Here is a 130,016-nt window from a genome sequence, read left to right on the forward strand (position 1 = left end):
GAGTAAGGAAGCACCTTACTCACTCCACTGCTCTGGTATTCATTCACCCCCACTCTCTGCAGGGCTCTGCTCTGACACTCTTGGCCAGCTGCGCCGCTGGCCGCGCCTCTCCACCAGCTGCCCTGCTGGCCACCAAGATGTGTTCAGGGCCCCCACTTAACATACCTCTTAGTGATTTCAGCTGTTAGCGGGGAGCTTCACTGCTGGTGCACACTAGGCAGTTTCTTGAATCAGAGACACTGTACCAAAGCAGATCTAATATTTAGATGTAGGTATCAGTGAGTTCACCTCTGCTGTGTGTAACAAGACTCTCAATTGAGTCTAAATTAGCTGTTATTACACAGTGAAAAGAGGCAGGGCTAAATAGTGTCTGAGGCCTTTAGGCAAAGCCCACACCACCAGGTACAAATACCTATCTTGGGCAACGGATGGTGAGGGTTCCTTTGAGGATCCCTCGGCTACTGACATAGACCCCTGCATATCTGATTCTAGTAGGGCAGCTGGGATACCTTCCACCTGTATGTCTCACTGTCCAATAACCTAGATGTATCATCACAGAGCGGTCTCATTGATGGCACGGTGTGTGAGCAACGGGCCTAAATACTTCTGACATGGGGTTTAGGGCTGAAGAAGTGGCGCTCTCCCTTGGTTCAGCTGATTGAGACTGAAATCTCATCTCCATTCTAGGATACATCATGGTAGTATCTTCTTCCTCAGACTCACTCTCAGATGTGCTGAGTAGGGGTAGGTTAGCTGCAGGGGGCCCACCGTCTATGTTGGATGGTGGCTTTGGTCTAGCAAGTTTGCTCTGCCCAGTTGCCATGTTGTGGTCCACTTCATAAGGGGCGCCTACCAACTCCCCCACAAGGAGTAAAAGGTTTCTATGTACTGTCTTTATCTGCCCTGGCCCCACTTCGGGTTTAATCTTATAGACTGGCAGATCTCCCATTTTCCCACCACCAAGTAAGGTATTGTATTCCATCTGTCGGCTATCTTGTGTTTGCCAGCAATACCCAAATTTTGCAGCAGAACTCTATCCCCCAGCTGGAACTCCTCCGAATGACCCTAGCATCATTCCGATGCGTGTTACTGTCTGAGTTTTTCTGAGCTGCAGACATAGCTAAGTGATAAGCATCCCGCAGCTTTTCTTTTAGTCAGGATACATACAACTGATGAGACTCATGGCTATCTCCATCCTCTGGTACACCAAAGCACAAGTCTATGGGTAATCTTGGTTCTCGCCCAAACATAAAGAGATATGGCGTGACTCCCGTAGCATCGTTCTTTGTAGCGTTGTAGGCATGCACCAAAAACGCAACATGCTGGCTCCAGGTTGCCTTCTGCTCTGGCTGTACCGTCCCCAACATATCTAACAGAGCTCGATTAAACCTCTCTGGCTGAGGATCACATTGAGGGTGGTAAGGTGTTGTCCTAGACTTTTTAATTCCTGCTATCCTCAGCACCTCCTTCAGAAGGTGACTCTCAAAATCTTGCCCCTGGTCGGAGTGTATCCGAGCTGGGAACCCATACACTGAAAAATATTTGTCCCACAATTCTCGAGTGACAGTGGTGGACCTCTGGTCATGTGTGGGATATGCCTGCGCATACCATGTAAAATGGTCAGTCACTACTAAAATGTTCCCTATGTTCCTCTTGTCCACTTCTAAAGACAAGAAGTCAATGCATACCAGCTCCAAAGGTTTGCTGGTGGTGATGTCCTTCAGACATGCAGCTCTAGGGGGCAGAGTCTTCCTTTGAACACATTGAGCACATGTCTCACATTTCCTGTGAATGTCTTCAGCCATCCAGGGCCAATAGAACCTACTATGAATAAGTTCCAGGGTCTTCTCCTTTCCTAAATGTCCAAAGTAATCATTCAGGGCCCTCATGGCCAGGGCTCTGTACTCTTTTGGAAGCACTAGTTGCATTTGTTGCTTTTCTAAAGGGTCAGTGGTAATTCGGTGCAGCACTCCCTATATCAGTCTTAGCTTGTTCCATTCTTTCAATAGTAGTTTACCCTCAGCGTTAGGTGGGATAATAGCAGCTGGGCTTCGCCCCTCCTTTTTAGCAAGTAGTGTATCATGAATTTCAATATCTTGCAGCTGGGCTTCCTGCCAGTCATTGAGCATCGGCAATGGAGATTGGTCCGACACGATATAGTTCATTGAGGCAGAAGGCACACTTTCAGGGGGCAGGCCCAGAGCTTCTGCAGCACACCCATAAAGCCTCTCATGGGCCTCTGGCTCTCGACGACTCACACGGCAAATAGCTCTCACTCCATCCATAGGTATCATAGCAACTTCCGATGCCTGCAGATGCCGAGACAATGCATCTGCATCTACATTGTTTCTCCCTCATCGGTACTGAATGCTGAACTCGTAACTAGCCAGGGTGGCCACCCATCTCTGCCCTGTAGCATCCAACTTAGCACATGTTAACTAATAAGTCAGTCGATTGTTGTCTGTTCACACTTGAAACTGAGCACCATACAAGTAGTCTCAAAATTTCTCAGTGATGGACCATTTCAAGGCCAAGAACTCCCACAATGCCTGTTCTTGCCTCTCTGGTCATAGGTTTGAAGTCTACTGCTCTGCCCTCAAGTGACCAACTGTCAACACCACCCTTTAAATTCCTTGGGAATTTTGAAAGTCCCCTTCCTGTTTGCTTGGCAATGAGTGCAGTGGTCTCAGCACATCTTTCCAGGTGACCATGGCTGCGCCACGCACCAGGCAACCCCCGGCTTGGAGCAATGCCGAGCTGCAAGACCTCATCAGCATTTGGGGAGGGGAGGCTGTCCAGTCCCAGCTGTGCTCCAGCTCTAGAAATTATGAAACGTACGGACAGATATCACGATGAATGATGGAAATGGGCCATGACAGGGACACAATGCAGTGCAGGGTCAAAATGAAGGAGCTGCAGAATGCCTACCACAAGGCGTGGGAGGCAAACCGCCACTCCGGTGCTGTGCCCATGAGCTGCCGGTTCTGCAAAGAGCTGGACACGATATTCGGTAGTGACCCCGCTCCACTGCGAAGAGCCCCGTGGATACTTAGGAGGCTCGTGTACCAGTCGAGATTGGACCGATCTAGGAGGAAGAAATCTTGGACAAGGATGTGGAGGAGGACGGGGACCCAGAGGCAGAGGCAGAGGATGACTCAGTGTTCAGACATGCATGCAGCCAGTAGCTCTTCTCTACCCCAGAGGTGGCTAGCCAGACTTGGCAAAGCAGTAACAGGAAAGGAGGCCTCTGGCAAGTGGCTTTGATGCTGGGAATCGCTGAAGCAAGTTGTTGGGGGAAGAAGGGTTGCAGAAGGATGGCTAGTTTTCTGTGCACTGAGCTTGCAGGGAGGGATTTGCAGAAGGCAGGCTTGTGTCTGTGTGATGCCCGTACCACCACATGCCTAGTCAGAGTGGCGGAACATGGTGTTGATAGACGCCCACACTTCACGTGAATCTGCCTCGGAGATCTCCACGAAACTCATATGGAGATACTGGGCAATCCGCTGCCGCAGGTTCTTTGGCAGAGCTGCTTTGTTTCTTGCCCCATTAAGGGTAACTTTCCTGCATCACTCTGCCTTCACTGGGGGTGACCATAGCTGCACACAGGCGAGCTGTGTAAGGGCCAGGGCGTAAGCTGCAGTCTTGGAGAAGACCCTCCCTTGATTCCCTGATCACCCTCCGCAGCGAGATATCTTCCATAATGAACACAGCTTGTGGAAAATGTGGGGATGGTAATGATTTTAATGCCCCCCTACAGTGCTGTCTCTCCCCAAGAGCCACGTGCCCAGTGTACAGTACTATCCTGGAACACTGAATTCCCATGCCCCAGTGGCTGCTCATCATTTTGGGGGTCTTGTGGCTCATGTGTGCTTGTCTTGGGTCGGCCAGTTAGTGATAAGTATGTGAATAGTGGTTGTGTTTTAAACCACTGATACAGTGGTCTGTGTGTTGCAAACAATAGTGCTTCTGTAAAATGTTGCATTTTGGCTTCACAGATATGGCCTTGGGAGCCCAGCCTCTCACTCTGTTATCGTCATCTGAACGGCTGCACAGGAGTAGGAAGTGGCCACAAAAAAGTAGAGGACCTTCTGTATGATGTCATGCTGCATGCTGTGGCAGAAAAACAAGAATTGAAGGAGTGGCAGGACAGCGAGAAGAGGGAATGAAAGGAGAACGCGGTGCACCAGAATGAAGCGGCTCTTAAACGTAATGGAGAGCCAAGTGGACATGTTCCAGGTGCTCCGAGTACTGCAAACTGAGCAGCTCTGCGTCTGCCTTCCCCTGCAGCCGCTATTGCAAAACTTTTTCCCATGGGCCCCCAAGATACCAACACAATCTTGTCAACATCCTTGCTCCAGTCAATACCTGCTGCATTCTACACCTGCCCCATCACAGTCCAGCCTTGCAGACTTCCAGTACCCACTGCACTCAACACCTATTCCTCTGCAGTTTAGCCCTGTTGAAGTACAATACCTACTGCACTATGCTTCAAAGGACAAGGTTGCATATGATACCTGGACATACTCAAATTTTTAACCATTCCGGGACCCCACCTCCTCCTGGGGCCCTCCCTTCCACCATCCCACACAGTGCTGATGTGTTTTTTTGTTTGCATCTCTCCTCCAGTTGTTGTTTTTTAATAAAAGAATTGTTTTGGTTTTAAAGCAATCTTTATTCCATTAACTGAAAGCAAATATAGCCCTGCAAAGCAACAGGCAATTTTCTTAAACCTTCACAGTGCATCATCCACACCAATCACAATCACCTCCTAGCATTACAAGCACTGCACTCTCGAGCATAGCAACAAATATTAGGTTTCAGAGTAACAGCCATGTTAGTCTGTATTCGCAAAAAGAAAAGGAGTACTTGTGGCACCTTAGAGACTAACCAATTTATTTGAGCATGAGCTTTCGTGAGCTACAGCTCACTTCATCGGATGCATGCCGTGGAAACTGCATGTTTCCACAGCATGCATCCGATGAAGTGAGCTGTAGCTCACGAAAGCTCATGCTCAAATAAATTGGTTAGTCTCTAAGGTGCCACAAGTACTCCTTTTCTTTCAACAAATATTAGTGGCTTTCAGCTTCAAATTGCCGCCTCAAGGCATTCCTGATCCTTATGGCCCCATGCTGCACCTCTCTAATAGCCCTGGTCTCTGGCTGTTCAAATTCAGCCTCCAGGCACTAAGACTCAATGGTCCAGCCCTAAGTGAAGCTTTCACCCTTCCCTTCACAAACATTATGGCGAGTACAGCACGCAGCTATAACCATAGGAATACTGCCATCGGCCAGGTCCAGCCTCCCATATAGGCAGTGCCAGCAGGCCTTTAAATGGCCAAAAGCACACTCAACAATTATTCTGCACTTGCTCAGCCTGTTGTTGAACCACTCCTTGCTGTTATCAAAGTGCCCCATGTATGGATTCATAAGCCATGGCATTAAGGGGTAGGCAGGGTCTCCCAGGATCACAATGGGCATTTCAACTTCCCCTACGGTGATCTACTGGTCCAGGAAGAAAGCCTTGCTTGCAACTTCCTGAACAGGCCAGTGTTCTGAAAGATGCGTGTGTCATGCACCTTTCTGGACCAGCCTGCATTAATGTCTGTGAAACGCCCATGGTGATCCACAAGTCCCTAGAGAACCATTGAGAAATACCCCTTCTGATTAATGTACTCTGTGGCTAGGTGGTCTGGCACCAGAATTGGAATATGCATGCCATCTATTGCCCCTCTGCAGTTAGGGAAGCCCATTTGTGCAAAACCATCCACATAGTCACGCAAGTTGCCCAGAGTCACAGTCTTTGACAACAGCATGCAACTAATGGCCCTGCACACTTCCGTCAACATGAGTCCAGTGGTCGACTTTCCCACTCTGAACTGGTTAGCAACTGATTGGTCACAGTCTGGAGTAGCCAGTTTCCACAGTGCAATCCCCTCATGCTTTTCCAACAGCACGGCAGCTCTCATTCTTGTGTCCTTGCGCTGCAGGGCTGGGCGAGCTCATCACATAGTCCCTTGAAAGTGGCTTTCCTCACCTGAAAGTTCTGCAACCACTGCTCGTCATCCCAGACATGCATGATGATGTGATCCCACCACTCACTGCTTGTTTCTTGAGCCCAAAAGCAGTGAGATCAATGTCAGACACCTCTTGTCTTTGTAGTTTAAGGAATAACTCCACTGCCAGTCATGATGTGTTAGTGAGAACGAGAAGCATATTTGTCAACAGTGCAGGATCCATTCCTACAGACTGAAGAGCCAGAGCCATTCCTACACAAACCGTTGAAAGATGGTGCCAAACGCAGACAGAAGCACAGGGATTTCTGGGATGCAAAGCAATGCATCACGGGGCATTGGGACAGGACTCAGGATGCCCTGAGACCCGCTCCACCTTCCCACAACACTTAGAAGCAAAAGAGGAAGATATGCTCTGTGGGATAGCTGCCCAAAGTGCACTGCTCTGAAAGCCGATGCAAGTGCTGCAAGTCTGAACACGCTATTGCGTAGGCAGCTGACAGTGTGAACACACAACAGCGGTTTCCCTTCAGCGCTCTCTGATCTCTGAGTGGCGATGTAACTGCCGGTGAAGAAACTCTGCCAGTGTAGACATACCCTAATAAGAAGGGTTATCAAAAGCTGTAGTTCTGTTTACTCAGGTTAAATAAAAGCTTAGTGATTTTCAAAGTCCAGAGGGCAGAGGTATTCAGTGCAGTTGTGAAGAGATATGCAGGGCCCTGAAAAAAGAGGAAGAGCAGCCAGGATCACCCTGTGTTCACAGTCACAGAGAGAAAGCTTTGGGGAATAACAGGCCTGTTCTAGACACCCAGAGACACCAATGTTGAAGAAAATGTGTGCTCGGGAAGGGGCAGGTTGTGACACATGGTGATGCGTGCCAGATAAGAACATAGGCCCTAAACCTGCAATGCATGCTGATGGACTGCTGTGCCTAGGTGGAGGTCCACTAACTTTAGTGAGATTTTGTGGGTACAGGGGTCTGCCTTTCAGGATTGTGGGGCCCTAGATAAAACTTCAAACAGGATGCGATACAGAACTTTGACAAGTCTTATGAGAGGAAAAACTGCTTGGGGATGGTGTAAATGTGTGATAATTAAATAATACATTTCATAAAGTGGAAAACTTTGAGATGAACATATGCTAAACACACACTAAAAATGAGAGATTGATTTTAGCCTCAAGAGTAACTTGTTCTGGTGCCAATAATAAACTAGCTCCTGATTTTAAAGGAGCAGAACTCTTTAAGATTCTCATAGTAATGTTAACTCACCGCATTGCGTGCATACAGTATTTCTCTTTTTTCTTTTAAATATTTATTGAAATGTACAAGAAACACCATGTAAAACAATACCCTGCTTTTAACCACAAAACACAGAAAAGACAGAGCAAAATTATCTGTTTCTTGGTTGGGTTCTTTAAAACTTAGGCAGGTCCCCGCACGGCCCCTGGAAGGGTGGGGCACAGGGCTCCACGTGCTGCCCTTGCTGCACCTCCAGGTTCCACCCCCGAAGCTCCCATTGGCCGCGGTTTCCCGTTCCCGGCCAATGGGAGCTGCAGGGGGCGGAGCCTGGAAGCAAGGGCAATACACCAGCCCCTCTCCCCCACCCCCGGGCCGTGGTGCCGGCCGCTTCAGAGAGCGGCACCACGGGGGGCAATCCCGCGGGCGGGATCCAAAGCCCTGAGGGACTGGATCTGGCCCACGCCCGTAGGTTGCCCACCCCTGGTCTAGGATGATGTACCTGGTCCCACCTCACCGCAGGGGGCTGGGCTAAATGCCCTCTCCCGGTCCCTTCCACGTCTCCATTTCTATGATGTGAAGGTCTCAGCTAGGATGGGGCTAGGCCCAGTTCAACCAGCTGGCAACGGGCAGCGCTTGCCCCAAAGGGCAGCCTTGTCTTCACTGCTAAAAGTGTTGTGTTTTTTTTACCCCCCTCAAGGTAAGCGAACATGCACGTGCTACCCCACGGTCGGAACAGGGGGCTGAGCAGCTGCTCTCGTTTTACCAGGTCAGCCCTGGGGGGGGGCTGGTCACCTCTTGGTTGACTGCAAGATAAAGCGTCTGACATACGTTAAAATGTCACGTCTACGCCGGGTTTTTTCCCGGCGACCGCTCCTACACAGTGCCCACCCCCCCGCCCGGAACAGGGCGAGGGGAGACGGAGGCCCCCAGCAGCGAAGGACCCTGCCCTGGTCGGCCACTAACGGAGCCTTCCTCCTCCGGTCCTGGCAGCCGTTGGGACGGAGCCCCGCCCCTCCGGCCAGCCCAGGCGGAGCCTCGACTCCTGACGCGCGCATCGATTCCGTCCCGCCTGCCCTCGACGGCCCCCGTTGACGTCAGCCACAGGGTCAGGTGGGGAGGAGTCTCACTGCGTTTCTAGCCGTGATACAATCGCTGCCCTAGTCAGCCGTGCTGACGGCTGGGTAGTATCCTGCCCAGCCCAGCGGAGGGGTGAGTCTTTTGGCCCTGCGGCAGACCGTCGCTCCGGAATGGGGGGGGCTGTTACTCCGAAAACACCCGTGCCTCATTTGTAGTGAAACATGGAGTCACACGTGAGGCTTATGTAAAATGAACGACGTCTGCCGGAGCCAATGGGGTGGCGGGTGCCCCCCTGCCGCATGCAGAGGCGGTGCCTCCCCGGCCAATCGGAGGCGCGGGGAGGTGTCTTAGTCACGTTTCTGGGTGTATGAAGTCGGGGCTTTGCTGGGTTAGCAGCGTTGTGAGGAGCCGGGGCGCCTGGTGAGTGACGGACGGACGGACGGTGGGTCCCGTCCCCCCGTTATGTAACCGTGCCCCCGAGTTAGGGGGAGTATCCCGTTCTCTGCGCCTGAGGCGCGGCGGGCCTGGCCTGTCAGGGGGTGCGGTACGGTACGGTACGGACCGGGGGGTCGGCTGCTGCGCGGCCCCGAGCACAGGGAGCCCCCTGCCCTGTATGAGAGTGGGGGCGGGAGGGGCTGGTTGAGGCGAGCGGATTGGGGTTCCGGGGGGGCGGGGCAAGGACGGTTATGGGATTGGGGGTGAGCGGATTTGGGTGTGGGGGGATGGGTGAGGGCAGTTATGAGACTGGGGTGCCGGGGGGATGGGCAGGGTTATTATGGGATTGGGGCGAGGGGATTGGGGGTGCGGGGGGTTGGGCGGGGCCGGTTATGAGATTGGGGGTGCAGGAGGCTGGCGGGGCCGTTTACGGGATTGGGGGCAAACGGATTGAGGATGCAATCAGCTGGACTAGGGGCCGGGTGAGTGAGGGGAAAGTGGGTTTGCAGTGGGTGCATATATGGTAGTGTTAGGGAGATAAAGATGTGTATATAAGGAGGTGTTAGTTGTCTATACAGAGGGGTGTGCACTGAATGTCCCTATTTCCCTCTGATGTATGGCTCTTATCTAGTTCCTCTTCCATGGTGAGTGGAAAGTAATTGCTCTGGCACTGCAATGAGGCTAAGATCCTCCCTGTACTGTGAGAGGTGAGTTCCCAGCTAGATTGTGGCACTGCAGGTGGTTATAATCCTTGGAGTCTGGCATTAGGAGGTAGGATGATGGGACAGAGGCATTGTTTAATCACATTTAGGGCTTCACTTGCACTTAAACTGATGGTAAATGTGACCTTAACATCTAGCTGTTGCTGACTTTCTTTGTTAAGCTCTGCTGTGTTATACTGGATTCTGCTTTTTCCAATAGGAGTATTATACAATATTGTAGCTGAGTTGTATGTTGTAGGTGGCATTTATATATGTTAATGATCATAAATGCTTTTAAATGTGCGTAATACTAGATAAATGATAAATATCAACTCAGAATGCAAATTAGATAGAGATTTGCATGCATACACTGAAGATTTAGCAGCCCGCAAGTTAAATTCTATTTGTTAAAATGTGGAGACAAAAGATTGTACTAGCTAGCTGAATCTCCATTATGGAATTAAATAAACCATATATGAGGCAAGAAGATGCTTTGTTTTATGTTGCTTTTTATGCATGTAAGCGAACTGTCTCAAAGCTATGAGATGTTATTACTCACCTTAAATGCACATACACTGTCTTTGTAAAACCATACTAATGGCTAAACTTCACTTAATGTAACTATATGGACAAAACTGGTATTGATTTCTTTTAATAACGTTTAATAATTGGCAGTTAGTACTTCACTGAATAAATTATAATTTGAGAGAATTTAGCGACAATGTGGTCCTGCCAACAACAGGATCTCTAAAAGATGGCTTTATGGCAGTGGTTTTCAAACTTTTTTTCTGGGGATCCAGTTGAAGAAAATTGTTGACGCACATGACCCAATGGAGTTGGGGATGAGGGGCTCAGGGCTGGGGCTGAGGATTGGGGTGTGGGGGTGAGGGCTGCAGCGTGGGGCCAGTAATGAGGGTTTCAGCGTGTGGGAGGGGGTTCTGGGCTGGAGCAGGGGGTTGGGGTGTGGGAGGGGGTCAGGGATCTAGGTGCAGGCTCTGGGGTGGGGCTTGGGATGAGTTTGGGGGATCCAGGTTTGGGGGTGGCTCAGGGCTGCAGTAGGGGGTTGGGGTGCAGACTTATCTCCGGTGGCTCCTGGTCAGTGGTGCAGCGGCGGTACTAAGGCAGGCTTCCTGCCTGTCCTGGCATGCAGACCTTGCTGCGCCCCAGAAGTAGCCAGCAGCAGGTCCGGCTCCTAGGCGGAGGTGTGCAAGCAGCTTCCCATGACTCTCGTCCACAGGCACCACGCTCCCCGCCCCCCCCAGTTCCTGGCCAGTGGGAGTGCGGAGACGGTGCTCAGGGTGGGGACAGCGCGCGGAGCCCCGTGGCCCCCCTGCCTAGAAGCCAGACCCACTGCTGGCCGCTTCCGGGGCACAATGTAGTGTTGAAACAGGTAGGCACTAGCCTGCCTTAGCTGGGCAGCACTGCCAACGGGACTTCTAATGTCCCAGTCGGTGGTGCTGACCAGAGCGACCCAAAATTTGAAAAATGCTGCTTTATGGTATATTCTAACTTGGACACCAAGACAGAGTATTTGGGACTTTAATAACTGTTTTCAGCTGAGAGACTAGATTAGCAGGATTTTAAAGAACTATATTTTTTTAATTGTCTTAAGACCTGTGCTAGAAAAGTGACTTTCTAAAATAGATATGTAAAGTTCTAAACTCCACAACCTTACATATTTAATTGCTTGATTATTTTTCATTAAAAATGGTCATACAACTTTACATTATACTAATATTGTCATTATTTAGTAGATTACATAGGGAAATAGAAAATGTTTTTAATACTGGAGTAAAATGGAAGGTTTATTTAAAGTGAACACCATCAGCTAAAATACCACATTTCTTTCTTCTGCTATTGTTTCAAGATTACTATTATTGAAAGTTGAGAGGAAAAAGTTAGTTTGTTTTTTATGTTGCTCATTTGATAGCTCTCTGTGCACGTGTGTATGTATATAGATAGGCCCACACAGGCAACAGGGAAATGATAAAAGTGACTTTCATATAGCAAGTAAGGAAAGAACATAAAGAAAAAGAAAAACCAAACCAATGATTCTAAAATCAAATTTGGCATGGAGTCAGGAGTAGTACCTGAGGCTGTTAAATACATTTTTAAAACTGACAAGATTTCAAGTTGTCAGTGTTCCTTTAGCCATCGAGACTGTTTATGACATACCTGTTTAGTTAACATTTCTCAATACTACTAGTACCTCTGGGAATTGGCTTCCATCTCTCAGGGATGAGGAAAATAAATGCAGAAGATGCTAATAGTGCTGATAGTGGTTGCCATCTGAGCACTTACTGAGATATCCAAATCCTTATCTATATGTGTAGCAGCCATACTAAGGCTTAATACATGGCATAGCAGTGTCAAATTAAGGTCCTGTTCCTGAAAAGACTTACACATGTGCTAAATTTTATGCACTCAGGCCCTGAGTCTGCACCATTACAGATTTTAGCCTGGTTATGGAATATGGCAGGTGTGGCCAAACCATGGCTTGTGAACCACATGCAACACTTTTACAGATAAAATGTGGCTCATGGAGCTCCCACTACCCCCGCCCCCATTTTCTGCCTACCAGACTGGGATGAGGTTGTGGGATTAGGGGATTCAGCCAGAGACAACTGATGCCTGCTGGGGGGGCACAATTTAAAGGTTCTACACAGCTTGAGTCATGCCCTCCCAGGCATACCTTTCCTCTTACCCTCAGCAGCCCCTGCCTGCAATTCCCAGGTGTTAGTTACACCTTGAGAAGCAACAGCAAAAGTAGCAGTTCTCCCTGCAACTCCCAACTCTTTGCCACTGCCTCTCTCCAGTTTGCTGGATCTAGCAGCTGCATGCGGTGGGGAGAGGAGCGCAGTGGCACCATGTGATGGAGCAGGGCCAACAAACCCTGGCAAAAATCTAGGGGGCACATGACCCCCACGTGTTCCCCATAAGCCACCTCTGGCTTCTGCCCAGCAGGGAGGGTAGCTCAGGGCTTCAGCCTCGCAGGGTGCACCTGCCAGGGCTCAGGGCTTCAGCAGGAGTTGTACTGAAGCCCTGAGCCAAGGCAGGCATGCTCTTGCAGGCCCAAAGGTCTGAAGATTGTTGTATGTGGCTCAGAGGGTCAGTAAGCTTGACCATCCCTGGAATATGGCTAACAGCTGTCTGCCTTACGGTGTGTTGTAACTAGGTCCTTTGCCACAGATGGATTTGTAGTGTAAGTGAACCTCACAGGAACATTATTTATTAGTTTCAAAGAGAAGGCGGGAGTGTTCTACCACTACTAGTTATATCATATTTTTTTTACCACCATTGTGTTGTAATGCCATATGTCAAGTGGCCTTGAGCTACTAACACATTTACAGTGTTGGAGCAGTTTGAGTGGTTTACCATTGTTTAAAAAAAATTCCTGAGCTTATAACTATGCATATATTAAAGACAGTTTTGTAAGTGCTAAAGAGCTAGGTATTTTTGATCTTTTCTTTTTAAACAGATGTACCATTCAGTTTGATTTCTCCTGTTTATGAATAGCGGCTGTTTCTGCTGAAATCAGTAAACTAGTTTTTCATCACTCTTTATTTATTTAGGTATTTGAGGCCACTTTATTGTTTTCTCTATAGATCTAGAATTATTTTTATCTGCAAGAAAATGAAGTTAATGAGAAACCACATCAGAATACCACCCAAATACTGCAGTACAGCTTTTTAAAAAGAATACATAAGTAAAAATCTAGAGATGATAGTGGTGCAGGACTGAATACCGCTGCAGGTTACAGTAACATTTGGAAACTTTGAGTACTTTTGATAATGTTTCCTATTTACTTGGATGGAAACATTTCTGTCTTAAACTCTTGAAAGGAAATATTGCCATCAATACTGAATTAAGAACTTCTGTTGTGAAATCCAATGTATTCTATGACATTAGGCTCTTTTATTTGAGGTGTGGGTCAGGGTTTTGCAGGATCTGAAGTAGGGAAACTTTGGTTTTGTAAAAAGAAAAGGAGTACTTGTGGCACCTTAGAGATGAACAAATTTATTCGAACATAAGCTTTTGTGAGCTACAGCTCAGTGCATCTGATGAAGTGAGCTGTAGCTCATGAAAGCTTATTGCTCAAATAAATTTGGTAGTCTCTAAGGTGCCACAAGTACTCCTTTTCTTTTTAGTCTATTAGTAATTCATTTGAATTGACAGTAGTTTCACTGTACTCATAATTGCCCATTTTAAAAGGGAACAGCATGTTCTCTTTAATGCATTGTGTAATACTGGGCACAAGCTTCTTTACTGACAATGCTTGGTTACCTAGCAATTATGATACATAGTAACAAAACAGCTGTTATGTTTGAAGTTTTGTGCTTCCAAGTTTTGATTCTAAGTTCTATGAATCCATTCTGAGTGTCTGTAGGTTACCAAGATTTCCAACTGGGTTCTGTAGGGGAGTGCTGAGGATCATTTCTATATTTGCCCTTTGTTTCTTTTCCCATTCTATCGTTTCGGTTTCTTATCACCTTTTCTTTGTCATTCTTAGGCCATGTCTACATGAGCAAATTTACATAGCTGTATCGAGGAAGTGTGCTGCTGTAAGATTGCTTGTGTAGCTGCTCTATGCCGATTGGAGAGAGCCCTGCTGTCAACATAATTAAACCACCTCCAACTAGTGGCATAGCTATGTCGGTGGGAGAGCATTTCCTGCTGACATAGCGCTGTTCACAGTGGCACCTCTGTTGGAGTAACTTCTGTTGCTTCGAAGGGGTGGTTTTTTCCCACATTCCTGAGCCACATAAGTTATACCGACAAACGTATTAGTGTAGAGGTAGGTTAAGACACAGAAACTAAGGCTATTTCTTTCAGATCCTAACCTCATCCATTTCAGTTCCTCCGCCTCCCCTGGGGTCTTGCAGCTTGTAAAGCATTTTTTTACTAATAATTTTCTTTTGGCTACAGTAAAGCTCTTTACACAATCCGCTGAAAAAATAAAATTTAGTAGGCTCATGTAATCTTACACATTTTCGTTACTTGCTAGCTGTTTTGAGTGCTGTGGCTGTTGACATTGTACCTGACTACATTGTGCTCTTAAGCTGACATAAGGGCTGGATGAATACATTGATTGGGCCAACAGTATGAAGTCCATGTACTAGTTAGTCTAAATATGTAATTATACAGTTTGTAAAATTGGTATTTACTCACTTTGTTTCAGGAGCTCATTGTGTCAAGGGTTACTTAAGTAGCATGATTCATTGACTGTCTAGACAGTCACCAGGAATCAGGTGGCCTTTACATGCTAAAAATCCTCATGCAGGCATTGTGGATGCACTTTATACACTTTGGTTTAACAATTTATGTAGTTAAATTACTTTTGTTACTAGTAATATGAGAAGTCAGGTTCTTCTTCAAATATGTGTTGCTGTGGATCTGTAGGTGTGCATATGCCCTCAGGCATTCAAGCTCGGAATCTTTTGCATAGCCAACTTTCAGAAACCAGTTTCCCCTACTTCCAGGAGGTACGGGTGGAGATTGTAACTAACAAATGGGTGCTAAACATTCTTTTCTTGTCTTCTACCTGCTACTTTATGACAGGTGTCAGAGTAGCAGCCGTGTTAGTCTGTATTCTCAAAAAGAAAAGGAGGACTTGTGGCACCTTAGAGACTAACAAGTTTATTTGAGCACAAGCTTTCATGAGCTACAACATCCGATGAAGTGAGCTGTAGCTCACAAAAGCTTATGCTCAAATAAATTTGAGCTTATGCTCAGATAAATAAGATTATAAATAAATAAGCTTATGCTCAAATAAATTAGTCTCTAAGGTGCCACAAGTACTCGTTTTTCTTTTTGTTTTCTATAGCTCCTAGGTGGAAAATTCTTCAGGAATACAGGGGCAAGAGTTTCTATTCCCATTATTTCTTCATTTTGAATAAGGGGGATCTTCATCCCAGCCCAAAACTGAGGCATTTCCTGATCCTAAATCATGGCATTTCCCTACTCTGTGTTGCTGGGAAAATTCTTCCATGGGTCATATTGAATAGAATTAACACCCATCTTGTGGAACCCATTCTCTCCCAAGTTTCAGTATAGAAAGATATCCGTCTGGATGGGACACTATAGACATGATCTTCACAGCCCATAAGCTTCAGGAAAAGTGCCGAGAGCAAAACCATGGTCCTTGTTTGGTATTTTTTTGACTCAGCTAAAGCTTTTGACTCTGTAAATCATGAGGGACTCTAGAAATGCATCCTGCAAAGGTGTTTTTCTTATTTTCATTTTTGGTCATTCAGCCTTTTCCTGATGGGGGTGCTGTCCAGAGTTGTGGAAAATGGTAAGATATCAGACCCATTTCTGGTCACCAGTGGCACCGAACAAGGTTGTATATTGGTTAACATGCTTTTTTTCCATCATTTTTTTTCAGCTGTGCTTATGGATGCATTTCATGCCATTGACAGAGGGGAATTTATCCAGTTCTGCAGTTCAATCTACAACACTTGAGCTTTTATAAAAGTGGCAGAATTACTTCTTAAGGAGCTTTTATTTGCTGATGACCGAGCTGGTTGCTCAGTTGATTGATGACATTCAATTTATAACTGATCATTTCACTCCTGCAGTCAATTGTATTCGTTTCACAATCAGTCTAAAGACAATTGAAGAATTTACCAACCTGTGCTGGGGGAATGCACACATCTACCCAGTTAAGGTCAGCAGTGCTTTCTCAGGTCTGTGGAGAATTTTTTCTGCCTAGGGAGTATGCTGTGTCAGAATGCCGCAGTTAAGGATGAGATTACTCATTGCACAGCCAAGGGCAGCTCTGCATTTGGAATGTTGTCACACCATGTATGGAATGCTGTGGGTGTCAAAATAAACACAAAGTTAGATGTTTGTTAGGCAGTTGTACTTGCAATGCTTCTATATGGTTGTGAGACATGGATGCTACATTAGGAAACTTGTTCTGTTCCATATGAGCTGTCTTTGGTCAGTTTGCATGGTCAGGTGATGGGATAAGATCCCAATATCGAAATCCTTCATCACAGTCAGCTATCTGGCATTCAAATGTGCTCATAAAAACTCAGCTGTACTGGTCTGGGCTCCTAGTTCACATGGCTGACACAAGAATACCTACAGCTATGTTTTATGGTCAGCTAAAGCAAGGCACTCGTTCTTTATGGTAGTCAGTACAAATGATATAAAGTCACACTGAAGTCAAACTTCAAAGCATGTCAGATTGCCTCCAGCAACTGGGAAGCAATAGCCCACAGCAGAGCAAGGTTGCAGCAGATTTGTCATGTCATTAACCACTCAAACTTGAGGAGAATGAACAGTGCCCTCCATAGCCTTGGCTTCAAGATGTGGTAATGCTTGCCTCCATCATACCATCACTTCAGACTCAGGATTGGCTTGTAACTTTTTCAGTTTGCGTTCCACATTGCCATCAACTAAGTTTGAAGTAGTACCTTTTACTTATGGTATGGCCTAATGATTATCCGTAAGGCTGCGATTCTGTCATAGAGGTTGCAGAAGTCACAGATTCCATTCTTAGCCCTCTGCTGTTTCACCATTTTATTAATGATCTGGAAGAAGACCTAAACTAATGACTGATAAAGTTCCCAGATGACACACAATTGGAGGAGTGGTAAATTATGAAGAAGACATGTCACTAATATAGAGTGACCTGGATCGCTCAGTAAGCTGGGCACAGACAAACAATATGCATCTTAATATGGCTAAATGTATGCACCTAGGAACAATGAATGTAGGCCATATTTACACAATGAGGGACACTGCCCTGGGAAGCAAGGACTCTGAAAATTTTTTTGGAGGTCATAATGAATAATCAGCTGAACATGAGCTCTCAGCTTGTGGCCAAAAGGGCTTATGTGCGACCTTGGATGCATAAGCAGGAATCCATAAGTAGGATTAGAGAGGTTATTTTCCCTCTGTATTTGCAACTGATGGGGCTGCTGCTGGAATACCATGTCCAGTTCTGGTGTCCCCAATTCAAGAAGGATATTTGATAAATTGGAAAGGGTTCAGAGAAGAGGATTAATGATTAAAGGATTAAAAAACATGCCTTGTAGTGATATGCTCAAGGAGTTCAGTCTGTTTACCTTAACAAAGAGAAGGTTAAGGGGTGACTTGATCAGTTTATAAGTATCTACACAGGGAACAAATATTTAATAATGAGCACTTTAGTCTAGCAGAGAAATGTATAACATCCAATGACTTGAAGTTGAATCTAGACAAATTCAGATTAGAAATAAGGCATACATTTTTAACCGTGAGGGTCACTGACCATTGGAACAATTTATCAAGGGTTGTGGTGGATTAATTCTCCTCTCTGACAATATTAAAATCAAAATTAGATCTTTTTTCTAAAAGATGAGCTCTAGGGGTCCCCCCCCCCAGAAAGGTCTAAGGCCTGTACAGGAGGTCATACTAGATGATCACCATGGTCCTTTCTGACCTTGGAATCTATGAATAACCTTACCCTGAATAAAAATAAATGAATGAACAAAAAGGCTGTTTTGACTTAAATGTGAGCTTAAATGGTTTATAGTGAAAAGTACAAAATCTATTGAATGAGTAACCGTAGAGTTACAAGTATATAGCCTAATGTTTGAGGGCAAGGGACTATAACTTAGGGTACATCTTCACTACCTAAGCTAAAGTGCTGTCACAGCACCAGCGACTGTGTAGTTGCGGCACCAGCGGCAGTGTTTTTAAAAAAAAAACAAAAAAACCTACCTCTGCGAGGGGAATAGTTGCCAGCACTGATGCACTGTCTACACTGCCACTTTACAGTGCTGAAACTTTCTCGCTCAGGAGTATGAACACCCCCCCCCCCCCGAGTGATGCAAGTTTCAGCACTGTAAAGTGGCAGCGTACACAAGGCCTTAGCATGGGACATATGTGGAGATTATCTTTGGCCTCTGTGGAAATGTGCCTGTGAACAGCAGGGCTGGCCCTAGACGTTTTGGTGCATGGGCTCCAATTCCTGCCGCTTCATGATTGCAGGGCGGGCTCAACCCCGCACTTGTGGGCCGGCGGGAAGTGGAGTGACCCAGCCTGCTCTGCTCCCCTGGCTCCCAGCCTTCGGACTTGAGGGGAACCGCCCCCAGCACTCACAGGAGGCTCGGCTGGGAGCCGGTGGAGCGGAGCAGGTGGAGTCACTCCACTTCCTGCCGCCCCGTCAGTGTAGGGTGCACCTGCTGCAGCCCCCTGGGATGTAGCTCAGGGGAAGGGATGCAGCAAGGGTGGGGCTTTGGGGAAGGGGCGGGGCGGGGATTGGGCTGGCTGCTGGAGCAGCACACAGCTGCATCAGGCACCAGGAAATTTGGGACACCAATTTGGGGCAGTTTGGTGTCCCAAATTTCCTGGTGCCTGATGCAGCTGCATAAGAACGACCGTGGTGAACAGGTTGCAACAAGCTTGTTAGTCATGGGCAAACTTCTCTGTGCAGTGCTATTCCTAAGAGAAAAAAGGGAACAAAGGAAAATGTTGAATGTAGTGGTGATGACTAGGATCTAAACCTATTGTTAAAGGGAAATAAGAAGGCTCGAGAGGGGGAGGGAGAGAGCTATTGGAGGGTGTTGGGAAGTCTTGAATAATCAGACCTATTGTGGAGGTGAACAGTGATGGTGAAGGAGGAGCAAGAGAATGGTGCTAAATATGTAAGAGGAGTGAGATAAGCACTGCTTATTGTTGGCTAGGGGAGGGAACATGGTCCTGCTGGATGATAAAGGATGAAGTGAAGTAGTGGGAATAACTAGGTGCTGTGGGGAGGTGGAAGTCAAACTCTGCTTCAGCTGGATTAGGTGCTGAAGGATTGATCACAGGTAACTCAGAAGGTGGGTTTTGGACTCAAGGACTCAGCTGCTGAGGTTTGAGGCCTCCTACTCCCTTCAGTTCCACCAGAACATAGTTGAAGGAACTTTACATTTCCATTCTACTGTCCTGACAGCAGCATGCTGATAGTGAGTGGCTTCTGCTGAGACCTCCTCTTCCATGGTCGTAGATCATGTTTCCCAAGAATAGCTACTGCAGTTGTGAATGCACAGCAGTGTGTCAGAGCAAGGGGCTAGTAATGGCTACAATGGGTGCCAAACATTATGTATGTACTGTGTACTTTTACTCAATTGGATTATTTAGCTGAATGCAGTTCAACAGTTATCTGAAAAGTTTTTCTCTTGCAAAGACTCTAGTTCAAGGTTCTGAGTGTCTTGCACGAGTTGACTTTCTCAAACACCGGTAGAGTAAGAAATGCAACTTTTTCCATGCTTCAGGGTGTTTGATCTCCATTTTTATTGTAGGAATACAGATTCTTTAACTTGGATCTTGGCAGGTAAGCAATTACATAAATGCATTAGAAATAGATTTTTCAAACATATGTATTTAAATCTGTGTCTGTGTCCTGTTGATTTAGGATCTAAAACGGGTGTGAGGCATTTTTGGCTTTTTCGAATTTACAAAGGAAAACAAATCAGTAACTCTTCATGTACAGTTTAAGAAAACAATACTGTAGTTTTATTTTCAGATTTCAGTTGTCGCTAAGCTAAGGAATTTTCCCTATTTCCTCTGGTTTACCTTTGAATCAGTAATACGTAATGAATATAACTGCTCTCTAACTTTACAATTCATGTTTTCTGCCATGTATGACTAGGCTTTTATTCCACTAATTACGGGGACTTGTTAAATAGGCAGGGTTTTAAAGTCTTCTTCTGTAGTTTATTTATAAAACTATATTGGGTTTGTTGTTTTTGCAGGAGAGTATTAACTACAGTTTCAGACCTTGATTTGGAAAGATCATAATTAGCACATTCATTAAGGTGAGTGTCTTACTTATGCTCTCCCCCAAGAAATGATCTGAAGTGTATACCTTCTGCTTTCTTGCTTACTCTGAATTTATATCGTGTGTGTGTGTGTGGTAGATGTTGCTTTGGAGCTGTTACTTATTTATATAGAAAGCTTTTTAAGAAATAGGAACTGCAGGAGAGAGAGAGGTAAAAGTCATGAAGCACATGGAAATGAGCTGGCTTCTGTTTCCTTTCTAGAAAGTGGAAGCCCTCTAGTGTTACATCTTAATACTAGTTGCTAGATCTGCTGCATCTTGTTATGCAATAAAGTGATTTTCTGTTATTTCCAATATTTTGGGTTTTCCTTTCAGAGGTTTTAAGGAATTCCAATGCCAAAGGTGATTTTGGGAACCGTGAATGTAGATGCTAATTTGGTCTCTGGGATTGTGGCTCAGGAGAAAATGGGCACAACTCTGCTCCCAAGGCTTGATGTCATAGGGCATAGTATGCTTTTATGGAGAGATTCTAGTTTCTAGTGACTTCAGTGCTAGTTTAGATGTGGATTATCTATACCTAAATAGTCTTTGACACACAGATTTCATCACAGAGCCTTCCCTATGCAGAGAACTGTTGTGATAGTTAAAAGGTTAGTTTAAGTATAATTTTTTTAGTTATCTGTAAACAGTCCAGTGATGCCTATGTAATGTATAAATCAAAATAATATAGCTGCTTACTGAATTAATACTGTCCTAGATAGGAAATTAGAACTGAATTACAAATAGGACTTCTGATTTTCAGGCTGTTTCATTTTTGGAAGTTTATTTTTTGGCATATTTTCAGTTTTATGAAGATATCCAAAAATGAGGTCTGGGGTGGGTGAAAAGGGTTGGGGTGAGGTGTAAAGTTTTTTTGTATATACCCCCTAGTACTGTTTCAAACATAACTATGTTAAAGTGCACAATTGGATATTGGCAGGGTTTACATATACCAATTAATGAGCAGCACATAATGCACTTCAGAAATTGTACCCCTATATTCTGCAGTACTGCCCCATGTAGAGAGGGCTTTAAATACAAGTCAGGAAGCAGAGACATTGCCTATATGTAGGGCCCTACCAAGTTCATGGTCGATTTTGGTCAGTTTCACAGTCATAGGCTTTTAAAAATCATGAATTTCACAGTTTCAGATACTTAAATGTGAAATTGCATGGTATAACTGGGTGGGTCCCAACCCAAAAGGGGGTTGGTGGGGAGTCGTGGTGTTGCCATCCTTACTTGTGCGCTGTTTCTGGCAGTAGCACTGCCTTCAGAGCTGGGCGGCTGGAGATCGGCAGCTGCTGGCTGGGTGCCTGACTCTGAAGGATCACCGCTGCCAACAGCAGTGCAGAAGTGAGGGTGGCATGGTATGGGGGGGTTCTCACTTTTTTGGGGAGCAGGGCTAGCCTTATATGTGAGCGACCGCCTCACCCAAGGTGCCATGGGGGGGGGGGGGCTTCCCCAGGTTGCCCCCCCCCCCCATACACACACAGAGCAAGACCAAGGCACCTTTAACTCCCAAGCACTGGGCCTCTCTGCTCAGAGCCAGGGAGGGGCAAGGCTGGGTGCATCCTGGACGAGGGCTCCTATCGTATGTTAGGATCTAGCTGCTGGTCCTGGACACGCTGGTGAGGGATGGGACGTCCTCTTCACCTGCAGGGGCATCTTCCCCCCTGGGGCCAGGTCAGACCCACCTCCAGGAACCTCCCCCAGCTCTTAAGGCAGTGTCTCTGCCAGCAGCAGTGCAAAACTAAGGATGGTATGGTATTGCTACTTTTACTGCTGCGGCGTTGCCATCAGAGCTGGGGTCTCAGCCAGCAGCCACCAAGCTCTGAAGGCAGCACAAAAGTGAAGGTGGCAATACTGTGACACCCCCTGTACAATAGCCTTGGGACCCCCAGTTTGAGAAATGCTAGTCTCCCCGTGAAATCTGTATAATATAGGGTATAAGTACAACAAAGACCAGATTTCACAGTCCATGATGTGTTTTTCACACCTGTGAATTTGGTAGGGCCCTACCTATTTAAATTGCACTGGGAAAGGGATGAAATCACCATGATGAGTAACTATTTCCTGTGGCTTTTCCAGTGTTCATTAGATAAACACAGATTTATTTTTATTGGGGGGGGGGGGCGGGTTACTGATCACTTGTTAAAACCTAAAATCAGAAGCCCTAATAACAAATCACAGCTGAGTTATTTAACAATCGTTTTATTTTCCTCTAAAAAGTAGGAAAACATTACTTCAGAAGATGAAAGCTTAGTGCATGCACAGACTGAAGAAAAACTAAATTTTGATAAGGCTCCATTGTACATTTTGGAGAGGGCAGTTCCTTATAGATCAGTTCATGGAGTGCTTTCCATATGTAAGAAGTTGACACAGGTAAACAAGGTTGATGTTGCGGGGCTGGGATGTGTGTGATGAAACAATTATTGGATGCGGTGTTCTGAAAGACTTTGAAGATGATGCAGTGAATAGGGGAAGATAGTGGAGAGCTTCAAATAAGGGGTGATGTCGTCAGGGCAATAAGCAAGGAAGATGATCTTAGAAGCTTCATTTTATGTAGGCTGGAGAGGGACAATGTATTAGAGAAGCTGGAAGGGAGGAGATGGGTACCTGTACATGAGTTTTGGCTAGTTTTATAACATTGCTGAGCATGTAGAATCAGAATTCTAAGTGTATTGGTAATTAAAGAAGCTTACTGTATTCATCAGTCATATCACATACATACCTAATTATCCTTCTGATCATTTGATCTTTATCTGTTGCTACAAAAACCTTAACTAGTTAAGTTTTTAAAACTGACAGTTTACTGTGCTGTTTTTAATACTACAGGTGTGACTTCTGTTCTCTTTAAAAGGGGGATTTGGCTTGGATCCTGTGATACAGGTGTGTCACCTAAATCAGGTTCTTGGCTCTTCTCTATTTTATGTTCTGTACAATATGCATAACTCAATCTCAAAAGACCATGATTTGGTCTGAATGTTCTCTTTAGCTCAACATTCCTTTCGTACTGATGGAACTAGATTTCCTCTCAGAGAAAAGCTCCTCTTAGGTTGCCATATTTGAATGCTTTAATTTTCTCTTCTCAGCCACAATTCGAAGCAGAGGACAGTCTTTTTGGGGAAGCAATTAGCCAAATCCCATCATGCTAAAATATACAATAAGGGAGGCCAAACATGGATGGAATTAATCTGTTCACAAGATTACCTGCTATGTAACCTATAAGTATAACATAAGACATTCTATACTACTCTTTAGTAAAATCATTAATGTTATACTTAAAAAATGTCTGTAGTCTTTTAGAACCAAAAAATAAAAAGGGCCCATCCTGTATTTCTTGCACATCCAAAACTCACATTGACTCATGTCATATGTTGCAGAATGGAACATTGTGAATAAGTTTTTTTTCCTTAAGTCTGGCCAACATTGTAGTGTACTTTAACAAACAGCAGCTGTAAAGACACAGCATTTTATTAGAGACTTACTGATATATGCCGTTTTTCAGCGTATTTAACTAAAGGTTCTAGTGCTAGTCCTTTTTTTTATTAAACCATTAGTCTTGGGTATTCAAATGCAATTTTTTTTAGTCTATTTTGAAAATGATTTAGATATTTGTCGCATTTAAAATACTGTTTGTTTTAATTATTCTGCTACTTGTGACGGCCATGTACTGATTATACTTTCCAACATAGCTGGATGTTTTGGGTTCAACAGGAAATCTGGCAAACCCCCCCCCCCCCACAGGTTTCACACAATCTAGAGTTCAGAGGAACAGCCGTGTTAGTCTGTATTCACATCTGATGAAGTGAGCTGTAGCTCACGAAAGCTCATGCTCAAATAAATTGGTTAGTCTCTAAGGTGCCACAAGTACTCCTTTTCTTTTTACAATCTAGAGTCTTACTTTCCCTAAGATGTGCTGAATCGGATTTTAATGTACACCAAACCAGGACTTGAAAAATCCCCTTGCTAGTGGGAGGCTTTTACTGATGAATATGAAGGCTTAAGACGTCCATTTCTGTAGAATTTAACCTTTCGTTTAAAACAACAAAAGACGTGAATGCCCCATATGGTTGTAAAGAGAACCTTTCAAAGGGGATTGAAAACTAAAGAATGGGTGTTGACTTTGTCAATAAACAGGCAGCTCCAGTGCTTTTGCTTCTGAGGCTATGTCTACGCTACACAGCTTTTAGTGGCATGGCTGTGTCGCTACAGCCGTGCCACTAAAAGTCACGCAGTGCAGCCGCTGTTTGTCGGCTCTCCTGCCAACAAAAAACTTCCACCCCCAAGGAGCAGCGTTTGCGTTGGCGGCAGGAGAGAGCTCCTGCTGACATAGTGCTGTTCACACTGGCGTTTGTTGGCAGCAAAACTTTTGTCTTCCAGGGTTTGTGGGTTTTCTTTTCTTTTTTAAACACCTCTGAAAGACAAAAGTTTTGTCATTCAGTTGCGAGTGTAGACATAGCCTTAGTTGAATGTACGTTAGCCTTAGAATAAAATGTATATCTTTTCATTAACATTATTGCTGTTGTGAGCCTTTGTGGGCAACGGTTAAACTGACAAGAATTGTACAAATTTTGTATTGCTGCAGAGCATGAGGAAGGGAGAAGAAACAACTTTTTTTTTCCAGCGTTTATTATTTCAGGAAACTGTAGGTTTTGAATTGCAGGCCTCCTAGCGTGACGCCGACAAGAAATATGGATAGCGAAAATCATTAGGCCAGAAATTTGAAATCCGAGTGTCTGAATTTGGACTCCTAAGCAAGTAGCCTAGTTTTTCCAAAGGTGCTGAATATACACAGCTCCTGTTGACTTGGGTGTTTGGTGGTGGTGGTAAAGGCCACAATAGGTGGTTCTTAATTTGGAGGAGACATTTTTTTTAGCCTGTGCAGACTTAGAGTCCTACCATGCTACTGCTGAACCAGAACTCTACATACTGTTTAGGTGTGTTCTATCTAGTTTAAAGATATTTGTATTTTGAAACTTTAAATAATTTTGCTGAAATCCAAGTGTATTAAAATGTCTGTATGCTTCCTTTGCTGGATGAGAATTCCTTCTTTGCCAAGGGGCTATGTGTATAGGGTTGGCATAACTGTGAGCAATATGTGGTATTTTTTGTTCTCAAAACTATAAGAAAAGGACATTGTTAGGGGGGCCCTGGTATTTCTTTTATATTTTATAGTTTTAGAGGTGTCCAGACTCTAATGGATGAGGATGACCAAGAGGAGTGCATGTGGGAAATTCTGGACCTAGGTACTTCATTCTTTTTGATGCTAGCTGGGAGGGAACCTGATAACACTTATGCCAACCTTGATTTTAAAAAGCAGGTAAGGAATGTGTGTAATTGTTCTGATTCATTTGAGTAGAAAGTTAAATTTTAAATAGTTTATTCAGAAAGCTATTTTTGTTCCAACTGTGTTTTAATTTATCTTTAATTTCCAGAAATGTAAATATGTAAGTTGTGTGAATTAGGCTTTACTCACTTCCTTAAAAGACTGAATTTTCAAGCATTAGGGTTTCTCAGTGTAGATTGCAGCATCTGCTTATTGGTCTGGATATTGCTGTGAATTTTTAATGAATTCTGATATTAAACTCTTCATTAAGCAAGTAGTAAGCTTTTATGCTCAGGGCGACTTGAAGACTAGATGTGGAAAAAAAACATACTAAGGAAATAAATGTTCCTGGATTACTGTAAGTCTGCCAAATACTGCTCTGCATTTTCCTTGTGCTGAGGTCTGAGAACACAAGTATTTTGCTGTCTCTTAGCTGGAAAGAATGTCACAATTAGGATAATCTGCTAACTCTTAGCCCTCAAATAAGTTTTAAAACTCAACTGTTTGTATAGTTTTTTTACAGATGCACTGGCAACTTGTAGATTAATACTGAAGTGACTTCTCACTTTTGATGGCTATTGTCAAGTTAGCATTCTTTTGCTACCAGGTATGAGGAAGCATTGCCTGCTTGCCCAGGGAGCCTGTGTTCAATGTAAATTTTCACACCTAATTCTTTATGCAAATAGTACGGAATGGTCAAATCATTGCCAGTTGTTTGCCATATAACAATTCCAAAACAATACCAGTTGGCAAAGCAGCCCTCTAAAAGAGGACTTCTGGAAACTTTTCACATTAATCAAAATTACAGTAGCAAGCTCTAAAATCTATACTGTCAGGAATGATCTCTCTGATATCTGTACTCATGTATGCGGTATGACAGGACCCGTCCTGGTAAAAACATTATCATAAGGTGTTAGAAAATAAGGCAAAATCTTCATACTTAGATTTATAGAGAGTTGATTGTGTTCACTGAGGTACATCACTAGTACTTCTGTGGTTTGGGGGAATTGAAATTAATTTGCTTTTCCTTTTTACCATATAAAGATCCATAATTTATATGTTGGCACTTTGCCAATAGCTCTGGGTGTAGGGGCTTCAAAAATATTAACAAGAAAGTGGTTGTATCAAGGCATCCCGTAGTACTCATCCCGTAGTACGAAACCAATCACTCTTCACGATGTTAGGTTGTTACACACCAAAATGAACATTGCTCAAATTAGTAATGCAATGGCGATACAACTCAAATTGCATCAACTCCTCAGTACTAAGCCAATCACTCTGTGCTGATAACGAAATCACACTGTAATTCCAATGCTGTTGTGAATTGTAGTCACACTTCATGCGGTAACTTAAGTATACTGACTCAAGATATCTGTTATAGTGAAGACAAGCCCTCTGGTAGACTTCTCTAGTTACTGGCTTCCTTCCTACCTTATACTCTCTGGGAGGACTTATGTAAAATAAATAGTGATGGAATGATTTACCATAAGAGGAGCCTGGACTGGTTTGCTCTTCGTGACCCAAAGGCATGACTACAGATAAGTCTGGCTTACCTTCTCTAAGTAGCTGACCTGATTTTACACCAGCAGTAAGCTACCCTGTAACAGAGATTGATGTAAATGCATCTGCCAGTTCTTTAGATTTCAACCCTTTCTCCCAATATAGTTTCCATGTTAAGGTTGGAGGCCTACAAAAGATCTCTTTACACTTTGGGAGCCTTGAAATGTGGTGTTTTTGTTTTTTTTTTTGTCGTCTCTTCTCCTCTTCCTTTCCTCCCCCCCCCCCCCCCCATACTCTAAAGGTGTGATTAGGTGCCTAACTCACATTGAGTTCAGTGGGAGCTAGATGGCTAAATACCTTTTGTGAATTCCATTCAAAGTTTTTAAGTTGGCTTATCCTGGCTGCTGTGGTTCTTGATTTCCAGACCCATGTATGGCAATACTAATCTGGTTTCTACATGAGGTTGTTATACAGAAAGGCTTTTCTTGTTGGAAGACTTTTTTTTTTTTCCTCTGCAGCTTCTCGGAGAAGTCCTTATTTAAACCATCTTGTAAGCTTTTTGTCTTCTAATTACCATAGTTCATAAAGGGACTTTGCCTCCTTTGTACCTTGGAAACCAAGCCCAAATTCCAGGACATCAGTAACCGAAGAGGACTTAAATCTTATTTCTCAGAAGTCTTCATTAAATTATATACTAGTTTTTTCCAAGGACACTTTTGGACATTGTGGGAAAGGTCTTAAAAATGGATCCCATGGAAGCTGTGTATGTCATTAAACCAGTTCCTTTAGATTTTTGTTGTGTTGAATGACCAAGTAAACGAATGAAACTGGCCATAATGAATCTAGCATGACAAGGTTGTAAAATGATCTTGTGGCCAGGTCTTATTTGCTGAGACATACAGGGCAAAACTTTTACTAGTAATTATTGCCTTAGTCAAATTACTGTAAACAAATTTTGATTTTCTAGCAGCAGTACTGGTTTAGATGTCATGATCCTAAATGCTGGAAGGACAAATGGTATAGTGAATTAGGTCGACATTACGTATTGGACCGTTCCTTAGATCTGGTGCTTGGTTTGTATTATAGGCGCCCACCCACTTAGAGTGTCTGTTCGCTAGAGGTGAATTGTCTAGTCTCTTTGATTCTAGGTAACCAACAGAAGATATTTTATTATATGTCAAATGCTACTGGGAGTTTCATCTAGGAGCAAACTTCAGTGTGACTTGAGACCTTGAACAGATTTTTTTTTTCTTTAGTAACTTCTAGCTAGTAACTTAAAGACCATCGGTCTGAAATGAAGGAAGAGAAATTCCCCTATCCTGTAACATTTTTCTTGCCACACTATAGACCAATGCAAAGCTCCTCTTCTTTTTCCTGGTGTTTCAGTTTAAGTAACTTTAGGGAGACACAAGTAGCTGCTTATTTTGGCTCAGGAAAAACTGCTGAAGTAAACTATAGTTCAGAATTTGTGCTACTATAACAGCTCTCCATCTATTGATCTGTCTGTCGTATGAATGAACAGCTCAGTATGTATGAATGAACAGCTCAGTCATCAGCTCAGTCATGATTGGTGGATCTGAATTGCATAAATTCACTGTGCTGGTAGAATTAAAAAAAAAAATAAAAACAAAAAATACGGCCTTGTGTTACTTGCAAAAGGCTGTTTGGGTTTCCAGAAAATATTCTAGCTGTAAGAAAATATATATAGTTATCAGTAGTGACGGCTAAAATAAATGCCCCTAAAAATACTTCCTCTTCCAACTAAAAACAGATCTCTTGTGCACATCTTTGGCTGAATGAGAAGAAGAGTGATATTTGCTTCTGAGAACTTGAAATAAATGTAAAATGTCTGGAAAACCAAAAATTAGGAGGGTAAGAAAATAGTTTCAATTGTTAAAACTACCTGACTGTTGTAGGTTTGTTCTTTTTCTTTTGAGTGTTAAAAAGCAAGGCACTAAGTTTTGCCAGTACTACCACTAAACTTTTTCGTTCCGTTGTACTCAACAATCTGAAAACCATCAGATTGGAATTGCAAACAAATAGTAGGTAGTGTTTATATGTTTTAATGGTAAAAATGCCAAACACTGAATCGCCCATATTTTAGGTAAGAATAAAAATAATTTGCATTGTCAAGTATTACATTAATATTGTTCAGAGTACATTAATCTTGGAAAAGTGCAAATGACCGCTAAGCATATTCTTATGGAACAAGTGTTGCTGTCTGTGGACCAGAGAAATCTAATTTCCTGATCTTGTTTTGCCTATGTGTTTTTCTGGTGTTTAGTTTGCTACTTAAGGATGACTATTTGGTGCTTTTTACCTTTTGATGGCAGGTCCTTAATATGTTTGTTATTGCTTTAATAATGTTTAATGTTGATGTTGGTTTTTAAAATTTGAAACTGCTTTAATAGCAGTTCTTTTTCTTTCTTTTAGAGGTAAATTTCCAAAGCACTACTTGACATTTTTGATTGTACTTAATCTTAAAAGGTCAGTTTAAAAAATTCACTTCTGTCTGGATTTTTTTTCCTTTTGACACTTAAGATTATTGTAATTGAAAGAAATGAGAGAATTCTTTTTCTCTAGGTTATCCTCAACATGCACTAAATACGTAGTCAATTCACTGCTTCCACTGGATAGTCAGTCTCCTCTGTTTGTGGGTCTCTCGTGCAGCAACAGAGGAAAGAATTTTTTAAAATAAGAAAATGAGATTAGTATAGTTCATTGTGTTAAGTCTTCAGCAGAAGCAGTAAGATACAGTTCCAGCCAGTAAGCATGACAGAAATGATATAGACTAAGTAATGATTAATATTGAAATTTTTGAAAAGGCTGTCTTCTAATAAAAATTTCACTTTATTTCAACTTCCTTTTCCCCTGTGAATTTTATGCCAAAATGAATATTTGTTATAATATTGTTAGCCTTGAATTAATTACGGAAATGTATTGGTGTGTAAAATGTTTAAAGGTGTCAAATTCTGGGATAAAAATATTAATAACGAAACTCTTGAAACTGCAGCTCTAATAATCTTTTTCATTATTTCAGTTTTGATTGGTCAATAACGGAACTTTAATATTGATCAAACTGAAAAAAAATTGATTAAAACAAATTGTATTTCAGCATAGTTTACTTTTTTCTCTCTCTCCTCTCCCCCCAATCCCCCTTTAGGCTTTTGGATTCACACTTCAAGACTGGCAATCTTGTATGCAGAGCACAAACATGAATATGGCTTGTCTAATTCTTGTTCTGTGCAAATACTCCTAATGAGTGTTCAGTGGACTGTATTAAGATCAGGGGGTTCTCCTCTAGCATTGAGGAGCAGAACCCACAACAGCTTGAAATCGGTGGAAATATTTCTCGGCAGTCAGACTCATCAAAGCAGCAATACAAAATGAGTGGATATTCTGAATTTGCAATCAACCATAGTCAAATGATTGCTGAGGAGACTGGTGTTCAAACCGAGCCTGAACGACATCCAGATACTTCTCAGGAGGACATTGAGATGAGCAGTGGATCAAGTGGTAACGACTTCAGTGGAAAGTATATGAATGAAAACTACTCTAGTGGCCATGATTCTCATGGCAATGAATCTGATGAAAATGCGAAAGATACAGCAATGCTTGTGGAGTCTTTACATTGTCATAAAAGGTGATATGCTGATTTTTTTTCCCCCACTCATGTTTTTAAGATTCTAAAATCTAACCATCTTTCATGTTAATACACACAATATAATCTGTGTTGGGCTGTGTTCCTATGCTTAATGCTTTTTCCATTCCATGCTGATTTATTTATTCATTCATTACTGGCTCATACGATAATAGGGAGATGGCAGATTGCTTCTACATAGTTTCTTTCCTCTACTTGAAGAGAATAATGCTATGGTGAAATACTTTTGAAAGTAGAGCCATATGAGAACATAAAAAGACGAAAATATAGTAAAAATCCTGCTGGAAGTGCAGCAAAGAAGTTTGTCTTCCTATTTTCTGCTAAGGCAAATAAAATAGATCAGTGAGGTAAGGCTTTTAACTGCTTGTTTCACCATCTCAAATCTCCGAATCTTATTGATTAAAAACAGTAATCTGATTTAGATTAAAGTGGTCAAATTGTGAGTTCAGAATAGAACTTCAGTTTAAAATCAAATTTAGAATGTGTCTTTCCCATGCATAAATCTTGTTTACCAAGTTGAAAGCATGAAATGAAGCATTAATGATATCTTGTGGCTTTCTTTTTAAGTCCTGAGTATTATTATTTGAGGAGACTGGGGAAGAAAACCATTGAGCGGTGATATACATCATACCTTTTTTTATGACGGTCTGTTAATGACACTGCTGCTGGACACTCTCTAGCATTATTAGTCTACTCTGTAGTGATTTAGCGGACACACCAATCTACCATAGAATTACATCTTTTTAAGCACACATAACATTTACACACAAGCTAGTTTGGCTGAAGCTGCTCAATTGGCATTATCACCAGTTTCATTGGTGTAAAGTTCATCTGTTAATTAAAAGTAACAAATAGAAAATGGAGATCTCAAAGCTGAACACAACTTATATTTGACTTTAACGTCACTGAGGTGGTTCTTTTTCAGCTCAAATGCATTTAGCCTGATGATTGCAGACTCCGAACATAATCCATCTACCAGTGGATGCAGGTAAATAAATAAGTATTGTGCATTTTAAAATAAGTTGTTTTTTTGTTTAAAACAATGACGGAATAAAGCTATTTGATGTAATTGTTATGAACAAAAAATGAATTAATTTAAAATTTGGTAAATCTAGTTCAGGATCTCTTGCCCTGTGGTTGTGACCCAAAAATAAGTTGCAAGAATATGTCAAAGGTCACATGGGAGGCCCTAGTTCAGGTTTGGGTTCTCCACCCGGGGCAGTTGGAAGACCCTGGGGTTGTGGGATTGCAGAGCCTATCCTGCACTCACCTCACAGCGATGGCTCCAGTCCCACAGGACTGGCTGGATTTAGTTCCCTGCCCTGGGCATCTGTGACCTAGTGCGTGTGGTTTCAGTGCTGTTCAAGTTTGGCCCAACTGTCCTCCCACCCCCGTTATGAGGGGGGGTGGCCGGCTGGGCTAAATATGGGTGAGTATTGCTGCAACCCCATGTGCCAGGTTTCAACTCCATTCACACAAATTTGGCCCCATCAGCCCATCTGTCAGGTGGACTGGGCCAAACCTGAGCGAAGCTGTGACTCTGGAGGTCGCAATGCACAAAACCAGGAGACTAGCTCAGCCAGTCCCATGTAACAGGAGCCACCTCAAAGGTACTTAGTGTATTAGATGTTGTGGGCAAAAAATATTTAGTAAGACAGGTGTTTTTGCACTAGAGGTATTTACTGGGTTGTGACAGGCCATCAAGTTTACAAATGGGTCATTAGCCCAAAAAGGTTGAGAACCCCGATTTAGCTAATGTCGCAAATCCTAAAGTGTCTTTGAAGCTAAATACTTTTACAAATCTGTTTAGTATAATTTTAGAACTAGTCTAATGACATGATAAATGTCAAAAGGCTTTGGTTTTCTAGAAGGTATGGTATCCATTTAAATATCAGCGTAACTTTTTTGTTTTAATTTTATAGCAGTGAGCAATCCACTAAAGCCAAAACACAACAGGAATTGAGGAAAACATTGCAGGAACTGAAAGCACGCCTTCCTCCTGGAAAAAGAATCAAAGGAAAATCTAGTGTGCTGGCAACATTGAAATATGCACTTAAAAGCATTAAACAAGTTAAAGGTAATGTCAGCTCCAGAACTAGTATCTGAATGTGGATCTCTTTATAAAGTCAAGTTCATAATAAATGAAAGATCATAAAACTAATGTAGTTGTAGCATTTTAATAATTTGGGTTTGTGACTCTGCCAAAAAAGGCCGAGGGGACTGGGCTGGGTTAGCACTTACAGGAACTATTTTTTCAGATATTAAAAATAAACCTAGTAAAATGTAGAGTGCGACTTTTATTTTAAAATACATTTTTGGTATTTAGTTACAATTTGTGTGGTATATTGATTATAGACAATATTCAGCAATGCCTTCTATCCAAGGATTGCCAAGTACTTCACAAATTGTAATGAACTAAGCTACCCAACACCCTTATGAGCTACATAAACTTCCCCAGATTACAGATGAAGAAACTGAAACAGGAAGAAGTTAAATGCTTTTTCTCGTGGTGGAAGTGGGAATAGAACCTAGATACCATGTTCTGTACTTAACCACAAGTTCATGCTTTCTGTCCAGTCAGTGTTGGCAGGCTCAATGTTAACTGGTCACATTTTGAAATGTGAAGATAAAAAATTGCCTTAATATTCTTATGTAGCCAATGAAGAGTATTACCAGTTACTGATGATTAATGAAAGCCATCCTTCTGGTCTTGATGTGTCATCCCATACGGTGGAGGAAGTTGAGAACATTACTTCAGAATACATCATGAAAAATGCAGTGAGTATGCTGACCCATTACTGCTGTGTGTATGTAATTGGTGAGTGTGGTTGGAATTCTTAACTGTAACATTTCTTTAAAAAAACAAACAAAACAAAAATTGGGCATAATGGATTAATGCCTTATTGCCAGCAGCTTTGATGGTTTTGTTGCTGGTATTGGACACTGCATTCTGAAGAATTTGCCCTGTGATGGGAAAGAATTGATCATGCTGGATATTGCAACTAAACAATTATCCCATATGCTATATAAGTAAAAACACCTGAAAAGAATGCAAAATACTTTAATCCCAAATAGTGGGTTAGCCGTCCCTGACTGCTACTTTATCTGTTACAAAGCATCCACTCCAGAAATGAGGGTTTTGATCCTGGCATATACTTATGAATCTGATGATTAAATTATCTTTGGCAGAAGTTCACTCTGGAACTTAAAGTATGGTGGTAAATACTAAACTGCTTTGGCTTATGTGTAGAGAAGTAGTGCCTCACAGACCAGGAAGATAATGTATCTGGTGAGACTGCACCTAGGTTACCATGTTCAGTTTTGGACACTTTCAGTACAGGAAAGCTGGCTACAAATTGTAGAAAATTCAAATAAGAATTTAGGAGGACAGAATTAAAACAGTGACTCTTCAAACAGCATGGGGCCTGGTCTACGCTACAGTGTTAGGTCGATGTAAGGCCGCTTAAATCAACCCGATTAGATCAGTGTATAAACTACAGCCTTGTCCGCCTATGTATGTGCCCTACTACCCAGACATCATAACTCCACCTCCACAAGAGTCATAGGGCTTATGTTGGTGTAGTTATGAGTAACTTGCATCTGTTGGCTGTCATTATTGTCAATTTCATGGCTCTGCTTCCCTGCCAGGAACAGGGCAGCCACACAGGACACCACACATGGATCTTTCCGGCAGGAACCTGACTGCCCCTGCAGGCTCTCGGCTCCCCCTGCCAGAAGCCTAGCTGCCCCCTCTGGGTTCTCTGCTCCCCACTGGGAGCACAGCTGCCCCTAGAGGGGAGCTCTGCGCCCGGAGTCCTGACCACACTGCCACTGTTAATTCGGTGGAAGCTCCTGGTGAGGATGCGCACCACTGACAAGAAGAATAGTGGGCACCTGACATTGGCCACTGTCAGTAGACAGGGTGCTGGGCTGAATGGACCTTTGGTCTGACCCAGTATGGCCATTCTTGTGTTCTTAGTGTGGACATGAAGTCCTGCAGTAATTACTGTAAGACAGCATAACGTAGGTCGACTTAAGTTTACAGTGTAGATATGCCCTGGGGGTTTTCCTTACTATTTGGACTACTTCATGGGCTTGGAAGCACCTGCTAACATCAGGGCAGATGTCATCATCCCTGCCCTAGACTTCTTGCAGAATCTGGGATAGATGAGGTGCCTGACTGAGTTGGGAGACTCCAGGCAAGCCCTTCATTGGGGATAAACCAGGAGATGCTGGGCTGGCAGGAGAGGGAGGAAACCCCCTTCCCCAGCTTCTCTATTTCTTTCCTAGGATTTTCTGAGGAAGGTACATTCCCCACCCCTTCCGAAGAAGCTGAGGTGGAGGCTGTGGGCCTGGAGGGACCACCCCACTGTAATCAAAAAAGAGTAGGGGTAAGAGGCACACACGGTTTGAAGGGTTTGGGCTCTCCTGTAGGAGAGAGTTAGGAATGAGAGGCAGCGGAGGAGCTGAAAGAAAAATGTTCCTCACCACTATCTCAAGAACTGAGATCAGGGAGAGGTATGTGCTGGAGAGGCAGCAGGGATGCTCTGATCTGACCGCTTTTGAGAATGCAAGAGTTGAGTGGCCAAGGCTCTATACTGTGGTGGGGGGGCAGCATTTACCTCTAGCTGCCTTCCAGAGAGTACAACAGAGGGCTTTGACCTCTCTTTATGTGGGCCTTTGTAGTCCATGCAGGTGGCAGCTGATTGGCCTGGGTTTGTGAGGGTCTAACAGCAATGAGGGAGAAAAAATGTTCTTTAAGTTCATGTTTTAAGGCATAAGCCAATCACTACCTGATGGGGGTTAGAGGAAGAAACTTCCCTTATGCATCAGTGATTCCATAATTGTCTACTACAGAATTCTTCATCGCCTTCTGAAGTATTTCATTTGGCTATTATCAGGATACCGGTCTAGATATCCCTTTTGGTCTGATCAGGAAAGGCTATTTCTGTGTTCCTATGAATAGTTAAAGGTGTATAAATAGCAGATGAGATGGTATTAAGGGAAAAAAATGTAGGCTGAATGTCAAACGTTCATTCACACTGAGATCTATTCGACTGTAGAGGTTTCCAGCAGCAGAGATCAAACTTTTGTTCTCAAGATGTATGAAACAGAACTGGACAAAGGTATCGATGCACGTGCTGTATAGAACAATTATCTATTTCAACAAGATAGACATCACTAGGCCATCTAATAGATTTCCGTTTATTAACTTTTGTGTTAACCACTTGTCCTTAAATTAGTGTACTAAATTACTAAGCACTGGGCACATTCATTTGGCGGTAGATGAATGTATTGATTTGTGTCATCTTTAAAGCACTTAAATAATTTAATTTTTATAAATGTAAAATATGCCTGGGATATTAACATTTATGAAGGCGGAACTGTAGTGACCAAGTCCAGCTGTCTCTGTATCCAAAGTAACTTCTGCATTATGATAGTCAAGTCCATATAGTAAGATTCTACAACCAACTGCTAAAACTACATCAAAGTACATATTAAAACCATCACCTAAAGTGTTTATACCAGCTACATGTACTTTTCAGGCAGTTAAAAGAATTTGTCTTGAGATTTGATGTCTCATACAGTACACTTGGTTTAATCATTTGTTATTAGTTAAAAATAGACAAGATGAATAATACTTAACATCAAATTAGCTTGAACTTCCAAATACCATTTTTAAACCACTGTATATCAGAGAGAAGATTAAAAATGTTCTCTTAATTGTCTAAAATGTTTGAGATTTTGTTATTGCTTAGGACATGTTTGCTGTAGCTGTTTCCCTGATTACTGGGAAAGTCTTGTACATCTCTGATCAAGCTGCCTCTATTCTCTGCTGTAAGAGGGATTTCTTTAAAAATGCCAAATTTGTGGAGTTCTTGGCACCTCAGGATGTCAGTGTTTTCTACAGCTCCACAACCCCTTACAGATTGCCATCATGGAGTATTTGTAATGGAGTTGGTAAGTACTTTCAGCATTGAATACATCTGTTTTTCAGTAACATGAACATTTTGGAATACAAAACTTTAAACTGTTTATTGCAACTTGTTATGAAATCCATTTAATGTTTGTTTTTAGAGTATTCCACACCAGACTGCATGGAGGAGAAATCATTTTTCTGTCGCATTAGGTAAGACCAAATATTAAAATTAGACTTGAAGTATTATATACTGAGACCATGCATATCAAAAAGTACTCAGTCATTACGAGTTCCGGGTAGGATGTGATTTCTTAATTCACTGTCTTTTTCCTGATCTGAAAGCAAGGCAAATCATAGATAACCAGAGGCCATGCATAACGTACATTTTAGAGATCGTTATAGAAAGTAACTGCATCTCATTTGTTAATGCAGTGTAGCTGAGGCTGTCTATCCCAGGATATTGGAGACAAGGAGGGGGGGAGGGAATCTTTTTTTTTTATTATTATTAGACCAGCTTTTGTGTCTCTCTCCAACAGAAGTTGGTCCAGTAAAAGAGATTCCCTCACCCTCCTCATGTCTCCGTTATTAATCAGTTTGGAATTTTACCTTTGCACTTAGGTACAAATGAAACTGATCTTGTTAAGTTTTCCATCATTGAAGGGTTCCATTTCATTTAATTCAGTGGATATTGTACATTCCACTCAGTCCATCTCTGCTCAGTCCTTCCTTTGATCCTGATGAAGGGCAGTTCAACACGCATTATTAATTTATTACATTAGTGTCTTAAGAATGCCATTGTGATTGTTACTTGTCTGTATGGTACCTGAGGATGATCCCTGTACCAGAGAGTTAACAGTCTTGATGAAACAGAAATGAAGTGGGTGTGAGACAAAAGGATAAGACATCAATATGCCAAAGAGCTTAGAAGCCCCAACTCCTTGACAAATGGCTAGTTCTGCCACCCCCATGCAGATGAAACACAGCAGTTCAGAACACTGCTGTTTTCGGGCTTTTCTCCTCAGTTTTTTTCTTTTAAGTAGTGAGCTCCTTCCATTTTTTTCTATTTTCTGGGCACTCACTTAGAGGACAAGTGTTCTCCCTCCTCCCACCATGGGGACTACTCTCTTTGCTGCTCCCTTCATGCTTCCTACCTCCTTACCCCTCTTACCTCCCCCCCCCCCCCACCAAGAGAAAAAACAGGACAGTCAAGGAAGCAGAAGGCCAAATACAAAACATATTTCATTTATACTGAATACCTGCAGCCTGTTGCAGACGAAGAATTATGCCAGCTGTGTGTCTGGCACAGGAAGCCTCGTTCTGCCAGGGCAGGGAGCATTCATGATGTAACATAGCATGGTCTCTGTCAGAATGAAAGCTGGCATCCAGGGCAGAAGCCTTGTGCTAGCTCTGATCTATTCAGTCTAGACCATAACTACCTTAAAACTCCTGAAGTCTTTGGAAGAGACTGCAGCCAGTTAAAGATACCAGATTCCAGTCATCTATTTGACTTCATGAAATGGGTCCTTTCATACCTGATGTTAGTGGGGAACTTTCCTGGCTTCTGCACTACCCTGGTGAAGTGGGCTAGCGAAAGGATTTGAGTCCTCGCTCCCACTTCCTTTACCTAGTGGTCTCCCTGCCCTTGAGGACTCCCCTTCCACTCTCCTGTCTGGCAGAGTCCTCATAACCCCAACAAGGCTGGGCTCAGGATTCCTGGGGGGCTTGACCCCCAACCCTGCTGTGGTCACCTAGGACAGGGGCTAGGGTGTCCCCACTCCGGGGTACTCTCTCTGCCCTGGGCACTTCTCTGACCCACTGACCATTACATACAATTTAAAGCAAATGCAAGTTATTTAATCGGCAATTAATTTTAAAAAGAATAAAGGAAAATGAGGAAGGTTAAAGGAAACACATCAACCCACTCTATGGCAGGGAACATCACAAACAGTGTCTCTGGAATGTCCAGGCAGTTCAGTCTGTTCCTTGTAAGTCCCAGGCCTTCTTCTCAAGCCCTGGCTGTGCTGTAGGGATGCTGGGGGTTGGACACTGGCTCTGGTGATGGCCACACGCTCTCAGGCTCTAAGTGGTAGGATCCTCTTCCCAGTGTTGCCCCCGCCCTGTCGGGGTTACGATCCAAGCCTGGCCTGCAGAGCCTCTTGGCTGAGGCATCTCCCTGTGCTGGGCCCAGCTGTTCACAGCACTCAGCTCTCCCCAGCTGCTCACAGCACTCCGCTCTGGACTGCTCCAGCCCCAGCTCCACCACTCTGTCTCAGTGCTGCTGCTGCTCTGGCTCCAGCTCCCTGGGCTGCTTCTCTGGCCCCTCTGCCTCTGGTTGCTACAGCTCTGCTCCCAGGACAGATCTGCTCCGTAGGCTGCTTCTGTGACTCTGCTCCCAGCATTGACCTGCTTCCTGGGCTGCTTTTCTGGCCCCTATGGCTCTGGTTGCTGCAGCTCTCCTCCCAGGGCAAGTCTACTCTCTCTAGGCTGCGTCTCTGGCTTTGGGGCTGCAGCTCTGCTCCCAGGACAGGGTCTGCTCTCTCTGGGCTGCTTTTCTGGTCCCTCTGGATCTGGCACAGCTCTTCTCCCCAGCTCAGCTTGGGCCCCTGCTTTCTCCTTAGCTCGGCCCCACTCTGTCTGACCCAGGTATTTCCAGCTCACACAGAGGACAGGACCTCCCTGGCCTCCTGACTCCCTGGTTAGCCAGCCTGCCTGCCTTGTCATTCAGGCTGACCTGGAGCATTGGCCTCTCCCCATTGTTCCTGGGGACTGTCAGTCTCAGGGTCCTGATTTCCCATAGAGCCTTCCCCTTTTAGTACTACGAGCGAGCCAACCAAAACATCCCCACTGAATGTTGGTAAGAGGGCATTCTGCCATTACCTGTCCATGGGGAAAACGGTCCTCTGTCCAGGGCTGAAATTTCCAAAGGTGATTAGGGGTGTTAGCAGCACAACTTCCATTGACACTTAAGAAAATTGTGTGGTCACATTCCCTAATCACCCTTGAAAATATTCAACCCAGGCCTTTAAGAGGACTAGACTCCTTCCTTCGGGTTGCGGTCCCCAGACATAGGACAGAGCACACTTTCTCTTCAAGAGCGTGAACGAAGTGAACGCTTCTTTCACGAGCCAAAATGGAAAAGAAGCTGTGTAAAAGCCTCAGGAAGCCAGCAAAAATCTAAGTGTCACAAAAAGAGATTTAGGAGGCCTCATATCTCCTTGTTTCCCAAGGAATAGAGAACTATTGCTGTTGGAGGCCAAAGAATTTGACTGACCAATAGGAATAGGCTTTTCTGGATCCTGGCCCTTCAGTTGAAACATTAGAGTTGTGTGTTTCAGACTCTGCTTTCTCAAGGAAATCCAGCATTGTGAATTTTATTCCAGGTCTTGAAGATCGTTCTGATGCGGGGGAAAGAAAATGAGACCCTCAGAATCCATTATACATTTTCTATAAGATGGCTTCACTGTAAGATCTAGTTATCAAAACATCGAAGTTTCAGGTTTAGGAGGGGTACTGAAGCTGAGCATGTCGTCTTCAGTAATATCAAACACTCACATCAGTAGATCCTGGAAGGATTGACAAGCTGGCCAAACAACCTAAATACACTGTTCCTCCTGTGGAGGTTAAGTCTTGTGCAATGGGTACTGTCCGGACTGTTCCTACCCTCCAAGGCCATTTCTCTCTGTAGAGTCTTAATTTCTGTATTGAAACATATTTCTGGTCAAAATCATTTTTATGGAACAACCAGGTAGTATTTATTAACCAACACAGCATTGTTTTCAGGAATGCCTCTAGCATTCATTTTTTGGAGTGAATTTCTTTTTTCTTTCTTTCTTTTATTTATTTAAAATTTAAAAATAACTCTTAGGATTTGTGATTCTCCCACTCATGTTGGAATCCAGTGCATTCATAAGAGAAATTACAGAACATGTGAGCTGTCAAGAGGCTGGTTGTTTACCTCAAAAGAACCAGTCCCAAATCATCAGAAAATCACATTTTATTTCCTTCTGTCTCATATGGCTGAGGAAAGTCTTCAGTCCTCTACTTCCAGATGTAGCAGATGCTGTATTACAGATCTGTACAAGGCATAAATCGAATCAGTTTTAGTAGGGATTCTCTTCCATTCCACCAGATAAGTAGCAAGTCTTAAGCAGAGAGATCCTCAATATCCATTAAAAAGAGGTACAGGAGAGAGGTTTGGGCCTCATTTCTACATTCACAGGGCACTGCAAGATTGATTTCCAGGCATCTCTGAGGCATGCTTCAGCCACAGAGTTGGTCCCAAAGTAACTCTCCTTGTTAGGTGGCAGGGCAGGGCTCATTCTTTTTGCAGCCAACATTTTTTCTTTCCCTCACTATTTCACTTTTCTTTGATAGTTAAATTTTCCAATCGCTCAGCTTTAACAGCTAATTTTTACCACAATTAACGTTCTCTTTAAGAACTGTACTTATTATTACTGTGGAAGAATTCTTTTGGCCAGTTGGATTGCTCACCACCACAGAAGTACACACCTGATCTGCATAAAATGAAAACAACCCTGTAGTGAGAATTAGTAGAGATGGCATTTAAAGAGGGGAAATTAACAGATAAGAAGTTTTCTGTTTAAGTGTCTTCAAGCACAGAATATAATAAATTTATATATTTTTATTTGCCTGACAGGTTCTTTGAGCCTTTAGAGGGTTCCTTTTTTCTAGCTCTTCTCAAGCATGAGGAATAGAAACTTGGTAACATTGAAAGTTCCATATGTCAACTAAAATATTCCCTGAAGAGCTGTCCTTTTTGTCTCCGATAATACTTCAAAAGTACACAAATAACAGTTTTGTTATGTTGTAGCTATGAACTTCTGATTTTATTGATGCTGAGCTAGAAAAACTACTTTGAGTACTAGAGGTTTTTGTGCGGGGTTTTACTAAGTGAAGGTCATATGAGCATACAGCCACTGTGTAAATATAAAATTTAATTCCTTTTTGAAGGAAAGACCAGGATTAAGGCAAGAGAAAGATTCCGTTATTATAGAGTGATGTTCACGTGACTTAATGTGAACATCAAGTATCAGAGGGGTAGCCGTGTTAGTCTGTATCCACAAAAACAACGAGGAGTCCTGTGGCACCTTAAAGACTAACAGATTTATTTGGGCATAAGCTTTCGTGGGCAAAAAAACCTGCACTTCAGACACATTGAGTGAAAATTACAGTTGCAGGCATAAATATACTGACACATGAAGAGAAGGGAATTACCTTACAAGTGGAGAACCAGTGTTAACAAGGCCAATTCAGTCAGGGTGGATGTGGTCAACTCCCAATAATTGACAAGGAGATGTCAATACCAAGAGAGGGAAAATTTGCTTTTGTAGTGAGCCAGCCAGTCCCTATTCAAGCCCAAAATAATGGTGTTAAATTTGCAAATGAATTGTAGCTTTGCAGTTTCTCTGTCTGTTTTTGAAGTTTTTTGTTGAAGGATGGCTACTTTTTAAATCTGTTGAATGTCCAGGGAGATTGAAGTGTTCTCCTACTGGCTTTTGTATGTTACCATTCCTGATGTCTGATTTGTGCCCATTTATTATTTTACATAGGGACTGTCCAGTTTGGCCAATGTACATGGCAGAGGGGCATTGCTGGCACATGATGGCATATATCACATTAGTAGATGTGCAGGTGAATGAGCCCCTGATGGTGTGGCTAATGCGGATGGGTCCTCATGCCCAAATAATCTGTTAGTCTTTAAGGTGCCACCGGACTCCTTGTTGTTAATGTGCAAATCATTACAAAAAACAGTGTTGGGTTTTTTTTATATAAGATGACAGAATAACTTACTCTCATTACAGTTAATGTTCAAAGGCCCTAGTCAGTATTGGGTCTCCCTCTAGGTACTCTCCAAGAAGACCGTGAGATGAGATTTTTTCCAAAGTTCTTAAGGGAGTTAGATGCCCAACTCTCGTAAGCACTTTTGAAATTTCTGTCCATGAGCTATTGCACTGAAGACCTCACTGAAGACTAAATTCTGTGCAAAACAAATAATTAATTAGTCTTTCTTTTCATTATTAGTGCAGGAAAAGAACATGAATATATCTGCTACCACCCATTTCGTATAACTCCTTACCTTATCAAAATACAAGATACTGAGAATGCAGAAGATCAGCTTTGCTGTGTGTTGCTTGCAGAAAAGGTGCACTCTGGCTATGAAGGTAATAACACTAAGATGCAGTGATTTTTTTATCTGTAAAAACCAAAAGGTCTGCTTTATTAAAATAACAAACATTCAGTTTTATGAAATTACGTGTAATTTTTTTAGGAAAAATTACTTTGTCTGGTAAGAACTGTCCTGAGGTAACTAGATCAGGGTTGCCACCCATTTTTCGTGTTATCAACATGAGTATTTAAGGGGGAAAGTACTCAAACTTTTATTTGTGGGTTTTCACATCTTTTCGTGAACAGCAATGTAGGGCTTTCACAGCCAAGTCATGATTATGTGTTGTTTTTTTTAAAAAATAACTATATAAATGCAGCAGTTGAGGTAATTGCTGAAGCTCATTTGGAGTCCTTAGATAGAATCCTGGCCCCACTGAAGTCAAATGGAAGTCTTGCCATTGACTTCATTAGTGTCAAGATTTCATTCTTAATATGTATCCTCAATTGCCTGCAGAGGGTTGGGATGTGGAGAGAAAGATGACATCAACATTGTTCTTGAAAAGGAACATAAACAAACAGCAGAGAAAATAATTGCAAATTGAAATATCAATTTTCTGATTATGGATAAGAGAAACTTCTTTGTACATGTTTTGCATGAGGATATATTTATTCACATGGCGTGAGATTTGTCTCCTTACAGGAGGACCACAGAGCCCTTTGTGGTAGGGAAGGCCTATAAATGCACAAGTATGCTGATGCCCAAATAAGGATTTACTTGTACATTGGGTATGTGTAATCATAAGGCAGGTGTGCACCTAACTGAAGTTATGGCAACACTATCAGGATTCATTTTATGTTTTTTCTGAAAAACTAGTATGGCAAAACATATAGGCCCACATTTTCAGTTATGTACTTTTAATTTTAATCACAATGGTCTTAAAAGCAACATCAGAATTGCAATGTGTAACTGTTAAGCTTGAGCCAAGTCATAAAACCATCCTAAAATGAAAATAGTCTTCTTGGGTAGACGTTTTCTATAGGCATGTTAAGAATCTGATTCTGCTTGTAAGAGCCATTCTGCTTGAAACAAATCACACTAGCCTCAAAGGTCAGATCCTGGTCCCTGCTGCATCTGCATTGTACCAGCACACTAACACAAAGCAGCTGGTTTAGTCAGATACTTAGACTTCCCAGTGTAGAGGGATCCCTGAGTGATGTGAAGTTAGAATATCTGCCTTTATGCTCCCTCTTGTAGTCCCTATTATGCCAGGCTTTTTGGGTCCATTTCCAGAGTGCAGCTGCAGTCTAGCAGTTCCTAGATGCCACAGTGGTCCTTTCAGGTGATTGCAAGTGGGTGAAAGTAATACTAGCTTTGGGGCTATCCTCACCTGTGTTGGGAGCCAAACCAGGCTCAGGATCAGGTCGTGGCATATTAAAGCAATGTACATTGTCTTTTGGTCTCACTACCCTCTTGGGTCCTGTGTGAGGTGAAGCTCAGCCATGCCCAAGGAGTGATCCAGAGATCAAGAAACACAACAATTTTGAGTTTGTATCTAACACATTCATCTTGGAGGTAAAATATTGCTATAAATTGTAATATATGGGTGATCAGGACTGCGCTCTGTCATTAGGAGGGTGCAAATGGATGTGAGCCAGTTAGTAACACTGAAGACGGCTGTCTGAGTTAAAATTTATTCCATGCTGACAGAAAGATCCAGGTATTCTAAAGCAATGTATGCAGATGAAAAGTGCTTTCAAGCTATTTTTCTTTCTTTTTTTTTTTTTTCCCAGCACCCAGAATTCCTCCGGATAAGAGAATTTTTACAACTACGCACACACCAAGTTGTTTGTTCCAGGATATAGATGAAAGGTGAACAACTGAAGCTATTTTTTTGTTTTTATCTGTCCTCCACAAAATATCCAATAGCTACACAGCAGTTTTAGCCCTTAACTAACTTCCCTGTTTTAGGAAACAAGCAGATATCTTACATTGCTGTCAAATATATTATTTATGTATGTGTTTTGTGACATATAAAAAAAAAAGCCTGGCATACTAAGGACTACAAGAGGGTGCATAAAGGCAGATAGATATAGATACTCACTCACTCTCTCTCTCTGTGTCTCATTCTTAAAATAATGAATTTAACCAAGAAAAACCAAAAATCCCTGAACTTTAACTGACCTTATATCTATTATAACGTGAATTCACAGTATGGATTTCGTTAACAGCTAATTTTTAAGTGACTTTTATTGCAGTTGAAAATGGAAAACATACCTGCCAGCTAATAAACTGCCCGCTAGTAATCAATCGCTCTACCCACCTATGCTGACGTGGGGCGATGTTGTCTCTGCAGAAGAGTGCTTTTAAAACCACAAAACTTTACATATTAAGTAAAAGGAGTCAAAGAATTAAAGTTAGAGAACATTTTAATAAATAACTGTATGCCACACGCATTCCCTGCTGGCACAGTTTCACAGTGGACACACACTATCCAATTAGATAGCAATCCATTCTCTTCTATAGTTTTACTGAGTCCTTGAGGGCAAACACTGCAGAGGAATCAAATGATTTTCCCGTGTTGCAGCATTTGTTGCAGTTGAAATTGAGATCTCTGCAGTTGTTTCTGCTGTGTCTGATTCTGAAAAACCTGCTTTGAGCCGTATGAAAAGTTGAACTGGTGAAATTTGAAGAACGTAGAATCTGCTTAGAGTAATTATCCACATTCCAGGGGTGAAGCCAAATAAGGCATCAAGCCCCCAGATTGGAGGTTGTGACTTTATCTGAAAAATATATGGCACACATGAAGCATCAGCAACTATGGTGGAGACTAGGTAAATCTCTTTACCTGGAGAGAGACTTGCATGTTTTATGTACAATATAAACTAATAACGAGACGTCCAATAACTAGGCTTAATCAATTTATTAACCAGATTATTAGAGTTTAATACAGAAAGGAAAAGTACATATATGACCAACCCCTGTGGTAAACAGCAGTTGCCGTGATCAAACTGTCTCAAAATTCTGTGCTTACTCCTTTTGTATTTATACCTACTGGGAGGCATTTCACAATTTTTTGCCCTTTTTCACTTTACCTAGTACATCTTATATATTTTCTATGGCATGTTTATTTTGATTGCATAACACCTTTCCCTTTATACTTATAGTTGCTACAATAACCACTTCCCATGTTTTAATAAATACCTTTTACTTCTAAGAACTGATTTTCCAGTACTACTGTGCAGGCAAACTGGTAGTGCATAAGAAACCAATTTACATTCCTGGTTAATAGCTCTGTTTCTGAGAGCTCAGATTTTAGATGGCTCTGTTTCTGAGAGCTCAGATTTTAGATGGCTCTGTTTCTGAGAGCTTAGGTTTAGTAAAATTTTGTCTTATATGGTAGCTGTCATTGCAACACCAGTGCTGTGGTTTCACAAGCTGTATTTATTCACTTTGTCTTTGACTGACTTAGCTGCAAAGTTTATATTGATTTCAGTTTAGGCAATAGTCCCATCTCAAAGCACTCTGGTTCTGAACTACTACTGTGAATTATTCTGAGTTTGAACTTAGTTTGGTCAGCAGTGTTAAGTGCTGTGCACAGACTTTATCACATTATGCCATAGTGGCTCTGACAAACACATAGGTCAAAGAGCTCTGATCTTTCTGCTGAGGTGGTCTGTGGGAGAAAAATCTTCCTCAGATGGGATGAGATACTTTTCCAGAGAAGCTACCTAATATAAATTTTTGGGACACAGATTGTTCAGTATTCTGGTTTGTGGATCTTAGAAAATGTGAAGCATTAGCTACTTTGTGGGATTTCCATTTACTTGTTATCATCTTTAAGGTGCAGAAGTGAGTGTAATTTGACTTTATGAGCAGGTACTTGCTGGAGAGAGGGGTTTTGCTGTATCCTTTTTGGTGTTTATCACCTCAAATGTGTCTAAAGGAAATAATTTTATTTTTGAGTACTGCTTAAATGTCAATTGGCCCTCCTCTTTTCCTCAAATTCCTCCTCCGCAGGGCATGCGCTTGTTTATTTCCATTTGGACTTCTTGGATTTTTTGGCTTGGCTGCCATTTTACCTGAAGCCTGAAACACATCTATGTGTTTGCCCTTCCTAAATTTGCTAGCTCCCTGGTACCTGTGAGTATAGGTGCTGACCCCATTCTGGTTTGTGGATCTTATAAAATGTGAAGCATTAGCCACTTTTGTGGGATTTCCATTTACATGTTATCTGGAGCACCCACAGGAAAAAAAAATTAGTGAGTGCTTGGCAGCCAGCTCCCCTTCTCCCCTCCCACAAGTGTCTCTCCCCTGCTGGCAAGGAGTGGGGAGGGGGCACACCTCGGAGGAGGGGTAGGGAAGAGGCGGGGTGAGAGCTTGAGGTGTGGCCTGGGCCTGAGCGAGGGTTAAGCACTTAAAAGCGAACAACTGTGCTTGTGAGGCTAAGCCTGGGAAAAGAGCTGGGCTCATGATGCCTCTTCAAGAAGAGCTTTTCCAAAAGTGCATTTCCAGGAGTTAAATTTAAAAGGAGTGGGAATGACTATAGGAAGAAGATCATCTTATTTCCTTGGCCCTGCAAACAGCACTCCCCCCTCCTTCGTGGCTGATGCTCTGAGGTCTTCCGTCCTCTTAGTCTAGTTTAACCAATGGACATTTTTGAACGGTGGTACTCCACATTGTAGAGCAGAGTAGGGCTGCTGCAGCACAATGAACTTAGGATGGTTTTAAGACTGTTACAATAAGTTCCGCAGCCCACATAGCTGATACATTTTTATTAATTTTAGGACCATTGACATTTTCCAAACTGCAAGTGAGATGAATGCTTAGGAAGACATGCATGTGTATGCAGTTTATTATCAGTCTCTCAGGAGTCAAGTAGACTATGTAAAACAATACCTCAACTTTAGAGCTTCAGTTTAAGAGTATAGAATTAAATATTTATAATAGAGATCCTGCTGTCAACTAAAAGTTGTTCATAATGTAACACTGAAAGTATGAACAGACTTGCACAAAGTAAGTAAAGCTTACATGATGACCAGTGTCTGTTTAGGGGTTGCAGAATCAGAATTTGTCTTAATTATGCAAGTAGATCTGCATATTCAATGTGCTGGGTAAAAAGTAGACCCTTCCCTGTAATTAACTGTCACTCCTACCATATGTTACAATTACATGATGCTCAATAGCCATGTTACCTTTAAATATGAACTTTAATATACTGACCAATATGTGCTTCTCTTGAGTCTAATTTAATTCCTGCATAAAATCTTTAACTCACAGTAAAGGTTGATAGTGTATAATAAACCTCTCCTACCAGTTACATAAGTGTTACAATTTAGATATTGGGGGGTGTGTGTGTGTTAGTTAATGACCAGATAAGGTATCTTCTACACATATTTTGTTTCCTTAATACTTCATACTTTCTAGTAACAATATACACATTTGAATCCAAGTAAATTTTATAATAACCTTAGCTCTTAACCATCCATTCAATTTTTAGAAATGCTGTTAATCAGCTCATGGAGGAGATATTGTATGTGGAAATAGATAATGATTCTAACAGTTCTGCTATGTAGAATGTACTTGACAATACCTTATTTGTTAATATGTATCTTGAAATTCAGATTAAAAATTCTTGCCTGATGACTTCTTGCTTAATGGTAGCCAAACTTGCATGTTTCTTCATAACTAAATTAGTGGTAAGAGTTCAAGTTGCTAAGATGAGTAGGGCAGGTGTTGCACTCCAACACACCACATAAGGTAGGGTTAATTAGATTTTTTTAAAATTTTTATTTGAAAGCTAGCTGAGTGTGTCTTCCACCTGCCTACTTTCAAGAAAATGAAACCAATTTCACCCCCATCTCTTTCAACCTGGTCATGGGATATTGAAGTCTACCCAAAATGAGAAGTCATTGAGAGTAGATTGAAACCTTCATAATACACTTCCTCTCCTTTATGTGCTTGTAGCCTTAAAGTACTTTAAATATCCACATTGTAAACTGTCATAATTAGCATACTCATTTAAAATGAGCAGGCAGCTCACCTCTGAGAGGTTATCATTTCAGGCTGTCTGTAAACTCAGGAAGACATTGCTTGATCAGTTATGCTCAGGTCATGTTTTCTCTGCAGCACAACGGCTACAGACCTGTTCTTAAATGAATGCTGAGATTTGGGAATAGTTGAGGTCTGTCTGTGTGCTCCAGCCCCTATCCCAAGGAGGTGCACTTCATGCTTTTGGAAACGCTGACCGAACATGTTGGAGGGGAGTTCTCCTATGGACTGTCAGAAGTACACTGCTGAAAGCAGTGCCTGTGCTGTAATGCTTCTAGGCTCCTTGGGAGCAAGGACCATGCTTCCCTGGAGTTTGTTCTCTGCTTGTCAGGCACTTTGTCTCTGACAAAAATGCAGATGTCTGAAATCCCAGATGTCAACTCTTGATGTCTACAAAGGTAGTTGTTTTTGTATCTTGCCAATAACTTCTTATCCATCAACTTCTTTGGCATAAGTAGGAATGCTGCGAGTAGTACTAAGATGTTTTTCAAGGCACATGTGGGAATTAAGCACCTAGTTGCCAACTGTGCTTTGAAAATCTCCCTAATATGCATATTTTAACTAGTCTATAAATGAGTTTTTGTTGCATGAACGTAAAAGCTTTCTTCATTGGAACAAAGTCATTGGTAAGTTATGGTGGTCTAATAAAATTCTAGACCAGCTTCTAACATTTTAAGTCTTCCTTAATTCCTTTTAAATACCTAAACTACCAGGCTGACTATGTGGCAACTCTTCAGAAAATTAAACCTTTAATCTGTGAGGAAGAGTGGACTTCTAGTTCAGGCACCAGACTAGTTCAGGAGATCAGTTCCTGGTTTTGCCACAGACATCTGGTATGACCTCTCTGTCTCAGCTCCCAATCTGTAGATTGAGGATACAGCCCTATTTCAGAGGGGTTTTGTGAGAACAAACTCATTAATATTCATTAATGTTAGGGAGGTACTCAGATACTCTGGGGGTAGGTGCCATAGGTAAGTGCTATAAAAATTAATTCAATCTTCTCCAAAGGGTTGTCACATGTTACTATGGAACTGATATGAACGCTTCCCCAATGCAATTCCACATAACTTTTTTTTAATTTAAAAAATAAAAAGCTAAAGTTTGGAAAAGAGTTTCAAATAAAATATTTCAAAATAGGATTTTTTGTGCATTTACTCTACTTGACTGACTTTTTTTCTTTTTTAATTTTTTTTTTTTTTTCAGAGCTGTACCTCTTTTGGGATACCTACCTCAGGACTTAATAGGAACCCCTGTTTTATTGCATCTTCACCCAAGTGACAGACCTCTAATGCTAGCAATTCACAAAAAAAGTATGTTATCTCTTACATTGGCAAATAGGGTAGATTAGTCTAAGAACTCTACAAAATACAAGTTAGAATTCAGAGACCTTAAAACTTTCAAGGAACTAAAGGGGAGACAAGCTGGTAGGTTGTATAGAATTAGTCAATTTTCTGATTATTTGTTTTGAAAGCAAAGAAAAACTAAACTATACATTTTTATTTGGTTTACAGCTGAACATTTAACACTAGTCAACAACAAAACAGGAGAATTATTATTAAAGTTCTTGCTCCTTAGGGTAAAATCTGACTCTTGTAGACAAAATGGCCATAATAAGTAAATATGTTAGCCATTTATCAGAAAGATAATTGTCATTTTTGAGTGATCTTTTTTTTGATTAATGAATTGACAGAAAAGAGAATACGAGCCTCTTGGTCAGTGTCAACTCTTTTTGCATAAATTTTGGAATACTTTTTCAGTTATTTTTTCTGGGGACATTTTTCTTGATGCAGTTAGTGTTGCTACGATGGCATCAAGTATTTATGTACAAAATGCATTTACAAAAATATATATATTTAGGTCTTCTATCTAGTGAATAATTTTATGTTGGAGAACAAAAATTCAGTATTGCAAATAGTCTGATTTATTTTCATTAAAATGTGTTTGTAGATGTTGGTATGGGCAAGGAATATAATTTAAACGTTTATAAATTTAAAACATGTTCAGTGAAGGTTGGTTTCCTCTGGTGGCCAAACACTTGTAATTTTTCCTTCGATGTGAAATTACCCCGAGTTTGGCTACTGGATAAACCTTATGTCTGCCATAAATATATACATATTCAATTTTTTTGTTGTTGTGAAACTATTGTAAACATTGAAGAAAAGCATATTAAATATAATTTCCACATTAAATATGGAATATAAAACTGACATTTTTTCTAAAACTTGCATTATAGTACTTCAATATGGTGGACAGCCTTTTGACTATTCACCAATCAGATTCTGCACTAGAAATGGGGAATACATAACTATGGACACCAGCTGGTCTAGTTTCATTAATCCTTGGAGCCGAAAAGTCTCATTTATAATTGGAAGACACAAAGTTAGGACGTAAGTAGACAAGTTATTAGATTCTCATATTTATTAATGAGGGTGGGGGGTTCAAGTTTGCGTAGCAGCTCTTTTTAAATTAGTGGAAGAGAGCTGTACAAAAATGACTAACTCAGACTGCTTTTTTTATCTTGGTATTTGGGTTTTGTGATTGTAAGTGTATATTATAATACATTAAATGCTTTTAACAAATTTGTAAGTGCTGCAGGTTTTTCCAATATTGTCAAGAGTTACTTCAGAATGGAGAAGCCATGTTCAGAGTAAGGTTGCACATTTTATCAGATTCAAAGTTTTTTTTAGATGCAATAGAATAGGAACAAGAGTCTATTTAATATATATGAGAGATTAAAGTTGTGTTTTACATGCATTTGGAATATTTTGGGTATGATAATTTTTACAGTGGTCCCTTAAATGAAGATGTATTTGCTGCTCCCACCTACACAGAAGATAAAATCCTTCATCCTAGCATTCAGGAAATCACAGAACAAATATACCGGCTGTTGTTACAGGTAAGGTCTGGGGTTTTATATGGTGCTGGGGTCTTGGGTACTTACATGGCCCCCATTACTGCAGTACCAAGAGTCTTTTATCTTTAATACATTCGTCTTCATAACATCCCTTTGTGGTATCCGTGTATTTACCCTATTTTACAGATGTCATTTGTTTAATTATCTAATTCTCTACTGTGTAACACGTTCCTTTACACAAATTTACAATCAAAAACTTAACGCCCTTATGATCCCATCTGCATTTTACACCAGGAATCTCACAACCTACGCCAACAAATGTACCCAGCCTTTTATTCTCCCCATTCAGTAGTTTAAATGATTACAGTTTACTTTTTAAGTACAAAAGTTATATTCCCTCCCTCCCCCGCCCCATCACCATAGCAGCGGTAACAAGAATTAATTGCATTGTAGTCCATTCTCCCAATTCAGACAAAATGGCCTGTTCAGCATCATAATGAGGAGATCAAAATAACACTTCTCTTTTGGGTGGAAAATGATCTTCCTGTATGACAAATTAGGACAGAGGTCCCCAAACTGTGGGGTGTGCCCCCTGGGGGGAGGCAGGACATGGAGGAACATTTCAGGGGCACAGCTGGGGGCTGGGCCAGCTCCCATGGGAGAGTGGGGAGGGAGCGCCACCCAACTTTGCTCCTGGTCCCCAGTCCTGCACCCTGGAACCCAGCTGCCAGCCCCAGCTCTGGGAGGGATGGGGGAGTGCAGACAAGTAAGTAGGGGCATGAGGTGAAAAGTTTGGGGATCACTGGATTCGGGCCACATAAATTCATATGCTCCACTAATGTGCTCCAAATCAAACACGTGCAGTTCCCCAAGTATCCAACAGATACTGGCACTATTCCATGCATAAGACTGTCAATCTATTACACGGGGTAGAGTTAAGGTTAATTATTTAATCTTAATGACTTTTCCAGACTGCAAGACACTTAGTTATTTAAAACTACAATTTGCTTTTAATATCCCATGATGGAGTGAGTTATAGCTTTATCCTTAATTTTTGAGGGTTTTTTGTCTGATAATGGTTAGGTTTTTAAACTGTTATAAAGTTGATTTCTTTATTTGGCTGATGGTGTTATCTTTTAAACTTCTTTATTTGGAATTTTAAGAAGCTACACAATAGTCCCACTCAGTCTAACCATAAAGACATTAATAGACAGTATTTTATCTTTATCAAAAGTGATATAGGTATATTTGACCAGGTAGAATACTGTCAGTGTTGCATTCAAAATCATGCTGTGGTTTAACTAGCTATGATTTCTTCATTAGAAGTCAAATATACTATCCTTACTAAAGTATATTTCAAACGACCCCAACCCTGCAATGAACTTTGCTTTGTCCAGAGTCCTATTGACTACTTTGGGTGTATCCCTGTCTGGGGTCTTAAGAAAGCATGCAGCTATAGTATCTTGCTAGTTTTTCTCATTCTGAATTATCAGTATGTGCTTAACTTTTGTTAAAGTTGATGGCTAATATTTGCAGCCTGTACACAACAGTGGATCTAGTGGCTATGGAAGCTTGGGTAGTAATGGATCACATGAGCATTTAATGAGTGTAGCATCATCCAGTGACAGCAATGGGAACAGCAATGAGGAAACGCTAAAGGACAAGCATGTAAGTTTTAAATTTTATTTTTTAAATGAAGTCTTTTTGGTACAAAACTTGCTATAACTGAAAATGATTTTTACTGTTACTGTGGTTTCAAATTCTGGGCTAGGACCGAGGCTATTGCTGCATTGTGGCTCTGGCCAGGTCCCTCCAGCAGAAATGTTGGGGAGATGGTTGGTCCTGTTTGAGAGGAATTCCTATCCAGGACCAAAAACAGTGGTGGATTAGCCAATGGGCCAATGGGGCCTGTGCCCACGGACCGTGGAAAAATGGGCGCCAACCTGTTCCATCTGCCCTCCTGGCGCTCCTACTGGGGAGCAGAGTTGGGGCACAGGGGCTTGCCCCACTCTGCCCGCCTGGTGCTCCTGCCAGGGAGTCAGGGAAGCCCCTGACCCTGCTCCCTGACAGGAGCACCGGGCAGGCAGAGGAAGCCCCCATACCCTCACCCCATTTCCCCAGCAGGAGTAGGGAGGAGACAGGGGCCTGCAGGTGGAAGGAGTGGAGCAGGGCCCTACTTGCTCTGGCCCAGGGCCCCACAAAAGCTTAATCCGCCTCTAAGCGGGGACGTAGCTTTATTAGTTTTGCACAACATTTTTTTTCCTTAATTTTGTAAGGGAAGAGCTAGTTGGGTGGCTTATCTGTTTATAGATGGAAGAAATGAGGGGGAGGAAATCTTTGTATTTGTCTTCTTCCTGTGAGGATTGTGAGACATTCTACAGAAGAGCAGTGAACTTGTATCATGTGTGGATGGCCTAAATTGAGGAAATAACCCCCACTGCATTGCAAGTGTGAGACAGTTGTCTAGGAGTGGAGTAGTTTGGCTCTTTTGAATGATTGTCCATATGGTTTCCACTCATGTACATGGGGAAAAGATTCTTTTTGAATAGCAGTGTCCTTTGAGGCTGTGCCTGGGCCTTGAGATTGGGTTCGTTTGCCAACAAGAAAGACTGATGACACTGCCCTATCCCTAGTTAGAGCCTAGCAAATAGTTGGTGGATTTTTGGTTTTTTTTTTGGTTTTTTTTTAGTTCAGGGGTTGAATCAAAAAAAGTATGAAAACAACTCATTTCAGTTCAAACTAAAACTGAATTTTTAGTTTTTCTTGCCAAAATAACAAAACCAAACCCCTTTGTTTTGGGTTGAGTGCAGCATTTTTGTTCAGTCTGAAATTTTTTTATCATTTTAATTTTTCATTTTGGGTTGTTTTTGGATACTTTTACCTATAGATCTTTTTATTAGCTAAATTTCATAATGAACTGATATTTTGAAATGACAAGTTGAAATGTGGTGTTTGACCTTTTTGACTCTTCCATTTTTGGTTGAAACTATTCACTGAATTGGACCTGAATTCACAAATAGTTTTGATGCCCTCCCACCCCCCCAAAAGAGGAATGGTCCTGGGCCTTTTTGCTGGCCAGGGCAGACGATGTTTTTGGTGCCCACCCGGAGAAACTGAGCCAAAAAATCCAGCTCTCTGACTGGTACAGAGTCCTTTGGAAGACGATGCCCAGGGCGACTGCTCTGGTTGCCTGGACCTAGAAGCATTTTTTGGGCAATTTAGCATTCACTGAAAAATTTTGCCCAGCTCTAGTATTTGTGTGTTTTTTGCGTTGGGCTGGCATTCAAATCTGGACTGCAGAAGTTTGCAGATTCTTCTGAAAAATATTTTAAAAATTTATTTAATATAACTTCTTAGTGATACTGCTGTTGTGTTACAACTCCTGTGGGCTTTCAAGTATGTCATTGTCTTTGTTTTCTACCGATCAGTACGAATATTGTGTGCAGGAAAAAGTATCTTAGTGTTCACTAAAACCTTATTTAAAGACTTCTACCTTCCCCGTCTTGATTTAAAGAATTTTTTTTCTAAACATCCGCATCAGAAATACAGCTTTTTGTTGAAACTATTCTAGCAAGTCCAGAGGCAGGGTCAGAATGATACATTTTGTGGGGATAGACTAAGAATTTTTAATTAATGCTTTTTAAAAAGGCAGGCGGATCTCTTTTGAAGTGCTATATTAAGCATTTTTTTTCCAGAGACCATAAATGAGACTGCGTCTGTTGTGTAGAATATTCTTTTTCTAATCTTCCTCTGCCAGCTCAGTTGCTAGTTTTACATGGCCCAATGTTTTGGGGAAAAGTGTTTGTTCCTGGTAGTTTGTGGTCCCCTAGCTAACGCTGGAAGAATGAAATGCAGTCTGAGATGCGACTATGCCAACTACAGTGTGTAGTTAAATTATGTAAGGCTTTGCTTTGCTTTCTCAGTCAAGGAAAAGAATCGTAGTCACCAGTCCTTTCAGTGTTTGTACACAGCCCGTGGAAACAACCTTCCCAGCTCGGGTCAACAGGTGAGGTTTGTGAGGGTGGCACAAGCACTCTAAAAATAGCTGTGTGGACAGCAAAGCTCTTTGAAGTTGCGACTCAGGCTGGAGCTTGGGTTCTGAAGCCTAGGGAGCTCATTGAGGACCCAATATGTATGAATAAGCCAAAATTTTCCAGTGACGACTTTCTCTTCACACACCCCTTGACACTTTTCAGGTGACATGTCAAGATGCACATACGGCCAGAAATGAAGGGCAACACGTTTTCACTGGTAGAAGAGTGAAGCTGGAACATACGAAAAAGTCTTTTGGAGGTAAAACAGCATGAGTTTGCTTTTTTTTTTCCCCCCTGTAAAACAGCAGAATTTCAGATTTTTTTTTTTTGTTCTCAAGTCAGCTGTGTTAAAATAACTAAATACAATTTCCAGGCCAAATATAACTGTCAGACTAAATACTAACTGGGAAACAACAGAACGTTCCTTTTATTTGGTACTTTTTGTGTTTATGGATGTGAGTTCAGTGTTTGAGAATTGTATCTATTTGGAATTTTCCAGTTAATTGAATATTTTTGTGATAGCTATTAAGTCTTTGAAAGTTTTTCAAGTGTGTTCTAAGATAACTATTTGGATTATGCTATGTTATAAGTAATTTAATTATTATTCTCTGTCTTTCTCCTTGCATATTTGTTCTGTTTCTGTAAGTAGTAAATTCCTTCAAGCAGGGACTTTATTTTGAACTGCAACATTGTTGGTACATAATATAGGTGCAGTTGTAAGAAGATGTGTAGTGAGAACTTTCCTGGATCCTGTCTTCATTGCACACTATTCTCTTTAGCCTTACTGGGGAGTATTCCACCAAACCATCAGTAATTGCATTTTTTTAGTGGGTATTAGATCATGTCAGCATAGATATTGTAACAAATGCCTCGGCCCAACAATTCTGGTGTGACTCAGAGAAAATATCATGAGGCACATGAATTGAGCTCGCAGTTTTTAAAGTGAAAAGCTAAATTTAGGAAGGGACAAAAGGTTACAAAAACAACTAAAATATTTTCTTTCTGCTTGTAACTCCAAAAATTAATAGATACTTTCAACTTATCACTCATAAGATTTAAAATTTGGACATACAAAGAGTTTGGCTATTCCCCTGCTTCCTTTATACTGTACATCCACCATAGTAGTCCTCAGACACCATAAATTCTGAGTTGATTATGCTGACTTAAGTAATTACTGAATACATTGTATATAGTTACTTTGTACATGGGCATTGTAATGCAAATTTAAATTTCAAGTTAAAACTATAAGGACTATTGGTTTTCCGCTAAATGTGAAAAACATTTATGCAGTATTCTGTTGCATGTGACTTGCACAAACATTTTATTGTAATATTTACTGGTTTTACTATATTTTAATGAAGGATAACTTCTGAGTCATTGAGGGAAGACATAAATTAGGGATTTACATCTGCTTTATTTTAAGAGTTATGAAGGGTTAACTTGTAATAAGCATAAATCTTTATACAGAAAAAACAAATTGTTCCAGTGTTCGGATGGAAGATATAACTGAAAAGGATACTGTAGCCATTGCTGCTCATAAGAATGTGATTACAGAGGAACTGGCTTGGAAGGAACAACCTGTGTATTCCTATCAACAGATTAGTTGTTTAGACAGTGTCATCAGGTAGGCTTCCATCCAATGTGTATTGTTGGTGTGTAAACTGTTTTTAACCCCTAAGTTTACAACATTTTTATTTAACTTTGTTAAACACTTATTATATAGGTACTTGGAGAGTTGCAGCATACCTGGCACAGTAAAGAGAAAATGTGAACCTTCATCAAATGCTGCTTCACTGAGTTCTGATGATCAGAAGCAGAAAACAGCTGATAATGTCATAAAGCCATCAGGAGGTAAAAATTAATTTTTAAAATTAGGATTTAACAAAAACGTCAATTCTGTGCAGAACATTCTCAAATATAGATTTTATTTTATTTTTTTTTGCTGGGGGGGGGTTAAGGGGGAAAATGCCCATGTTAGATTTTAACAGTCTCATGTCTAACAAGACAATTCAGAGTAACATCTGGGTTAGTCTGTATTCGCAAAAAGAAAAGGAGCACTTGTGGCACCTTAGAGACTAACCAATTTATTTAAGTATAAGCTTTCGTGAGCTACATGCTCAAATTGGTTAGTCTCTAAGGTGCCACAAGTACTCCTTTTCTTTTAACAAGACAATGTGGTAGTGAAATCAAAATTCCAGATAACTCTAGCTGAGGGTAACTTCTGCACTGTCAAAGACAATTCTTAAAATTTCTTAGTTTCATCATCTGTGCACACTGAACAAATCACATTAGTATTAGATTTTTAAAAAGCTACATAAAATTGTGAAAGTTCATGAATGTTTGCAGTTTTTGTAGTTTGCTAATCTGTTTTTGGTTAAGATTCCCTTAATTTGCGAGTTTCTGAAGGCCTTGACAGCTAATTACAATAGAAATAGCAATAATCTTATTTTGGTTTTGACATTTGAACAGCTGTGATTTTTTTTATGGTAATCATACAAGTGCATTGAGCATATTAATATACATAATATAAGTTTCCTGGGGGTCAAAGCTAAAGCAAATCAATTAAGAGGCAAGCATTGGATATGACAAGTTATAAGTAATTATACAATTTTAAAGTAACCAAAGATATGTTGTACTTTTGATGGCTGTTGCATCTCCAAGAACTAGATATAAGGTTGGCATAATTGTTGGAAAAGGGATGGAGGGAATAGAAAAGGGAGGCAGAAGGACTACATAAATAGGCATGACAAATTTTGATTTTGATTTTTTATAATTTTGACAGATATTTTGTTTTTAAGCATTTGTTTTGATTTTTCTTTTTTTTTAAATGTTCATAATTGTTGGAAGTTATGAGGGGGGTCAAATTATTTATTTAATGACGGTAGACAGTGAGATTCAAAAAGCTAAAGCTTTATAACCATTAAAACACAAATTGTCAACATCACATGTCAAAATATATCCTTAAATCAAATACTAAGTTCTCAAGCAGCGTTCTTCTTACTTTGCGTATCTGTAAATTTCAGCTGTTATCGATGGAAATACTTTTCTATATGTGTGTGTTAGAGGATAATAGTATGTTGTCTTGAAAGTTGAGGTAATATCTGATATAAACACGTTGGCCCTTGCTGAACTATTGGGAATGAACAGAATCTGAATAACTTCACTGTCTTCTCAAAAGCAATTCAGTCTTTGGCATTTTATGACTCAGGCGATTGATTTTTTTCATTAGCTTATTTCATGTTTCATCTAATGAAGTTTTATTAACTTTTTCTCTTCTAAAGAAAGAGTGCTGTTGAAAACTCGTATAGATCCTGCTGTGTTGAAGACATCTGATAAATCAAATGGTCCTCCGGTAGTTGGTGCTCACTTAACCTCTTTGGCTTTACCTGGGAAACCAGAAAGTGTTGTATCCTTCACCAGTCAGTGCAGCTACAGTAGCACCATAGTTCATGTTGGGGACAAAAAAACACAACCTGAATTAGGTACAGTACTTACTGTTGAAATGAATAGCTTAATTTAAGACATTTTACCACTGGTTGACAATGGAATAGCTAGTTACAAAGGGAATGATGTAAGTTTTTTGTTGCTATAGAATACTTATGGACAGACATCTTATTTTAGAGTTACAGTTACAGCTGATACAGCTTTTTATCATAAAGTCTTAATTTTAAAGTTGGCAGAATATTTTGCCTCATTTGCCTTAAATATTTTTTCATTTTTATTCTAGAAATGATAGAAGATGGTCCTAGTGGAACAGAACTCATAGTTAGTCAACTTCTTGTCCCTCCATCCAACACTATACATGTAAACCAGGAAAAGGAGCCATTTAAGAAACTGGGACTTACAAAAGAAATCCTTGCAGTGCATACACAAAAAGAAGAGCAGAACTTTTTGAATAAATTCAAAGAAATCAAAAGATTCAAGATTTTTCAATCCTGCTGCAATTACTATGTACAAGATAGACCCATAGGACGTCCTGGTGAACGTGGTAAGGCAATAGTTGTCTTTTGAATTTTTTTTAACCATTAAAATGATCTGTGAACAGGAAAACGCATATCTTAGATGTTGCAGGTTCAGAAGCTATTGTTAAACCATGGATCGCTTTAAGGGTGGTACAAATGCAATTCAGTTTTTCTTTGCGTAAAGTTAGGCTTCAGGGGTCAGTGAACCCTGGATATAAAATCCTGCCCCTTCCAGGAAGCCCAGAATGGAATGGAGAAGGGACACTGATCTGTAGGGCACAGTGGTAGGAGGAATCAATAGAAGAACATTATATGTAAAATAGGCATGGATAGTTGTATCTCTTGTATTGGTAACTGGCATCCATTACAAATTGAAGATTCTTTGCATTTGTATTTAAAGAATCTGTAGCTGGGTGGCCAAACTTACTGGCTTCCAAGCCGCATACAACAATCTTCAGAAGTATTGAAAGGTGGGGCACACCTGCCAGGAGCTGGGGCTTTGGTCTTCAGCCCCACTCCTGCTGAAGCCCTGAGCTGTAGCAGGTGCGCCCGCAGGGCTGATGCCCCGAGACACCCTTTTTCCCCCTTCCCCCCGCCCTCTCTGCTGGACAGAAGCCCCAACCCCACTGCAAGGCAGAGGCCCTGAGCTCTTTCCCCGCCCCCCAAGTCTGGTAGGCAGAGAATGGGGAGATGTCAGGGGCTTGCAAGCTGCAATTTTACAATAAAAGAGCTGCATGTGGCTCATGAGCCTCAGTTTGGCCGCTGTTGATCTATAGCATAAAGCATAAAATTGGTAAGTCCTTTTAAAAGTGAGATGTTACGCTATACCTGTGATGGGATGTATAAATCCCACACAGATGAGGAAGGCCTCAGAGTCCAGGTGGTGGGGCTAGCCCTGTCTTTCCAGCCCTGTCAATCGTGGATGATAATGAGGAGGCTTTTAAACTGCAGTCACCTGTGGGTGAAGAGCAGGATTGCCCTAAGCAGCAGACTGCAGGAGTGACTCCTGAAGCTGTGGATGGAACCTGTAGCCAGGATACCTTCACCCTGACCTAGAGGAGAGTATAGCAGACCTCAGAGCCTGACTCAGAGGCCCAGCCAGAGCAATCTCCCCAAAACCCCCTACTTTGGTGCTGGATCGCTGGTAGCACTATAGACTTGCCAAACACACCCCCTTACTGCAGCTGCAGGGAGGAATTATCCCTGAACATCTTTGGGGTTGTGACTTTCATCTGGAGAGACTTAAGAAGGCCCACAAAGGACAGAGCACTCCCTCCCCCCACTTGCAAATAGTAAGGAACCACGCAATGTAGATAACTGGGCATGGTTAGGTTCTCCCACCCTCACAGTGGGCAACCACCAAGGATTCTGTTACTAGGTCCTTAAAACATAAATCAACAAAACATACAGTCGAACCTCAGAGTTACAAATACCTCAGGAATGGAGATTGTTCGTAACTCAGAAATGTTTGTAACTCTGAACAAACCATTGTTTCAAAAGTTTTACAACTGAACATTGATTTAATACAGCTTTGAAACTTTGCTATGCAGAAGAAAAATGCTGCTTTTAACCATCTTAATTTTAATGATACAAGCACAGAAACAGTTTCCTTACTATGCCAAATCTTTTTTTTAAACTTTCCCTTTATTTTTTTAGTAGTTTACATTTAATACAGTACTGTACTCTATTTGCTTTTTTTGTCTCTGCTTCTACCTGATTGTGCGCTTCCAGTTCCAAATGAGGCTTGTGGTTGACTGGTCAGTTAGTAACTCTGGTGTTCGTAGCTCTGAGGTTCTACTGTACTACAAGTTGCCATGACAAGTGAGGACAAAATATTTCATCAATGAATATCTTGTTTGAAAGTTAGCAACTGAGAATCAAATCCATAAAAGTAATGTTTAAACTTATGTATGGAATTGTTCTTCACTTCTACAGTGTATATGATCAATATTTTAACAGAAGATTCAAATTCTATTAACCTCTTTATGGCAGGATGTGAACTTCTACAAATTGTGCGCTAGTGCATTTTACTGCGCTAGTGCATTTTACATTAATATTAAAAACAAAGGGGGAGTCTCATCCCAAGTTTTGGAACTGATGGATAAATTCACTTATAAGTAATCTTGTGATGGTGATGAATGAAAATGATCATGCAAAGATGGTCATATTATGGGGTAGGGAACTAATGTATTGAACTGATTTTTAGATCAGCAGTGTCAAACTCAATCTGAGAGGGCAGAATTCCATTTTTAATTATGGCTCCTCTATCATGGTGGCTATAGACATCTACATACTGTGCACAGTCCACAGCAAGGTGTTTAACACCACTGATAATTGAGACACTTTCTTCCCTGCCTTCTGGCAAGTGTGCATCAGAATTGAGATTTTCAAATATGTGAAATTTATTAATTTCTTTCATCTATCAATCCAGTTGACTACTGACACCAGTTTAGTTCGTAACAAAAAGAAATTTTTAGTGTAGTCTTCCACATAAAATAAAGCAACACTCTCTTCTACTAAGATCTTTTCCTCAAAAAAAAAAAAAAAAAGGAGGGGGGGACTCCAAACTCCACCCCCTGTTCTCCTAATTTTGCTACATCTTTTGTTTTGGATTTATTCCCTCTTTTGTCTGCACCTCTTTTGCTTGCTTGAGAGTCTTTATAGTTTCTTCCTAAATTAAAGGTGTGCATGTCAGTGATCCTCTAAAACAGAGGGCTAGAATTGCCTTTCTGTAGTTGCTGTTTTTATTGGCCAGAGAGAATTCTAGAGGTACTCGCTCCTCAAAAACTGAAGTCACTAAATCAGAACTGTTGGCCAAAGAGGCGAAGGACTGCATTTCGGGCACAAAGTGCACAGCTTTTTCCCCCTCCTCTTGATTTTCCTCTCTCTGCAATTGTGCTAATACAGCTGCTCCTGCCAAGTTTCTGCGCCAGAGGTGGAAAAGTGAACCTGACTCCTCCCTAGTTAGTTCCATTCTGTTGGAATAGAGCAACAGACACAATTTTCAGCAGCTTCTGAGGATGACTTGAAGGGGACACTTCACAATTTGATGTAATTATTTCCCCACTGTGTTCCAGGTGCTCGTGGGCAAAGAAATGGTACTTCTGGAATAAATCAGTCCTGGAGGAAAAGTGGAAAGAACAGGAAATCAAAACCAAAACGAATTAAACCACAGGAATCCTCTGACAGTACAACTTCTGGACCCAATCCCCCTCATCAGTTCCCTCTGCAAGGTCTAAATAGTACAGCTTGGTCACCATCAGATACTTCTCAAGCTAGCCATTCAGCCATGTCTTTCCCTGCTACTATGCCTGCATATCCACTCCCAGTTTTTTCAGCAGCAGGAACTGTGCCACCAGGTCCTGAGGCTCGCCTTTCTGGTTTCAGTGATTTACCAGACTCTGGAAATAACTGTCCTATGCAGCCATCGCAGTTCTCTGCACCTCTTGTAACGCCAGTGGTAGCACTTGTGCTCCCCAACTACATGTACCCTCAAATGAACAATAATTTACCCCAAATACTTTACAATGGCCAGCCTAACTTTTCTGCTGATCCTACTTCCTCTTCACAGTCAGTGTTTTCAACACAGCCGCCGTTAGCTGCCCCAAATCCTTTCCCTCGACAGACATTCTTTCCAACACAACCATTCCATTATAATACACTAGCAGAAAGCAAAAAGGCTCCTGCCATGGAATCACAAAATGATCCATCCCGTTCCTCCACGCCGCAGTCTCTTGGGCCTCAAGATCACACCTCACCACCTTTGTTCCAGTCAAGGTGCAGTTCTCCTCTACAGCTAAACCTTCTGCAATTAGAAGAAACCCCCAAAAGTGGTGAAAGTGGAGCTGCTGCTGGTTTACATCGCTCTTTAATTGAAAGAGGAGCCACAGACAAACCCATAACTGATGATAGCAGCAGAAAAGGATCCTCTCCTGTAAGTATTTGCATATAGTTTCCAGAAAAAAATACATCTTTACACTTTGAACATACCTATTCTTCATAGTCCCATGTGCAGAAAGTACAGTACATTTGGCAAATGAAATGAGGAAATGAATTAATATATGTATCTTTCCACCATTGTAGCTTTTCCTTGGTCTACTTGGTATAGTAAAATTGTACAGACCATCAGTCAGTTTCCCCTTTACCTCACCTTCCTTAAATTTCAAGGATCAACATGTGGGGGGTGATTTTGTTGAATTTAAACTCAGAAAATCTGAGGATCTCTGTTGGAATAATGTTTGCTATACAGGATTTAACAACACTGAGGTAGGATACTAGTGAGATGATTTGGACCCCTGTTAGCCCTTAAAAACTTGGGTATGTGCGTGCACATGTGCACACCCCCCCCCACATTACATAAGATATGTATACTGTTGTGTACTTATGAATCATAAAATATTATGCAGTTAATTGTAGTAAATTACATTAGCCGTATTAACCTATATGGAATCCCTAAAAATAGTTATTGGGCATTTGGATTTTCTGATGCAGTTGATGCCAAATACATTGATGCTAATGCATATGCCCTGGAATTCCTATCTCCAAAATGTTTGGACCTTGCCATTGTCCAGTGTTTTATTTTCAACACTAAGAATCTCTGATGCATTTTACTTTAGCATTCAGTGGGAAATCCTAGTCTATAATGCAAAGGAGTTAACCAATACGTACAACTTTTTTGCTTCATATAATTGTCTTACAGTGGCGTTTGTGTGTTTAAATTATGCTCTGTGGAGCTATAGCCATTTTCCTTGGCATATTAAGCAAGATCCAGATACCCCTGTGTCGTTGGGGGGAGAGAGAGCGCACAGTGAATGCCATGTGAGTTTTATAAGCCTTAACTAGTTTAAGCTGAGCATGCAATATTTTCCTCTTAAAGGTTAATTAGATTAAAACCACTAAAAAAAAACAACCTAATCCATATTTAGGGTTGGTCAAAATTTTCTGAATTTAGATCTTTGGATGATTTTTTTTAACTACTCTACCCACAGTGGATCATAAAGCTTATTATTTTAAGGGGGTTGCTTTCAAGTAGTAAGACACATAGTCCGGATTCATTTCTAAAGTACAAGGTGTGCTTACTAGATGTTTTCCCTGTATCAAGTTTTCAACCAATGCTTTAATGTAATAGGTGCACCTCTAGAGAATACTGTGTGAGAAACTTGAGAGGAAAAAGTTAATTGTTGACAAATACAAAGCATTGTACTTTGGAAGGAATAATTTGTATTACTCATGCTCATGGTTGGGTTTGAAAGTAACTAACTACATGGAAAATGACCTAATATCACTGAACAGCTCAATGGAAACTTCTGTACAGTGTGCAGTGGTAGTCAAAAGCAAACAAATGTTAGAATGTATAAAGAATGGGATGAAAAATAATACTGAAAATGTCATTATCTGAGCCAATGGAATGACCTCATGTGGCGTACTCAAATGATCAATCATGATCACTCTATTTGAGAGAGAGAGAGCAGAAATAGAAGGGTCCAAGAGATGATAACTATATGGAAAAGGATTGATAAAATAGGGACTGTTTAGAAAAGACCAATAAAAAGGGAGATGGCATGAAGAAGGTAAATTGTGTGTTTTCATTTATCCTTTCTCCTAATATAAAACAAGGGGACATTAACAAAAATGAAACGCAACAAATTAAAACTGACAAAAGGAAATACTTGTTCTTCGAGTGATTGCTCATGTGTATTCCACAATAGATGTGCGTGCTTGCCATGTGCACCAGTGCCAGAAGTTTTTCCCCTAGAAGTACCTGTAGGGGGGAGCGCCACCTGGAGTGGCACCTACCTGGTGCAGTATAAGGGGAGCTGCGTACCCCCCCCCTCAGTTCCTTCTTGCTGCCAGTGAAGGTGTCAGAACTGCTCTGCTCCAGCTTTGCTGTAGTTTGTCCCAAGAACTGTTCCTTCGTTCAGTGTTAGTACTTGTAGTTAGTTAGCCATTCAGTTAGTTTAGTTAGTCATTGAGCCCGGGACAGGACATGCCCTGGGGTTTAAGTCATACGGCTCTTCTAGGCGTTCTATGCCAAGTAGTGACCTGCATGCAGACTGTTTGCGCTGTTTGGGAGAAACCCATATCAGCGAAAGGTGCAAGATTTGCAAGTCTGTTTAAGCCTCAGCTGAGTGCACAAGGGGCCAGCTGATTTCACTCAATGGCTTTCCAATCGGATCACTTCGTGCATCCGCTCCTGCTATGAGCTGCAAGGTGTCCCCCGCCACCCATTGTGAGGGCACATTCGACTTGGGCGCAGGCCTTGTCGGCTGCCTTTGTGGCCCATGTCCCCATCCAGGACTTTGTAGGGCCGCCACATGGTCGTGGTCTTCGGTTCACATGTTCACCTCGCACTATGCGATCATTTCTCTCTCTCCTCCCCCCCCCCCCCCCCCAAAAAAAAAACCAGGGATGGGCAGGGTTCAGCAGGGCTGTCCTCCGTCCTGGAACTTGTGAACTCCTACTCACCTCCCAGCATAGCTTGGAATCACCTATTGTGGAATACACATGAGCAATCACTTGAAGAAAAGACCGTTACCTTTTCCGTTACTGGTGTTCGAGATGTGTTGCTCATGTCTGTTCCACATCCCACCTTCCTTCCCCTCTGTCGAAGTTGTCTGGCAAGAAGGCACGCAGCTCCCCTTATACTGTGCCAGCAGGCACCAATCCATGGGTCGTGGGGGGCGCTCCCCCCTACGGGTACTGCTGGGGGAAAAACTTCCAGCACCAGTGGACGTGGCGAGCACACACACCTATTGTGGAATAGACATGAACAACACATCTCTAAGAACACCAGTAACGGAAAAGGTAATTGTCTTTTTATATGATCCCTGATTAACCTATGGAGTTCTCTTACCAGTAAATATCATCATTGAGGCTGAGTGTAATATCTGATATTTTTTTAAAATCATTAATTAGCTGAGGATATTTAGTTAAATTAGATAGGATTAATATTAACTTTTATGCTAATTTTAAAAAAATCTTATTTTAATACATAAATCAACTGCTAACTCAAAAATTGGAAACTTCCCCACTGGGCAGTTTATTCTATAGTTGTCTGTAGCAGGTTTTCTTGCATCTTTTTTTTGAAGCATCTAATGCTATCCATTTTCAGAGACTCTGTTGGACTAGATAGATCACTGGTCTGAACAATTCATATGTGTAACTTTTTTTCGGACTCTCTCTCAATCTCCGTCAAATTTTTCATCTAACATTCATCTTAATTGTGTTACGTTACATTTCTTAAAGAAGAGAAATTCTGAACTCGATTGACTTGAAACGGGGACTGATGTACGAATTACATTTTTGATATCTTGCACTTTGGCAAGATGATAGAGTGGAAAATTCAATTTTCATAAACAAGCTATTTCTGTGTTTATGCTAGTCATGAAAATTAAACTTACGCTCTCACCCGGAAATGTAGAACATTCAGTATCATCTGCTATATTTGAGCTAATTTTCTATTTTTAATATATTCTGTTCAGTCAAAAGCTTGAATCTCCAAGTATCTTTGACCTATATTACAAGAAAACCTTTACAATATAACTGTTAGGCAGCTTTTCAGTTATACCTGCTCTGAGATGTAGATGTTGAGGTAGAAAATGTTTCCTAGTGTTTGACTTAACCACAACCTGTTCATCTTGTTGACGCTTTCACTGTAAATTTTTACTACTTGTCTGAGCTTCCTAAAATGTTCGGTCCATATTTTTTTCGTAAACCTTCAAAACATAATTTTATTGTACCTGCTGTGAAATTTTTTACTGTGAGTTCTTTTCAACATGAAAGAAAGCTAGGTAGAACTTTCTATACAGCTCTGTTTTTGCTGTTAGAATTAGTCCGTACAAATGTCACCTCTTTTGCTAACTCCTCTGCCCAACCTCAATTTTTAGTCACCCCACTAAACTTTGGGATGGTCTACACACAGGTTTCATGCCCAAAGAAACACCCATATAGTTATGGCATGCGTCCGTTTTGGATCCAACTGTAGATGCACATGTCCTGCCCTCAGCTTGCATATCAGCAGAGGCAGCATTTGCAGTTTTACAATAGAGACAGAATGTGATGCAAAGGAGCATCTGAAGTACAGTAGAAGACAACAGCTATCTCAACCCTGACTCTAAACTCTGCTGCACTGACACATCCTCAGAATCGATGAGGTGTTCAAGAGTAGCACCAGAACCAGTCCACAGAACATGACTTTCTTCCCCATCCCTCTTTATGAATCCGTCTCACAGGAAACTATTGGAAACAGAAATGGCCTCATCTAGAAGTTGTAGAAGAGGTTCCCCAGGAACATGGGAAGAGGGCTTCAAACTCCTGGTACTTCATCCTGTCCTAGATTTGAGGATACTCAACAAATAAAATATATATGCTTAACTTAAGACATTATATATATAAAATGTCTTAAGTTACGCTTGCTTCCATTGCTTCACGCTCAAGACTGGTTCATGGCTCTCGACTTGCAGGATCCTTCCACATCTCCATCCATCTGGCCCACTAGAAATACATAAGGTTCACAGTGGGTCCCAACCATTATCAGTACAGGATTCTGCCTTTTGGACTCTCCATAGCATCAAGAGTGTTCACTGAGTGCCTGGCTGTAGAGATGGCACATCTAAGAAACCAGGAATCCCCATCTAGGCAACTGGCTGATAAGAGGCAGGTCCCAGGAAAAGATTGAAACAGCCCTAGATCACATTCTTTCCCAGTTTTCCCACTTGGGACTCCTGGTGACCTACAAGAAATTGTCCTTTTCTGTTGGTAGAGATAATAGCTCTAATCAACTCCAGATTAGCAAAGGGGTCTGCTGCAGGACAGGTTCTGGTCTCTTTAGTTGATTAGTGCATGACGTGTGGTCAGATTGACAATAGCATGTACATGCCTTGAACTTTTAGGCCATATGTCTGCATTTGTATATCTGACACTTAATCTGTGGACTCCACAACAGTGGTCAAGGACCACCTACTCCTATCCAAGCATCATATGAGCAGATGAGTTATAGTTTGTCCTCATGTCCCACAGGACCACATGTGGTGGCTAGATCCACTGAACATGAGTGAATACTCTTTTCAGTTCCTCCCCAATGATTATGCTAGTTACAGATATCCAGAACAGGCTGGGGCACCCAATAGAACCACCTTCAGATGCAAGGCTCATGGTGTCAAAATCATCTGAAGCTCTACATGAATTTGTTGGAACTAAGGGCTGTCAGGCTAGCCTGTGTAGCTTTCCTGCCTGTTCTTCAGACTCTGTGGTGCAGACAGATGGCACATTGGCAGAACACTATATATAGTGGCAGTGCACTATATAAAACAGGATGATTGAGGGCCTCCTATCTCTTTTTGGAAGCCATGAATTTCTGGGAATGGCGTCATCAGCATGGGACAATCTTGGTAGCTCAAAATCGTCCGGGAGTCAGCAATGACCTGGCGCTCTTTTTGAGCTGGAACTTAACTAGTCTTGAGTGGTCACTGCAGAAATCCATTCTTGACAGGATATTCCACCAGTGTGAGACCCCCTACTGTAGACCTCTTTGCCACATTCAACCGTGTCAAATATAGGGATTTCTGTTTCAGAGGGGTTGTGAACCTAGCCTCCCTTGTAGAAGCCTTTCTTCATTTGGTCTCAAGAACTCCTATGTTTTCTCACTGATTTCCCCCACCCCCCTGATTTGCAGGATAATGTCCAAGATACGATGGGAAAAGGCTATAGTTAGGGTAGCCCTTACTGGCTGAAGCAGCTTTAGCTGCTGGATCTCGTGCATGTGTCCAGCCAGCCTCCCAGTATGCCTTCCCATATGTCCAGACATACTGTCTCAGAATCTGAGTCAAATACTTCACTCAGACCCACAGTCATTACACCTAATTGCCTGGACGTTGATTGGATGAGTAGGACTGACAGACTACTCCTTATAGGTTCAGGAGATTGTTTTACAAAGCCAAAAGACCTCCAGCAAGAGGACTAATGCCTCAAAGTTGAAAAGATTCCCCCCACCCCCCATCTCTGCTCTGATAGTCATTTTCAGTCTTCTCTGACTCTGTCAAGGTTTCTCAAGAGCCTTCTTCATCCCTGCTCTCTAATTAGAGTCCCAACTCCCCACATTGTTTTCCTGCAGCTTATGGAACCTCCATTCAAACTTCTCTCACAGGGATGATTATACCACCTCACCATCAAGACTTTCACTCCTGGCCATCACATCAGCATGGAAAGTCAATTAGCTCCAAGCACTTATGACCGGAACATCCTTCAACAGGGACACAATGGTGGTGAAATTGCACCTTAAGTTCCTCCCTAAAGTGATCTCAGAACTCCGCGTGAACCAGTTTGACCTTACTGCTTTTCTTCCTGAAATTTCGTTCTTTGCTGGAGAAAAGAAGCGTCCTACTTGGGATGTTTGCAGGGCCTGCTTTATCTCAACAAGACACAGGACAGGATTCTCAGGACAGGATTCTCAGCACAGGACTCTCTCTCCCCCCTCTTCCGCATGGCTATATCCAGCATGTTGAAAGGTCAAGCCTAGAAATGTCAATACAGTGTATTTCCACCTGCTATCAGTTGGCTAGCGAGCCTTTTCCTTTGGACATTTAATGCACACTCCACCAGGGCACAGGCAGCAGCTTCCTATTGCTTCAGGAACATGCCAGTCCTTGAGATCTGTAGGGCAGATGCCTGGAGTAACCCACTAACTGTTGAGCATTATGCACTTGACATGGCTGCCCAGGCAGATGCCAAGTTCAGACTAGCAGTACTTCAGTCTCTGTTTGACTGATATAGACGAGACTCTCCCTCACACTGTCCAGGTACTGCTGCCAGTAGATACTGCTTGCTGGCCACCTTGAGTGGAGTTCCACACTGTCGCATACTCAGAACGGTTGCTTACCTTACAGTCACAGGCTTTTTGAGATGTAGTCAATGTGGATCCTATGACCTGTCCCCTGTTTCCACTTTTAGCACTCCTCAGCAGTATAGGCCTTGAATTGCAAGAGAACTGACGGAGTGTTGTGCCCACTCTTCCCTTATACAGATGTACAAGGAGGTACAGAGGTGTGTGGCTCCAGCACAAATGGCTTGTGTGCCTCTGGTCTTGTGCACAAAGGATGCATGTGAACTTATAGTGGGATCGACACTTCCTACAGCGTTGAGGAGCCCCGATTAGAAAAAAAAAATACTGTTACTGTACTATAAAAAAGTACAGTTATTGGTCCAATCCCCTAGAGTGCACTAATTATAAACCAGTATAAAGATGCTTATACACATGTAGCTTCTTCCCCTAGGGAACCGTGTGTAGATAAGCCTTATCTTTTTTCCCTTTTACAGCAATGGTGATAGCTATTGTAGCAAATGTCACTTTTTTTATTTTTGAGTTGTTACAATAGGGACGATTCCTAGTCTTTCCTGTCCCAGTAGAATCTAGATGCTGCAGAAGAAGTCAGATGGCTCCAGCAGAGTGACATACATTAATACTGTACCTTTGACAAACTATTTCCTTACATTGAAGAGAGATGTTTAAGCTTTAACTTGTGTTGAAAAAGAATATGTAGTTATTTGACTAAAAGATTACCCAACAAACCTATTAACCCACTTCCTTCTACCTCCTTAATTATCAGTCAGACTACCTGTGTGTTGTGCAGCTGGTCCTTTCTCTATGAAAAGGTACTTTTACTTACTTTTATGTAAAGAACTGAGTTCAGTCTGTCCCATATATTTAACATAAATATTAGTGAATAAATGGTCATGATTTCCTTTTCACCTTCCTCTCACCCAGATTGATTCTCCAGTGGGAGCTCAAAATAGCGATGCTCTCTCTACGTACAGTGATTTACTTCATATTTTACTTCAAGAGGATGCATGTTCAGGCACTGGCTCAGCTTCATCAGGAAGTGGCGTATCAGCAGCTGCCGAGTCGCTGGGATCTGGATCCAACGGCTGTGGCATGTCAGGGAGCGGAACAGGTGATGTTTACTGGTTGAATATAATCATGCCTTGTGAAACATTAAGAGCGGGATTGTGAGCTATTACAGATATCACTTTGACCCCAAGTGCTTTACAGTAAAATCATACTCTTCTTTTTAAATCTAATTTATGGTCAATCTTATGATATTTAAAAATTTCATATAGCTTTATTTGTCTTGGACTGCTGTAATAGCCTGTTGAAAATGGAGAAACGTTGACTTCTGTTTAAATGTTTTTCTTTGGGCTGCATTTGGAACAACTAACATATGCTATCTTAGTTGTAGAGAGGCTGTGAGGCCAGGTAGGAAGATGTTTGAGGTAATTGTGACAGATCAATAATGTGTTTTGTTTTTTCCTTCATTTTCTATTTAACAGGACTAATTTAAACTGAAAAGTATTTGTTTCTTTAATCAAAACTAAAGATCTTAGAATTATAATTAAAAAAAGCTTGTCGGTAACATTGTCGTGTGTTCAGATAATAGTGTGATAGGGTTCCTTTCTTAGCTGCAGTCTTTTCTGGGTAATAGCCCAAAGGAAGATGAATATGTATTCTAGTTACCTTTTTTTTTTTTCATTCCAAATTTTCTACTCCATGTTCGGCAGCAACAGCTATTGAGGGAATCTTCCCTCTGTGGGATGTAGGAGGTCAACACAGATGACCTACTCAGAGACTTTTAAGGGGATTCTCTATTGTATACCTCCATCAGGCATTTTGATTGGCTAAAAGGGTTTGCCTGTTATGGAAGAAAATATGGTTCAAACAGTGTACTTAAATGGAACATTTGACATTTATTATAAAAGCCACTTTTTTTATTTTTAAAGGCAGTAGTGAGACAAGTCATACCAGCAAATATTTTGGAAGCATCGATTCCTCAGAAAATAATCATAATACAAAAAAGAACGCTGAAATGGAAAACAGTGAACATTTCATTAAATATGTCCTTCAGGATCCTATCTGGTTACTGATGGCAAATACAGATGACGCTGTTATGATGACTTACCAGATACCATCCCGGTAACTAAGTCCTTTTATTCCTGTATGAGCTGCAGAGATGCTAAGGGGGAGAAGAGATGAACTGCTATTTCAGTAAAGATTATCTGACCCTGAATGGACTAAGCCGTTACGTCATTCTGCTTTTCAAGCTTGGTCTCTTTTTAGTGTGTTTTCTGTTTACTAGCCTGAAAGATGGATGTATTTGATAGCTATAGAAACAAGGATAAGTCCAATTCAATAGGATTAATATGGTCCTAAACTATGGTGTTGGCTGAGGATGTTGTTGTACAGTTACTGACTGACAATCATATACATACAAATCCTTTTAGTCTGACTAGTTACACTTCTATCAGTTGGCGTGCATGGTGATTGTAGTATGCAAATCACTGTACTCTTGCTATTTCACTGAAAACCTCCACATTCAAATACTTGCCTCCTGTCTAAATCCTTTCCCTACCCTATAAACACACACATCCCCTGCTCCTCACAAAGCCCCACTCTCTGCACCTTAGGAAGGATAAGGACCCACAAGCAGTGAGTAAACCCTTAGTTTAAAACACTTGATTTGGATTCTCCTCCTTTATCTGTCTTTCAGTAACTGCAGTTTTGATAAGGTAGGTGTGTGAAAAGAGAAGCCTGTTATCTCCTGTGAGGAGCGAAAAGAGGTTGAACTTTGACCTAGATTTATAAAGCCTGGGGTGGTGGTTAACTTGAGTGTTCCCTATTAATGTGATATAAATATAGACTTAGTGTATGTCTACACTACAAATGCAACTGTGGCACAGCTGCACCAGGAGTGTAGACCTTACTACAGCAACAGAGGGCGTTTTTTCTGTCACTGTAGCAAATCCACTCCCTTAAGAGGCGGTAGCTAGGCTGACGGAACAAGTCTTCGGTCAACCTGACTCTGTCTATAGTGGGGGTTAGGGCAACCTAACTCCATTGCACAGAGCATGACATTTTTCACAGCCATAAGTGATATAACTAGTTTGAGCTAAGTTTTAGTTGTAGACCAAGTCTTAGAATTTTTGAGTAGGAACAGTTGCAAAAGTATATTGTTTCAAATATTATTCCAGTGAACAGTGTCTAATAACCAGAGATTTAAACCCACAAGCATAGAGGCTGATAAGAAAGACAGTGGAAGTGTGACACCTAAGTGAGAAGCCAATCTATTCCTATTCCTGCTAGCAGGAATAGGAAAAGGTACTGGGATTCCTACCAGGGTGCTGTCCTTGGACTCTGCTTTGGGGTTTCATCTTCCATATCAGCACCTGACTAGTAAATGTTGTTGAAATTTTAATTCAACGCCCCAGAACCAAATTCCCCACCCACTCTGACTCCTGGAAAGGAGGAGCGTTTTCTGTCTCTCTGTCACTTGTAATTCTAGAGTTGCCTGACTGTGCGGCCTATTGTAGAAGAACAGGTCTCCTTTTTTCTGTTCTAACCCCTATCAGAAATCCAGACTCTTTTGAGCTCTCCTCTCTAGTAAATACCTCTGGTGCCTGTATCTACCCTAGCTCTGAGCTTTCTTAAGCAGCAGCAGAGTGCAACTGACAACGTTCTTGTCAGTTTCACAGATGCTGCCAGCAGGTTTCTGAAGAGTCACTCTGAAAAGGGATAGTCTGTTTTCCCTGCTGCACTTCAGGAAAGCAATGAGCTATCAGCAGAGGCACAGGAGTGGTTTGTCTGCAAACTTGAAGATGCTGACACAACCATAACATCTTTCAGACTTACTTTTGGTTGTAAGTTTAACATAGATTTGGGGTTAGGGATGGGGGGCTTAAAATGTTAGCTTTCCACAAGATATTTGTATGTGCAAGCCAGATAAAAATTAGACTTTAGGTCCTTAAAACTGTGCAGTTCAATTTCTAAATACATTTATTTTAGAAATTTGGAAATGGTTTTAAAAGAGGACAAACAAAAACTAAAGCAAATGCAAAAATTCCAGCCAAAGTTTACAGAAGAACAAAAGAGAGAGCTTATTGAAGTTCATCCATGGATCCAGAAGGGTGGACTTCCAAAAGCAGTTGCTAATTCAGTAAGTTTAAATCGATTAATACTACTCCTTTATTATGTAAGTCTTCATTTGCTGTTGAGACTCATTTTTATAGTTGCACAGAAAACTTGATCAACTACATTGAGAGACCGTTTAATTCCAATTTTTAGGGTAACTTCTTCCCAGGCTACGGGGAATGACAGTCCAGAACATGTTTGCAGGGTGGTTGTTGCTGTGTTGGTCCTAAAGAGACATGGTGGGTGAGGTAATATCTCTTATTGGACCAACTTCTGATGGTTAAAGAGAAGCTTTTGAGCTACACAGAGCTCTTCTTTAAGGCCTGAAGCTCAAAAGCTTGTGTCTTCCATTGACAGAAGTTGGTCCAATAAAAGATTATCCAGGTCATGACTGACAACACAGTAGCCATGTTTTACATCCGACAGCAATCTATCCCCTTCTTTTGCCAAGAAGTTTTTTGTCTCTGGAACTGATGCATTTACCACTACGTTATCCTAGCCACCTTACGCCTGGCAAGCTTGCAGAAGTTTTTAGTGGACCATGTGCCGTTCCCCTCTGTTATCTGGACTGGTGATCTGCTAGGTCACCCCAATCCTTGACTCTGGGAGCCAGCCTTACCGTGCTATGCTGTGAGAACCCCCACTCCTGGGCTGTTTACGCACAGCCTCTAGCATGTAAGCTGCTCCTTGGATTGTGCAACCGAATAACACTAGCCAATATCTCCAGACCCAGACAAAAGGCTAGGAACCTCAGTCTTCCAGTGTCCAGTTATGCCTGCTGGATGCTGCAAGCTTATATGTTTGTCAGTTTAACAAAGAAATTTGATATGTACCAGGCTTGTTAATCCAAGGGGAGTCTCTCTAACACACTTCAAACCAAACACACTGCTTCAGGTAGAACAGGGTCAGGCAAACTTTTTTTTTTTTTTTGGCTTGAGGGCCACATCGGGTTTCCAAAATTGTATGGAGGGCCAGTTAGGGGAGCCTATGACTCCCCAAACAGCCAGGCGTGGCCTGGCCCCCACCCCCATCCAACCCTCCCCTGCTTGTCGCCTCCTGACAGCCCCCCAGGGACTCCTGCCCCATCCACCACCACCCCCCATCCCTGACCGCCCCTGGACCTCCACCTTAACAACCCCCCACCGCTCCATCCAACCCCTCCTCTCATTCCCAACTGGTTCTCTTCCTCCTCTTCCCCCACCCCCCCGGGACCCCTGCCACATCCAACCACCCTTTCTCCCTGACCACCCCCAGAACTCCTGCCCCCTGCTGCCCCATCCAACCCCCCCTCCTTCCTGACTGGTCCCCCGGACTCCTGCACCTATTCAACTCCCCTGTTCCCTGCCCTCTGACCGCCCTGACCCCTGTCCACACCCCCACCCCCTGACCACCACTCTCAACTCCCCTGCCCTCTCTCCAACCCCCACACTCCCCCGTCCCCTTACTGCGCTGCCTAGAGCACCGGTGGCTGGCGGCGCTAGAGCCGTGCTGCCCAGAGCACGAGGACGTGCAGTCGTGCCACTCGGCTGGAGCCAGCCACTCCACTGCACAGCACAGAGCACCGGGTCAGGCTATAGCTCTGCAGCTGCTCTGCCGCCCAGAGCATTGTGCTAGTGACGCAGTGCGCTGAGGCTGTGGGAGAAGGGGAACAGCGGGGGAGGGGGAGCAACAGGGGGTGGGGCCAGGGGCTAACTTCTCGGGCCAGGGGCTCAGGGGTTGGGCAGGAGGGGGCCGTAGTTTACCCACCTCAGAGGTAGAATAAACAGATTTATTAACTACAAAGATAGATTTTAAGTGTTCAAAAGTCAAAGCACACTAAGTCGGATTTGGTCAAACGAAATAAAAGCAAAACGCATTCTAAGCTGATCTTAACATTTTCAGTGCCCTTACAAACTTAGGTGCTTCTCACCGCAGGCTGGCTGGTTGCCCTTCAGCCAGGCTCTCCCCTTTGATCAGCGCTTCAGTCGTGTGGTGGTGGTGTCTGTAGATGTAGGTGGAAGAGGAAGAGCATGGCAAACAACTCTCTTTTATCATGTTCTTTCTTCCCTCTTGGCTTTTCTGTGCCCCCGCCCCCCCTTCAGAGGCAGGTGAGCATTATCTCCTTGCAGTCCTGAACTGACCACAGGAAAGGAGGTGACTCACCCAAGAGTCCAACAGATCCTTTGTTGCTGCCTAGGCCGGTGTCCTTTATTCCTGAGGCTGGGCTGGGTTTGGTTTGTCCCATACATGCCCTGATGAGATGTGAACTACCCCTCTGCTCTTGGGGAGTTTTTGCCTGGGCCTATTTTAAGCTATGATGACCCATTTTCAGCCTCATAACTATATACATGAAATTACAATGTATAACGTCACTTGCATAATGACAGGTTTCAGAGTAGCATCCGTGTTAGTCTGTATTTGCAAAAAGAAAAGGAGTACTTGTGGCACCTTAAAGACTAACCAATTTATTTAAGCATAAGCTTTCGTGAGCTACAGCTTATGCTCAAATAAATTAGTTAGTCTCTAAGGTGCCACAAGTACTCCTTTTCTTATAACATTACTGTAACAACAATGCTCAGTGCATCATGAGCCTTCCAAAGACACCTGACGTGACAAACTTTGCATTGGATACCACACAGTCATATTATAAGGATGAACATGGGGGTGCAGGGGGTTCCCTTGAGGACCAGAGTATCACAGACCACCTCTGCAGATGACCACAAATGGATTGTCCAAGATTCCATCATATAGAACAGGTTCTCAAACTGGGGGTCGTGAGTCATGAGGTTATTACGTGAGGGGTCATGAGCTGTCAGCCTCCACCCGCAAGCCCTTCTTTGCCTCCAGCATTTATAATAGTTTTTAATTTATTGGGGAGGGGGTTCATACTCACAGGCTTGCTGTGTGAAAGTTTGAGAACTACTGATATAGAACATTGATGTGCACAAAATAATTCTTCCTTTGACCTTATCTGCATCTACATCAGAGGTTAGGTCAGCTTAACTAATTTTTCACACCCCTACATGCAATGGCATATTATCCATGGGGCCATTGCCTAGGTGCCCCGGCAAAGTGGGCACCTCACCCCCAGCAGACAAGCGGCAGGGTTGGGGGCCAGAGCCTCTCCAGCTGTGCTGGGAGTCTGCCCACAGCAGCTGGCTGAGAGAGAGCCTGGCTGAGAAGAGACAGCAGCCTGCTCCCTGCCCAGGCTCGGCTTCTGGGGAAACGGCTGAGTGAGCCGGAGCTCCCCCTTTCCCCCCCAACATGTTTGGCCCCTGTCCTCAGAAGCCAAGTCTGGGCAGGGAGCAGGCTGCTGCCCTTCCCCAGCCAGGCTCTGTCCCTGGCGGCAGCTGGTGCACAGAGAGCATTCTGGGGAGCGGGGCTCTGGCTCGCTGGGCTCTGGCTTGCTAGGCCCCTGTCCCAGAAGCAGAGTCCGCGGAAGGAAGTGGGCTGCCGTTACTGTCCCCCACCTCCCAGCCAGGCTCTCTCCCAGGCAGCTGGCTGTGCTGCACAGAGCAGCCACTGAGCAGCTCCATCCTGCTCCCTGCCTGAGCCTGTCCGCCAGGAAGGGCAGGAGGTAGCCAAATGTGCTGACGGGGGCAGCTGGAGGACAGAGCAGGTAACGTGGGGGGCAGGGAGGAGACATGTAGGAAGGTCACGCGTCCTCCCCTTTAATTGGTTCTCTTCTCCACGCCCCCCTCCCCCCAGCTTCCCGCTGGTATGAGGAGGCACAAGTCAGCCCAGATAGCTCTGGGCAAGCGGGGTGCGAGAAGCCCCAGTGCCCCGAACCCTATCCCCCCACAGAAGCACAGGGCGGCAGGGGAAGCCGCAACACCCAGTCCTGAGCCTCAGCCCAGGTGCTGGAGGAGCTCTGGCTCCCTACTACTGCCTCAGGACTGGGGGAGCACTCATTCCCTGCTGCAGCCCTAGGGACCTGGTGGGAGGAGGAAGGGGCAGAGCTTCTCTGGGTTTGGGGCTGCAGTGGTTGGAGGGGGGCAGATAAGAGCAAATGGGGGCTGCAGTGGGGCTTGAAATGGGCTGGGACAGTGTGTGGAACAGGGGTTGGGGGAAGGGGCAGAACAGGGGCGGGGCTATAGGCAGAAAGTGTGGGGAAAGGGCCCCACACTTGCTCTGGCCCAGGGCCCCACGAAACCTTAATCCACCTCTGCCTATGTGCCACAGCTATGTCGACCCAACTTTTAAGTATTGGTTCACTTAGTGAGAGATCCTCATAAAGCATTATTGTATTTCTTTCGAAGGAGTGTATTTACTGTGAGGACAACACACGAAGCTGTTTTTATACACCATATGACGAAGAAATCCATGAAATGGAGCTTAATGAAATGATTGAAGCCAGTGAAGAAAACAACTTGGCTACCCTGAGTCAAATCAGTGAAGAACAAACCTAATATTTGGCACTATTTAGAAAAGCAGCTGCTTTAAATTACTATGATGCATCAGCATGTCTTAAGGTTTTAAAACTTGTTTCTAGTCAAATGAATCTGGTTTATAAGACAAATGGATTTTTTGTTCTAGAAAAGTCATTTGTGAATTAATCTCTTTGAATGGGGCAATCCCTTATCTTTCCAGTACACTGTTGAGGACAGTGCAGTTTTAGAAACAAAAATCTTTATTTTAAAAAAAAAAGAGACTCTCACTTAAATGCCTAAAGCTTTTCTATAAATTGTAGAAGCTTTCATGAAAGCCTATAGATCTGGTAATCAGGTTAATGAGTGCTGTAAAATACATAGTTTAATGGTGTTTTCTTCAACTATCCACTTAGTAATGATGCAGCACTAAATTGAGTTTACATTTTGAAATCACTGTTAATTACTGAATTACTCCACTATATTGAAGAAAAATGTTGATACTCTGCAGGTATTTTGATTCACAATTCGCATCCTTTCTCCAATTAGTTGATCCCATCTTCTTTGTTCCCATTCATGTTTAAATGCTGGGAATATTTTAATAGCATATTACTAACGTCAATATCTGTTCATAAAATTTTTAGGTCACAGATTAAAATTGTGAATGTATGGGAGAACATGAAGGAGAGCCATGAACTTGGTAATGTTTTGTTTTCATGACCATTGAAACGCTATGAACTATTCATTACACTGAAATAAATTCTCAGAACGAATATATCTAGTATATGTTCAAAAACTTGAACTGCAGAAAAGAACACTGTCTCTCTACCACTGCCTGTTACTTAAAGATTGGTATAAGTTTGTGTACCCTTCTTTCTAGTTTGTTCCTTCATTAAGTTGGCCTTTCAGTCTTTCAGTTCTGGCTAAATAAATATTAAACATGTATGTGTTCAGAGGGTTTGACTTTTCTCAAAGTCAAAATAGTTATAAAAACCTTTTCTGTGTATAATAACAGTACTCATTTCATTATATTTGGTTACTGAGTGATCTTCAGCTATGTGGGTAGAATCCTTTGATGTCAGGAAGTTTACTTGTAGTACCTCTGGAATAGTATGGATCTGGATATTTGTGCGTTAGGTGCAGAAGCTGTTCTTTTATACTACTTGGCAATGAGAAGAGGACAAAAAAGGGTGGATTTGCCAATAAGTGTTGAGATAAAGAACACTTAAGCTTAGAATACTTCTGGATGGCAGTACTGAGTCTGAAGGGTAGCAGGGGGAAATGTATAAAGAGATTCAGCTGCAGTCAAATTAAAACATTAGTTTCAATGTGTCTTCACTTAATGTGTTTACAATTACTACAACTGTATTTCTGGTGGTTTTCATCTTTATAGCTTACAGGAAGAACTTACGAAACTCATAGAATCACAACTTACTAGTGACCATTTCACTTTAATGTTGTATGAAACACTCACCAGCAAGAGCTCATACTCCCATTGTTTTTAATAGTGAAAAGATAAAACTTAAATCTGTGTCAATATTAACTCAAATAGGAAACCCAATTTAATTTTTCAGTGTTTATAAAGTCCAATGTACTAGATGTTTTGTGCAGAAATTAAGCTGTGCAGATATACCAGCATATTGCGCATATGCCATTATTACATGCAGAAATATATTATTTTAATTGGACCAGAGTGATTGCACTCTTAAAGCTTTATTTCTCAAAGTGTACAAACAACTTTCAGGGACTTCTCAACCACTTTGTACTCTTTTTTTCACTATTAGCATGCTTTTCTGGCTAATTTTTTTTTAACGAATGTCTTGTAACTGACTTAATGAAAGGGAGGGAAAAGGTGTATTTAGAGCATTTTGTGGATGTGTTTATACAAAAACTTACCCTTGCATTTTTTTAAAGTGTGTGCATTTACAAGGTAGTATTTAAAATATTTCCCTGTAACTTTAAAATGACAAATCTCCACTTCTAGATAGGTTGGGAAAAATTATAATTTATGTTGTAATATGATGTGACATAACCTTTTGTCAACAATGTTTTCTGTACACAGTGCAATATTTTGGTTTTGTCACTTGTGACTAATCTTTGACTTTTTGCATTTTAGAAAACTGATAAATAAAACATATATTTTTAGCTGCCTTTTTATTTATTGACCTTTTATAGCTGGGGGTAACTATATGCCAGTTATACCTAACACATGTAAACTACTATTTCAAAAGTGAAGATTATACAAATTACTAATAGCTTACTGTACCAAAGCAGATAAAATTAAATCTTTGCTAATGTCTCAGAATAGTAAACTTAGTGTTCAAAATGGAAAATGCAACCTTTGCATGCTGAAAATGTTGGCTTAGTGGTTCTGAGACTCTGGACAAAGTGACTGGCAGGGGAAGCACCCCTGACTTCAGTATGTTTGAATGTGAATTAATGGGCGTTAGCTGTTCAAAAACACCAGAAGGCGACATTCTCCTGCTTGTTTTTTGTTAAATGTCAACTAGACTACTATCATTACTTGTTCTTTCGCCCTCCTCTAAATCCTTGTAATGAGCAGGTGAGGAAACCAGAATTCCAGTTTCACGCCCTGAAACTGTCATGTTTAATCACTATTAGACATACCTACCTTTGTGGTGTTAGTAATGCTGTAAAGTATTAAAACCCAATGCTTCAAGCTAATTTACTTTCCGTGTGTGTGTGTGTTTCTATAAGTTTGAACTTTAGCTCATGAAAATAATTGTTTATAATCCATTTCTAACTACACTTTTGCATTCTTGTGCCCTCACACAATGCTGCAATGTTTGAGTTTGGAATGCTACTTTCAAAAAAAAAATTAGTTTTCACTGGAGTGAAAATAGTTCTGTTGGCTTTAGATTTGATTAAAAGCTTTTATAAAACCTAAATTTCGGGCCTACCACAGGAAAACAGATTAAAAACTATTAGGCACAGTTTTTTAGAATTGTAGATCTGTTTTTCACAATTACCACAACTGCATGCCAAATTCTAAGCCTTAATAATAGAGGTGCTACAAAAGGCTCTATGAAAGGGGTAGACATATAAGGTTTTTCATAGAACCTTAAAGCAAAGGGTAGTTCTACATTGACCAAAACAGAGTGTGTATTTGTCTACTGTATAAGGGAATTCTGAAGTGCTATAGTTCTTCAAAAGAAACCCATTGTATCAGGGAGAATTAATATGGTTTCCAAAAGCTACACAAAGGTGAAAGTCAATTAAAAAAAAAAAAGTGCAACTTGGTTTATCTGTTTGAAAGGGTGAGGTTTAGGGGTCAATTGCGCTAGATTGAGCTCAGTGCTTTCTTTTAAAGTAAATTGAGCTTTCCTAGTAACAAATAAAAATTAATTGTGGAGACCAAAGTTAGCTTATCCAGAGTTAGTACAGTCCATACAGCAGCAGTGCAGGATTCCCCAGATTACCCCATTTAGTCAGGGACTTGCTTAGGTGTGAGGATAAATTGGCCTACTTTGAAATCTTCCCTGAAACTGACAAGCGGGTGTGCCAATTATGGTGATGGCTTTTGTATTGTGGGCATTTGTGGACTGAGATTACCATCTTTCACGCAGGTTGCTGAACAGTAGCCAGATTGATAACTTCGACGGGTTCTTTGGGTAACAATCACAGGCCTTTTTATCAGATATATAAAAATGTTCTATAATTGGGAAGAGAGAGTAGTGATTTGTATTGTGGAAATGTGAAAAGTCAGATACCATATTAAAACAGAGATCCAGGACACATTAAAGCAAGTAAAAAGTCATCCAGGAATGAAAATATGAAATTATATTTTACCCAGATATTTTCGAAATCTGAATTTTCAGGATTCAGTAGAGACTGAAATATTTGTACTAGGCTATGAAGTCAAAGAATAGTAACTTGCACACACTGAGCATGTGTGTAAAACTTGTGCTCAATTTCAGTTAATCGCTAATCCTTTCCTGTTTTTTCCATAGACTTTTACCGCAGGTGAGTTTGGTGCCTGTTAACTTGTTAGTAGTTATTACTGTCCACGGAATGTGGAATAACCCATTTTTTTTTACCCGGAGTGGTGTTCTGACAGTGCATGCTGCTGCTCCTACAACCCGACCGTTTCTTTGTGACTGCAAGACAGAACTCAGTGTATCTGAAAAGCAGTAGTTGTGATGTGGACACTGCTGGATTTGGAACATGAAGAAAATATCTTTTAAGACAACTCGTCACAGAACTATTTGTGACAGATTTAGAAAGGGAAATAGAAGCAAGGAATCCTGGGTTCTGTTTTTTTTGTCCGCCTCTGGCACAATATGACTTCAAACACTTTGGTGCTTTGCCCAATCTGTCCCCTCTGTTAGATTAATACTGACAATTTACCTTCCTGGTGTGTTGAGATGGAATTGCTGCTGGAAAAGTGCCATTTAAGGATCAGAAAGCAGGCACTATATATGAAGTTCAAACTAACTTTCAGAAAAGGCCTTTTTTAATTTGAAATGATGGTCTCTGACTACCATGTGTCCTTTTTCTGTCCCTGATCTAGCAGAGAATTTAAGCATGCCCTTAGGTGCTTTGCTGAACAGGGAAGGATTTAAGTCCCACTGAAGTCTGTGTTAAGTGTTTGTAGAATCAGGGCCTAAATTTGCAAACTTACTCCTTTGGAGCCAGAAAATTATTACTGTTCTCTGACCAAAGCACTAACTTGGCAATGTACCTTTACAAATTCAGGTTTCAGAGTAGCAGCCGTGTTAGTCTGTATTTGCAAAAAGAAAAGGACTTGTGGCACCTTAGAGACTAACCAATTTATTTGAGCATAAGCTTTCGTGAGCTACAGCTCACTTCATCGGATGCATACCGTGGAAAATACACTGAATGCATCCGATGAAGTGAGCTGTAGCTCACGAAAGCTTATGCTCAAATAAATTGGTTAGTCTCCACGGTGCCACAAGTCCTCCTTTCCTTTTTACAAATTCAGACTTTGCAAAATGCCTTAAAATGTTGACGTGTATACTAACCTTTATTTGCAATTCTGTGGACGATTTGATGCTAACTCTGCATAGGAGTCACTTACAATTAAAATAAATGCACAAGTGTACAGTGGAAGAATGAGGAAAATGCACTACAAGCTGCATAATTTGCAAGTAGGTAGCAAAGGCGAAGAGTACAAATGTTTAAAGAAGCAACAATGCAATCAAATACCAAGATTTCTCAAGAAGCATTACTTTCCTGAATACATACTATGGTTAAAGTTAATATACCTTTTCCTTTCGATGGGCTGCTTTCCAGTATTCTCTCTGCTTCTGATGCTATATCTGCAGTTTTATATACTAGAGTGTATTGATTGTTAGAAAAGTTGGTGTATGTTGCTCCGGGAGTACATTATCTGGTACTCAAAGAACAAAGACCATGGGTAAGACCCAGAAAAAGATGGTGCAAAACACTGAAGGAGGAGAAATTTAGGAATGAGCTTGGAAGACACACTCAACAGGAACGCTTGGAGCCAAAGAACAGAAGCTGCCCACCCTGACAGGTGAAGAAGAATTCTTACAGAAGTGTGGATTGTGTTGTGTGAGAGGTGGGTGTACGTCAAAAGTAGTACATCTGGCATGTTCTCCTCTGACAGCATTAAAGATGGGTGGTTTTCTTTACCTTGTAAACTATTGGGAATAATTTAAGCTGCAGACTGGAGCAATGGCCTGTTGGAATATTTCTCTCTGTGGCCTATAGATGTCACTGTTCACACACATTTGGATTTGCTGGAGGCTGTTTTGCTCCACTTGTTTCATTTGTTCTCCTTTTCCTACTGCTGCTTCTTTTGTATTACCTGATTTAGTACTGCTGGATTTTGGGGGAGGGGGATGGTTACTCTTCCTTTTTTGTGCATTTAGAGCTAGATTCTCCTCATAGATGCATGGCCTGAATTTAAAATGAGTTCAAATGAAATATTACTTTAATTGAACATGGAAACGTTGATTCAATTCATGTTTCCACATTCCAAATAAAAATTTATTTTTGTCTGCCCCATGCTTCAAACTACTTCAAAACAGAACAGTTTTAGCCAACAGATAACTGCTGGGGATTGGAGGACTTCAACTCTGGCTGCTAAATATTAGGAAGACGTTCATATTCAGTAATACCATTTGCCCATTTTCTGTGTGTGCAGTTGCCAAATTGGTCTGTTCTGGGTGAGACAGCTAAATGGGATGGGCTCCACCTCTTCAACAGTAGCATTCAACAGTATGCCACATCATACCTAGCTTTCAGAAAATATCCTGTATGCAACAGTGTATCCATCACTTACCAATGTAGCCTCAAAAATACCTTTGATCTGCTGCTGAAGGAGATAATTGTTGAATAGTTTACCCCTCCACCCTGCTGGGGTTGTGGCACTGGACAGCATTTCCACTGGGAGTGCACAAGGTGTATGAGAACAACTTGCCAGTGCCCCTGGCTTTGAATACTGTCTGGTTTTTACTTTAATGGAGTTAGTGAGAAAGACTTACACAGTAGTTTGTAAAACTGAGCCACTGGTTACTTGTATTTATCATGGCACTTGTTAAAGGAACTGAAGTGTAGAATGGTCATTCCTGCCACTCACTGAAGGAAGAGTTGATGTGATTGAATTCATCCTCCCTATTAACTTTTTGTTTTAAGACTTCAGGTGTAACCAATGGCTTACAAAAGATGAGCACACTAGTTCCACCTCTATCAACAGTACAGAGCTTTCCAAGCATTTCACAGTACATGCTGTCCAACCTGCATCTGTTAGCTGCAAAATAACTCTGGAGGGAGAAGGTTTAACAATTTAGGGCATTCAGAGGGAGCCGCTTACGTGGCAAGTCATCAGGCTGCTGGTTCCAGTCCAATGATCTCTTACATTTGAGGAAGAATAAAGGTTTCTCAGTGCTGAATCAGCCTGACTAAGCAGGTAGTGTATCCTTGTGTATCCAGGCATAACACAAGTCCTATGAATCATTGAATAGTGTGATGGATTCAGAAGTGAGACCATTTTTAGGGACCTGCTGCCAGTGAGACCAGACTCTGTCCCCCAGAGGGACCTTTAGGCCAGGTTGACACTACCACTTTGGTATAACTTGCATTGCTCAGGAGGGTGGCTTATTCACAACCTGAGCAATGTTAGTTACACAAGCCTAAGCACCAGCATAGTGGACAGCATTATGTTGGCGGGAGAGCTACTCCTGCTGACATAGCTACCACCTCTTGCAGACATGGATTTATTATATTGATAGGCTCTCTCCTGTTTGGCATAAAGTGTCTTCACCAAATGCTCTACGGTGGTGCAGCTGGGCCAATGTAGCACTTCTAGTATAGACTAGCCCTTAATGTTGTGTTGCATTAAGGTCTTGTTACTATTCAGCAAAGCATCAGGCAGTGTTTGCCTTCAGCTGGGGCACAAAGTACTTTATGCTTTGACATGTTTGTATGGTTAGGGTAGCAAGTCGAACAAAGAGGTGGGGGGGGGGGGAATTCCCTGACACATCTAGTAACCACAGAGCACACTTTTCTCTATTTTCTTCATTGTGTGTTTTTAATACATTAACTAATATGCACAAGTATGAGTACTCCTGTTTCTTTATGCTGGCTCATGTTAATGATTAAATTATTTTTGGTGTTACTGCTGAGCCAACTTAAAAATCATACTTCTGACCCAAAAAAACCCCTGGCCTTTTTTTGTTTGTTTGTTGACAATGCTTTGCCAAATGTACAAAAATGTACCTCAGTCCCTGGAAAAATCATGGAGCAGGTCCTCAAGGAATCCATTTTGAAGCACTTCAAAGAGAAGAAAGTGATCAGGAACAGTCGGCATGGATTCACCAAGGGCAAGTCATGCCTGACTAACCTAATTGCCTTCTGTGATGAGCTAACTGGCTCTGTGGATGAGAGGAAAGCAGTGCGCGTGTTTTCCTTGACTCTAGCAAAGCTTTTGACACAGTCTCCCACAGTATTCTTTCCAGCAAGTTAAAGAAGTATGGGCGGCTTGAATAGACTACAAGGTGGATAGAAAGCTGGCTAGATTGCCAGGCTCAATGGATAATGATCAGTGGCTCCACGTCTAGTTGGCAGACGGTATCAAGGGGAGTGCCCCATGGGTTGGTCCTGGGGCTGGTTTTTGTCAATGTCTTCATAAATGATCTGGAGGATGGTATGGATTGCACCCTCAGCAAGTTTGCAGATACGAAACTGAGAGGAGAGGTAGATAGGATACAGAGGGACCTAGACCAATTAGAGGATTGGGTCAAAAGAAATCTGATGAGGTTCAACAAGGACAAGTGCAGAGTTCTGCACTTAAGATGGAAGAGTCCCATGCACCGCTACAGCCTACGGACCGAGCGGCTAGGCAGCAGTTCTGCAGAAAAGGACCTAGGGGTTACAGTGGACGAGAAGTTGGATGTGGGTCAACAGTGTGCCATTGTTGCCAAGAAGGCCAATGGCATTTTGGGCTGTATAAGTAGGAGCATTGCCAGCAGATCGAGGGATGTGATCATTCCCCTCTATTTGGCATTGGTGAGGCCTCATCTGGAGTAGTGTGTCCAGTTTTGGGCCCAACACCACAAGAAGGATGTGGAAAAATTGAAAAGAGTCCAGCGGAGGGCAACAAAAATGATTAGAGGGCTGGAGAACATGACTTTTACGAGGAGAGGCTGAGGGAACTGGGATTATTTAGTTTGCAGAAGAGAAGAATGAGGGGGGATTTGATAGCTGATTTCAACTACCTGAAAGGGGGTTCCAAAGAGGATGGATCTAGACTGTTCTCAGTGGTAACAGATGACAGAACAAGGAGTAATGGTCTCAAGTTGCAGTGGGGGAGGTTTAGGTTGGATATTAGGAAAAACTTTTTCACTAAGAGGGCGGTGAAGCACTGGAATGGGTTACCTAGGGAGGTGGTGTCAGGCTTGACAAAGTCTTGGCTTGGATTTAGTTGGGGATTGGTCCTGCTTTGAGCAGGGGGTTGGATTAGATGACTTCCTGAGGTCCCTTCCAACCCTGTGATTCTATGATCAGTTTTGGGAGTGTCTGAGCAACCAGAGTAGTATGAGGTGAATGATATCCTAGCAGAAGGAATGGAGAGAGATGAGAGCACAAGGGGAAAGAAAGCAAATAGCATAAATGAGGAATTGCCACCTTGCCTTGCTAAACTGAGATTCAAACTACCTATGCTGATTACCCCCCATTCACTTCCCTGGCATATCAACAAGAGCACACTAGTATCAGAGGAAAGGCAGAGAAAAGGCTTCTTTTTTGAAATTAGAGCTGGTCAAAAAATCCCTACTGCATTACATCATAGGGAAACTGAAATTTTTTCTTTCCCCTAAAACCTCAATAAAATTTGATTATAAATAAAACTGAAACTTTAAAAATAAAAAAAAAAATTTTTCAAACAATATTTTTACCACAAACTAAAAAGTTAATTATAATTTGTTTTTGTTTTTTTCCCCAAACAAAAAGCCAAAAGCCTTTGATCAATTGTTTTGGTTGTGGTTTAAAAAAAAAAAAGTTTGACCCAGCTCTACTTGTAATCTAGTTGTGGATCCAGAGGAATGACCATGCTTACTAACTCCATTAGTTCTTACAGAAAGACTTAGTCTTTGCATTTTCTCAGACACAAAGGAAAAAAATATGTATTTTCAGTCTAGATTAACTTTATTTTGTCATATCTAAATTAAAACTAATGATTGGGACCCTCCTTCAAGGTTATGTCATGGTATCATCTCGCCCTGACGGTAACCCTCTGGGGGAGGGGACCTAATTATTACCTGTCTCTGTCTAATAGTAATGGGGGATGAGAAATATAGATAGTTGGGTTTGTGATGATAGGCAATTCACCATATGGTTCTGCCAACGGGTAGCAAAGGTTGCAGACCTCTTGACACAACTAGAAAGACTTAAATGAGGTGCGGAGATGGAGCTGGTGGTCGTGGTACATATAGGTAGCCATGACTTAGTGAGAACCTGGAAGCCAAATTTCAGCTGCTGGGTGAGAGATTAAAGTCCGGGACCTCCGTGGTAGCATTTTTGTGACCACTTAGACAGGGAGAAGTGCAGGATCTCAATGCATGGATGAGATGATGCTGTTGGGAAGAGAATCCTGGAATATCAGGTTGGAAGGGACTTTAGCAGGTCATCTAGTCCAACCCCCTGCTCAAAGCAGGACCAATCCCCAATTTTTGCCCCAGATCCCTGAATGGCACCCTCAAGGATTGAACTCACAACCCTGGATTTAGCAGGCCAATGCTCAAACCACTGAGCTATCCCTCCCGCCAAAGAGGGGTTTAGGTGTATTAGGAACTGGGAAACCTTTTGGGAAAGGAGGAGCCTACACAGGAAAGATGGGCTCCACTTCAACCAAAATAGAACCAAAGTGACAGTGTGTAATATTACAAAGGTCATGGAGGAGTTCTTAAACTAAGGACTGGGGGAAAGCTGACAGATGTGGAGGAGCATATAATTTGGACAGATACATCCCTCAGGGGAGGATTTATTAAAGGGGATTCTCTATATCTTAGTAAAGAGGAGAGGACAAATGTTCACAAAGTACAGATCAGAACTGAAGAGAAACAGTTAAATGAAAAAGAGCCCCACTCAATTACATCACATAATGGCAGACAACTAACTATTGACAAATTTTATAAGTGTTTGTATACAAATGCTAGAAGTCCAAATACTAAGATGGGTGAACTTGAGCACCTGGTATTGAATGAAGATATTGATATAATAGGCTTCATAGAAACAATGACAATCAATGGGACACAATAATACTAGGGTTCAAAATATATAGGAATGACAGAGTAGGCTTGCTGGTGAAGGAATGGCACTATATGTGAAAGACAGCAAAGAGTCAAATATAGTAAAAATCTTAAATGAATCAAACTGTACCATATAGTCTCTTTGGATACATATTCCCTGCTTGACTACTAAGAGTATAACAGTAGAAATATAATACCGAGCACCTGACTGGGACTGTGATGGTGATTATGAAACACTCAGGGAGATTAGAGGCTACAAAAACAGAAAACCCACCAATAATGGGGGATTTCAACTATCCCCATACTGACTGGGTATGTTACCTCAGGATGGGATACAGAGATAAAAAATGTCTAGATGCCATTAATAACTGCTTCTTGGAGTAGCTTGTCCTGGAATCCACGCGGGGAGAGGCAATTCTTATTTAGTACCTCTTAAGCCTGCTAAATAATCAGTGGGGCCACTGAATGGTCAAGGTGCAAAAGGAGCACTCAAGGAAGATAAGGCCATTGAAGAGAAGCTAATGAATTTCTCTGGCTTCAGCTTCCAGCCATTAGTTCTTGTTCTGCCTTTCTCCGTTAGATTAGAGCCCTTTAGTACCTGGTATTTTTTCCCTGCAAAGATATGTATATGCAGTAATTGTCATCTCTCAATCTTTTTTTGATAAGCTGAACAGCTGGAGCTCTTTAAGTCTCTCCCTATAAAGCATTTTCTTCAGTGCTTGAATCATTTCAGTGGCTCTTTTCTGCACCCTCTCCAGTTTTTCCACATTCTCTTTAAAACATGCACACCAGACTCTACACAGTATTCCAGGGTCAGTATCACCAATGATGTATATAGAGGTACAGTCACAGAGAACGAATGAGTGTCTTTTTTTTCTACTGTGTCCAAGCCCTGCCTATGGAGCACACAGCCTATTTGGCTTACATTTAAAGGTAAATGAATTCAGTGGGCCCAACTACTTGGGCAAGGACTATCTGTGTAAGGGTTTTTGGGCTCAGGCACTCCATAGCAGACCATGTATAAATAGTATATGGAACCATTGTTCAGGTGCAGGAAAGCAAGGTCAGATTCTCAGGGGAAGGAAGACCTTGTAATTAAGGTACTGGCCTGACACTCAGTGGAGGTGGGGGGGTGTGAGGGGTGGGGATAGATCTCAGATATGCAACTTCAGCTACAAGAATAGCGTAGCTGCAGTCGACGTATCTTAGATCGACTTAGAATCACTTACTTCGCATCCTCACAGTGTGGGATCGACGGCTGCTGCTCCCCCGTCAAATCTGCTTCTGCCTCTCGCCGTGGTGGAGTTCCGGAGTCAACAGCAGAGCGATCGGGGATCGATTTATTGCGTCTACACTAGACGTGATAGATCGATCACTACCTGCCGATCCAGCGGGTAGTATAGACATGGCCTTAGGAGGTCTTGGTTCAATACCTGGCTCTGCTGAACGTGTCCTATGCAACCTCGCGCAAAGTCTTAGTGCCTCAGGTCCCCATCTGGACAGAGGGAATAATTGTTATTTTTCTCACACCCTTTGTCTGTTTAGATGTTATGGGACTGTCTTTTGCGGGTGTTGTACGGCACCTAGCACGATGAGGCCCCATCTTCACTGGGGCCTCTAGGCATGACTGTAATACCAACAATGAGTAATAGAAAGGCTTCCTGAAAGAAGTGAGTTTTGAGGGAGAATTTAAAGGAGAAAAAATATTTCAGATGTCAGGATTGAGTTCCAATAGTTCCTGTATTTTTTTCATAGAAGGCACTCTGCCTAAAAAATAAACCATGCATATAAAATCAATTATAAGGGTTTATATTCCTTATCAGAACACTTTTCATATCTTTAAAAATCTTAGTCCTTGATATTGTTGGACTAACTTCTGGGAAGCTTGAAATGAAATCTATTTGGATTTGTCTTTTTCTCCTGGCTGTTTGTGTTCATCCTGGTCTGTTTCTCTAGGGCTGCTTATGAGTACTGGCCTGCTGACTTTTGATTTTTTTTTTAATTCCTTTGTTTTATTTTTAATTAAGAGAATTAAAGCATCTGTTTCGAGGGAAAAACTGGAGAATTACACACATTTGCTAATGTAAATAAGGAAAAGGTAGGTCAAATTTAGAATATAATAACCTTGATTGTGAACCTTTAAGTGATGGCTAAGTTCTACATCCTGCCCAAGATACAGTTGCTCAAAAATATTTGATGGTATTGCCACTATGTTTATAAGAATGTTTGACTCATTAATCATGAGCACTATCATGCCTAGCTCATTAATCATCAGCACTATCCTGCTCTACCAGGGGCCAATTCTTCCCTGCAACAGGTGTGAGTAACTAATATATACTGGAAGGGGAAGAGAGAATGAGTCCATCCTTATCTAAGCCTTCAACTGCATATCAAACAAGAGATCCTCTTTTTGTGGGCTGCTTCTCTTTCCTTTTACAATGGGGTGCGGTGTCAGATCAGAGAGCGTGTTTATATTACTTTGGAGTGGAAAAGAATAAAGGCAGTTTCTGTGAGTGGACTTGAAAAGGGCTGCATTGATTTTTTTTTTTTTTTCCCCTTCCATCAGAGCTGCTGGAAACCTCCTTCCCTCCCCAATGCTCACCTCTTCCTGCCTTTGTCAGGAAAGTGTTACATCTGACACCTTTCCAGTAAGGTACAGAAATGCAAATTTAGAAATCCAGCAACACATAATCAAAGGATGTAAACTTTCTGTGAACCTAATTTGTGGATTTAAAAAAATCCCCTACTTTAGCACATTTCTAAAATGCTTTTGACACTTTTGGGGACTAATTGTATTGCTTGGGCCTAGCTGATTTTTCTTAGAACTAAAACACTGTTGAGAATTATGAACAGAAAAGTAGATTTCCCTCCCTCCAGGAAGGGTGGAGTACACACACTTGGTTTCTGTTGTTATTATTTATACCCAGGCGTTCTGGTTTTATTAAAAGAGCAGACGCCCTTAGTTAACATACCTAAAACTAAAACCTCCTCCTGCTGTTTGTGTATTTCATTGTGGACACAGCTTCTCCACTAACACAATCTAAGAAGCACACTGGGGACTTGCATGGCTACGGGGCTAGTATGTCACTCCCTCAGTGCCCCTAAAAACAAATATGCAGCAACAATCACTAGAGTATTCAGGTTTCAGAGTAGCAGCCGTGTTAGTCTGTATCTGCAAAAAGAAAAAAGGAGTACTTGTGGTACCTTAGAGACCAACCAATTTATTTGAGCATAAGCTTTCATGAGCTCCAAGGTGCCACAAGTACTCCTTTTTTTTTCTTTTTTAGAGTATTCAGTTATATTATTCGACAGTTACAAAAAGCCATCAATCCACTGCTGTAACATTCCAGAGTGGGCTAAATATGCACCAGGCAGTGCTTTCTTTCTTCAGCTGCAGCAAAATGCAGAAGGTAGGGCATGTGGGTGAGAGAGATAAATACAGTGAGTATGTATAGTTAGGGAATCACAGTATTTACCACCTAGCTTCCCTTCTCCAAGGCTTTATAAGGGAAAGCCTTTTACCCTCAATCTACAGTGTCATTTACAAAGGGGGGTGGAGAATGACTATTGCTAGCCACAAAATCCACTGCTGAACCGAAGCTGGCATTTTTGATGTTGTCTCTTGGCCATGTTTCCATCGTGGAAGTGTCAGGATTTGCACTTTGCTTTCACAGGGGCATCAGAAGAGCCCTAACCAAGAGTCTCTTTCATCTCATGGAAATGAAACCAAGCTGAGCTGCTGCTGCTGCTGCACTTCCCACAGACTCCGGAGCACTTCCCCTGCTGCCTGGGAATCTCCGCACAAGCTGTACACTTGGAGGAGCTTGAGGATAACCACTGCCAGAGCGGCTTGTTGGATGTGTGCAATCGATGGTGAAAATGCTCTGAGATGGATGAACGCACAGGACTTCACCAAGTGTCTCGTGATGACTTAAATCTCTAAACTCAGGCAAGTGCATGCAACCTAAGCTCAATTATGTCTTATGCTTGCTTTAAGCTGCAGGGGGCGCTATGCACACCACTTCACTGCCTTAGAGCAGGTTAGCTTTCAGTCTTCCCTTTCCTACCCATCCTGAGAAAGATTAGTGCAGGTCTCCCATTCTGTGCCCTGCTGGCTGGTGATCCCTGGCCTAGGGCTTTAAAATACTCAACATTTTGGTTGGTGATGGGTTGAGGAAACAGCCTGTGGTTTTACCTTCCCCTTGAGAAAATCTGATAAGAAAACTGTTTGCTAGAGGCTAAAAGTAGGGCCAAATGTTTTTAATGTTGCAGGATAATACACATTTATCTTTATAATGCATTGTTATCAGTACTAGTGAGCAGAGGCTGAGAGTAAAATTTTCAAAATGAATGTATTACTGGAGGGCAATGGCTTTTTTTTTTTAAGCAAATCTGGGATTGCATTCACTCTGTGAAATGCCAGTTTCCAGGAGATGTCATTTTGTGCTTTGGGTGTTACTTTTAGTTGAACTGTCCATGCCACTGCTTCCATTTACACATCAAAACACCACCCTCCCTCCCTAAAGCAGAAAGGTCTTTACAGGCAGTGCTCTCACCTCCCTTTTGAGGAGCATTGCCCTTCTTGCTAGTTCAAAGGCAGGCGAGAATTTTAGCACAACTGGGGAAAACAAACAACTCTGTACCCAGCTGTGAATGAAAAAACACCCACATCAGATAATTTAAAGAAAGTTACAAAGCAGAGGTCTACCAATAATTTAGATATCTGATTTTATTGTTCCATAGGGTCGTTAACAAAGGAAAGTTACATGTCTTAGTCCTCATGTACTTATTTTGCTTCCTCTCCTAGATGGTTCTACGCTCAAATATCTCCATGTACTAAGGAAGCAACTTCACAATACTTTTCCTGTAACGATGACAGCTCTGTGAAAGGTAATATCACAGCATAAATAGCCTATATCTTCCAAAAATAGGAACATTGAGGTGTATGACCTTGTATACAGGAATGTTGATGCTCCAGAAGTCACTGGAAGTATTTCCTTTTTGAAGAAAATTTTCAATTCTATTTCACACACTTCTTTTCAACACCTGTCACTCCTCAGCAGAAAAAACGTACAGGTAAAGTCAAGCCACAAGTAAAGCATCTGCCTAGTACTTAAGTTATAATTACAGCTTTACAAAAAGAGACTTACTTGGGGAAATCAAGTTAAGAGCAGTTTCTTTAGAATGGCATTCATGTAACCATGCCTAGGAATTTTAGTGTCCTAAAGTCAAACAACAACACAACTACATTGCTCCCTTCAATAATATCCTAAGCATCTTTCAGTATTAAACAAAAGAAACATTCAAATTCCAATACTTGAGCTAACAATGCTTAGTACAAGAACTAAGTGCTAAATTACCAGCAGTGTGTCCACAACAGATACAAATTTAACAGCAAACAGTATGGAACTGGATTTTTAATTTTAAAGTGGTTAGAAGTGTATCACACTCCAAAATACATGCAATCCTTTGTGAATTCAATATTTTTTATTAAAAAGATTAAAAATAAAACATTTGACACCCTAATATACATAAAGTCACAATAAACTCAGATGTGCTAAAAGCAAAATGTGCATAAAACACTGATTTCTAAAAGGCACCCTGCCACCAATATTTTCAATGTTTGTCTAATTCCAACTGATCTCTAGTTTACTCTTCCTTCACTGAAGGCAAGATTCTAGATCACTAAATAATAAAAATTCTAACCACACCAATCCCTTTCAGGGATCTTTACTATCACTATAACTCTTAAAATTGTGCATGCACATTTAACTCCTATACCTCTCATTGAGTGAGCCACCAAGATATAAAATGTACAAGGGCTTTTTCTTAATAGAAAAAGGGAGTGATATTTGGGCCATTTATAAGGGCCCAGAGAAAGAGACAAGGCTGTGAAATACTGCTGTGCATCCACCAAAGAGCTTTGCTACAAAAAAAATCTCTTCCTCCCTCCCCACCCTCACACCCCAAACTCTCCTAAACAATCCAATTGTTACAAAACATCTCACACACAAATAGATGAAATGTTACACGTTTAACAATTAACCTGTCAGGGTCTGACAGTGTAAGAGTGCCATCTATGCAGTCCCAATATACAGTAATGTTAGACACACAAATGCACCCTCTGAAAGCCCCTGTCCATTCCAATGGCTGTAAGGAGAACACAGTGCTCAAGTATTCTCCCATTATTAGGTAGATCTTTGTTGATTCCTGTACAGTTTCTTTATTTACCAAGGTCTCCACATAGATTTGGAAAAGCTAGGTGAAGGCACGTTGTGTGTCCTGGAGCTGTCCAGTCCAGCTGGGGAGGCCGGGCTTTGCTCAGCCTCTGTCTCTTCCAGATCCGAGCAGGTCTCTTCACTGGAGGAAGGGGAAAGAAGAGCTGAAGGGGGGCTGGCCAGGCTCAGAGCAGCAGGGGACACCCCCGTTGGCTGGGAGAGCCCCTCACTGCCAGGCCAGGGACTGACGGAGGGTTCTGACAAAACATCCGCGATCAAGTCCTGGAAACTGCCTTCGTTGAGTGGCATGGACTCCAGCAGGTGGTTCAGCAGCTCGGCAGCGACGGTGGAATCAATCCCCGGGCAGTTGGAGACGAAGGTATGAACTTCATGCATGCACTGAATGTACCCGGCTGCAAACCGCTCGCTAGCCTCCCGGTGCAGCTTGTCACTTTCTGCAGCAGCAGCAACACCCATAGGGAAACACACATAGCTGGAGTCAAAGGGGGGAGCCCCTTCCCTCCCCCCAGCACCCGCGATCTCTGCCCATGCCAACCCCTCCCCCTTCACAGCACGGCCGGCACGTCACTTCTCGGGATGCTGCAGCCCCCTCGTTAGAGGGAAGCGGCTTCCCCTCTCCCCCCCCCCGCATCTCCCGTGCCCGAGGGGGACTCACCGAGAGACCGGCTCTGCAGCACGCCCTGCACCCGCTTCACGGTCAGCTCCAGCACCTCGGCGTTCTCCATCTTCGCCTGAAACTGCCCGCCGGGGCGCGGCGAGAGAGGACAGCGATCAGCCCCGCGCCAGGGCCCCCCGGCTCCCGCCGCGGCGCCCCCGCTCCCGCGCCCTTGCCGCAGCCCTACCTCCGTGTCGGCCAGGATGAGCCGCAGCTCCTGCAGGCTCTCGTTAATCCGCGCTCGCCGCTTCTTCTCCACCAGCGGCTTCCTGGCCTGGGGAAGGAGAAGGGGAAACACACATTGCACCGACTGCCGCATGCCCCCCGAGGCCAGGCCGCGGCTCCAGTGCCCCCGCCGGGGGTCCTGCAGCCCCCGCGGGTCCTGCAGCCCCTACCCGCCCCCCGCGGGTCCTGCAGCCCCTACCCGCCCCCCGCGGGTCCTGCAGCCCCTACCCCCCTCCCCCCCCGCGGGTCCTGCCTGGGACCCCTTCGGGTCCGGCTCACCTTCCTGTCCCCCCCTCTCGCGTCACAGAAATCCTCCTCCTCCCGGCTGGGCCGGCTCTTGCTGGGCCGAGAGGACGGGGCCATGGCAGAGCGCGGCGCAGACACCGCGGGCTGGGGGGAGGATGGGGGAGGGGCGCAGGAGGCAGCAGCTGGCAAGCGGTGCACAGCGGCGGCCTTCTGCACCGGGCGGCCCGCTAGCGTCCCCGCGGCCCTCTCCCCCGCCCCCTCCTGGCGCCGCCACTCCCCGGCCCTACTTATAGCCTCTGATTTGCATGTCAATGAGCCCATTGGTCACGCCGAGCCGGGAGAAGCCCCAGCGTTAGGCAAACTGACCAATGAGAGACGGGCGCTTTGTCTATCCAGGGGCGCTCTGAGCCTCCGCCAGTGCAGCGGAAGGGGGGCGAGAGGGCTGGGGTAGGGCACGATGCCCCAGGCTGGATGGTGTTGGTTGGGGTCCTTCCCTGCCTGTTTTTTTTTGTTTTGTTTTTTGTCTCCTGTGTACTGGGACTCACTTAGGCGTGTTTGTCTCGGTGTATTGGGAACACACAGAGAGTCCAGCTGTACCCAGGGTTCAATCTCAACTCTAGGGGAATGGTGCTGGGCTGTAATCCCCGCCCAGGGCTCTAAGGGAGGCTCAGACGTGTGATAAGGGATAGAAACACTGGCACCAATTCACATGTTTCATGGGGGAGGGGGCAATTTCCAGTTCCCACCCCATCTACATGGACCTCGGGTCTCCCTGGGCCAGGGATTCTTACCTGAACACTGCATGATCTGGTGCTGCCAGGAGTCAAGTTCTTGGTAGACTCCTCTGTACTCCATCCAACTGGAATAGACTCCTGATGCAACACCCTTTGGCCCCGATGCCCGTCTGTCTGGACAGAGCAGAGGGTGACCGGGCCACGTTTGAGTGATGATGTGACTTCGTGCCCCAGGTTGCAATCCCACTCCCTGAAATTTGCCCCACCCACCGTTCCATCTGGCCAGAAAGGTGACCCAGTCAACTTAATGGGATTGGCACCATGCAGCTCCAGCGATGCTCCAGACCAGACCAGTAGCAGCTGTACTGATTTAGTATGGGACCACTGTTTAAAAATGGGCCTTTGGGGGCCTTTCCAGGTCTGAAGTCTATGGAACTTTGAGCAAATGCAAAAACACTGGGGGGGGGGGGAAGCATTACTCCCCCATGTCCAGTAATTGGAACCATTAGCTGAGAAATGTAGAAAGTAGGACAGTGAAAAGTTTATGTGCACCACTTTCCAATGTATACCTTTTGGACAGTGTAGTATCTATGATATACGTTACACTCACTGCTTCACTTATGTAGGGCTAATACCTGATACTCCAGTCTAAATAAAAGTGAAACATGTTTTTTTGTTTCTTTGGAGGACTAACTTCTGTCTTGAGGTATTTGTATGTAATGCCCAAATAAATCAGTCTAAGGGCAGAATTCAAGCCTTCCAATTTAAATAGGAGAAGTTGAATAACTTCACAAGAGGAAAGATGAGATTTCAAAGGACCCCCTTATTACATTTCTTTCCTTTGAGGTATCTCTCTGGAGAAGGGGCAGCCTGCATGAGTTATGGAGGAGACAAAGTAAATAGAAAGGAAAACTTTTTTTTTTGTATATATAGTGTCAAATATGCATTCAGCAAATTCTGAGGAACATGGAAATATGTTCTGAAATTCTAATTTCCTCTTCATTTTGGGAAAATTAAGAAAGTAATAAAAATAATTCTCGAAATCTTTCATTCTTTTATAGTGTTTATTGGGGAAACAAGGAGTGGTCAATAAAATACCACAGTACAATCCCTGTGAGAGACCGAAACACAGATCTACTGTTACTGCAGATTATTGGTCTATTATTTATAGGGGTTTTTTACTATCCTTGGCACTAACATAGAGTATCAGAATCCCATAAAAGACTTGCCACTGTTATCAGCAAATCTTCCAGGATATACCATGAACGTTTAACAGTTATCATTTTCTAGAATTCATGCTACATACCCAAAGGCGATGTTGTTCTTTTAAATACTTGAATTATTTAGCAATTAGCATGAACCACTGTGTGTGTGCTTCAAAAATCAGACTGATCATCAAGATAAAAGTTGAAACCCTATAAAGAATCACGATCCAATGTATTTGCAACACGATGAAAACTTCCTCCCTTCCTTGTTGGATTTTGTTGCCTCTTCTGTTCCTTAACCTAAAGAATGAAATAGTCTGGCTTTGTGAATGTAACTTGATGCTGATGACAGTTGGCAGCTGCAGTCCCCTCAACAGACTGAATCAAATAAAAGCATTAGGTCTTGTCCCCAAGGAGAGCGACAGGTGTTCGCTCTCCCTTCTTTGTTTCCTTCTTTTTTTCCCTTGTTGGTAATGTATGTCATATTTTGACTCGCCAAGATAATGAGACGCATCTCCTGTGTGTGTAACCAACATCAGAGCCAGGCACAGATAGACAAATGCATAGATATATGCAAGTATATGTATCTGCCTGCCTCTGTGTACGTGTTCTGCATAACTCTCTTCATTTCTGCTCTGTACTACTAGTGTTATCTTGCCATAAACCACCCCCACAGTGCATTTTTAGGGTTTTCATGCTACTTTCATTGTTGAGTTCATGAATGCTGCTAGCACATGCTATTTTTGTAAGCATGCCAATAGGGGAAGGAGTGCTCATACAATGCATGGCATATACACTCCCTTTGAGAAAGGCATAATTGAAGATAATGCTGTAAATACCCACTGACGTTTCTCACTTACATCCCTGATCACTTTTTCTTTGTGGCTGTATTTATTATAAGCACAGACTTGTTTCCTACAGGGAGACATATGTTCATACTTGTGTGTGTTAGTGTGTGCATATGGCTCTTCCTTGTATTGGTCATCATTCACAGTTTGGCACAGTTGACTTGTTCCATATAGTCTATTGCATACTGTCCTACTCATTGAAAAAGAACACGATAGCTCCTACGCAGTGTTGTTGTAGCCGTGTTGGTCCCAGGGTATTAAATAAGGTGAGTAAGGTAATATCTTTTATTGGACCAACCTATGTTGTGAGAGAGACAAATTTTCATGCTTATATAAATCTGTTCCATCTTGTATTTAGTGGTGATGCTCTAAGGAAGTTTCACAGACATGAAGAAGAGCTCGGTGTAATCTCCAAAGTTCATCTCTCTCACCAACAGAAGTTGGTCCAATAAAACGTCACGCACCTTGTCTCTGTGATTGCCCTTAGTCAGATTCATTATTACATTTAATGACAATGATACTTAAAGACCACTTTTCATCTTCAAAATGCTTTACAAACATTAATGCTCACAATAGCCATATAACATAGGAGTTATCCACATTTCACACATATGAAAGTTGGGGCTATAAGGTTAAGTAATCTGCTCATGGCCATAAGCGGAAGTCAGTATCAATTTAAGAGCTTCTGGTTCCAGATGTACAGTTAGGCTACTCTTTTTCTCAAGTTGTGGTTCACAATAGATTTTTTTTAATGCGTGTATTTTCATGAGTATATTTATTTTTGTTGTTCTACTTCTGCTCAACTCTCCTCTTCCTCTACCAGTGAAAATCAGGCTATGCCAAAGTGCTCAGTATTGGCCTAATTGACTCCAGGTGGAGCAGAATTAGGCCAGTTCTGAGCACTTGGGAAAATCTCATCTGAATCATCTATGAGAACTTTGGTGCACATCAGGCTAAATCAATCCTTGCTGTAGTTCCACTCTACCGTGTGCACACATGCATTGAGTTCAAACAGGATTAGTCTGATTTTGACACAATTAGTGCAGAGTGTTCACAAATGTCATTTTGGGCCAGGACAGACACAGTTTATGCTTATAAACACATCTGACCGGCAATTTTATAGTACTTCCCATTTTAGTCATATTTAAGATAATAGGAAAAAAAGGTAGTCTGCAGGGAGGAATGGTACAAAATAACCATGGATACGAAATACGGTAAAGTAATTAATTACTACAGTTTCCCTGGGTAGATTTTAATTTTGATACAAAGTGAGCAAGGTGTAGTAAGTAGAAGAAATGTATAAATCATATAATCTAAAGCATTTGATTTGTAACAAATAAGGAATCCAAAAGGTCACTACAAGCAGGTTTTTCTTTCAACAACATTTAGCTTTTCTTAACATTTGTAATCTGCTATATTAAAATATTAAGTGACTTTTTCACCTATCACTTATTTCAGTGACGTTATACCTGATTTACATCATTGTGAGAGTAGTCTCAGTCCCCAACTTTGTCAGTACAAATAATTTATGGTCTGTTTCTATTATCACTTAAACTGGTATAATTCAGAAATCACTCCAGTGAAGTCAACGAAGTTGCACTCACATAAAACCAGCATAAAACCAAAATCAGGCCCTTAGTGCTGATCTATTAAACTAATCTGAAAAATTCCTAGCTAATGGGATGCTGCGTGTCTGAAGGATCACCAAAGAAACTCCTGAATTCTACTCTTGATTCTGACACAGACTTTTGCTTCTACCTTTGGCAAGCCACTTTACCTCTCAGTTTTGCCTTCTGTGAAATGGGGATGGGATAGCACTAACCTTACTTGTAGGGCTGCTGTGATACTCAACTAATTTGGAAATTATTTTTATAATGAAAAACACTGAAAAAGTGCTGAGTATAATTTCTCATTCTTTCTCACATCTGCACATTTAGGAGCAATGAGAAATAGCAAGTTCATAGTGAAAAGTCTGATTTCCAGGGTGCTTGAGAAATCAAGAAATCTAAGATAGACAAGTGAGACAGCTTTTTTTTTTCTTTTTTTTTTTAATAGCTCTGTCACGCTTTCCACAATTGCAGCAGCACAAAAGTTTTGCATGTCCAACTAATTGGAAGTTGCACCCCAGAGGACCAGAGAAGCTGTGGAGAAAAGGAGAGGAGATACTAGCAAAATCTGAAAAGAAGATATGAGACAAACCAAAAAACATGGAGAGAGATTTGTTTAATCTATTTCTGATTTACGGCCTGGTTCAGAGCCCATTGAAGTTGGTAGGGGTATTACATTGACTTCAGTGGGCATTAGAGCAGGCCCCTAGTGACATCCATTTATCTACATCCAGTCGGCGTGGAAATCCTAATGATATCAATGGAGATTCCATGCTTGGAATGATTGTAAAGTATATGCTCTTTAGTGAATTAGCAATAAAACAAATAAATGAGCCAATCTGAAATCTTTTAAGAACCCTCAGCACAATCGATAATAGTTTAATATTACCTTACATTTTAATTTAATTTTACAGTTGACTTGAACTGATGATAACATTGCACTGAAGTGGCACCTTTTCTGGAGTGGGGCCTTCTGTAACCTCTAAGAAAAGTTACAGGTAAGACAAAAGCTGTACCAGCTGTCAAATGCTGGAGCTGATTTTGCTGTACCTTAAATATATAGAGAGAAATACAAGAGTATTACTGTGTTTGTCAGTTGGCACTATATGGACGTTTTTGCAGGATACCTGCTTCTTCTATAGGAAAAATGTGACATTCTTGTGCCACTTTAAATGGTAGAACAATTCAAATCAGGTAGAACAATTCAAGATAACCTCATACATTTGAATGTGAGCATCGACTTGAATCAAATGGAAGAAGACTTCCTCAACACCACTTCTAACTCCTTTCTCGTAGGTGGGAAATTCTGGATGAAGTTGTAGTACACAGTCCATTTATTATCTATCGAAAGTCTTTGCAGGCTGTTTAATAGACCAGATATTACAGCTGATGGATGGATGGCTAAGTTTACAAGCTTACCACTTCTCTCTCCCATATGGAATGTCAGATCTTCCCAAAAGCATGGAATTATCACCTACTAGAGGTTGTAGCCCACAAAGATGTAAACCTTAATACTACTGCAGTTAAGGGAGAAGCTCCTTGTAGCTAAGCGAGACAGGCTGTGATTTGGGAGCATTTTTCGCGGCATGTGCATTTTTATACAAATTCAAACACAACTACTTATACAGAATATACTTGAATATAAAATATATAATTATTGTTTTCAATTATTTTAAAATAATGTATTGTAGTCAATGAACCCTGGCATCAAGACACCTTTATGTAAGGCTCATCCTACTGCCACTGTCATGGAGCCAATGGTATTAATACTACAGACTAAGGGGTAAGGATAAGCGATAGCTCATGGAGAAGTACATGATTCCATTGGATACCCACATGTCTCGTGTACATTTTTAGGCATGAAGTGCAGTTGAAGGGGCTCTAACCACTGGAAAAATGTATGCCTGATATTAATGCACCTTTTGAGGCATGGATGGGGCACAGTCTGAACCTTCAGGGGGTAACCAAAATTCTTCATTAATAATATCAGCATAGCACAGGGCAAAACAATGATGCATGTAAACTGTAAACTCCTCAGGAGGTAGTTTTTTTTAATAGGTTGCAACACTGCAAAATCCAGTGGTTTTTGGAAGTGAGTATTGTGCAGTCATATAGGCGTTAAGACATGTCACCGTTGTGAATATGATTAGCACAGGTTAGTAACATTCATGGTGGATAGTGTAAATTGTGGTAAATGTTAAGTTGATGCTCAGTTGCTCCCTAGACATCATTTTACTGTCACTCAGTGGACCTTTATGCTAACAAGTAAAAACTGTGCAGGTGGTAGAGATTCCAGACCTTTCACCTCCGGCATTTGGTGTTTAAAAGATGGCTCCCAACACAAATGAAATGAGCAATATGGCCTCAGCCTCATTTCCACTGAAGATTAGTCCAAATCACTAAACCATCTAGTGTGGAGCAGCCTAAGAACATGGAATAACAGAGGGTTGTAGGGTATGAAAAATGTGCATTAGAAGAGCTGTATGGAGAAGCCTGGGGTCCCTGCCAGGCTGATACTGGGTCTTTCTAGTGCTATCAGTCTCTCCACTTTCAGCAGTGTGAACATTAACCCTAACTGATATAATCAGAATAAATTTCCCTGCTTTCCATTCAGCTACTCTTTGAGTTTTTTCCATTTGTTTTTACAAATCGGATTGGCTGAGTGTTTTTGGTGTGGGCTGTGGGGTCCTCTGAGCTTTTCAAAGCCACAAAGGTTGCCCCACCCATCTCATTTGCTTGGATACAGTTTTAGCAGCAATCACGGTGTTCACCAGATGGTACACAGAAGTCTCAATAATGAGTGGCATTCAAAAGATTGTCCTGTCCATTGACAGGAAGTCCTGAGATTGTGTTCATTTTTTTTTTTATCGTTGATCAGAGATTAGTTTTACCAACAATCCTTATTCTCTGGCATTTCAAAGGGACACCTGATATTATAAAAAAACAGCAAAAGCCTTAAATACAGCAGGAAATGATAGTGCCTGAGCACTCGGGGAAAGTAACTTAGCACAGGGGTTCTCAACCTTTTTCTTTCTGAGGCCCCCCAACATGCTATAAAAATTCCACGGCCCAGCTGTGCCACAATAACTGTTTTCTGCATATAAAAGCTAGGGGTGGTGTTAGGGGATATCAAGGAGGGCAATTGTCCAGGGCCCCACGCCATAGGGAGCAACACAAAGCTAAGTAGCTCAGGCTTCAGTTTCCCCCCACATGGTGGGACTTTGGCTTTCTGCCCTGGGCCCTAGCGAGTCTAATACCAGCCATGCTTGGTGGACCCACTGAAACCTGCTCGCGGACCCCCAGGGGGCCCCGGACCCCTTGTTCAGACCCACTGACTTAGCGTACTACAACTATGTTTTAAGTTCTAACCCTCATCAAAAAGTGCCTGTTTGGGATCTCGGAATCCTGCAGAAATCTTTGTTAAGCCAGTCACGTTCCATTGGTTGTCTTGTTTGCCAGAGTGCACAAAACAGGGAGTGAGTAAGGGGGAAAAGTGGAAAGCAGAAGGAAGGGGGATGATGTGCTTGAGCAGCACCTGAGGAGTTGGGAAGATAATGAGGGTGTTTAGGAAGCTGCTGGCTGGAATGCTGAGGCCAAATGTTCCAAGGCACTTGTGAGTGACATTCAGTTGTAGGAACAGTTTATTCTGTTTGTGCGATCAAATGTCTTCCCAGTATAAGGCTTCACAATATTTACAATATTCGCCTAGACTGGTGAAATATTTGATTACCCTTTACTTAATTCCAGCAACTCTTGGCTCCTTATCATGCTAAACAAGTTCAATTCAATGAATTAAGGAGGAAGTGGTTTAAAAAACTTTTGTGCGGAGCTAGATTCTCCTGTTCCTTATCCAAACTGACCCAGTCAACTGAGACTCACCAGCACCCAGAGGCTGCTGTTTTGGCAGATGAGACAAGGGATCAATATCCCTCAAGCACTCATACCAGACAGTTAGAATCATAGAATATCAGCATTGGAAGGGACCTCAGGAGGCCATCTAGTCCAACCCCCTGCTCAAAGCAGGACTAATCCACCCACAAAATCATCCCAGCCAGAGCTTTGTCAAGCCTGATCTCTAAGGAAGGAGATTCCACCACCTCCCTAGGGGGTGGCATGGGAGAAAGCAATAAGATGCTGTCAGGAGCAATGAAGGCTGACATCAAAGGTAGAGCAAGTTTGGTAAGGGCTGACATCTCAATACCATTTATGAAATGACAGGCTGGGAATCATAGAATCTCAGGGTTGGAAGGGACCTCAGGAGGTCATCTAGTCCAACCCCCTGCTCAAAGCAGGGCCAATCCCCAGTTTTTGCCCCCGATCCCTAAATGGCCCCCTCAAGGATTGAACTCACAACCCTGGGTTTAGCAGGCCAATGCTCAAAACACTGAGCTACCCCTCACCCATGAGTTATTCTGACCCACTTGCAGGATCTGTGATTGAAAAGTTCACTATGGGTACTATGTTCAGAAGGGCTCAAGTAGCTTTTGAAAAGAGCTCGGTATGTGACTACTGAGCTTTTATTTTATTTTTTTAAAAATTGACTGTAAGTGTCACAATGGGAGCTGCTGGGTGCTGAGCACTTTGGAAAATTTGGTCCTTTGGTGCCTTAATAGGAGTTTTAGCTCTTCCGACAATCTGATTCCAGTTGTGGGTGCTGAGCACTCGAAAATCTGGCTCAATGTCTCCCCACTCCTGTTCACAATATGGCAGTTGGCCCCATATCCCTGCAAAAGCAGATCAGAATAGGATTTTGCTTTCACTAATGCAAGCTGTTACACAACCCTGCAGGTATTTCACTATAGCAGCACTTAACCTAGCTGGTTAACAAAGACAATGGTAGGACTCTGTCTGCAACAGCTAGTTAATCAAATCCGTCTATTCATTTTTGAGCTCACTTATTGTTAAATTGGTGGGTGATCTGTAAATTATTTCCACTTTGGGGAGGGTAAATAATCAGCTAAGATTTATTTTTTCTTTCTGTGGATCATCCAAGATGTCAGTTTAACCCCTATTCCAGTGTACTATCCGATAGAAATACAGATTACCTGGCAATTGATTACTTCAGGGTTTTGCATGTGTGAAGTGCCAGATTCTTTCTGAGCTAGCAGGGTATGAATTAATGGCAACTATTTACCCTGTTATGTCTGCCAGTATATTGTCAAAGTTTGCCTTGAGGCCTAGATATTTGGAGATGTCTACGGGACACAGTAATCCAGGTTTGGAGAGAAACCAATGCTGCAGTTTAGTTAGGGCAATGGGGTGTGATTGTGAGAAGGGCATTTAAGTCCTCTGTAAAGGAGTTGAAATTGAGGAACTCTGGACAGCCTCGGATTGTAGAGATTGGAAATTCATTTGAGCCCAAACTTGGCCTAATTACAGAAAATATACCTATAGTTCAGGCTTTCCATTAACAGTAGCTATTTACATTTCCCTTGGGAATTAGTCTTGGAGGTAGTGCTCTTGATACTATGGAGGAAATGGAGGAGGTCCTCTCATTTTGGTTGGGGAAACATGTCTTCTGGGGTAAAATATGTGAAGTATGGATAGGTCTCTGTCTGTAATAACAATTAATTCTCCCAAATGAAAACTTTAATACCCAGTTAAGGCACAACCCAGTCACACAAACCTGTAAGGGCACCAAAAAATAAAAAAAGTCTCCATCAGAGACTTTTTTGTTATGTTTCTACAGTGCCAACCACAATGTGGTCCTGCTTCATGATTGGGGTCACCTGGCATTACCGCAATACAAATAAATAATAAAGTTAACGGGTAACCTGTAACAATGATTAATATCTGTTACTGATAGACTCTGAACTTCTATGAGGAAGTCCCCTTCCATCTCTAACAGATAAAGAAACACTACAAACAGCACCGTAATTTACCTCACACTGTTATGCTAAACCCTATGACCTCATACTTGGCCTACCAACACATGCCAGATCACATACTTAGTGCACAGATGTTATCATTGCTGAGGTCATAATTAAGGTTTGCTATAATACTGTGAGTTAAATTACTGTAACTCTGTTCTTTTTCTGCCTGTGACTTAAAATATGGTCTTTGAAATATATTATAAATTGAATAACTTGACAGTGTTTATGAACAAACTGTATTTTTAAAATAAACCCTTACATATAGTATATTTAGTCTTCAGATTTGGCTTGATTTTAAATCTTAATGAGATCTACTAAACAAGCCAAGCTTGATGGTAATGCATGCAAATTGTACAAAATAATATCCATGCCTAATGGCACAATGCTAATGAAATATCACTGTTCAATACCGCACTTGTTTTTAATCACCTCACAAACAATAGGAAAAAATCCTTCTCTCCCCCGCCCCTGGGTAGATCTATAAAGTTCTGCATTGAATTTATAGTATTCAAATTGATAGGGAAGAGGCTTGTCCTCTGCAAACTGTGGCAGATTCAGCATTTAAGTGGCTAAGTTAGATTCTCTTATACTCATTTGTTAAGACTCCCTTAGATTTCCTTACATGTACACATTCCCTTATTTCACTTTTCACAGTAGAAAAATGTGCCCAGCCAGAACACTGAGATGCTAATTTAAAATACCACTGTTGCCAATATAGACTGCCAATTAATATTCCCTAAATATTAAAGAACAACTTTCATCCTGTACTAATAACTGCCCCCACTCTCAGTGCCTGAGAAAAAGATGAGCTTTACAATATGATTGATGTTTATCAAATCATTTAGATCTACTTATGCTCACACAGTGATTGAATGTAAGGGAGGCTAAGTTGGTGTTAAGCTGGAGGCTAAGCATGCTGAAGAGCTAGAAGGTATAAAATAGATTAGGGAATGGCCTATTTTAATTAAACCCCACCTTCCTGCTGGTTGCTTTTCTTGTTATCCTCCTTTTTTTTTTTTTTTTACCCCTTGGCATGTGAGTCACACCAGCTTTGCCTGTTAGATGAGGATTCAGAGATCTAAGTTCACAAGTGGTGTGTAAATTAGATGTTGGTAAATGGATGAGTCTCTATGGAAGCCAGCCTAAGGGAGTCCAGAGAGAGGGATGTATGTGTATCATACCTATTGGGGTGCATGTAACATGTTGGGGAGGAGGAGTTGGGAATGAGGTAAATTATGAATTCTAGTTTGCATAGATTCATCTCTGAGGCCTGCTCACAATTTTTCAAATGGACATACTGCAATTCAAGTAAAAAACTACCTCATATGTAATGTGAGATGATGAAGAATATCAGCTGATTTATGACTGTTGCATACCATAATTTGATATTATCACAGCTCTAATGTGTGGTGGTGGTTGTCAGCTACAGAGGAGATGGGAACAAAGGATTTTCCACTGGGTCTCCTTGAATCTGACAACCTGCCTTGAAAGTAGCCTACATCTGTTATTTCAGGGGGCTGGGGGAAGAAATATAATGCATATAATTAGTTGCTGTATGGAGGTGGGGAGAATGCCTCTGGGTGTCAGAAATGTTCTGAATGCAGAGACTTGAAAAATATCCCACATTACATCTGGAATGTTAGATCTCAGGTGCTCTCCATCTCTCACGGCCATATCCTGCCCTATAAGCAGAGCCGTCAGCCGATCATACCAAATAGGAAAACTTTCTTTAGCATTCAGACATATTGCCATGTTGTGTATACTGGGGGGGCTGTTCTCTGGATCCATGGCAACTTGGTGGTTATGAACACATGGCCCTTATTAGTGTTTGCTATTTGATGATGTTATTGTAGCACTAAACTTGGATGCCTCTGCTCCAGTCCTGAAGCGGTTCTTTCTCTTTTGTAAGTTGATTTGTCAGCCTTTGTCTGATATCCATCCCATCAGTTCTTTCCACATTTCTGGAAAGGGTCATTGCATTACAACTTCAGTCACACCTCCACACATATGATGTAATTGATGAATTCCAGTCTGGCTTCAAGAAGGAGTCCTTTTGAAGATTTGCAATGATCTCTTGATGCAGGCGGGCTCCGGCATATGTTCTATATTAATGCTCCTTAATCTGTCTGCTGGTTTTGACACCATAGACCATGGTGTCTTTTTGCAATATTTAGAGCAGATGGTGTGGCTGTCTGGAGTTGGTCTAGCTTGATTCATATCATAGCTGCTAATTTGCTAGCTACACATTCCATTCCTCTAAACACTTTTCTGTCTGCCGCAGGACTCTGTTATGGGAGCCTTGCATTTTAATGACCATATACTCCATCTTGCTTCAATAATTTGCTGGTATGGACTGATTTATCATTGCTAAGCTGATGACGCTCACCTCTAGCTTTTCTGGAAGGTTTCTCTGTCTCCTGTTGTACATTTTCCACTTTCCACCTCAGAAACAGTGTCTCCAGCCAAGGAGGAGATTGGACATAAGAACATAAAAATGGCCATATTGGATCAGACCTATGGTCCATCTAGCTCAGTGTCCTGTCTTCCAACAGTGGCTGATGCCAGATGCTTCAAAGGGAATGAACAGAACAGGAAAATTATCAAGTGATCCATCCCATGTCGCCCAGTCTCAGCATCTGGCAGTCAGAGTTTTGGGGATACCCAGAGCATGGGGTCACATCTCTGACCCTCTTGGCCAGTAGCCATTGATGGACCTATCTTCCATGAACTTACCTAATTCTTTTTTGAATCCATCATAGTTTTGTCCTTCACAACATCCCCTGGCAATGAGTTCTACAAGTTGACTGTGTGTTGCATGAAGAAGTACTTCCTTTTGTTTATTTTAAACTTGATGCCTATTAATTTCATTGGGTGACCCCTGGCTCTTGTGTTATGTGAAGGGATAAATAACACTTCCTTATTCACTTTCTCCACATTCATGATTTTATAGACCGCTGTCATACCACCACTTAGTCGTCTCTTTTCCAAGCTGAATAGATGCCTCTGTTCATGGATACCTCTGTGGTGCAGCAAAGTCCCCAGTGATTATCTTGAAGGATTTGGTGATGATTGATGCATGGTATTCCAAGCTCCTGCCACACCAAGGAGAAATAAGGGACTGAGCTCAAGACCTGAATTCAGATCCTCCCCTTCCCCGAATTCAGATCCTATCCTTTATAACTATAAAATACAGACTATATTGGTACTATTGTACTATCTTACTGAAGTTCAGTGCTGATCATCAAATAATTTTCGGAGTGTGAATTCTTGCTAAGAGACTCAGTTTTCATTAGCTCCCTTTGCTTATCTGTGGAGTTGCCTTTCTAGCTGTTAGGTTGTACAGCAGTCCCATTTATTTCTGAGACTGCATTAAAAATGTGGGTAGTATCTTGATCCAGTTCTCTGATTTGAAAGTTTTTACATTAGCCAAACCCTTCTTTTATGATCTGAAAAAATCACTAAACTTTGGCCCATGCTCCACTGTCTGATATAGAAATGCCATACCCAATTATTAAACCAGAAGACTTTATGATTGTACACTCATCTGTGTATTAATATACTGTTAGCAAAATTATGGTTCTCCATAGTACATGAATGACAAGTATACCCTGTCACAGTGTATTTTAACAGTATAGTGCTACAAATAGTAGCAGTGCAATATATAAATAAAAAGGAAGCTCATTAGAACTCTAATGGGCTTCAGGTTCATATGTAACAGCTGACGCAGAGGGGAGTTAGATTTTTAATTTCCATTCAGCAACTGCAGTTTAATAGCTCTTAAAGAAACTGTAATCAGAAGAAAAGATGTAGAAATCTGAAGTACAAACAAATACACTAGAAAAGACAGTAAGTGATAAAAACATTCATTGAAATTGTATATTATCCAAAAGGGACCAGATTTTTATCTCATTGATACCAGTGTAAATCTAGAATTATGTCGTTAATTCAAATGGGGTTTTTCTGGATTTATTCTGGTGTAAATCAGAGCAGAATCTGGCCCTAGATGTCTGCTTCACAGAATCTGTACCAAATATTGTGAAGTTTAACTCATGAAAGAAAAGTTGAATTCTGAGATCGATTCTCCTAAAATCAGGGTAAATCCGGAGTAACTTCACTGAAGTCAATGGCGTGTCCCTGGTATGAGAGGAGCACCAGATCCAGTTCTAAACCTGGCTGAGAATAGCAGTGAGTGAAAGTTGTTACTGAATGCTCTTCAGTAGCCCGGGTAAATGCTTAGCGTGTTGTCGGGAGATCATTCTACAGACAGGCAACTGAGGCAGAAGACCAGTGGTAGAGGCTGGAACAAAACACAGTTCCCCTGACACCATGCATTGGATTACACAGCCTACAAAATGAGTTGGCGCTCTTAGTCCAAAAGACAAGGTTCCACGTCACAAGACCACTGTAACCCCAGATGGTGCCCTTGTCAGAAGTCTCAGCAGACAGACAAGTATTGAATAAGGCATTGAGGCTGATTTTACCCTCTAACCTTTCTAAGTGGTCCTTCCATATCTGGGTTGTGCCTGTTCTGTAGATTAAAAAGGAATTCTGTTCCTCGGGCTTTCAAGCCAACATACATGAGTAGTACATTCAATACGCATTTTTGAGAGACTAAAAGATAAATAAAATCCAAGCTTCCTTTATAAAGATGTTATTTTAATATTGGGAATTGGTACAAATAACTTGAGTTTTGTTTTCATGGTTTATACAGTCACTGGTAGAATTGTACAAATAACCCATTTTTCTGGTTTGGTGGCATACATTTGTTTGCAGTTGACCTGAAATTAAAACATAACAGGTTTGTTTGGGGTTTTTTGGTGGTTGTTTTGTGAAATGAATAAGTTGTAACAAATTAGTTTGGAGGTCAAATGAAATGTTTTGTTTACCCAAAATTTTGTTTAATTTACATTTTACAACAAAAAATAACTTTCAGTTGAAAAGCTGAAATGTTTAATTTACCAAATGTCAAAATGAAGTATCTTGACTCAGAATTTTGTTGTTTGTTCTTACTGAAACAATTTGGCAATTTTAATAGAAATTCTCATAATGTTTTGACTAATCCAAATCTGAATTTTTGGTGGAAAAAAGGTTTTTTGTACAAATGTTTTTTTGCCCAATGGTAGTCACCTATACTCGGGAATGAAAATCCATCGTCTATCAAATACTTGGAAATAATGTAATTAATTTGTCTATATTTGTACAGATTTATATAATTCACTTCCAAAATGAATTAAGCTAAAATGAATTAAGGCCATTTTACTTCTGAATGAGAGGATACACTCAAGTTTAATGCAAGTTTAATTAATCGACTTTAAAGTCACGCCTTTAGTTAATTTGGATTAATTTTCCTGAATGTCCCCATGTAGACAAGCACTAAAACTACAGCTATTTTAGATTTTAGGAAGTTTGTTCATATGACCACTATACCTGCATTTTGTCATTTTCGAGGTAGTCAAATACTTTCTATCATTACATTTGCTGCCTGTAATTCATCATACAAGCAACAGCACCATAATAAAAGCCAACAGACAATATGGTTGCATTACTAAGCTTTGACATGGGAGCATTTGGCACTTGGCCATACTCTCGTCGAGGCTCAGCCATTCTTACATTAAGGCTGTAGATCTAGCAGCTGATTTTTGGGTGTCTTTGTTCAGTTCTCACATTCTCCTTTTTAATTTTTCATCTTCCTTTCTCCTGTACCATCATCTGTCAATTAAAATTATATACTTGTACCTTCAACCATCACCACTGTTGCTGCTACACTTAAGGGTAAGAGCCTGTTCCATTGGAAGGGTCTATTTCTTTTCCCCTGGAAATCAATGGGAGATTTGCCATTAGTGCCAGTGGCCCAGATTATGACACCCTTGTTTACAATGAATAATATTTTACCACATGATCAGTCCTACTGAATTCAGTGGGATTACATATGGACTCAAATACCATTCAGTGTGATTAAGGGTGAGTGGCAGAATCAGACCACATAGGAACAGGATTGGGTCCTTACCTCTATTCACAGTAGCTCATAATTGTCTTGAAATATATACATATTGAAAATAACTCTTGTGATGATGATTTCTAAGCACAGGAATTATCTTGGTGATTTTTACCTTACACTGAATTAAACATTATGAAGGAGAGAGAGAAAATTACCAGTCAAACGATAAAAACACAGTCATTAAAAATTGTGCGTTTTTTTAAATCTAAGATTATATCAAATAGTCTTCTCTACTCTGCCCTGGCAGGGAGGCAGAATGAATGAAATTATAGGTATTTTCCATCTATAACATGTATTGAATAATTAATTATTATTTCTATTAAAGATTGCCACAATGTGCTGGACACCGAACAAACACATAGTGAGAGACAGTCCTTGGTCCAAAGAGTTTACAATGAATAAGACAGATGAAAGGCGGGAGAGAGAAAAGAGGTGCAGAGAAGTGAAGTGATATGTCCAAGGTCATAGAGCAGGTGAGTAGCAGAGCTAGGAATAGAATCTAGGTCTTCTAGGTCCCAATCAAGTTCACTATCTAGAGATCACACTGCTTTTCTTGAGAATACTAAATGAAACAGTAAAACTACAGTTGTGTTCTCCATGCCTGTGAGTCCCTCCCTTCTTTAGATTTTAAAATACAAAAAGGTACCTGTACACAAGCTCTGTGTACTCTGACAATTAGTCATAACTCACAATCCATAAAGAAACACCACCTACCAGCATGTGTACAGAAGTTGTCTACAAAATTTTTCTTCGGGCTAAAATTTGGCTTCACTCAGCTGTTTTGTTGGTGTTGCAATCATTTCATTAAAATAAAGTTGGCTGGAGTTTTGTTTGTTGGCGTGTCCAGGAGATAATCTTGACATGATATCAGGACTTTGTTATGCTCTAGCAAATAAAATGTACTAGTCTTTAAGAGAAAATTAGATGCAGCCCTTTGGAAGAAAGCATGTATCAGAGGAAATGGTTTTGTGTCCCCACAATGAAGCTCGTGTAGGCAGCTACTATTTATTAAAATCCCAGCATGTCAAATTCTTCTGCACATGGCATTTTCCCCTTGAAGTATAGCGGATGTATCAAATGTTTGTCCTAGCAGCCCAGACATCATATGGTTTATTATTCTTGCTATATTTACCTTCCAAGACATTTCAGATGCGTGAAGCATACTGCAGCTGTTGCAGTGTGACATAATATAAATATAAAGCAGGTGTTAACTAGCATCCTGTATCGCATATGTCAAATATAAGTTATATAGTTATAATAACAGTATAATATAATACTGTTATTCAGTGACTTAGGCCAGGCCACAATGTATTTTTGCAGATATTATGTTCATATAAATTTACATTGCCATACAGTGATGTTTTCCTGCAAGTCATTCTCAGAACTACAGATGAGCCCAACCTGAAAAAAACTGGGATCTGCATCCAGACTTTAAACATCTGAGGTTAAGGTTTTAAAGCAATCTAGGAACTTTGGACACATCTGCCATTAACTTTAAGATGTCTTTGGGGAAGTTCTATGGCTGGTGTTATGCAGGAGATCAGACTACGTGATCATAATGGTCCCTTCTGGCCTTGGAATCTAACAAACTATAAATCCCCTGGGTTGCTTTGGAACTCTCTACCTGGGTTATTTGGAGTTGTTTCGATCAGGTTGATCTGTAAATTGAGCACAAACCGTAGGAACCTTACCTAGTTCATGGTAATATTTTGATCTTCTGTCCTCACTGATCCTAACACATACATTGATTGGTCAACCACTGAAACATATCAGTAAACAAATGTGGCTGAGAAAGATGGTGACCGTAAATGGAAACAATCCTGTGCTCCTACCTCCCATAACTCGCTATGCTGCCATTCTCACTAAGACACACTTTGTCTCTGACATCTTGGTGCAAAATTCCATGTATTTAAGAGCAGTTAATAAATCCATTTGAAAGAGAATAGGGTTTTGTGAAGAATGAATCTGCACTGATTACCAGATCGAAATCCCAAATCCCTTGAATTTTGAGGGTGGGGAGTGTTAAAAATTCAAAGCAGCTCCGGAACTCAATTTTGCTAATGGTCACTATTGGCCAGATTTTTAGAGAAGCTCAGCAGGCTGTGGGAGATGGCACATAACCCAAGATGGCAATAGTTAAAAGGCAACAGAAAGTCACCACGTTACAGCAAAGACCTGCATACTGTGGGTGCTTGCTGGAAAGGGCTATATTAAGAGTTAAGTGATTACTATCCTATGCTGAAGAGGCAGGAAGGCTGGGGCTGCCAGGGAAGAAGGAAAGGGGGAAGAGAGCACTTGTGTGTAGCAAAACATGGTGCTCTGATATAGGTTACACCTCATGAGCCCCTGGACAAATTGGCAATGGGAGGTGGATTGGGAAATTACCATAAATCAAATGCAGTGCAGTTCTGGGAGGTGAAAAAAATGTCTGGGCTAAGCCAGTCTTTCAACACATTGCACAAGAGCACACATCTATTAAAGGTGCTGTGAAGTAAAAATGGTTCTTCCGAGTGGCCTCTGTGTATTCATGCTTGTGGAGCTACCCCACTTCTCACGGAGTGTGGCACTATCCAGAGAAGCCATGCCCACAGGGACTACATGACAGGTCCATCATGGCACTGAACTTTCACAGTGGAGAAGCTAAACTCTTATGAAAAAATTGGCCATAAGTGTCACAGTGGGATCTACTGTGTTCTGAGCACTGGAAATTGGCCTCACTTGTGGACACTGAGCCTTTGGGGATCTGGCCTTGTCTATCATGGACTGAGCCAAAAACCCGCATCAGAACCCCATGACCTGTGAGGGACCGTGTGCTAAGTTCCTATCTAAATCCAAACTCCACAGGTTGGGCTCATCTCTGGTTTAGGTAGGGCCAAACCTTCAGTTACTTACTCATTCCTTTGTCCTTCCTCACTTGGATAAAGACTCATTTATCCAGTACCATTTTACCCAGACGTGACACAGCGCTGGCTGAGTCAGGCATAGGTAAAAACTGAAGGCAAAGCTTCAAGAGGAAAAGGAATGGGCTGCTTGTGAAAACTTCTCCCCAGTTGCTCCATTAGCTGTGGTTTTATAGCCCTGCAGAACAGGTGCCAGCAGTTAAATTCCATAGATCTCCAGGGCCATCTGTACAGAGGCCCCATGTCTGCATGCTGCAGTCTCTTCCCCTTCCATAGGGCTACACTGATAGGATTTCTGCAGTCGCTATCTACTTCAGGGACCTTCCTGTAGAAGGGAGACCATGGAATCTAAATACAGGTCCTGGTCATATTATGTCCCCTCCTTGAACTCCTTGGGGATAGAAGAGCTGGGATAAAGCATGTTGCCCTAGTCCTGGACTACCCAGGCCTTGCCAACCCACCCTCTCCTCACCCACAGATCCCCAGAGCTGCAGAGAGGTGACAATAAGAGCTGTTCTCCCCTCCACATCCCTCCCTTCAGGAGCCAAGAGGAGTTTTTGGCTTCAGTAGGGGGTGCAGCTCATACCATATTTTTACGTGGGGGGGAGGAGAGAGTGGAGAATGCTCAGAAGCTGAGAGGGTTTTGTTCCCTTCTGCCTCTCTGTGGGGAAATAATGGTTTGTCTCTTCTCTCCCTCTTTCCTTGCCCCCGCCCTTCAAGGCCTAGGAGAGCGGGAATAGCCCCTAGACCAGCCCTCCACCTACACCTGGAAGATGGGGGTGGATGAAAGGAAATGCCCCTCCCCCCCTGGAAATGCCCCTCCCCCCCAGGCCTGCGCATGAGGGAATGAAGAACCTCCATGATTGCAGGAGGACCAGAGATGCCCTGGGGGCAAGCTGTGGGGCGGGAATGATATGAGGCTGGGGGAAGCAGAACAGTAATTGGTTTGGGGATGGAACACAGAATTGATTTAAGGCTGTGTGGGGGGAGGTTGCAGAGCTGTTATTTGGGGCTGGGGCACAAAAGTAGTTGGTGTGAGGCTGAGGGCCATATAGAGCCTCTGTTGCTTAGTATAGGCCAGGCTCGTGTGTATTTCAGTTATGTGAGCTTGGGGCATCTTGGTTAACATATAGTTCAGTTTTTGAGTGTGGGGGAAATCAAGTGCTATTGTCCCTGTTGGGACAAGAGATTGACACCAAATGTGCCGGTGTTGCTCTGACCGAGACCACAATCAGGCACAATTAGATAAGACGGGGGAGATGCTCCTACCTACTGCCAGGAACGTCTTTCGGGGTAAAGACTCTGTTAGGGTCCTAGGTACCACTGACCCCTCTCTAAAGAGCTGAGAATCTACAAAACAATGTGTGGGTGGTGCAAAGCTGAAGGGGCTTTGAGGGGATGGGTAGTGCAGAGGGGCTGTCCATAAATTATGTAATGTATGAGGGAGTGGGCGGGTCCTTAATTTTGCATGTTTGTTTCATTGTTACAAGAGGCGGTGAGTCTTGAAAATCTCCAACAAATGTGTTATGTAAGTTATGGACAGCCCCAGAGCTGAGGTGACGAGGGCTAAAGCCAAAGAGAGCAGCAGCCCATCTAAGGACCTTGGGCGTGGGCCTCCCCAGCCAGCTATCAAAGCTGAAATCACTGCAGCTGGCTCAGGAGGTAGAGCCCCCAGCACATCCTAGGCAGCACTGACCTACCTACCAGAATCCTTGGGCCTACACCCACCCAGGACTACAAACTGACTGAGGAGCTGGGGAGAGGGAAGTGGCTAGAACATATCAGCCTGAGGAGGACTGAGGTTGTGACTGTAAAGGGATGGGAATCTTATTAACTGCTAGCTTTCCCAAGTCCATTCTGTTGTTCCCCTTTTCCTCCAATAACATTATCTCTTTTGAAAATCTGTCCCTTAGAGAATGCCCAGAAGGGCTGGGAACAAATGCCGCCATCTAGACACTGCTATGACATTGCACCTTAGCTGTGACCTGGAGAGCTGTGCAGTCACTATTGACTGAGGACGAACAAGCATTTTGGTGGTGGTTTTTGCCAGCTTGATTCACATTCAGACTCTTTCTGAGATTCATCTGGTGTGAAGCTGCCAGTTGCCTGCTGATTCTAGTTTGGTTTGGGTCATGTACAGACATGCTAACGAAGGGATTGCTTCTTTGCTATCTCTGCTCAAAGGAATGCAATGTCTCCCCTCCCTTTACAATGTGTACATACCACACTTTACCATGTGGAGGTGCCAGATGCAAAAAACCACTGCCATTCTGGTCTAATTTTAGAGCTGGGGAGGAACATAAATAAGAATTGATGGTTCAAAGAGCATTGGAGGAGGGAAAAGTGGTGGATTTTCCATGATAATCCATTTGACTATTTTCTGAAAATTCAAGCCCTCCCAGTCTAAACAGCATGAGCTACTGGGGAAAGAGGGGAAGGGGAACTTCCAGGAAACAAGTTTCAGAATCTTAAGAATAGTTTTATTTTTCCACAGGTAATTCTAATAATATCCATAAGCTTGAAACAAAATCTCTCCTAACTAAACAATATTTTTCTCTATTGCACGTGTGTATGCTGGCTTATTATTCAAGGGTTCCCAGCAGTGCTGGGTTGCTAGAATTGTTATCCCAGTCAAATCTGGTGTGTACAAAGAATGCAGGATTAGGCCTTTAAAGGGTGATGTGTGATTGATTCATGTATTTTCTTATGCTCTATTTGTTTCTCTTACAATGTGGCTGTTTTCATGTTTTATTGCCATGTGTCTAGCTATCTCTTTTTGTATGTTTTTGCCTCATTACTGTTTATATTAAAAGTACAGTAAAGCTTTCAAAAAAGCAAACAAGAGAATTCATATATTAATCTCCTCCCTCACCTGACCATCCGCTCTTGCAATGTCCCTTGAAGCTACTGAATATTGCCTGAGATATTTGTTGAATTTAAGAGTATAGGCATCAGCCTTGGGCATCCCATTAACATTCCTTGAAATGTACATGAAACAGCAGCAGAGTAGGGAGTGTGGGTGGAGGATCAGCTATGAGGCAGTTAACTTGCTTTGTGCAAAGTCAGGTACAGAGACATGGATGCTGACTTCTAAGGGCTTGATTCATTTGCAGATGTTCTGAGCCTTTGTGGTAGGGAAGGTAATCAGATCTGGGTTTACTTATAGCCTGCTGATTCAGCAAGGACTCTGCAATACTGAGAAAACTAATTTAAAGCAATTAAAGTTTTATGCTGCACCACCAAGCTTTGGAAAGCTGCATGGGCAACAGATGCTGAGGAAGTGTACGAATGAACTCCTCTTTTTGTTCACAGATGATTTCTATGGAATTATTTAACTTCCATCTGCAATCATATGGTCTCTGCAGTGACCCCAGTTGCTGCATGGGCATGGGCATGGTAGGCTTTTCAGCCTGTATTCCAAAACATTCAGATTGTTTTAAAAAATGCAGGTCAGAATCTCAGCTGGTAGAAACTGGCATAGCACTGCTGAAGTCAATGGAGCTATGCTTATCTGTACTAGCTGGTGACTGGGCTTTGCCTGCCCAACTTTACTGCCTGAAGCCATTCCCCCATCCATCAAAAGGTTTCATATCTTTTCTGACCATTCAACTTTTCTTCTGCTTTCTCCTTCAAAGCCCTTCCTTGGCTGGCAGACTTGTCCGTTCCTAATGTCACTCCTTTCGGACAAGGTTAGACTACCCCCGCTGTCAGGGAGTAGCAGTTGCTAAAACTCGGATGTTTATGGGAGCCTGCATGCTCCTGCTCACCCCTCTTCTGGCCTGTCTCTGGCATTATGGGTAAAATCCTTCCCTGGCCATCTCTGGGGAGCAGACATGTTGTTGCTTTAGTGCTTTTACATGAGTTTGCTGGAACGAATGTGAAGCTCAATCTCTCTGGATGCGGAGTGAGATGCTGGAGCTCTGACTCCCAAACTGAATGACACAGCCAGTGCTGCTTGCCGTCCCCACACAGAGTCCCCCTATGTCCTGGCTTGCACTCGGCTGTCATGTCATTGCTTCTGACTGCACAACCAGGGCCCCAAGTGTCCTCTGCAAAGCTGCCCTCCTGACCAGGGCAGGTTTCCGGCATCATGGCTGGCAGGAACATGTATGTAATGTACTTTGCAGCACCTCTGAGCAGGAGCAAAGTCCAAGCTTGGCTAGTGTTTACTGAGAACCAGATGGAGAGCTAGACATGTCCCTGTAGAAAAGCGGCAGCACATTGGCTGGCTGACTCATTCAGCAGTATGGACTGGTGTTTTGGGGGAGAAGCAGTTACAAGCTGGTGAGGTAGATCAGCACCAGACGAGCAGTCCTTTGCTCAGTGATGGGCTTTATTCTTGAGGTGCATTGATTACAATAAGAGAGACCAATGATAGCAGGTTCGTAATACCTAGAAAACAAGCAGCCCATCTTATAATCCAGCTTTTAAGGACTAGAGCTCCTCCAGATTCTTAGCACCCAGCCCTCTTCAGACTAGAAAATAGTTGGCTTTCTAAACTATCCTGTATTAACTGTCACAGCTTCCCTAGGCTCTCTCCCTGCCTTACACAGCAGCACAGAGAGCAGGATTCATGTATTCTATTTTCCAAAAAGCTTGCAAATTGTACGCTCTTCAGAGTAGAAACAGTCCCTTCCTCATTGTTTGTAGAGCATCTTGAGCAATGTTGCATCCAGCTCTGGGTGCTACTGTGTCACAAATGAATATTTTTCAAATAGCAACCCTACTACAGCGTGTGTGTGTGTGTGTGGCACTGTATTTGAGCCTTGCTTCTGATACCCCCTGGTACAATGGGCTAAATGGACCTATCGGCTGTCTGGAGAAACGTCAGTCCCTCCTGAGGAATTCTGGGGAACTGGCTGAGTGAAGCCCTCCATTATACCTGCCAGGAGCTGGGTTAAGGTGACCAAATGTCCCGATTTTATAGGGACAGTCCCGAAATTTGGGGCTTTTTAAAATATGGGCTCCTATTACTCCCCCACCCGCATCCCGATTTTTCACAGTTGCTATCTGGTCACGGTAAGCTGGGTGCAGTTCCAGACTCTGTGCTGGATGAAAGGTGCGAGACTTGTTAATTTCTCCCAGAGGGATTGGGGTTAAAGCTCCATGGTTGTGAAGCGGAAGGTCTATGGAAGTACTTTAATCCTGAGAGGGACTGAGTGCCTGTATTTCCCACTGAAGCCAGTGTGTCTCTCTGACCCTGAGCCCTTTGTCAGTGAGCTGAGCCCAATAGTGAGGAATATGTAGTAAACATTATATAGTTATCAGAGACACTGAGACATGGATCTTGGTCACACTTTGTACCCTGCATCTAGCACAAGGGAGGCTTGCTCAGCCCATCCTGCAGCCATATTCCAAGCCTCTGCCAGTAACAAAGTAATTCCTGTCTATTGGAAGAGCTCCTTTCTCTGTATAGGGCCTGTTTGTGAATGAGGGTCATTTTTCAGCTCTGAGATCACACATGGCGAAAGCAGTTTTGTGTGTCTGTCTCACTTGCTAGCTGACATTAGTTTTGATAAGCTACTATCTTATGGGAAATTAGTGTAAGCCCCAGGGAGGCAGGATTCAAAGTTCTAACAGCCTTGCTGCAGCTGTCAAGGGTGGAACAGCAAACAAACAAAGAAAAAAACCAACAACCCAAAATCAAATGAGAGAGAATCATCCTGCCATCCCAGCCTCCTGTTTGGATTTAATTCCCAAAAAGCTCACAGAATTGAGCAACATTTTTAGTCACTATAACCCAAGATGGCAATAGTTAAAAGGCAACAGAAAGTCACCACGTTACAGCAAAGACCTGCATACTGTGGGTGCTTGCTGGAAAGGGCTATACTAAGAATTAAGTGATTACTATCCTATGCTGAAGAGGCAGGAAGGCTGGGGCTGCCAGGGAAGAAGGAAAGGGGGAAGAGAGCACTTGTGTGTAGCAAAACATGGTGCTCTGATATAGGTTACACCTCATGAGCCCCTGGACAAATTGGCAATGGGAGGTGGATTGGGAAATTACCATAAATCAAATGCAGTGCAGTTCTGGGAGGTGAAAAAAATGTCTGGGCTAAGCCAGTCTTTCAACACATTGCACAAGAGCACACATCTATTAAAGGTGCTGTGAAGTAAAAATGGTTCTTCTGAGTGGCCTCTGTGTATTCATGCTTGTGGAGTCACCCCACTTCTCACAGAGTGTGGAACTATGCTCACAGGGACTGCGTGACAGGTCCATCATGGCACTGAACTTTCACAGTGGAGAAGCAGCCACAGCTCCCCTGAAGCTTCCATCTTTTCTAGTCTGCTGGCTGTGGGCCGAAGGACCTACACTCCATACCCCGAGAGCTTTTTCTGGTTTGTGATTAAACACTCCCTGTTAAACTTTCGGTCTGGTTTCAAATTTTATTTAGCTGAGGTAGTTCCTGTGCTGTTTAGATTCCGAGCCTGCCACTGTCTTGGTTCTGGGGCATCATGTCTCATCCAAAAGGCCCAGAGAAAAAGCCCAGATTTTTATGGTGTATCTCGTGTCCCTCCATCTTCTCAAGAGTTGGTGGCACATAGCCATTAAACCGTTTGCAGAGCTCATGTAGCTGTGGGGAAGTAGTGTGGTCTAGTAGTAAAGAGCATTGAGAGATAGGACACCTAGTTCTGGTCCCAACTCTATCCCTGACTTTCCAGAAGACCTTGGGTGAATCATTACCTTTCTCTGTGCCTTAGTTTCCCTGTCCTTGAGATGAGGATGACGGTTTTATTCATCTTTGAAATCTACAGCTGAAACTAGACAAGTGCAAAGTATTATTAATGTGGATAGGACTAAAGAAAGGGGTTAGGTAGGTCTTAAAAAATCTTCATTGACCAGTTTTAGCCTACTCTGAATCATTCTACTCCCCCTTTTCTCCTCTAGCAATGGCTTCCTCTCAGTCGCTCCATGAATACTTACCATTGGTGCTGTAAGAGCCCTCACTGCTATGCCTTCAGTCTAAATCCGCTTTCCTCTCTTTGCCTCATCAATTCTCCACCTCATGTATGATTTCACATTTTCTGTTCCACTCTTATCTATGCCCTTTTCATTCTGTCTCCTTCTGCTGCCAGAAGGAGACAGAATGAAATTTTGAATGAAATGAAATGATTTAATTCTGTAACTGTCTTATACATAGTAAGGTCAAATGATTGGGGATGTATTGTTCATGAAAGACCCTGTAGAAAATAAAACTTGATTCTATGGTTGGGAGTCTTTGCACTGTATAAGTGCCTATCATGGAGTACAATGATTAGGGGACAGTGCTGTTTAAACTAAGTACCTATAGGAAAGATATACTGAGGAACAATTTCCTAGCATTTGCAATTCTCTGCCCCAAATAAATCCATGTTGCTGAAGTTCAAGGATAGAAGACAATTATTTGGATTGTAATGAGGATCTCATAAATGTAACCATAGTGTTTTAGGCTCACATGCACAGAGCTGAACTGATTGTTAAATTTAAAAAATGTATTTCCGCTTTCCTTCATGGCATTCTGGAATGGGTGAGTTCTGCCTTTTTGTTTTAGGTGTTTATATGTCTCCCATCCCTGAAATATTTGAGCACCTCCCAAGTATTTAAAAATAGAAACAAGTTTCTCTCCTTCTTCCTTTCCAGCCCATAAGAGAGAGAGAGAGAGAGAGAGAAATATCTTGATTAGTTTAGGGTATGTAACGGGCTGTGTTATGTGTCTGTTGAGGGAAGGCTAAGCCAAAGAACTGATTTCTGTATGCAGCTGTGAGTAGAGCTGAGCAAAATTGGTTTGGAGTTTTTTTTTATTCCATAGCAGAACAGAAAAATGAAAAATCAAAAATTTTTGTTTCAGGTTGATCCCAAACCATTTTTTTTGGTTGTTTTGTAATCTTTTTCTTGATTTAAAAGACATCTAGCTAAATTTCCAAACAAATGTTTCAATATGAAAAGCTGAAACATTTTATTTTGAAAATGTCAACATAAAACGTTTTAACTTAAAACAAAAATCATTATTTTTTGGCTGGAACTATTTGCCAAATTCAACCCGAATTCACAAACCGTTTGTTGACCTGAAACTGCATTTTTTGACAAATATAGGAGTTGTCTGAAAATTTTTGCCCTGTACCAGTTGTGAATGACTCATTCTAGGAAGGGTTACCACCTCAGAGGCATTTTCAGGGCCATGGCTCTGTATTCCATCGAACCAAATTCCTGGGAACAAAAGGGGATGAGCTTTAGTGGACCATTAGTGTTTTTTCTTTTGTATTTCTCGGCTTCTGTGGGGCTTATTTCAGTTTTACCAGGTGAAAACCACCTTCCCCTATAGCAGCTTGCTAGGGGAACCCAGGTGCAGTGACTTACTTTCAGCAGGACATACTTCATTCCCATGAGCAACCCTGGGGCCCTAAATGATTTGAGTTCCACCTGCCTGAGAGACTCTCTCTATCTTTGTGGATACTGTGACGCTAGCAGCCATTTGAGGCACATGAGCTAAGACCCGTTAATAAAACTTGAGGGGGTAGGTGGCACCCGGATCTCTGTGAGAGGTCCGTGGTTCTGGAACTTGCTTCCCACCTTTGTTCACCAGAACCCAGGTTTGATTCCTTTAAATGCTGCAAAGTACTTTGGCTTTTCCTGCTGGTGAGGAGACTGTGAGATAAAAGAGGGTCCTGGTTGATTCTGTAAGGGAAGGCAAAATGGAAGTCATGCTGGGATTGTGGGAAAGTCTGGGTCTGAGAAGGCTTGTTTAAAGCTTTATTTAATAGACTAAATTCTATACTTTTAAATACATATAGGGTATGGAGAACTTGTGAGACTGCTGTGAAAGTCTGTATAAATTTATAGTAAAAGGGAAAGGGTTAGCACTTTACTAGGTTGCTACTAAGTCACTAAAATGCCATATTGTAGCATTTATGAAGAGGTAACAAGCTGAGTTCCTGGTGTTCCCCCACTGTAAAGAATTTTACAACTGTATCATTTAGCCCTGTAGTGCAGGGAGAGGATGTATGTGTGTGTAAGGGGACTGTTGCCCCCTTACTAACATTCAGTGGGGGTGTTTTGGTTGCTAGCTCTCAGTACTAAAAGGGGAAGGCTCTATGGGAAACCAGGACCCTGAGACTGATAGTCCCCAGGAACAATGGGGAGAGGCCAATGCTCCAGGTCAGCCTGAATGACAGGGCCAGCAGGCTAATCAGAGAGTCAGGAGGCCAGGGAGGTCCTGTCCTCTGTGTGAGCTGGAATTGCCTGGGTCAGACAGAGTGGGGCTGAGCTAAGGAGAAAGCAGGGGCCCAAGCTGAGCTGGGGAGCAGAGCTGTGCCAGACCCAGAGGGACCAGAAAAGCAGCCCAGAGGGAGCAGACCCTGTCCTGGGAGCAGAGCTGCAGCCCCAAAGCCAGAGGCACAGCCCAGAGAGAGCAGACTTGCCCTGGGAGGAGAGCTGCAGCAACCAGAGCCAGAGGGGCCAAAGAAGCAGCCCAGGGAGCTGGAGGCAGAGCAGCTGCAGCAGTGCTGAGACAGAGTGGTGGAGCTGAGGTTGGAGCAGTCTGGAGCTGGGTGTGGTGAGCAGCTGGGGAGACCGAGAGGGACCCTGGGCAGCGGGCCCAGCACAGGGAGATGCCTCAGCCAAGAGGCTCTGCAGGCCAGGCTTGGATCATAACCCTGACAGGGCAGGGGTGACAGTGGGAAGAAGGGTCCTACCACTCAGAGCCTGAGAGCGTGTAGCCACCACCAGAGCAAGTGTCCAACCCCCAGCATCCCTACAGCACAGCCAGGGCCTGAGAAGGCGGCCTGGGACTTACAAGGGACAGACTGTGAACTGCCCGGACGTTCCAGAGACACTGTTTGTGATGTTCCCTGCCACAGAGCGGGGTGATGTTTCCTTTAACCTTTCCCATTTTTCCTTCTTCTTTTTAAAATTAATTGTTGATTAAATAACTTGCATTTGCTTTAACTTGTATGTAATGGTCAGTGAGTCAGAGAAGTGCCCAGTGCAGAGAGAGTACCCTGGAGTGGGGACACCCTAGCCCCTGTCCTAGGTGACCCCAGCAGGGTTGGGGGTCGAGCCCCCCATGAATCCTGGGCCCAGCCTTGTTGGGGTTATGAGGACTCTGCCAGACAGGAGAGTGGAAGGGGAGTCCTCAAGGGCAGGGAGACCACTAGGTAAAGGAAGTGGGATCGAGGACTCAAATCCTTTCGCAAGCCCACTTCACTGGGGTAGGGCAGAAGCCAGGAAAGTTCCCCACAATAGCAGGACTATTCCCCCGCTTACATGTGCGCACGCATGTGGAATGGGGATGGTATAACAGAGTGCTGTCATGACAAACCACAGGAAAAGTAAAATTATGCTACAATTAAAATATCAAGCGTAGATCTCTGAGGTGGGTCCCCTCAGAGTTCTTTCTGACTAATGTTCATCTCAGGGGTTAGGGGACTCAAGGAGGTGGAGGGTATGGCCTCCAAAATGCATGGCTCTCAGGGATCCACTGGGAAAGGCAGAGCTAACTGTGCAGTAGAGTTGCTTCTCCTTGGTATTGCCCATTCCCCTCCCCCAAACCATCTCTCCATTAAGAGCTGGGCTGTCACTTGCTCCCCTCACCACATGGGAGTTGTTACTAGGAATAGCTCCTGTATGAGCATCCACTTGGCAGTGAGGAGAGCATGATATTGGTAACAGCTGCTCACTAGTGTGTTGAGTCCCCAGAATCATGGAGCTCTGACCCCTGGTGTGGGGGGTTCCATTCCAGAGACTACCAAGAGGAGAGAGGAACGGGCACAATGGGCACTACCCCCAGCTGTCTCTTACAGGTATTTGGGCAGTTCATCAAGTATAGACCAGGAAAGTTTCCCAATCTTGTAAGGTCACGCCAAGCTCCCACAACATTTTCAGACATTCAAATTTCTGTGGCTCTGTTGCTGTGGGCTTTGAAGACTGGCCACCTGGTCATGGTGGAATTCCAGTGCAGGACATTTTGTTGGGTCATGTTTGTCATGCCACATTTGGCTAAGCCATTCTAATTGTCCCAGACATTTTTTCACACTACGGGATATATAGTGGGATTCATTATACCCAACTCCAGGTCTCACACAAACCACTGGAGACATCACATCATGATGAACAGTCATGTTCTGATACATCCATGACCAAATTTCACAGACAAAATGTCATGTGTTTCACTAGGAGATGGTTTAAGGGTGAGCCTGGCTCTCCCCATGGGTAGACCAACAACACAAGTGAAATGTGGAGAGGGTACAGATGCAGGACTAGCCTATGCTTATATATTATCAGTGTTTATGGGATAGCTCAGAATGCAGGAACAAACTTTGATTTAGGTCCCCGAAACAGCATTGTTTCTATTAAACCAAAAGACTAAAAATGAAATGACTATGAACATATACATGGTATAATGGGAGATATATGTATGTGTGCAGCTATACAATGAACAAAAGCTATTTTTTTAAATTTTAGCCTCCTTCCCCCAAATTAGGCATGATGGTTAAATGTTCAAAATCGGTCCCTTCATTTGTGCACCAGTAGTTATTGTTTTACAAGTCCAATCACTTGTGACTGCCGAGGATTTAGATGTCTCACAACTTGTCTTGTAGAAGTGGTCAGGTTGGTGTGTGTCTATGTTCTATTCTTTGTAAGAATTTGCATATACAAAATTGTAGGTGCAAAATATGGAGGATGAAAATTTGGCTTTTAACTAGTTTGTTCATTTTATGTTTTTGGCCAAAGCAGAGCCCAGCAGGAGATAGAATCTTGTAGTGTCTTTCAGCTTCACCTGTTCCAGCCCATTGAAGTGGAGCTTGGACTGGTTGCACTGGCGATACCATCTGGCCATTCCTGGCCAGAAAGATGGCTGTTCCCATGTGAAGCCTTGAGGGTATGAAGTGAAGGAAAATATAGGGATCGTCAGGCCTCCCAGAGGGTTGAGTATGTGTATGTTTTGAGACAAGACCATATAGTAGGAAGCATACAGGGTCATGGGTTCAGTGCGATACATGTACCTCCTGGGTACCTGTTAAAGGATCTGATCTTGTTCCCTTTGAAGGCAATGCAATTGACTTCAGTGCAAGCTGGACTGGGCCCACTGATCACTTACCCTAAAAGTGTTAAGGCAGGCCAGAGGGGCTGATTAGCTTATTAGGCAGCAAGTTGCGGGGAATAGAGACTATGAAAGAAGTCTTAATTAGAAGAAGCTCACCTGTGCAGGAATAGGCGGGGCTTATATAAGCTAGGAAGCTAACAAAAGAGGGGGCTTCTGGGAAAGGCTGCAGACACTCCCTGGGAGGAAGGAGCAGTGAAGCTGGCAGACCCAGAGAAGGAAGGGAGAGCCAGAGGACTAGGAAAGGGCTCAGGGACATGCAGCAAGGGTGGAAGAGGCCTTGGCTGTTGATTAGGGGGTCCCTGAGCTGGAATCCGGAGTACAGGTGGGCCCTGGTTCCCCAACCAGCCATTGTGGAAGTGGCACTGGTGGGGTAGTGAATAGGAAGACTATCTGGGAGACAAGACTTTTTCCCTCGGAAGGGGAAACCGCAATGATGGCTTAGCTGGAGGGTCTGCAGATCCAGATAATGCGGCCAGGAGGATGTGCTATCCGTGTGACGAGTGGATCAACCTGTCACAATCATACACATAGAATTGCTACCTGTTTGGATTTGTCCTGCTGCACCCAAAGCATTGCATAAATATGTGATGATATTGCCTTACAGCTACATGATATTGCCTTACAGCTATTGTCTGGACCAAACCCCAGCTCCGAACACCTGCAAGAACAGCTGCATAGGAAAGTCTGAATCCAGACCCAAACTTAGCAGCTGGTGCCTATCTTTTAAGGTCCAGTTCACAAAAGCTCTCCTATTCAGGACAGCACATCAACACATATTTAGATCCCATTTAAATCAGTGGGACATAAGCTCACGCCTAAATTTAAGCACATGTCTTAGTACTGTCCTAAAATGAGCCAAACTAAAACCTTGGCTCTGAAAACTCCCAAACTTTAGGGAAATTTGGATCCAACTGTGGCTCAGTCTCATCTTGAAACACAACATTGCAATGTAACCTCACTATTGCTGTAATGAAATAGCACCATGTTAGGGCACAACAAGCAGCATAAATCCACGACATGCCATCAGAGCTCTGCAATGCACTAAGGGGATTCTTTACTAACCTAAGTCAGCTTGTGACTGTACTTTATCTGACAAGCTTAATCAGTATCTTACAGGATGTGGGATATATGTGTCAAAATAGGGCGTCTCCATCGAAATAGGAGGTAGATGGAAACATTGATACTGATGGTTTAGCATCAGTGGAGCTGCACTGTTGATGGCTGCTGCTGTAATATGGGCACTAATTTTTCTAGCATAGGCACACCCACTGTGTGATTTGGGACAAGTCACTTAACCTCTCTGAGCCTTAGTTCCCCATGTGTAAAATGGGGATAAGAGTAGGGTGACCAGATGTCCCCTTTCTGGGGACTTTTTCTTATGTAGGTGCCTATTACCCGCCAGCCCCTGTCCTGTTTTTTCACAGTTGCTATCTGATCACCTTAGATAAGAGTACGCAATACACTTTGGGATCCTCAGCTGAAAGGGCTAGTTATGTACAAAGTAGATGATTAATACTGTTGTTGTAATATATTAAGCTTTATAAAGTTAAATGATTTGAAATAAATGTAGAATCATTTTGCTACACACAAATAATATACACCTGTATGTGGGCAAACTATTGCAAATCATTTGCCTTCCTTTAAGGAACATCCCCTT

General features: G+C 42.3%; 2 protein-coding genes across 17 annotated transcripts; one reads left to right on the plus strand and one right to left on the minus strand.

Moving 5' to 3' along the window:
- The first annotated feature begins 8,357 nt into the window (after positions 1–8,357).
- Positions 8,358–81,675, plus strand: PER2 (period circadian regulator 2). Of its 15 annotated transcripts, none has more exons than XM_073360016.2 (24): positions 8,668–8,747; positions 9,394–9,469; positions 30,251–30,730; positions 31,674–31,736; positions 32,671–32,825; positions 33,405–33,526; positions 36,508–36,709; positions 36,827–36,878; positions 42,711–42,850; positions 44,586–44,664; positions 50,047–50,153; positions 51,077–51,230; positions 51,631–51,739; positions 53,234–53,365; positions 55,894–55,990; positions 57,199–57,355; positions 57,455–57,582; positions 59,013–59,213; positions 59,459–59,719; positions 62,771–63,627; positions 71,455–71,641; positions 72,465–72,657; positions 74,524–74,674; positions 78,888–81,674. In XM_073360016.2, the coding sequence occupies exons 3-24, from the start codon at positions 30,474–30,476 to the stop codon at positions 79,035–79,037; spliced, it is 3,954 nt and encodes a 1,317-aa protein (XP_073216117.2). In that variant the 5' UTR covers positions 8,668–8,747; positions 9,394–9,469; positions 30,251–30,473; the 3' UTR covers positions 79,038–81,674. The 15 variants fall into 15 exon arrangements, with proteins under 15 accessions (XP_073216119.2, XP_073216115.2, XP_073216117.2 ...); XM_078854444.1 differs by lacking the exon at positions 9,394–9,469 and adding an exon at positions 20,194–20,256 and having other exon boundaries at positions 8,670–8,747; XM_073360011.2 differs by lacking the exon at positions 9,394–9,469 and adding an exon at positions 28,859–28,959 and having other exon boundaries at positions 8,697–8,747.
- Positions 81,676–94,460: 12,785 nt separating this feature from the next.
- Positions 94,461–97,385, minus strand: LOC140917366 (transcription cofactor HES-6). 2 transcript variants are annotated; one of them, XM_073360027.1, is made up of 4 exons: positions 97,148–97,385; positions 96,831–96,917; positions 96,644–96,725; positions 94,461–96,422 (listed from the first exon to the last, which is right to left on the minus strand). In XM_073360027.1, the coding sequence occupies exons 1-4, from the start codon at positions 97,229–97,231 to the stop codon at positions 95,977–95,979; spliced, it is 699 nt and encodes a 232-aa protein (XP_073216128.1). In that variant the 5' UTR covers positions 97,232–97,385; the 3' UTR covers positions 94,461–95,976. The 2 variants fall into 2 exon arrangements, with proteins under 2 accessions (XP_073216128.1, XP_073216127.1); XM_073360026.1 differs by having other exon boundaries at positions 96,644–96,917.
- Positions 97,386–130,016: the final 32,631 nt, after the last annotated feature.

Source organism: Lepidochelys kempii, chromosome 9, assembly GCF_965140285.1.
Source record: "Lepidochelys kempii isolate rLepKem1 chromosome 9, rLepKem1.hap1, whole genome shotgun sequence".
NCBI lineage: Eukaryota > Metazoa > Chordata > Testudines > Cheloniidae > Lepidochelys > Lepidochelys kempii.

What these genes read in the sequence shown, in the direction of transcription:
- PER2 (XM_073360018.2), top strand. Translation starts at nt 30,474, where the DNA reads ATGAGTGGATATTCTGAATTTGCAATCAACCATAGTCAAATGATTGCT. An exon ending in TGTTTAGACAGTGTCATCAG is followed by an intron (nt 57,356 to 57,454) that starts GTAGGCTTCCAT and finishes CTTATTATATAG; the next exon opens with GTACTTGGAGAGTTGCAGCA. An exon ending in CAAAAGCAGTTGCTAATTCA is followed by an intron (nt 74,675 to 78,887) that starts GTAAGTTTAAAT and finishes TTTCTTTCGAAG; the next exon opens with GAGTGTATTTACTGTGAGGA.
- LOC140917366 (XM_073360026.1), bottom strand. Translation starts at nt 97,231, where the DNA reads ATGGCCCCGTCCTCTCGGCCCAGCAAGAGCCGGCCCAGCCGGGAGGAG. An exon ending in CGAGAGGGGGGGACAGGAAG is followed by an intron (nt 96,918 to 97,147) that starts GTGAGCCGGACC and finishes CTCCTTCCCCAG; the next exon opens with GCCAGGAAGCCGCTGGTGGA. An exon ending in GCTGCAGAGCCGGTCTCTCG is followed by an intron (nt 96,423 to 96,643) that starts GTGAGTCCCCCT and finishes CTGCTGCTGCAG; the next exon opens with AAAGTGACAAGCTGCACCGG.